A 115,492-nucleotide genomic window follows, 5' to 3' on the forward strand; every position below is an offset into this window, starting at 1 on the left:
CCACAACTGTTAACCTTAATAGTTCGTAATATATAAACCAATTAATCATATAAGTTCAAAATCATTCTCGAATCACAAACATGATTCAAATCCTAGAATTATGCCAAATTCTAGCATACAAGCAATCAATTGAAAATAATGCAGTTAAATAACAAGATAAACTCACAAAATAAACACACTGTTTACTCACAAAATAAATTCTCTGTTCACCCACAAAACAAATGCACAGTTTACCCACATGGATTCCGTGTATCTTAAACTACCATGTGTACCTCACCACCTCCGCGGGCGAACAGGAAATTAAAAACTAACGCTCAGCTAAGAGAGAGAACAAAGAGAAAGTAAGAAAGAGAGCTGCGGATGAAGAAATGAGAGGGGGGGCTATATATAGAAAAGCCACCTAGCCCTCGGCATGGCTTGCCGAGTTCTCGGTGAGAAATTCCACCAAATTCCACCGACTTCTCTTTTCTTCGCGTGACTTCCTCCCTTGCCACCAGCTGTTGCCACATGTCACCATCCTAGCCGTTTGATCAAAATGGATCAACGGTCGAAATTCCTTTAACTCTAAAAACACTCCAGGACTCAGAAAAATACTACATACTCGTAAAAACGAATGCAAACTTCCTATTGGCTCACAACCAACTATTGATTTCCAAACCTTTTGAAAATCAAACACGAAAAATTTTCGGGACCTCACAACTATATTGTAAAAGAAGTTGTTATTTGCACTCCAAAAATGATTACATGCACTTCTCTTGTGTGAGAGCATCTAAGAGTATGAGAGAATAGTTTTGGAGTGCATTCATCATTTCGCTATTGTAAATTAGTTACTATTTTAATTAAGCCACATTAAAAGCAAACAATACAATATTGTTATGGTTATTCTACACCAACTAAAATGGTGTGGTTTAACAAAGTTAATTGAAGAATAGGAAACATTGATCATCCTAAAAAGCATTAGCAACATAATGAATAATAGTTTCAAGAAATAGTGAGGATTGGTCAAATTTCTTGTAATGTGCATTAAAGTCTTGAGGATAAAATTTTTCAGCCAAATTGTATATTTTGTCAATGTCAAATTATTTGAATCTATCACGAAGATTCAATGCTGCGCTAAAGGTAAGGAGTCTATCGTTCCCTTATTGAATCAACTATCTAACTCCAGCAACTAAAAATCTATTACATTGTTAAATATATCAAAATGATAATAATGCTCAACTGTAATGAAATCTTGTTGTTGACAAGAACGACTTGTACCCTCCATATAGTAAGCACTCAAATTAGGGATATCAATATCATTATTTACACAAAATGATACCACAATCTCAATGAAATTATCTCAACCATTGTTCCTTAATTTTTTAAGAAGAAATTTTGTATTTGCAACTAAATTTATATCCTTTATGATGTCTTGAGATTAATTCTGCAATGCTTGGCAAAGTTTATCAATTATTCTTTTAACTTTATTCAACAAATGTAAGTGAAACACAAATTCAAAACACCGCATACCATACAAAGCACCCTTAGCTTCCCCACATATTTTGAAGTTGAGCCCATTTTACTTCATGTTTTTAAGAACTTCACTAGTTACACTGTACATAACAATTAACCTTATAATAGAACCATAATGAGAGCTCCAACGAGTAGCTCTAGGTCGTGACAAAGTATAGATTTGATTAACCCATGTACTAGATTCACGTTCTCCTTCTAAGAGTTAGTTTGCAACTTCATCTTCTCTTGTAGACCTTAACTCATAAACACGCTTGGAAGAAGAACCAACCAAATTTACAATATTAGTAAGCATATTGAAAAACAAATAGACACCATATATGCACACCTTTAGCTGCTTATTCAAAGAGTTGTAGACGATGAGCAAAAAATTTTACTTAATATGCATTTGGATAATCTTGAAGAAATAAAGCTTTTAATCCATTCCATTCACCACGCATATTGCTAGCACAATCATATCATTGACCACGCAAATTTTCCACTTGAAGGTTATGTTGAGAAAACATTTTTTCTATCTCTTCCTTAAGAGTTAAAGCACAAGTGTCCTCCACACTAGCAACATGAAAGAACCGTTTCTCAAAAAACCTACATCAATAAATATTTAAAAAGTACACATTTGTTCTTTATTTACTACATTCGTCAAGTGCTTCATTGACAATAATACAAAACTTAGCATCCACAATTTCCTCACAAATCTTATTCCCGACTTTGTGAGCAAGAATATTCAAAATCTCCCTTTGAATCTTAAGTGCAATATACTTGGCATTTCTTGGAGTTCGCTCTAAGACAACATTATCAATAACTTCATTCAAACTTGCACCAAATTTTATCAATTCAATAAAATTTCCACGATTTGATGAGTTGATGAATTTATCATGACCTCTAAAGTGCTTATTTGATGAGTAAATTAGAAATACTACAACTATTGCATACAAATTAAATCCCTAAATGGCTAAGAGATTAAATAGATATACTAGTATTACCTTACATAAAGAGAGAAAGAGAAAGAGAGAGAGAGAGAGAGAGAGAGTAGTGAGCGATGGAGAAAGGTAGAGAGCATTGAGGTGATGGAGAGAGGCAGAGAGACAAATTAAGGAAACTTTTTTTTTTCATTGGGTGGGCTGGGCCAAAAAATTAGGTGTATTATTATTTTTAAAAATATATGGGGTGGGCTTTAGCCCTCTTATCCCACAGTGTAGATCTGTACCTGGTGGTAACTACTTCTTTCTCTTTCCGGCATCTTCCTCCCCCTGCCCATCACTCACCAAGAAGATCAGCCATCACGACAGATCAGAACTTAACAGAGCCGACCCTTTGCGGCGAAGATCCACATTTTCTTGTGATGTCACGACGTCGAAATATCAAGGTCTTCTTCCCCTCCTCGCGATTAACACAGTGGTGCCCACGATCTCCCAACCAACCAATAACGGCGGCGAATCGAAGGTTTAAAGTTGCGACCCTTTTCTTGTCGTTTGCCGGCGATGACGAAGGTGGATGGTGGCAATTCTAGTCTCATTCGTTGAGAGCTTCCCATAGGTGTGCTTAGAGGAAGTCAATTGGGTATGGATTGGAAAGCCTCAATTCAAACCCTAACCGCATTGCCACCATCGTCTCTGATGGCTCTGACCATTTTTGGTCACGAGTCTAGTATGAGTCCTACTTGCCTTGTTGTGCTTTTTTCATTTGCAGGTCTAATTTGACTAGGTTGATGGATTGGAAAACCCTAGCTTGATTACCCATTGCCACAGTAGCTCCATCGTGCGTGGTGGCTGTTTCGGCTAGTTTGGGCCTCTATCATGCTGGTTTAACTTTTTGGAATGCATTGGACATCAATCCTCAATCCAATCCTTAGTGATTTTGTTGATTATTTGTGTAACAAGTTCGAATAGCCACCTTTTTGTGGTGATAGTCGCTCGTTCCGGCCACCTAACGGTCATCCAATCATTGTTTGTAAACTTTTTGTCATTTTTGAATAGTTTTTGTTGCTAGACAGATTGTGTAACCTTGGAAAGTTGTGATTCGGTGTCATTTTCGTCATCAAACCCTATACTATACCCAAAAACCTAAATAAATGATTCCCGACAAACTCGAACCTATTCATTGGTTAAACCCAATTCATATAGTCCTCTAATTGATTTCAGATAAGAAATAACCTCGTACAATTAACCCTAGAACACGTTTAATCAAAAGGGGATTTCGATCATTTCACTTATTGTCACCGAAACATGTATTATCGGTTTATCGCCAAGTTTGATCTAATTCATTCGTTAGAACCTAATCCATTTTCATTTGGATTGGTTTCGGACTAGAACAACCTTGAAAGATATCGGGGGGAAAATTATTCCTTTTTGCTCGGATAAAGTGAATGATCATCTTGGTTCCCGAATGGGAAATCGTTCTTGAAGTGTTGATCGGGTAGTTCATATAAAGGTTAGAGTTCATCGATCCGACTTGTTACCATTGTTGTCACTTTGAACTCGGAACTCAATTTGACTTTTTATTAATTCATTGTCCTTTTTTGTTTGTAAGGGAAAAATGGTCATTTTACCTCACCCTTGAGGAACGATTCGTTTTGCCGATCGATCTCTTGCGGTGGTGGTGCTATATAAGCGAACTAGGGTTTTGCTCAGAAATTAGGTGGGTAAAATCTTGTCTTTAACTTGTATGTTTTGGTGAATTGTACAGTAAAACCTCTCTATAGTAATAATGTTGGGACCAAACCAATTTTATTACTATAAGGAGATTATTATTTAATAGAGGTATAGTTACAAAAATTATTTTTTGACTTAGTTATCCTTAATGAAAGTTGTATGGATACAAAGTACTGCATTAATAGTGGAGCATGTCAATTTTCAAGATGTAGACATTGGAAAAAGAGAGACACATAGTCTCAAATAGCTAGTGCATGTATGTAGTGGTTAGGAAGATACGTAAAATAGTCATCTTGAAAGTCTACCATTTTGCATTGTTCTCTTTAATGCTTCTCTCTTTAAGTAAATTTCATGTTGATAAGTTATTACATACCTGCAAGCTCAAAGACGTGGCAACAACTCTAAAGAATAAATTATTGTCCCTGGAAACTTTAGAGAAATATTTTATTTCATCTTAAATTTTTATTGTGACATTGCATATTTTTGGTCTTATTGACAATTATTACTATGTGGATTCAAGTTTCTTAAGACAGGACCCATAACTTATTACAATGTAAGGGTTATTACTATTTATAACTAACCCAAGTTGGGACCGAAATTTTGTTATGACTAAATAGAGGTTATTACTATATAGAGTATTACTATAAAGAGGTTTTACTATATATGTTTAGATAATGTATATTTTGTGTGGATGTTTGCTCGTCTGGAAGATATAACTTAGATTGAGTTATTTATTTAATCTCTGCTAATTATTGTTTAAGCACTGGATTTGATGTGTGATTTACTATTTCTAGTACTATGAAATGAATTATGTTTAATAAAATGATACCATAATTGAAACGGTACACAAGATGGAAGTGATGACATTACTAGTTGCAGGTAATGCTCTATCGAGCTAATATTCGAATATATTGTTATTGGTCATTGATTTGTCATTTGACTTGTTGCTTTTCTAATTGTGTGGCAATAAATTATTGTTATTTGGGTTCCTCATTCTAAGGGTGAATGTTGTAATTACTTTACCTATTTGGTGAAATGCAAGAAATTGAATTTAATAATGCTTGTGATACAAACAAAAAAAAAAAAAAATTGGACTAAGGACTAGAGACTCAACGTGTTTGTCTACTTGTCCCCTTAGCTAGTAGGCTAAGACTTTCATAATAAATATAAATGTTAGTAATTCACACTTAGTAAGCTAATTACTGACTTGGTGTTTGTTAAATAATTAGAAAACACAAGTAAACTTAATTAATAATAACACTTAAGCTTTAGGTTTTAATTCGAATTCAGAAATTAGAGCCTTCACCTAGATTAATAATGGTTGATTTTTTGTACTTATTAACTAATCAAAAATGAATTAGGGCACACTATAGAGATTTCATGTGAATTCTTGATTTGCTTAATGTGTAACTTTACTTCGCATAATTAATCGGACACCAAATTTGATTAAATAATTACTCAGTAATAGGATGATAAATCTTTGTTTGAGAACTACTTTCTATGAATGTGTGCTTTCACATGTTTCTTAATAAGTTACGTCTCTTGTATTACTATAGTCAATTTATCGAGATCTCAATTTTTACTAGCAAAAACCATTATGGGTCTGATCAACAAGAGATAACATGGACTCCTTATAGTATCGTCAAAGCAATAGAGCTGTCTTTGGCCTGACATCCGCCGTAACTTTTTGTCTTAAAAAGTGAGGGAGACTTTGTCATTTTGACTATAACATAGGGAGATGTTTCTTTATTAGAAATTGTGTTCTTGATGGGTCGGTTAGGCCAATATAAGATTTGATGGTAGGTTAGGCCAAGATGCAGTTTGGTGGGCCAATTAGGCCGAGGCATTGTCTTGTTACAACCATGAGAGAGTAAGAGGTCACGTTTGATGACCTTGGGTTTTGATCCCCTAAACCTCTGGAGGCGGTTATTATGGACGGACAGATCGATTGCCCTTTGAGGAGGGCCAGTTTAGGTGATATAACCATGGAATAGATACTCTTTCTACCGTTCAGTTTTGACTGATATCTGGGTTAACGGTAGTTGGCCAAAATGGCTCGATCGTTGGAATTTTGACTGAGGAGTTTGGCATCTCAGTAGACTCATTTAGGGTTGGTGGTTGGGTGCCTTGTTGTTATACAGGTACTCTAAATCTACCTCAGATAATCCAAGTACGCTTTGCATATATGCGTGCATTGTGATGTGTTTTGAGATACCATTATTTGCTTATTGATGCATATGATGATGGTCAATTATCAACATTGAATATTCATAATGTTAGATGTGAAATATCATGATTATTGCCACAATCTTATGTGTTATAACGTAAGTGTTAATTTCAAAAAGGGAGTTCGCAGGGAACTTGATTGTGAAAATATATATAGTGGCTTATGAAACTCATGACAGTTATTGCTATGGCTGATTGTCGTATTGAATTGATATTATTTAAGCATAAGGTTTTACTCACACGAGCTTCATCGCTTACTGGGTTTTTCATGTGACCTAGTACACCATTCCAAGGTGTAAGGGATTGATTTGCAGAGTACTAGACTGAAAAGGCAGTGTGAGGAGTACATGGTAGTGGCAGTGGGCAATCCAGAGTTTTAATGTTATTTTGTTTATTTTGTAATTTCATTTGTAAATCGTTTTTGTTTTCACTTTGGCTCATTAATGGCTTAGATATCTTATGAGGTTGCATCTTTTAATGTGTAACCTCAAGGGATTGGTTTTGTTGTTAAATTTTTAATTAAGAAAAGTTTAATTTCCACTGCTTATTTTATCTCTGATCCAACCCAATTTTTTAAATAAAGGGCTTAACATATTCTAAAGGACTTGGGATTATGACACTCGAAGCTCGATGTTCTATTCTCGAGATCCTTAGGGTACATGTTGTTGTCACGTGGTCAGGATTTAGGGCATGACAATGAATACGTTAAATACCCAATACATATATAATGACGCATAAGGTGAGATACAAATGTGGGAACAAAAATGTGGGACAATTAGCATTATTGTTTGCTGAGTCAACCCTATTACTTAGCACCCCCATATTTCTCCTGTATTTTCAAATGGTAACTTTTACACAAGTAAAGATTAACACTTTGTTTCTTATTGGATTAGATAATGAAAGAAATTAATATACATATGCTTGTTTTTTTGGGTGATTTTTGTTGCATTGAACTAGTGTGTAAAAAGATTGTGATTATATACCTTGTGAATAAGTTTGTATTTCATTTGGTTTTGTTACATTTTTGTTAGATTTTTGTTGATTTTTTCCGAAAGTGGAGGCTTATTTGTTTACTTTTTCTCCCTATATAATAGGTAAATTATCAATAATGCTAATTGTCCCACATTTTTGTTCCTACATTTGTATCTTACCTTATGTGTCATTACTTTACTAGACAAAGTATATATTTTTTTTTTAGGTTTTATTTTTTACTTTTAGTGTTTAATGTATGAATACTATGTAAAGTGGTATGAAATTGTGGTATAAAAATGTGGTAAGTATAGCATTATTGCTCAACAAAACTTATAGAAGGAAAGTAATCCAACATGGCATCATTTAAAATGGGTCTGAATTGAAAGTAAGATCTTCTACAATGGTGATCCCCAAATACCCAAATCAATTTTGGGTATCAAAAAGTGTAAAAATATATATTTGGGGGATCACCAACACAATGGTGTTGAGGCCCAAATATGAGGATATTAATATTTAACACATTTCTTTGTTGGTGGGACAACCATTTAATTTGGTAATGGGCAAGCCATTTAATAGCTTTTATTTGTTGGTAGGCCAGCCATTTAATTTGGTTTTGGGTATAGTCTATACCCAAAACTGGGGATAGCTTTTGGGTCTCAAAAAATTATGGGTATCACATTTCGGCCCATTGTGGCTGGATTATATCCATTTTATACATAAAAAATGAGTTTGGAGATCAGATTCAGGCTGCATTATGGAAAGCCTAAAAAACCCCTTGGGTTATATCCAAAATCGTATATACCTCTTGGGTGTATATCTAAACATCTAGAGAATTATTTTTTTTCTTAGTTAGCAATCATCTAGGAATTAATACTAAGCTATCATAAATAAAAAATTATTGTGTGACTGTAATACTACATGGCTATGTGATCAATCCATTAGAATTATAACATGTGTACAATTATTAGTATCAAAAACCCTAAACTCCAAATTTATAAACTCGTCGTCCACCCATATTATTACTCTTGGATTAATAACACCACATAACGTTTTATGGTCACCATACAATAATTTTTTATCATCGCCAAGCCATCTAAGACCATTTAAGGTAATACGCGGGAGAGAATATCTTTGTATAATTCATGTATTTTTAGCTTAATTTTATTCATACTTTTAAAGAAAATATTCTGAATAATACGTAATGTATACATATTTTGAGGAAATTACAGATTTAGTCTAGTTATTTTATACATAGTTCAATTTTGGTCCACAATCTTTTTTAAGTTCTGTTTTGGTCAACTAATTGTTTTATTTGTTCAATAAAAGTCCAGATTTGTTTTCTCAAATTTGGCTTGCCTTTTATTCTATCAAATCTCACCCAAATTCAGCAAACATATACTTGTTTTAAAGTTATGCATTTCTTCTTTACAACCATATAAAGATCATTCAAATTGGAGTTCTAAAACTCAAGATAATTGACCCTAAATTAGGGTACCCGAAACTGCCAATTTTTCAAACTTCACCCAATCTCAATTCTCTTAAATTATAATACTCCAAACTTGTTTTTATGACTAATAAATGATGAAATATAACTTATACTTCAATTATAATTGAACAAAACACAACCCAAAGGATTTAAAGTCACAAATCTGGACCTTTATTGAACAAATGAAACAATTAGTAGACCAAAACAGAACTTAAAAAAGATCGTGGACTAAAATTGAACTAGGTACAAAATATGTGGACCAAATCTATAATTTCCTCACATATTTTTATATTACTAACAACGTTATTGACCCTTAAAAAAGAATTATGATTCATGAATATCGTAGATAAGAGAATCATATATATAGTCCCCATTTCTTCCTCAGAAATAGTAAAGATATTGCATTAAAGGAACAAATAAATAACAAACAGGTGATGCAAAGTGTACGGGTAAAGATAAAGAATTGCAGTACACATACAACTGATTCCAGACTGACCAGAAAATTGTTTCCAATGGCGATAAAAAAGCAAAACAAAAAGTTTCCTATGGAGTTTCAAGGGAACAGTTATCTTCCAAGTGTATAGCAACACTAATTATTGCCACATGCTAATTGCAGTAAGTCATGCGAAGAATCACAAAACTACATCTCAAGTAAACAAAATAAGCACAAACGTTAAGGTGTGCCTGAAATATATTATCCAGCATTGACCAAAATATATATATTATCCAGTATATATATATATATATATATGTATATCATCTATCACAAAAGAAAATCATAAATAACAAGAATTGAGTCCTGACTCAGATGATCAAATCACCAAAAAACAAAAGCTTTATTTTTTGAGAAAAAAAAAATAGCAATGAACGTTTCTGTAAAGAAATACTTTGTAATTGTTTATGCAGCTTTGAATTTTGGTACACTCAAAACCCATAAAGATAAAGTAATGCCACTGGCCTTGAAGAATGTCCACAAAGAAATACTAAAAGTTCCTGCAACATTGAATTTTGGTACATTCAAAACCTACTGAGGTTGTAATGTTAGAGAAGCTAATTCAAACAATTACAGTACAAGGCTGTAAGGGTACGGAACCAAAACTTATGGCAGGCAAGACCCAACTAAAATATCATGAGAATAAATTAAAAAAAGAAAATGAAGAGGAAGAGTAAGGGAATGGATAACAAGTACATTTCAAGAATTAGCTGGCACGGGTCATTTTCATTTTAGGCATTGCCTTCTTCATCTGGCGAGCACGCTCTTTTGCTTCTCTCTTGCGAATACTCTCTGCACTGAGCTTAGCCTCAGTCTCCTCCATCATCTTTTTCCTCTCTAACTTCTTTCTTTGCAAGGCTTCTTGCCTAGCATATTGGAGTTCTTTGTATGCCTCTTGAGCAGCCTTTGATCTAATTGCTTCTGTCTTCGATCGAGCCTGCACTAGCGTATATCAGAGTTAAAAAAACAAGACCATATGGCAATTTTTGTTAAAGTTAATTCCACAATATAACCAGAAGCTGACCCACCTGACTGCTTAGCTTGTACCGCCCAATCAAATCAATATAGTAGGGTATTAGAGCCACCAAACGAGTCATATCAGCCATGTTATTAGCATCTGGTAGGGCAAACTTGAACAACAGCATCTTCTTTTGTGTGCCTTGATGTTGATCTGAAAAATGCATATAGATGAAACCCTTTCCAAATTTCTGAAAAGCTTTATCACCAAAAACCTGCAAATAAAAGATGCATTAATATGGGGGGACTCAAAGTAACAAATATCACAAGAGTTTCTGCATTAATAAGGTTGATCCAAGAAATGATCCTTATCTAATGACGTATAACAGTATGAGTCTGGAATGAAGAACACCATGTCTAAACAAATGAATGAATGTAGAGAAATGTATCAGATAATTAAGGAGCCAAGCATTAAAAAGTAAATGTTAGGAATCAAGAAACAGTAGGAATAATTCAGGCAGAATGAGACCTAAGAGAAGTAAGATTAAAGGGCTAAAGCCTAAAAGCATAATGAAGTTGAATGTTGTGAAATGGGTGAATAAGATTTTAAATTTCCCAAGAAACCTGATCATGCGATGCATTACATAGATAGAAGTCAATTAGCACACAAGATAACACTAATGATAAAAGTGCAAAATAAATATGCAAGACCCCTTTCTTCCCCAGTGCAGCTAGTTATGGGAATGGAACTGGCTAAGTAGGGTATCCATGTCCTGTCATCCAAATATAGATTCGTTTTTTTTGGCCGGCAAATATAGATTCGTTTTTTTTGGCCGGCAAATATAGATTCAAACGTTAATCCAGATTCTCAGGGTTGGAATCTGGAAGATTGAAGTGGGTATTGGGCTAAAACTACATTAAGATAGGGGATTGACTAATTGAAGGGAAAAGAGTGGGGATTAGTTGTGTTCTAGGGCAATATTGTCTTCTATAATTTGAAACCTGTGAAGTGCAAATCAACAATGACATGAGAGAGAGAGAGAGAGAGAGAGAGAGAGAGAGAGAGAGAGAGAGAGAGAGAGAGAGAGAGAGAGAGAGAGAGTGAGTGAGTGAGTGAGTGAGTGAGCAAATGAGTGAGTGAGCAAATGAGTGAAAGTCAAGTAACAAACCATAACAAATTTGATTAAATGATAAAACTAAGGAAGAGGAACACTTTTTTATGGCAATTATGATAGAGAGAAAAGGTGGCTTATCATTGTCACTGTCTCTCCTACAAAGGCATCAACAAGGGATGTACCCTACATTAGAAATAAAAGTTATAGTAGTGACAGAGCATACTGTGAATAACAACCATATAGAATCTCTAATGCGGATGAGAAATTTGCACACGGTTGAATATATCTCATCTGCCATTAGATTGAAGAGTCGGATGAGATTTTCAAAAGCCAGCGGGTCACACTTAAAAAGAAGCACCCAATTTGTGCCCCGTTAGATTAAAGGACGGCTGAGATTGAGATTTTAAATCTCAACCATCCTTTTGATATAACAGTGTGTGAGAATAATGTCACAAGTAATACATAAATTTTCCATCCGCATTAGACAAATTCTTAACATCAAGACTAATTATGATATCCAACCATAAACGGGAAATAATACACAAATTTCTCATCCACACTAAAGAAATTCTCAGCAACTATAATTTACTGAACAAAATAAATTCCACCTTCATCATCTAGTTAGGATATCTAACCATAAGTGAGAAATAATGCCTATCTAGAGCTTCTGTAATAATTATGCATTCCCACGTATAACATGACATATAGATCAGAGCACCCTTGTGGTGAAAAAAATGGCATCAGCATGAGAGCACTTCTTGTTCATTCAGTAGTGGGCAAGCAACAGATAAACAGACCAAGAATAAGGCAAAATGGTTAAAAAACCTTACACAATTGGCAAAAGCACCAACAAAGTGATCATATAATGTACTGTCATGTTTAGTGTGTTTCAATCATTCACCTATTGAATTGGGCCTTCAAACCTATGCTTCGCATAGAATCCAAAAACAACTGTTATGATAAGCGGTTTGAGATTTTTTGGTTTTGTAGTTTATATTGTGTTCAGTGTTATCGTTGCAGTAGAACAGAATCTTATTACTACAGAAAGATATATATGTGCATATAAAGCCTACCTGATACATTCAAACACAAAATCACCAAATGAAATGCAGTCCATAATATGATCAAGACATGAACACTTGAAAGCACACTCATTTCAAGCATGTAAGAGGGCAAAGCAGAAACTAAACACTCAAACCAAATAACACATAACCCACAACCAAATTAGTTTCGAATAAAAAAGCAACCAACCTGATCAAGCACAGCCTCAGTGATCAAATCCCCAGCCACCTCCTTCGACTCGGAGATAACCGCCAAGTCCTCGGCAACCCACTTCCTCCCAGTAGGCGGCGACACTATCGCCGCGAACTTCTGCAAGTCCCTAACCTCCTTCTGCATGGCTTTGGCCGCCTTCTTCCTCGCCACGGCGAAAACCACGTGGTCCATGGCGTCGTCATTCATATACACCTCGAAATTGATCTCGTCCCTGCTGGGAATCACAATATTGCAAATCGAGGAGATCAAATCGTGGCGGCTCTTCAGCTCCATCGTCGCCAGAAGCCCCTGGCAGCACCTCCGCCCACTCGCGTAGAACTTGAACACGTTCTGCCCTTCCTTCAACAGCAACGGCGAGTCGTCGCCGTCGCCGTCTCCGACCCCTAGAAGACTGAAGTTCTTCTCGAAAATCGTGTCTTTCGTTGCGAACTTCGCCGCCCAAGCTAGGGCAATGTTCTCGTTCACGCGCTTTCCGGTGAAGTAATTGACGATGAAGACGATCAAGAACCCTCCGCACGCGATCTCCACCGTGTACGTTCTCGAAGCCCCGGTTGGAGATTTCGGTTCGGTCGAGGGTTTGGGATCGGAATCGGAGGAAGGAGTGGCATTTTCGGTAATTGTGGGGTTCTCGAGGGGCGGTTGTTGCTGCTGTTGTTGTGGGTGGTGTTGGGGTTGGGTGGGTAGGCCTTCGAACTCGTCTTCGTCCCAGTACTCAAAGCTGGTGGAGGAAGGCTTAGGAGGATCGGTTGATGGAGGGTCCGGATTTGGGAGAGCGTTGGGATCCGGGTCGGGGTGGGAGGGATCCGGAGATGCGGGTGGGTCGGGTTGGGAAGTGGTGAGGAGTGTTTGGGATGGACGATGGGTGGTAGTGAGAGGGAGTGAGGAGTCGTCTTCATCTATTTCGTCGCCGTCTTCGAAGCCTTCGAAGTGGGAGTCTGCGAGGGCGGAGGGAGAGAAGGAGAGATGGGAGAGGAAGTGGAATAGGAAGATGGAGAGGAGAGTGAGGGAGTGTAGTCGCAGAGAGAGTGCCATGATGCTGCTGCTGCCTCTGCTTCTGCTTCTGCTGGAGGAAGTGTTGTGTAATGAAAGGAATCAACGACTACATTCAATGTGGGAGATGGATACGAGAGTGTCACCATGGGGGTGTTATGGTCATTTGAACCGATGGGTAAGCAATGTTTTTTTCTCTTTTTTTGAAAAAGAAAATCCACGAAATTGCACGATCGGGCACCCGTACTAGTTTGGCATTGCCTCAAAAAAATTTAGTTGGAATGTAAAACTGTTCTAAAGTAAAAATAGTGTTTGTTAAACTATAGAGTGAGGCTATTTAGACCACTTTTAATTGCTGAGTTGACTATCTTAACATATTTTTTTTAATTTTTTTTCTATTTTACCCTTTATTGTAAAAACATGATAAAATTACCAAGATTCATTCGGTGGTCATCTACCAAAACATCTACCAATGTTCAGCAGATAAGTGTCGAATAAATACAAATATTTCGACAGATAACTGTCGAATGCCTTTTTCATTTTCAGTCGGTAGTTATCCACCGAATAATCCACCAATGTTCAGCAGATAACTGTCGAATAACCATAAATATTTCGGTAGATAACTGTCGAATAACCCGACGAACAAAATTAAAATTTTTTGTTTTAAGGGTAAAGTTAGAATTTTAAAATAGGGTGGTCAACTCAATAATTTAGGGTGGTCGGAATAGCACTGTCCTAAACTATATTTTAAAAAATGTTGTAAATGCAAAAATAGTATTAAAGTGTTTAATAAATTTTAATGTAAAAATGTGGTGGACGTTTATAATTATTGAATTGAACGTAAGGCGGAATGTGTTTTGGACTTATTTATTTGAAAAAAAAAAAAAAAAGTTTTTTTGCTTGCTTTTATAATTTTTTTTTCCAAAAATTTATATTAGCATTAATTTTGCTAAAAACAATGGAAACTGTTATTTGTACTCTAAAAATGACTAATTGCACTCCTCTTGTAAGGAAGGAGAGGATAATTTTAGAGTGCATTTATCATTTTTCAAAACAAAATATCATTAAATAAGTATGTCTATTATTTTTTATATATAAATTATCAATAAAAATTGGATAACATAACTAGTATTATAATATTAATGGTAAAAATAATATACCATAATTAATTATCAAAATATAATTAGCATCAGACATCTTTTTTAATTTCAAAACAAAAATAAAAATTTTGGACATTAAAAGTTTAAACCACGTAAGAGACCTTGTTGACGTTCATATTAAAAGTACATCTACCATCATATACATCATATAAATATGGGTCAATATGAAAAAATAGCCATAGATTACATATCAAAATGTATAATATGCTAAAAAGTAACTATAAAAAGCTATAAAATCACAAATTAAACTTGCAATAATGTTATATATTTCTCAGTGTCTTCATTTCTTGTGCTTCAGATCCATTAGTAATATGATATTCTTCATGTGCATTAACCTCAGTTTCCCCTTCACTTAGAATGTCATTTGGGTCATCCTCACTTTCATGAAAATGTCTATTAAGTTGGGCATGTCTTCTTATGTAGTTATGAAGTCCATGGTTGCAATGATTATGTTCACTTGCTTCTTGAATGAATAATAACGCATGTCCCTTAAAATGTTCCACATTTTCTTTCATATTCCAAAAGTGCGCTCAATGACACTCAAAAGGAAAGAGTGTGTGTGGTTAAATACCTCTCGATAACTATTTGTTGGCTACATAAATCATGATGATAATACTGTTTACCTTTATATGATCACAAATACTCATTAATTTGTGAATACTCCGCATTTACGAGATAATATTTCTCTGTCAAATATAATATATGTATTATTATAATATAATCTTAAATTATAGATGTGAAAGTCCAATATTATGCACAAACTTGAGTTATTACCATTTAGAAGTTTGGAAAATTTAAAGATGTCATTTCGTAGAACAGATATGAATACCCTTATATTATGCACAGTGTCTTCCCAACCTGGGCATGCAAATATGATCTGTATGTCAAAATTACATGCAACCATTATGTTTTGAGTCAAACTATTTCCTACCAATGTATGGTAGTTGATCTTTTGGAGTTATTGAAGCATGATGTACACCATCAATAGTACCAATACAATCCTACAAATAAGAAGATAGACCATAAAGTGCTAGATTTAATAATAACCTTGTGAGGCATATATCTAGAATCTCTCAATATTTATTCTGGAGCAATTTAGGATCCAACAATTTTATGACATCTACTGCTATAAGACATATAGTGTCTAGTAACACTATAGGAAAACTAGGCAAATTAAGGCAACTAATGATATTGACTATTATTTGGAGAGTTTCTATTACTCACCTAGATGGTTAAAATTTACTCTGCATTAGCTGACCATGAAATTGTCACTCGATCGTGTCATTGGTAAAGTAAGAACTAATAAATCTGGAATTGCCTTATGGCTAAGTTAAAATTTAGGATAACTCAAATTTTGCTAAAATTTTTTATGATTATCTGATGTTTATTGGGTTATCTTTTGGTGTTCTTCGCTAAAAAGGATATCATAGAAACCATTTTGTTTGTTGGTTAAAAAGTTACATATGTGGGATCTGAATATGTGGGTTTGAACAATATGTGACAAATTGAGCAATTAGGCTCAGTTGCACTATAGTTTGAGACATGGAGGAAAACAAACCAGGATTTGTGTGGTTGTATCAATTTTGTGATTTTTTTTTTTTCTGTATCCTCATTATTTAAAGCAAATGAAGTAATGAATTATAAAGGTGCACACAAAAGATAGTCATATGCAGCTTGAAAAAGCCTTATTCAAACTTAGAGCAAATCAGTTTGATCTTTGATAATGTGTTTAGGATTCATCAAGGATTAAAGATATGTTTAGTCTGGCTGTCATTTAACACAATCAATTGTTTTTAGGTATAGGACCACAAATAAGGTCTAAGCATGACACATGCACATCGACATTAAAACAAATAATAATGTCTATAAAATAATAATCATAATATATATAATTAAGTTAGTGGTAGGAGAAGTTGATAGAAAATCACATGAGTTAATTGAATGGGAGGTAGGCAATTAATTGGCAGAAAATCATAGGAGTTAAATCTCATATCTGTTTGTAGTTCCATTCATGCATGACTGCATCAGACAACTTTATTATGTGCTTTTCGAATGATGACAATACTTAAGAACATACATGCTTTTATTATCTTCTTCTTTTTCTCTTATTGATATGGAATATTTCACTTCTCTTATTGGTTTTTCTCTTATTTTGATCTAGATGACTAGTAGTAGATATGTATGGACAAATGAAGAAGAAGCGGCTTTGTTGAATATCCTTGAGGAATTGGTTGCAAGTGGCCAACATTGTGACACCGGTTCATTCAAAACTAGTACAAATGCTTTAATAGAAAGAAAAAAAATAGCAAAAATGATCCCATACATATATACTATAATTAAAGCTAACCCACATATATAATCCAAAATAAAAAAAATGAAGTAGAAAAATGCTCTTATTTTTGACATGGTGAACCAAAGTGGGTGGGTTTTCTTAGAGTAATGAGATGAAGTGTGTGGTGGTTGATAACGATGATGTGTGGCAAGCTTACATGCATGTATGAATACAAATATATCTATTGTATATGTTGAATTATATATTTCCTTCTATCATTTCATGTGCCACCTAGGACTTTTTTCAGAAGTATCAATGCAATTAGATGAATGATTGGATGAGACCAGATATATTAATTCTGGACTCGATATATGCTTCTTGAACTCACTTGACATGTGGTTGGTTTTTGGCATCTGGTATGCTTCAGGTGGTTTAGCTAGTCTTGGTGATAATATATTTCTCAACGGCTAACTGTCATTTTCTCATATCATCTTGCCCATGTTCAATGCACATTAATTGATACATTTTTTAGCAACATGCTTCAAAATTATGAGCACGCCACTCAATTAAATCTTTTATTCATATTTTGTAGACTAGTCAAGAGTACTCATAAAGATGCACATGGGTGGAGAGGCAAGCGTTATCATATGTTTGAGAGATTTCATAACATTTTTGGTAATGATCTTGCAAGTGGAAAATCGTCTCAAACTTCTAGAGATATGATTATGCATGATGATATGGACGTTGAAAGCAACATTCTTGACATTGGGTTGTATGCTGACAAACCTACCCAATATACAAGTCACACCCAGTCCACATCTTCAAGTAGGAAAAGGGTAAGACCATCCGACAAGATACTTGATAGTTTAGGGAGAAATGTGGATGCATTTCAAACCATGAATGAGAATTTTGACATCAAAATGCAACTACTCGCTGATAGTTTGAAGGATCGCATTGAGGATATCATAGCAGATGATCTAAAAAGGATGAGGCTTCCTATTTGAGTTCATATCCAATTATATATTGACCTTGTTTGCGGATTCAACAAAAGCATTTGTGTTCAAGTCATTGCATGATCAGTACAATAATTTGAAAGCCCTCCAATGATTTCCACCAAAGTTGGGGAGGTGCCAATTGCTAATGTGGATGTTCACTAATGTTAATTATTAGTGATTACATTATTAAGTCTGACATGAACAGTGATTGCATATTCAACTAATGATTCTGATTAGTTGATTAAATTGTGGCACTCCAATAATTTAAACTAAAAAAAGGAATTTAGTTAATTTAAACTAAAAAAAAGAGTTCAAAAAGAAGTTTAATTTTTTGTTTGGTTGCTCCTAGTGGCTAAACCATTACTGGGTTTCCCTATATAGTGGCAGCATCTCTTTCTTCCCACCCCCAAACCAAACGGGATCCAACATCGATGGATGTCAACACTATGCCAGAAAGTGCCGATCGGTTCAAATCCCCAAATTAAGGGGTTGCTTCTCCTCCATTCACCATCGGAAAGTGGGTTCCCTTTAGGTTGTTTATTGCCAAATAACTGGGGTTCAATCCTTCCACTGTTGTTGCGCATAGGTGGGGGAAATTCATGAGTTTTTTTGCTTCTATGGTTACCGTTATTCATGTTTGTGGCACCTGGACTTGGGTTTTTTCAGAAATTGTGGTTCCTCTTTGTGCTTGGGCTGTGAATGAATGAGAAAGCACCTGCTACACCCATTTGTTGTGTAGATGGAGACAATATGCTTTTCAGAAAATGTGCTGACTGCTGGGGGTTCTGGAGGTCCGGTCATCAGCTTCATGTTAACTTCCTGGAGGTCAGGTCCTTAAGGTGGAGGTCCGGTCCTTTGCTTCATGGCTATGCTGAATTGTACACGTGTCTGTATTTTCAGTGATTGTGGTTATTAGTTCTTCTAGTTAGTCTATAGCTTATAGGTGTGTGTCATGTGGCTTCTAAAGGGCAATTTAGTAAATTCGTCAAATAGGGTTTGTTTATAAAGACCTAACTTCAACATTTTTCTTCTCATTTTAGTCTTAAAGCAGTTGCACACCCCCCTTCTCTTTCTCTCTCTTCTCTCTCCTCTGTTGTGAGCTCTCTCCGACCATCTCTTCGTCGTCCAGCTGCCAACACCGGTGACATGGACCTCAATCAACTAGTCTCTTCCTCCTCTTTCTATCCTTGCCTTTTGATTGCTCAACAACCCAATGGAAACATGGATTCTCACATTCTCACTGCTATGTCCCAAGATCTTTTCTCCTACATTCTCCATGGATACAACTTAGAGGACATGCACCGGTAAACAAACATTTTCTCTCTTTCTCTCTCAAATCATGAAATTTTCTTCTAGGGTTTCAGGATTTTGAAAATTATTACAATTTGTAGATTTGGTGTTTAGAGAAAAGTTTAGGTTGTAACTATTATGTTTCATTGTTTCCTTTCAGATTTGGAGCTTTGAAGAATTTCTATCTTCAAAGTCGTTTCTACTGTCGCCATCATCATCATCTTAAGAACATCCTCTGGACCACCCGAAGGAGGATATGAAGAATTTCTGGTGAGACCCACCATGAACCCTAATTTCTGCCCTATCCAAGATCCCTAATTTCTAAGAGACATTCATCCTAGTTGAACTGAGTTTGAGTCATGTTGTGGACAATGAAAAGCGAGCTTTCTTCTTATGAACAAAAGTTTGAGAGTTGATCTGTTTATATTTTGTTGTGAATATGTTTTTTTTGGTTTTTTTGGTTTTTTCATTTTTTAGATATGTTTATATTTATTTATGTTTTATAAATTTCCTTATGATTTTGTGGTTATAAACAAACACTTAATTTCGTAGTAAATTATGAGACTAAAAAATAAAAGGAATATGAAATATTAGATTTTGCTGGGAGAGGTCCAATCTTCATGGTGAAGCTGGGAGCTGCTGAAGGTTCTGGAGGTCTGGTCCTCAGCTTCATGGCTTCAATGGTGAGTTTCTGGAGGTTCGGTCCTCTGGGGAGAGGTCTGATCCACAAGCTTTGAATCTACTTCTTGTCTTACATCAATATGGAACATTCAACATTGCATGGTTTATATATTGATGTATATATTTGTGTAGATTTTAGATGATGCACAATAGCTAAAGGCCCGTTTGACACTGCTTTTAGAATTGGCAAAAGGGCTTTCAGATTAGTAAAAGCGATTTTGGTTGCGTTTGACAGAAATAAATAAAAATGTTTTTGGGTTATAAAAGTGTTTTTAAGTGGTTTTTTGAGAAACATCTACTAGGTGCTTCCTCAAGAAACACTTCCAAGTGCTTTTGCATGAAGCACTTGAAATTTTTATAAAAATTTATATGTGCTTATGAGTAGAAGCGCTTCTAACAAAAACACTACTAATTATAAGCGCTTCTAAGAAGCAGCGTCAAACGGGCCCTAAGTATTGTTGTTGGTTAATTCTACATAAGTACAACAAAAAAGTTTGTTTATCTGTTTGGGCCATAAATTGGCATTTACCATGACAAGATGATCGGAAAAGAGAATGGGTAAAATAAAGAAGCCGGCCTACATCTTTTAATTGAGTTTTCAGCAATAAGGCCTAGGTGAGGGATAAAATCAAACACTTGGCGTGCGTTGTTTTCTTTGAACTAAAATAGCTCAAAGGGACTGCTATGGGGTCCCAAAATTACAAGTTGCAAGAGAGAAAATATGTTACTAGCATGGTTGTGCTGCTAGGGAATGTGCTTTGTTGTTGATTTGATATAGAGAAATCATTGAAAAGAAGGGGTTGCAGTGATACCTATGTGAAGTAAAGGAAATTTGAAAATAATGGCTGCAGTGGTACTTCATGAAATTAAGGAGAGAGGGAGGAATAGTTGACTTGATAAGTGCCAAAGCCAATTGGATTTTGGCTACCCGTGTGTGTGGAGTGCATATATATATATATGTGTGTGTGTGTGTGTGTATGTACAGTACAAAAGAAGATTGGCAGTGACATTAATCACATTGCATATATATATACATGCAATTGAAAGAGATGGCAGTAAGTGGCGTGGCTTTTATGTTCATGCACTAATATATATTATACATATATATAGTATACATACATATATATATTATATATATGTATGTTAGATATTTAGCTTAAGAGTATATGTATATAAAGGAGCGTTCTAAAACTAACTAGTTAGTAAGATAATACGACACTAACCATCATTTTCAGCCCACTACATAATATAATCTCATGATCCAAACCGTGTATTTTTTAGATTTTCATTCAAAAATCATCTTTGCAAAAAGTCAAAAAAATCAGAAATTGTTTAGTCAACTATTAGCAAGCTAATTGTGCTCATGTAAATGGACGAACACAAGTTTTTCAATAAAATATGAAATGATTGTAATGATAATCAAATGGTTAAATGATTTCTAATTTGGTTGATTTTTTGCAAGATTGATCTTTGAATAAAGACCTAAAATATGAACGGTTTCGATTATGAGATTACATTGTGTAGTGGGCCCAAAAAGGTGATTAGCACCGTATTATCTTACTAACATGTTAGTTTTAGAGCATTTTTGTATGTATATATATATTGTGCCTAGCCAAATACATATTTTTAAAGAACAAAAAGTGGTATTATTTTTAAGTGGGCCCATACTATTTTGAAAAAGAGACATAGAAGTTGGTCACCCAAAGCCTATAAATATTTTGTCCAGCCTCATTCTTCTTGTTTTGTCCGGCCTCCTTCTTCCTATTTTGTTCAGCCTCTTTTCTCTCCTTTTTTTTACTAAAATTTCTTCTAGGCTTTCCAGGCTACTTCCACTCACAAAATATCCTATGATTGGCCTGGATTGTTTTTTTCCCATTATTTCCATCTACCTAACTATTCTATCATTTTTCACACCCAAATACCTTCTATATAACCCGAACAACTTTATTTCCCTATTTTTTATGATTTGATCGCCAATCTCTTTTCGTGATTATTTCACCCAAATATCAACCATGTTGATCGCCCAACCTTGTGAGCATGATGAAAGTGATCAATTAAAATCTATTCGGGCTACCCTGCCCTTGGTTTCAAAAGTGTTGTTCACCCTTTACATGAGGCTGGGAGAAAATGCCTACAAGAGGTTGGGCGAAAATATTTTATGAAGTGGCTTCAAAGGCCTAGAGGAGGCCGGATTTTGGCGAGGGATCATGAAAGTGGCTCGACTTGCGTGAGTAAAAGGCCAAAATATTTTATTGAGTGGCTCAATCCATTATGTCGTATCAAATAAAAGAGTGATTCCGGCCTATTTAGAGGTTGGATCATCTCTTTCTCATGTTTTTATAGAATGAGTTGGCTCATCTAAATGCAATTTGCTAGGCCATGTATAATTTCAAGCAAAGAAAAATAGTTCCAGCCTAGTTCGAGGCCGGGTTTATGTATTTAAAATAACGAAATCGGTCCAATCGAAGATAAAAATGGGCTGGGCAGTTTTATTATTGGGTATAAAAAATAAAAAGAGGTGGTTCCAGCCTAGTTTTGAGGCTGGGTCGTTTCATTTTATTTTAATTTTTTAATTAAGTTTGGGTCTTAATATTTGGGCCGATTTTTATTAAGCTTAAAGCCTCAAAGAGTTTGATCAAGCCCGAAAGCTTCTTGATGAAATTTCTTAGCCAATAATGGCTCTACCCAAGTCACATAAGGATTTCTCATCCACCAAGAAGTTCTACTTAAGCTAGAATTCCGTCCAAGTAAAGAGTTCAAATTTGGAAAGGATTCTCATCGACCATCGACCATCAATGCTCAAGATCACGTGGTTATCAAGGAAGAATCCGGTTGAATCCTAAATTAAAGAGAGTTCAAATCTCATCCGTACAAGGAGTCTAGAGGGAATTCCGGGCCAAGTAATGATTCATTGTTATCCTAACCCTTATATATAAACGCATTCAGAAGAGAAAAAAAGACATTCAACACACAACAATCAACTCACAAATTTCTCAAGCTCTCAAGAATCTCTCAAAGTTCTTTTGCTTTCGATTTTATTTAGTTGCTACTGTTCAAGGTGCTTTTAGGTTTTCAATAGTTCTAGTTTGCTAGGTTTGTAGCTCTGCCATCACCCTTCCCAAAGGCTTGTGGTATCAATTTATTTTTATTCTTTACTTTTCATGCAACTTTGTTTGTCTTTATTTCAACTTTAATGCAATTTTTCTTTTATTCGTCCTTAATCTAATGCCTGTTATTTTCATTGTTTCTTTGAATCTTGAAGTTAACTTGGTTGGTCAAAATTGTATTAAGTTTCATTATATTTTTGTTTTCTATATTTCTTTATTTTGCTTGGACATTTGCACCACTTTGTGCACGAGTTCGATCACGTAATTCTAAGAAGGCAAACTAGTGAGTCGGATTCCGATTCCGACTAGGCCTTTAAGAGCCTTGTCCCCGAGGCTAGAAAAGAACCAACGCCAAGAGTGGTTCCTAACTTGACCGATCAATCGCTTGATAAGAATCAATTTAGGCACAGTTACTCAACACAATCATTATCACATTTCGATCGAGCCAAAACTTGGCTTGACGGTGGCACGCCCCGCACTTACACGAAAATGGACCAAAGTATTGCTTTTGGCCAACCTTGGCTAAAAAACGAGTGAACACATCAGTAAATTTAACAGATATGCATTATATGACTTGTAAATGGTGTTCTTGAAGCAGAGGGAGTTACTATTGAAGCAGCAACAAATCAAGAGGATAAAGTTCCATGTTTAAGGTACACTCTTGATAATTATCGGGGCATTTCTATACTTATTTTGGTGGTATAATTAAAGAAATTTCATTTTGTAGTTTTGTGAGATTGATGGTATTGAAGGATCTTCAGTTCGTGAAGGGGGATCTTGAAGGGGATGATAATGATGGTGAAAGCTTGGTCATATTTTTGTGAAAACTGGCAGGGTATCTACGTATTTTGTAGCGGGTTTGGAGCTGTTGCTTGATCAAATTTAATTGTTTTAAATGTTTCTAGTTGTAAGAATGTTGAAGGAAACTAATAGAATGATTTGTAATTTAGGTTTCAACTGATATATATGTGTAATGCCAATTACATTCGGTTCAAGTATGTGTTTTCAGATTTTATGAGCAATTTATTAATTAGTAGTGTTACTTTGAGGTTACATGAAAATTCATTACTATTAATTAGTAAGCATTTTTTTTTTTTTTGCATGCTGAATGACATTTAATTACTAAACCAAATCAGAAATTAATACCAAGAATGTGTGAATGCAACAAGCTACTATTGGAATTAGTGAGCTACCTAACCCACTTTTAACAAGATAGTAGAAGAATTCGTGACATATCATTATTTAATAATATCAATCCTCCACCAATATAGCAACCTTATTAGATATGGTGAAAAAGTGAAACCAACTAACTGCAGTATTGGTGAGGAGCATTCTTGCAGACTGTCATGACAGCTTTTAGCAGAAGCTTCCACCATTTCTACATGTGGGTGGCCTTAGCTCCCTTGCCACCCCAACACCAACCTCCAACATGCTCTATGGTGACTGCAGGGTGGCAATGGGCAATACAGACTAAAAACAGTGTCAATTGCATCTATTTCTACCAAAAAAGATTGGTTGCCTTTGCCAAATAATGTTGTAGTGGATTTTGAGGATAGAGATAAGTATGTTCGGACACTCATTAGAGAGCATAGTGTTCGTGGTTGAGATATGGAGGCTTGGTTCCATGTTATAAACTATTGAACCTCACATTTTTTGTTCTTTTATTTTGCATGAAGGGGCTTAATTTTTCATCAATTTGTAGAACATGATGATGATATTGATGATAATCATCAAGAGAATGTTGAAGTTGTATAATGTTTAATTAAATAGTTTTAAAATTTTTAACATTGTCTATTTGAAAAAATTAAAATATTTTTTAAATAAATTTTTTTACTAACAGTCTAGTCCAGTGCTGCACCAAACATGGGACAAAACTCTTCATAGTCCAATCATGTCCTGACTTGTCCTGTCCATAACTCCATACTATACAGTCTTGTCTCTGTCTGTGTAGTCTTGTCCTGTTGTCCAAACGAGGCTTTAATGGTTGTAATGAGAAAGAGACAAATATCACCCAATATCAAAAGATAATAAAGAATAGCAGTTATTATTTAAAAAAAAATAAAGAGATTTTTTGAATGAAACAAAAAAAACAAAAAAATCAAAACTAGAACCTAGCCACCCTTTGTCGGCATCCTACCACCTCACCACTGCCCTCGTCACCGGTGGTCAAGCCCCACGCCGCCAACGCCTTCATTCTCTTTCTCTCTCTCTCTCTCTCTCTCTCTCTCTCTCTCTCTCTCTCCCTTTCACTCTATATCTATCTCTTTCTCCTTATATTGGACGTGATTGACTTTCGATCTAGAGGCCGGCATGGTCACCGACCTCCCTTTTAGTTCGACAGGATGGGTGCAAAGAGAGAGAGAGATAAAGAGAAAGAGAAAGAGAGACAGAGAGAAAGAAGAGGAAACGCTCTACCTCGTTGATGACGAGGTGGTGGAGTTTGGCAATTAAGAGGCAAGCTGCAGACGGGGTGGGTCTTGGGCTATGTTATTGAGTTTTTTTAGTGTAGTGTGAGCTTTTGGAAATATTAGGGTGTGTAATGAGATTATAAAAATAAAAAAGAAATAAAGATGTGTAATGGAAAATGGGTGTGTGGTGACTGGTGAAAAATTAATAGGTGTGCATATAGCAGTTTACTAAACTAGTGCGTAATCGCGTTAGGAGGAATTGAATCGATGAAAAATTGGATTAAGGAGAAATTAGATTCTCATTGAAGCTGTTTACTAAATTATTTGGAATCAAAGTATGAATAATATCATTTGGGCATTTGATTACTAAAATGCTCTAGTTCTAAATAAATTATTTTATATACTAGTTAATAATGCGAGGGTATAATGACAAAAAAAATAAGGAATTGAATTCCTCCAAAATAAGTAATCAGAATACTACCCCAACCCAATAATCCCATTATTTCAAAATACAGAATTAGATTTCTGATAGGCTAGTTTTATTCTGACCACTCTAAATTGCTGAGTTGACCACCCTATTTTAAAATTTCAATTTTACCCTTAAAACAAAAAATTTTAATTTTGTTCGTCTAATCATTCGACAGTTATCTACCGAAATATTTATGGTTATTCGACAGTTATCTGCTGAACATTGGTGAATTATTCGGTGGATAACTACCGAATGGAAATAAAAAAAGGCATTCGACAGTTATCTGTCGAAATATTTGTATTTATTCGACACTTATCTGCCAAACATTAGTGGATGTTTCGGTAGATGACCACCGAATGAATCTAGGTAATTTTATCATGTTTTTGCAATAAAGGGTAAAATAGGAAAAGAGTTGGAAAAAATATGTTAGGGTGGTCAACTCAGCAGCTAAGGGTGGTATGCATAGCCTCACTCTTTCTGATATCATATAGGTCTCACTTGTGTTTTTATTTTCATATAATTAATAAACACAAAAATTAGAATCCAACTTTTTACTTTGAAAGAATTAAATTTCGATTGCGGATTAATAAGGTACGCCACGTCATCATTTAAGGACTCGTCATGCTTAGCACCCAAGCTATGTGTCACGGGCTCACTTTTTACGCAGCGGAATTTGTCCGTGCGGCGCCAAAATTCCTCTGAATCAAGGCCAGCCATCTTTTCTCTTTACTCTTTTCAAGATTTCGACCCATTCGTTACCTTCTTGAGGTTTGCCAACAAGAACTACTCATCTCGAGTCTCGCTCACAGCGACTATACAATTGCTTCTTTGTGCCAAGGTTCTTAGCCAAGACACTCGCCCGATCGATAGGTTCTTATGACGCCGGCATTCCATTCTCACATGTCGGGTCTTACTTTGTTCCCACATCTCATTTGTCCTGGCACTAAGGGCTAGCTCGCGCCCATAGTCCTTTCCTCGAGTTGAACATGCAAGCCAACTTGCAAGCATGCCACCCGAGTGAGCAACTCTTCTCCGATGCCCCACATTAGCTTTCTCTCGTTGGCACGGGGTCGCCCTTCCCGTGCCTGCAAACATCATGTATTGTGCATGGTCGAACCTAAGCCGATACCCTCGTTGAGTACTACATGGCCAATGAGCACCATGAAGTCTCCGGGAGTTCACATCTAGTTGGCGTGATGTGCATACGGCGCGGCATAAGGAAATTCCCCTTGTAGCCTCGTGTGCGTGTGCCCAGCGCAATACAAGCACTCCCACTCGCTTGTACTATCCGTGGGACCTCCTGTCCCACAGAGACACATGACAGCCCTTTGGAAGTCATGTGCCCGCCCTCTAGGTCCCCTCAGGTTCCTAGAGTAGCTCGCTTAACGCTTCATGGGTGTGGGCGTCGGGGGTGGTGGAGAGCTTGACACCATGTCTCCCCCTAAAGAGCATTTTATGCTTTTCTCTACAAAACAGGAAGAAACATCAACATGCGCGAGGAGTCATAATTGGCCATAATTAATTCATCCGAACTCCGAATGACGAACCGTCAGTTGCGTTGGACTCGTTTCGACCTCCTGGATTTACCGGAAATTTTAGATTTCCGAAATTCCAACCGAAAGACCCCGAAACAGTCAGATTATGAAATTACCCTTCCACGCGCGCAACCCGGCCACTCTTCGCCAAACGGATGCCATTCTCTTGGCATTTGGCCCTCTATATTTCATATTAACGTCACCGAAGCACAGCTCTAAAGGGCGGACCGTGACACTATGCACGGCCCCTCTCACGAATTTTGGACCGTCGTCAGTTTCTTCGAAAATTGGAAAACTTAAAAAGAAACAAACAAGGAAGAACGAAAAAATGGCTCCGAAGAAGAAGCAGACGACGAAGCAGAACAACAAACCGAAAACGACGCCGTCGTCGGGGCCCAGGCTCCAGATTTCGGCAGAGAACGAGAACCGGCTCCGTCGGCTCCTGCTCAACTCGAGCCGCTCCTCCACGCCAGCGGCTCCGGTCGACGAGTCGCTCTCCAAGGCACAGAAGGCCAAGAAGCTCAAAGCCGTCTACGAGAAGCTCTCCTGCGAAGGCTTTACCAATGATCAAATTGAACTCGCTCTCTCTGCTCTCAAGGTAACATTAATCTATATATTCAGTTTCATCCCCTGTTTGGACACTGAGAAAAGAAAAAAGAAGCAAAAGAAAATAAATTTTGTATACTAATTATACTAATTGAAATTCCCATTGTGCTATCGCTTCTGCTACTTTGCTTATGCATGTTTCAAACTCAGTAGCTTGTTGGCATTGTTTTGAGTAGGAGGGTGCTACATTTGAGGCTGCGATAGACTGGTTGTGCTTAAATTTGCCTGGTAATGACCTTCCACTGAAGTTTTCTAGTGGGACTAATCTGCATACCGATGGAGGTACATTTAAACTATTCTGAATGTAATGGATTACTGTTGTAAATGTGTTATGCTGGGCATGGAAGTCGATTGTAAATGTACGTCCGTATAAAAATGCAATGTGTCAGGTGGGTCCGTTGGTGTTGTATTGACTTCTCGGGATGACTGGACTCCCTCGGTGGATAAGTCTACTAAGATTGATGAGGATGCTCCGGGAATTTCCATTAGAACCAAGGGGCAGTTGGATGATAAGACTCTTGATTCATGTCAACCGTCTCAGGCAGATTGGATCAAACGATATGTCGAGCAACAAGAAGAGGTACATAGATAGACTGATAGACACACTAACAGATTCACCTCTTTTGGGAATTATATAAACAAGTGACTACTGAAAGCAGCTCGCAAACTTTTCCAACTTCTATATTTATTATTGGTTATGTATTTGTGAACATGGCTTGGCATCTTGTTTAGTTGGGAACTGAGGCATGACATTGAAATTTATTGTTTTCATTTTAAGGTGTAAGGAATCAAAGAGGAGGTTGATAGATTTCTCTTTCTATACTATTTTTTTTTTTGGATAAGAAACACATACTTTATTATTAGAAAGGAAGAAAAGTTACAGAAGTCTCTTCAAGCTTGAGTTAAGTATAGTTGATAGTTTATTCACTTTCTATCCATTGGTTGATTATACACGTACAATTATATTGTTGGAGTCTCCGCAACTATTCCTTTGGTACTAAAAATGAAGCGTCCTTATAGATGTCTACTGCTAAGTTTTCCTACTGAATTGTGATAATAACATGAAAAACTGTGTTTCAGCACATCTCAATATCCGTTAGAAGTATAATGTGTAAAAAAGGGGAGGAAACTGTTGATCACGTCTTTCTACATTGCCCATACGTTTTATGATAAATTTGTACTGTGGATCACGTCTTTATACTGTGGATCTCATTTATCTTACAATATATTGATAAATTTATGTAATCCTTGATTTGCAACCTTTTATAAATTTTACAAAGAAATATGTGTTGACTTATGCTAAACATATTGGTCTATTTGTATTTTTCTGGTAATACTCTCAATGCTTATGTAATAGAGAAGCTAATGATTTTCAGGATGAATCAAGAACGTGGGAAGATGATGCAGCCTATGAAGTTTCGGCTGAGAAGGTATTTTCATTTTTCTTTTTGTTACTTTAAGTTATTTTCATTTTTCTGCATTAGTAAATGATTGGTATGCTTTGTTAGCTCTCTCTCTCTCTAATTAAGTAGTGATGCAATGACATTATAGTTATTGAATGGTGAGAGATAACTTGTCCAAAGGGATTGAAGGAATTTTGTGGCTGAGAGATTTTTGCAACAGTGAGCAATAGCAGGCGGGACTCCAAAGTACTTCTCTAAAAACCAATTCATAAAATCTACTGCTAATTTTGGGGATTGAGGAAATTTGATGAATTGGTTTTCATAGAAGAAATATTTTGGTGGCAAAACAAAGCTTGCAACTCTATCAATTTCCTACATCACTCGATAGACCCAAACCAACCCTACCCAACCGCAGCTCTCCAATCATGCAAAATAACAGAAACTTCATCTACGATGATTTGGTGGATATCTTGTCCACTATTCTATGATTTTTGTACAATGATGATTTGTTTTTGTTTCTTATGAAAACAAAATTATTTTGGTGGAAAAGGGCAAAGCTGGATAGGTCGAAAGGGGTGATAGGAATACTAAGTTTTTCCATAGGATGACTAATGGACGGAGGAAAATAGACTTCATTGAGAAGCTTGAAGTTGGAAGGGCTGTTTTGAAGATGCAGGTCTGATTGAGATGGACATTTATTATTATTTATTTTTTTAAAATTTGTACTCAAGCTTGGGAGAGGTAAATTGGGGAGTGGAAGGTCTAAATTGGAGTACAATAAGTAGGTTAGAGCAAGCTGGTTGGAAGACAAAGTTAGGAAGGGAGTGCTTGAATGCTGCAAGGATAAAGCGCCAGGACCAGATGGCTTTCCTATGCTACTGTTTCAGAGATGTTGGGATGTTTTAAAGGAGGAAGTGATGAAGTCAAGGAACCTATGAGATCTTATTGCTTCGATCCATTCTTGATGAGCTGCGAATTTCAATGACAGACTCATCCTACGTTATATGTTATAACAAGTTTGCCATTATGCTTGCTTCATTTTCTGTTCTACATGAGGACAAAAGCACATTGAGGTTGATATTCACTTTATTCGAAAGAAGTTTTGTTTGGTATTATTGTTTGTGCCTTTGTTCCATCATCAGAGCAAACTTGACTTGGTGGAAATATTTGCTCTAACTTGAGGGGGAGTGTTGGAAACATGTGTCTTTAGCATATTATTATTGGTTTTACTGTTTGACCTTTATTGTTATTGTTGTCAGTCATGTAGATATTTCTAATATAAATAGATTTGTTGCCTCATAATTGAAAAAAAAATTCGCATCAGACATTCCATTTCCATCAATATTATTTTCTTTTTCTAACTGATCTTTTTGTAAGAATTATTGTTCATTTGATGCAGCATTTTATAGTGTATTTCTTGGGTCCTGAAGGAGCTTGTTTTTTGTACTTTGAGAAACATTTGTGAGATTTTCTGGTGTAAAGTGTATTACAAGCTGCTCTGTCAATTATAATACTAACAGTTCTGCCCAAACATAACATTTTAATAGGTCTTTAAACCAAAGTCTTATGATGTTATCGCCAAAGAGTATCATGCTGCACGGTTGGAAGCTGCAAAAGCGAAGCAAAAAGGGGACAAGAAAAGCCAGGAACAGGCAGGCAGAATTATCCGCAATATCAAGCAAGAGTTGTCTGCTCTAGGTTGAATTTTTACTTATTTTTCTCATTCATTTTTAGCTTTCTGCAATATTATACCTTATCTCATGTGCCTCTTAAATATATGTATCAGGCTTATCCGACGACATTTTGGCATCAGAATTTGAACAGGAACAAGATTCTGCTGCTTCTGAGGACACATATGCTAGTTCCAAGCTTTACATGTACTCTGAAGGAGTCCAGGCTGATAAATTAACAGTCGATGGGAATGATATGGAGCACTGCAGCTCCATTCAGTTTCCAATCAATTCTACTCCTTCAGGTTTACCTGTTCAGGAACAAATTGTTGCAGAAGAAGAAACAATTGATATAGAGATTGGTAATTTCTTCTTAGAAGATGGGCCATCTAATGAAGTTATACCTCCTGAAGTTTTGGAACTACAGAAGAAAGAAAAAATGAGAGAAATCTCTAGTGAGAAAAATTTGGAGAAATTAGATGGTATCTGGAAGAAGGTTGTTTATGCAATTAACTTGTTAGACTTATAATTGCCGACTTAATTTTCCGGATTATTAAAATATGCAATATCTGATGCCTTCAGTTTCTCATATTTCTTGTTTTTAATATGACTTATGAATATAATTTTTTTTCAGTAATATCATCAGTACAATGAATAGGCGTGTTGATCTTTTTATTAGATAGTTCTGAACTGTGCAATGTTTTCCTATGTATTTGTACTCATAAAAGTATTATTAAAAAAATTGAATAAACTTCAAAGGTTTAATGTTTTCTGTTGTACTTTTTGTGTGGTTTTTATATTGTATGCTTATTTAATTGTTATAGAAATTGTGTATACTTATATATGGTGCAATTGGATCCCCATGTTATTCCATTTCTTGATATGGCTGAATAATGACAGGGAGACCCTCAAAAGATTCCCAAGGCTATTCTTCATCAATTATGTCAAAGATCAGGGTGGGAAGCCCCAAAATTTAATAAAGTGCATGGAAAGGAAAATAATTTCTCTTATACTGTCAGTGTTTTGCGTAAAGCTAGTGGGAGGGGTAAGAGCAGAAAGGCTGGGGGCTTGGTCACCCTTCAGCTTCCTGATCAGGATGCAACGTTTGATTCAGCTGAGGTAATCACTTACCCTTATTCCTCCATATGCACATATTGAAGTTTGGTTATGGTCTTAGCACAGGGCATATAAGATTGACTTAAAAACATGGTTGTTTAGCAACTGTTCTGTGGGTAGCACAGTATAGGCTCCAATTTGATGGAGTTTAGATGCAATTTAGTTTTTGGTCCAAGCTGATACTCTTTAACCTGATCTGGAGATTAAGTCAAGGTTTTTTGCTTCTTTTTCCATATTGACTCTGCCAGAAGGCATCATATGATCTTCCTTTTTCCAGACCATAATCTTGCAATTCGTAAATGTCATTTACATGCGTCTTGTTCACATATTACTCATGGGTGGTTACTCATTCATATAAATATATACACTTGCTCTCACATTGTGACAAGTTATCATCATTCACATATGCCAATTTCAATTAAACAGATGATTTTTTTTTTATCACAGGATGCACAGAATAGAGTGGCAGCATTTGCTCTTTGCCAACTGTTTCCCGATCTCCCAGTACACCTACTAATCATTGAGCCTTATGCTTCTTTAGTCATCCAGTGGAAGGAAGGTGAATAATTAGTATTTTTTTTTGCTTTTCAATTCTAACTCATTTATTTAAAGAGAGTGATACTTTTGACTTCTTGAAAGGGTGTATATTTTAAACAATTTTCAATTCTAATATTGATTCCTTTATTAAAATTATATCCCACTTAGTTTAAATGAAGTACACTCAAAATGTTAAAATCTGATGATTCTGTTATAGTTAACATTTGTCATAACATTTGAACTCAGGGGAATTGTCCACGAATGTAGAAGATAGCCAGGAAGATCGAAGGGCTACTTTTGTGGACTCACTATTGAGTGCTGATGGCTCTGCATCAACTTCTTCAGATAATGTTATGTATGATATTCTTCCAGAAAAGGTTCAACAACTCCATGTTGAAGAACCTAGAAATTCTGGTGTTGCTGATATTGATCCAGTAGTTGGAAGTATGTACTTTCACTTTTCTTTTGGTTGCATTGTTGGAACAACAAAATTTGTTTTAAATTTTGCTGCTAGTAGTGGAGCCACTTATTCGATCTATATAACATATGAAAAAAAAAAGTGGATATTTTATTGTCATCAATGAGAACAGTTTATTTTTATCTTCTCTCTCTTTCCCCTAAAACTTTCCTGTCTTATCTCCTTTTTTTGTCGTCTTTCTCCTCTCTTTTGAAATGCTTTTTTTTTTTTCCTTTTCTTTAAGAAACATTTTTTATTAGGGATGAAAACATACAAGTAAAGACAGACACATTGTCCATCTACGAAAAGAGTCCATCTTTTGAAAATCCAAATTTGTCCCTCTATTTCATAGTTTAACATTGGCTTGATGTGTTACATTGTTTTCTTTACTAATGCTCTCTTCTGTTAGCATAAGATGGATTATTGGTCCAACTTTTTTAACATTGTACTCTTCTTCTACCCTCAATAAAATGTGTTTCATATACATGCATACGTGCACACGCACACACACACAAATGCTCCTTCTAATGAGGGATCCTCGTTTAAGGGTAAATAAGGGATTCCTTGTGGGACCCACACTGTATTGTAGTTCGATGATTGATGCTGTCTAGTTTCAAAGTTTTGATTCATCGATCACCCTGCAAAAAGTTAGAGAAATCAGAAACCATTAAGACATCTATTTGTTATAGAATAAATAGACTAACATAGTGATTTCGATCAACACTTGAAATGATGACCATTTAAATAGATTGTTTCTTTTCTTTTCTGGACAGGAAACACGATTTTTATAGAAAAAAGGAATGGAAGTACAAAAGGGGATGGACAAATAGTCCATCTTAGGGTGTTTCTTTTAAGAGGAATTTTTATTTTTTTGATTAACTCTAGGTCTTAATTATAAAATTACCATTCTTTAAGTTTATTTACCATTTTAAAAGGGATGTATTATCATATAATTCATTTAGCTGGCAATTTTATGATGTGACAGTGCAAAATTAATTTTAAGCAGTTTAGTATCATTATTTTTTTTTCTTCTATAACGATAGTTTAAATAGTTAAAGTTATAGATAGTTAAACTAATTTTTAAGAAACTTAAAACCTATATAATCGAAGTTGTACATAGTTTAAGCAATTTTTTTAAAAACTTAAAACCTTTATAATATCGTACTTGCTATATATTTTTCAGCTTAATGTTTATATGTCAAAATAACTAATCAAAAAAAGAAATTCCTTTTCTAGATTTCCCCTTTAATATGTGGTTCTTTGTGTTTGTTCTTTAGTATTGTGCATTTGTATACCCTTATACACTTACTATAATCTCTCATCACTCTAAATGTGATGGAAAGGCCATGATGTATGGGTCCAATTTCAGTTGATTTTTTATCCAACAGATGCATGTAATGATACATAAGATGAATTCAGTAACACAAGAAAAAAAGAAAGAGAAAATATAGCTGCGAACTTAGCTAACTCAAGTACCAATGTGGGTTATTGGATCGGAATTTCAATGGCGCAACCAAATAATTGTTAATGAATTTAAGAAAATTGTCAACATTTTACTATTTGATTTTTTCCTGAACTTTTGCCATTTTTATATTTCAGGAGTGCATCATCGCAAAGAAGTGGAGAGCTCTTATTTGAAACAAGAACTGGAGAATAAACTGAAAAGGCAGAAATTCAAGGTTAGTATATTTTTTCTCTGATTTCTTTCTTTGAAGAACCACTGCAATTTATTTATTTATGTTTTTAGCCTGCTGGTTATACTTGCTACATTCTTATTTCAGCATTTTAAAGTCCATTTACTGTTCAAATTTGAATTACTATACGTTTTTTTTTTTTTAATTTTTTAATTTATAGAAAAGAGAATGAGTATATGAATAAAAATCTTTGAGGTACAACCAAAGTGGAGCAGTAGTCCACAAATAAACAACCCTCAATCAAGTTACAATCGATCAGAGTGAACTTGTGCCCTCAGTATCACTTTGCATCTCAACCATTGTTGAGAACTTGAGATGGATGATGTTTATTTTTTATTTTTTATTTTTCAAGGTTTACCAGTATGTTGTGAAGCAAATTATGTTAATGTAATGCATATTATGCTGTGTTCCCCATCTCCCCCTTCAATTTTGTGCAGTTTCAGTATGTTTGAAGTTGTATTTTCTGTTCTTTAAGTACTTTTTTTTTTGGGTAGAACTGTTCCCTAAGTACTTGATTACATGTTTACCTGTTCTAGGACATGTTGAAAACTAGAGCTGCACTTCCCATTGCTGGTTTGAAGGGTGATATATTGCAACTGCTGCGTGAAAATAGTGTTCTTGTGGTTTGTGGGGAAACAGGTTCTGGAAAAACAACTCAGGTAGAAATTTAGTTTTGAATGGGTTTGATGCAAACTTTTTGTTATGCTTTTACATTTTGTAATCTTTGCCTTCTTTTTTGGAGTTTTAAGGCTGATTGCAACGTGTATTTCCTCCTATTTTCCTATTCCTATTGCTTTGTAGGTTCCACAATTTATATTGGATGACATGATCAATTCAGGACTTGGTGGACACTGTAACATTATGTGCACGCAACCAAGAAGAATAGCGGTGCGTACATAATTTTCTCTACTGGAATGTATGGTGTTGCTTCAGCTTGCTTGTATTTATACCGAGATTGATGATGACATAACTGGATGACTATCACTTGCACCAGAATTTTTTTTTTGTTCACTACAAATCTAAGTCATCATCATTAGGTTGCTGGTTTATCTTGTTTTTTTTTTTCACTAGCTTGCCTTAGAAGTCAATGTGTCCATATTATTCTAGGGTATTTCCTTTTATAACCAAACTAATAAAGAAGATGAAGTATGATTCTAGTAGTTTGTCCAGAATATTGGTTTGCATTTATAAATGGACGGATAACCTTTACAATAAAATTGGCACGAGCATGGACATGCAAATTGATAACCATTTCAATCTTCACTCTAAATATGGAGTTTATATGTCTAATTTGCCCATATATATAGAATAGCCTGCAAACTCGTAGATCTCTATTCGCATGATCAAAGTCTAAAGTTACACATTTTTTTGATTCGTCTCTTGTGTAATGTGTGCAGACCAAGGTTTAAAATATTAGTATGGAAAGAAATATCGGGAGTTCGGATATATGGAAATATCAGTGGAAATATTGATATTGGTCCTATAAGAAAAAAAAATATAACTGTAAAACAGAAACAAAGATATGTGTAAATACTGAAGAACGAACCCTCTCTTACAGATGATCACAAGCCTCTCCTATCACTCCTTAAAACAACCATTCTTGCACAATTTCTCAGCACCCTGCCCTTCTTGTTTCCACAAAAAAACTGGTGCTTCCCATACGGAAAAGCAACACAATCAACCAGATAAGGATGGCCGACATGCTTCCCGATATGATTCATCCTGGAAGGCATGGAGATAGGGGAAGTCAAAGACTTAAAAAGTACAGGAAGCAATGGTGGTGATTTCAATGCAAGGACCAAGGTGAATGCCACATTTAATTTACCAGATAAAGGAGGTTTTGAGAAGGGTATGAGTTTTGTTTTTTTGTTTTTGAGAAGAAACATAATTGATTGAACAAACAAGCAAAAGGTACACCAACAGTAGACAAGAAGTCCACTAAAAGAAAGGAAAAGAATAACTACAAAAAAGTCGAACTAAACACTAGCAGCTTGGAAATTATCTAAGAATTGCTTTCCACTTTAGCAAAATAGTCGAAAGAGATAGGTCCTTGAACTCTGAAGAGACCAAGGGCCAAAGAGAAGCCAAATACCTCACCCTTTCACATAGATTCACCACTCCCACCCCTTTATAAGTATCAAATATTCTTCTATTCCGTTCCGTCCAAACTACCCAAGAACAGCCAACCTGCAGCAACCCCAAAGAACTTTGGCTTTCTTTCCTCTACCAAAAGCAGCATGCTTTTCGCTAAGAAAAGAATAGCAGCCATCTGAAATCACCCAACTCCAGCTTCTTTAAACGGGCAGTGAACAAACAAGTGATCTGCAGTCTCCCCCTTCATCTGGCACATGATGCACCAACTAGGAGAAAAAGAGCAATTGGGTCTCCTTTGGAGAAGATCACACGTATTTACCCTCTTATGAGCCACTAACCAGCCTAAAAGTTTCACCTTGGTTGGAACCTTTGAATTCCAAATTGTTTTAGCAGGACCAAAGGCAGACATCTCCTCTGAATTAATTAGAAAACTAGAAAAAGATTTTCTAGAGAATTCTCCTGACTTCTCAAGTCTCCATTGCCTTGAATCCGATCTCCCTTCAAGCATACGCACATTTTTGGGTTGTCAGGGAGTTATCAGAGAGTTTTGGATTATGCCCCAAGTTCTTCATGGTATCAGTGCATGCAATACATGTGTTAGGCCCAACGGACGTATGTGTTCCCATTTTACCCAATATGAGTTGTCCACATATTTGGCTTGAGCGACACTGATGCAGTAGCTACAGCATGGTTAGAAAAGAAGTATCATCTTTGGAAGCCCAAGACCAAGTTCATTGGTCCAACTCTAAAACTAAAGCCTTTTTGGTCCAAAGAGAAGTGTCCATGGTAGTTTAAGAGTTGGTCATTAGAAAATACATAAATTATTAAATCAAGAGTCACTCTAGAGTTATTGTCAAGTTTTATTAAGAGTATTTGTTTGAGTCTAGTGTTATTAATAGTCTATTTATTTGAGTCTTAGGAAAATACATTGTCTTTGAGTATTAATAAGTCTTTACATATTTCTGTGATATTTAATAAGTCTTTTGGTAATTTAGGAGTCTTTGGGGGATGTTTTTGAAGCTTATAAATAAGGCTACTTGCTGTAAGGCTAATCAGATTTTGATGAATGAAAATTAAGTGTTGTTGAAGGCTTGGTGCCTTGGTATCTCTTCTACCTTCTCCTCACTTTCCCTTCTACATTCTTCTCTATCTCTCTTTTTTCTCTAAACTTACAGCAGCCTAAACCCTCTTTGTTCTCTAAAACATTCGGTTCCTTAAAATTTCTCTCATTTTAAGCCCACCATAACCCTAGGCCAAGCCCCACCTTGTGTTGTCCTGCATCAGACACCACATGGTGCGTTTTGAGAGTACTATCCCCCATAGAGAAAATAAAGCCTTGCATAATAGAATATAGGGTCTTGGGCCTCTCCACTCATTGCCAATTGGTTTTGGGTTTGATGCTCTAATTTCCTTAATTTAATAATTGAAAGTTATGTTTCTCATAAAAGAAAGAGATGGGGGCAAACCACCATTTTATAGAGCTTCAAAAGAAAGGTCATAAAAAAAGAAAAAGAGTTACCTTTATATGATAGTATGTATTTACACGTAACTGGATTCAGCTGATACAGTGTTGTGGAGCTGCTGTGGAAAAGTTTAGGAGATGTTATTTTTCTTTTCATAATTAAACATGATGGTTCTAGCTACTTGCTAATCTGACTTTATGGTTTGGTGCTTTGTATTGTAGGCTATTTCTGTGGCTGAAAGAGTTGCTGATGAGCGATGTGAACCTTCACCTGGTTCAAATGGTTCCTTGGTTGGTTATCAAGTTCGCCTTGATAGTGCAAGGTGCTCATATTCTCGTTCTACTTACCCACTGCCAATACTTTTGACACAACATGACATCATGTTAACTTAAAAGTTCATTTTGTTTCTTATCTGAATAGATATGAATGCCTATGTTAACTTAATAGTCTGTTTGTTAGTTTTTACTTGGCTTAGTTCAGATGTGCTTCTTGTCCCTCTGCTTTTGTACTTGGTCTTCTCTCTCTCTCTCTCTCTCTCTTTAATAAAGTTCTTGTTCTTATGAAGAGAAAAATTCATTTAATACATTTTAACTCCGGAAACATGTTTGAACAATTATTGAATGCATGCTTTATATCATTGCTCATATTCTTCTGAAAACTAAAATATTTTAAGGACCTATTGTTAAATATAATAGAAATTTAATTATATAATACCTTTACCATGGCCCCCTTTGTAACTTTCCAACAATTGTCAGAAAGTTACACACCCATCTCTATCCAAATGACCCATGGATAGCAAGTTCTACTTCATTCCCGGAATGTGACTAACTTCATGCAACCTCCAAGTGTAGCTTACTATTCAGAAGCTTAATATCAAAAGCTTCATCATCCGCAAGGTGGACCTTGTCGAAGTTAGAGGCAATGTATACTCCGATTTTGCAGATGAATGATAGGACGCTCCAACGTCTATGATCCAAGACTCTAAAGGACTATGTGCACTCAAAGTCAAAACATCTCCATCAATCTTGATTGCATTGGTGCTCCCATTTTCATTATGTAGTACCCGACAGCTCTGAAGCATGGATACGCCAATTTAGTGGTGTATCCTGTATCAGATACTCCAGTGGATACGATGCGCTCAGATACACTCGGATACGCGTGGGATACGTATCTGGGTCAATGGATACGTATTTGATTGTTGGATACGTGTATCCAACGATCTCGACACGAGTATTCTGCAAATCGGATACGTTTCACACAAGCTGAAGAATTGCGTTTCACACAAATTAATTTGCAAGTCTGGCAAATTAATTGAAAGTTGAAGAATACAAAGAGGTTGCCAGACTTGCCTCTACTTTGAAAGGATGAAAATGAGTCCTTCACTTCATCTTCTTCGATCTATATCTTCTTCATCTCTTCATTTCTTCTATTTCTTCATCCTTGTGGAGACTTGCGCCGCCGACGACACAGACGATACCTATTCTTCTGGACCTCTGGTGTTTCTTCTTTCATCCTACGACGCCGACGCAGACCTCTGGTGTTCTGTTTTGTTCTCTGTGTAATACTATAATCCTTATCCTAATATCCTTTTATCTTCACATGTTGTCTCTGGCAATGTAGGATTATAATTATTGAATATTCTATATCATATTATCATGTTTCTACTTTCTACTTTTCAATTATAATATTAGTATTATAATTGAAAATGGGTATTGGTAATTTCTTATTTTTCCGTGATGCTTTAAATTATGTTATTTGGATTTGGATGATAAATATAAATTTTTATGTTATTTAAATTATTCATATTTTTATTATTATATATTAATATATATTCTTAATTGCCGTATCCATGACGTATCGTATCCTAGTTTTTAGAGATTTTCCGTATCGTTGTGTCGTGTCATATCGTATTGCCGTATCCGTATCCGTATCTGTATCCGTGCTTCATAGCCCGACAGTCTTTCATATCCAAGGTTTCCCACAATGCCAACACCCGTCATACCACTTTTTGGATTTAGACTTGCTTCGTCCCTTTCCTTGTCTTCTAGATTGAGACATTCCGTTAGAGTTTCTATTAGGTGTTTTGCCTCGATTACCAGTGTTGGCTGCAGAACCAGTGATTCCCTCACCTGATTGTTTCTTGTTATGCTTTATTGTGTGAGAGGTACAAGTTTTTGGAAGAGGGAAGAGGGGAATGTTGCTGGGAAGATGTGCTGTGTTGGAATTCTTTTGGGTGGTGTGGATTTTTGAGGGAGATAGGGGGGAGGAGGTAGATCACTTGTGGGACAGAGTTCGATATTTGGCTCCACTTTGGGATGGTTTCTTCAGAGTTTAGAGATAGTTTTTTTAATGCTATTTTTTTTATTGGAATGCTGTTTTTCTTTAGCTTACTGTTCCTCTTCTCTTGCTACACCAGTATTCAAGCATCTCTTTCTTTCATTAATTACTACTGTTTTTTTTTTTCCCCGAAAGAAGACTGACTTTGAGTGACTTTTTGACTCATTATTTATGAAAAATTCTTCCCCATGCATTTTTTAAGGTTTGCACCACCATCACTGTCATATTCCGCCATTACTAAAACTTTGCAATGAAGTTCAATGATTTGAAGGACGAGCTTAATTGGAATCAGATCAAATATATTAAAAAATAAAGTATTTGCATTTTGTGATTGGAACAGCTTCTGAATCCTCTGCGTGTATATCTGATTTTATATTTTCTTTAATTTCCCTTATTATTCTCTGTATGTTTGTTGGAGATGCTATTTATTGCATTTGCATGTTGGTGGGTCTCTTTGTTGTTGAAAAAGTTGTGTATGTATCACGAACATATGCATTTTTGTTTTCTGTTTTCTCAGGAACGAAAAGACTAAGCTTCTGTTTTGTACGACAGGCATTCTTCTGAGAAAATTCATGGTAAGGCTGTTTAGTTTAGTTCTTTTATTTAGTCTGTTGCTGCTGGTGTAGCAAACTTGAGTACAGTGTTTCATTATAGAATTGTATTCAGGCTGTTTGACATCATCTGAGATAGTAAATTAGATACTGGTTCTATTTGTTGTCTTGTATTCATTATTCAACCAGGTGGGGTTTTTTTTATTTTTTATTTTTTATCTTTAACATTCCACTAATTATGGCTTGTCAAACTTTTTAAATTTAATGCCATATCTGTTGAAATGGAATGCAAACAAATTTTATTTTTATGGTTTTCAATTCGCAGGGAGACAGAAACTTGACGGGAGTTACTCATGTCATAGTTGATGAAGTACATGAGCGGTCTCTTCTGGTGAGTTGTAGTTTGAGTATTTATAGGTATAAATCTGTAGGTGTTTTGACAAATATTTGTTGGAATTACCCATGTTGGTGGAATTCATGAATATTTGGTGTCCAAAATTAAGGAAAAGATATGCTACAACTTTTTTATGGTACTTTTAAATTTGCCTTTTGTTCTCTTGAGCAAACACCGTATGGTACTTTTAAAAGTTTAAACAATTCTATGCATTGATTACTTATTGGTCATGTTTATGAGTCTATGACACACTCTTTTTGGTGCTTTCCAATGTTCTTACTTAAAAAGGGCACATATATTGGTTACTTACCGGCCAAAAAAGAAGCACCCCTTTACTGTCAAAAATTATATTGTTTCTTGTCCCTTATCAATTGCATCTTTGGTTTCGCATCTAATGTTATGGAGCTTTACAGAAGAGAAGCAAAATAAAATTCTCCTATAGCAAAGGGATAAGGTTGCGCAAGCTGACCCATTGATGACTTTTAAGTACTGGCAGATTCTGCAATGGTTTTGCATGGTTGAATTTTTTTTTTTTTTGAAACAGAGAAGAATTTTATTGCTGAAAAAAATAATTTAATACAAAGCTAGTGCACAAAATGACCACTTCAAAGTAACAACAAACACAAATACAGAAACTAACTATTTGCTAAAACAGCTTTGAACAAAATACTAACATCTAACACACTGCGGCTTGCCAATCTAACCAATGATCTGTAAAAGATAAACCCCTAAATTCTGTAGAAACAGAAGCCCAAAGAGAGGACCAAAACCGGATGCCAGCGTCAACTTCAAAACTCATTTTTTTCCTCTCCTGCCAAACTACCCAGAACATAGGCAAGACCATGCAACCCCATAAAACTTTGGCCTTTTCCCCCTTGCCTGCCACTCTTTGCTTCTCGCAAAGAAGGGAAAAACAGTCCCTAGCCCAGCTTACATTCATCTCCTTAAACAATCTCAGCCATAGACACAAAGCCACAGGACAATGTAAGAAAATCTGATCCGCTGATTCCAAATTCTTCTTACACATTATGCACCAGTGAGGGTAGAGGCCAACATTTGACATGGCTTTGCATGATTGAATTCACCACTGCAGTTGAAGCATCCTCTATGTCATTTGACAAGGTTAATGACATCTCTTTCTCTAATTGAGACTTGAAATAGATGCTGATGCTACGACTTATGTGAAGTCTTTGGTTGTTGCAGTTTCATTACATTCAAATCTTGTTCCTTGACTTAATATAACACCTAAGTCTTTCCCCAGAACTTAAATTCATTTCCCAAGAAGAATTCAAAAGCTGTTTCAAATTACACATGTTTGTTGATATTATTGCTTCTGCAATAGGTGAAAGTGGTTACTCCTTTCTTTTATGGGTTCACATCTTTAGTTACTCCTTGACTTAATATAAAACCTAAATCTCTACTCAGAACTTAAATTCATTTCCCAGACAAATCCAAAAGCTGTCTCAAATTACACATGGTGTTTGTAGATCTTGTTGGTTCTTCAACAGGTGAAAGTGGTCACTCCTTTCTTGTATGGGTTCACATCTTTAGTTTTTCTTTTTGTGAAAGTTATGAATGACTACTGCCAAGTGAAAGCAAGGCTGTGCTGTTGATGGTGTTATTTATGAGAAACACCACAGAATACTTTGGGTATTCTTAGTTCTGATCGTTTCTCCTTTTTTCTTTATTACTGGGTTCACGATTCTTTGTCCTTTACTTTTTCCGAGTTGTGTTGAATGCCTATCTCCTAGTCAAGGGATAAATATTTTATACTGTCCAGATATCATAGACAGTAACAGGTTACTTTTTTTTTTTTTGTGTGTTTTAAAGTGGACTTCTTGTTTACTGCTATTATAATTCTTTGTTGGTTTTTTAATAAAATGTTCGTTTCTTCTCGAGAAGGGGGAAAAACAGGTTACATTTTTTTTTTGTCCTTCCAACAGGGTGATTTCCTGCTCATAGTTTTGAAGAATCTGATTGAGAGGCAATCGGCTCTTAATACACCAAAACTAAAAGTTATTCTAATGTATGTTTGCACTTCAATTCCTCGAGTTAATATTTCTTACTTTTAAATTTGTATCGATTACTTTACCTTCTTAATGTTCAGGTCTGCGACTGTTGATTCAAATTTGTTTTCGAGGTACTTTGGTAATTGCCCTGTGATTACTGCAGAGGGCAGAACACATCCCGTGACAACTTACTTTCTTGAGGATATATATGAAAGCATTGATTATCGGCTTAGTTCAGATTCTCCAGCTTCCGTGAGATATGGAAATTTGACCAAGGAGAAGGTAAGTCATAGTTACTCATCTCCCATTTGCTCTTTCTCAATTCTATTAAGTGATGAGAAGTTATCTGTGGCTTCGACATTAAAATTTCTTCTTGGATTTTCCCTTGATATGAATTCATGTGCAGTAAATTGTTAGAGAATATCTAAAATATCACATATTACAGAGTTAGTTGGAAAACATGTTTAGCACGTTTTAGTTGATTTGGCTATTGTCATTTATTATTGTTTGATGTCTGGGGGTATTTGAGTCAAGCAATTACAGCCATATTGTTTTCAACTTTTTTAATGTCTTTTAGAGCATTCTACCATTTCTAAGTTACGCAGTAATATTTTGATGTCCATTCCTGATTTTTGAATTCCTGCATTGTGAAAACACCAGACTGGTCCTGTAAACAACCACAGGGGAAAGAAGAATCTTGTTTTATCTGCTTGGGGTGATGAGTCTTTACTCTCTGAAGAAGATATTAATCCTTATTATGTTCCAGATAACTATCAATCATACAATGAGCAAACTCGACAAAATTTGGTAATTGCCTTTGAGATTTTTTTCTAGCATGTAGCATGTTTTTCTTCTTTTTCATACGGGGACCGTATAATATGATTATCAAAATGATTGTTCAGAAAAGATTGAATGAAGAAGTCATTGATTATGATCTTCTTGAAGACTTGGTGTGCCATGTTGATGAAACTTGCAGTGAGGGTGCGATACTTGTCTTCTTGCCTGTAAGCCCATTCCACAGTCTCTTCACCATTTTTCTTTTATTTCTCTTCTTTTTTTCTTCTCTCTTTATATGGGACATATATGTAGGCATGTTTGTCTCACTAAGAATAATATTAATCTTGTGCTTAAATAATGCATGACAGGGAGTATCTGAAATTTACACATTAGTTGATAAACTGGCTGCTTCTTACCGATTTGGTGGACCGGCTTCTGATTGGATTCTGCCACTACATTCATCTGTTGCATCAACCGACCAAAAGAAGGTGTTTTTACGGGCTCCTGAGAACATACGTAAGGCAAGTTTTGCCACTTAGGTTGCTGACTCTTTTGTTCCAAATTTTCAAATTCCTGCTTTTACTTATGATAGTTATATATATATATATATATATATGGATATATAAAAATATTTTTTGTTTTTATAAAAACCAAGGATACTGATAATTTGTGTAGTTCATAATTATCTTCTATTCAACACTTCTCAATTCTATGGCTTTGTGTGCTTTAGAGCTAAGGAGTAGAATGATAAAAACCAAATGCTGAATTTAATCGGCTGAAGACCCCTTTCTGTCCAGCTCTTATAACAACCTCCAAGTTTTTTTTCCTTAACCCTTAACCTAGCTTACTTCTTATCCTTATTGTAAAGGAAACCTACTTCTAACTTGTAAGCTTAAGATAATGGGCTTTCTTTTCTTTCAAAAATTAGGTCTCTTCCAAGCCCAAATTCTTCTTAATTCAAATCCCACACAATAAAAATCATGTCACAATTAACAATAAAATTGCACATAAAATTAAATCAAATAAGAAATTCAATGAATGGGATTGGGTATTACAATTCTTCCTCCATTGAAAGAATTTTGTCTAAACAAATGAACGTTAAGAGTCAAAATGTTCAGGGTATTTTTCTCTCATCTCTTCTCGTTCCCAAGTTTTCTCCTCGTCAAAATGGTTCTTCCATAAAATTTTCATCCAGGATATTTTCTTGAAGCACAAACTTACTCTTTGCAATCCAAGACCTGGACAGGCCTCTCCTCATAAGTGGGACATCTCAAAAGTGAAGTGGCTAATAACTCAATACATATGAAAAGTCAGGAACATACTTATGAAGCAATGATACATGAAATACTCAATGAACCCCAGGTAGTTATGGAGGAGAGCAAGTCTATAAGCCACTTTGCCAATCCTTTCCAAAATTTCAAATGGACCAATGAACCTTGGACTTCTTTCCTTTCTCCGCAAACCTCATAATTTCTTTCATTGGGGCCCTGAGAAAATCCTTTTTACCTACTACAAACTCTCCATCTTTCCTTTTAATGTTTGCATAACATTTTCGTTGGCTTTGGGCATCCTTAATCCTCTCTCTTATAAAAAAAAACAAAGATGAATAACACTAAAAGGAAGTCACACAAATGCTTACATTAATTTACTCATTGATGTACAGATATGTATAATTCCTTGTGCCTAATGCTTTTGCTTTTTGTTTACCTTCTTGCAGTAAATTTTATTGATATTTTTCCTCAATATCTTATGTCCCAGGTCATTGTAGCCACAAACATTGCAGAGACCAGCATAACAATAGATGATGTGGTATATGTTATTGACTGTGGAAAGCATAAGGAAAATCGTTATAATCCGCAGAAGGTTTGTACTTATAGTCTTTTTAATGAATGTTCACATGATTCTTTTCATCATTTTCATTTAAGTTGTGACTGCCTATTATATTCAGATAAGAATTAGGCCTTTATACATGAAGTGTAATTTCAGTACTCTGCCATATTCATATAATATTGTATAGTTGTAGTTGTTGCTAGAAACCTAGTGCTGAACAGAAGGAACACAATTTTATTTGTGCCCAAACATCTCCAGTCTGTAGAGACTGGTGCAAAACCCATTTGGAATTCCGAAATTCCATGCTTTGATCAAGACGACAGCACCATTTCATACTGTTTTTGTCACAAGCCCTTTGTTTCTGATAAACCAATGTCTTATTCCATTATGGTTTTGACAGCTGACAGAGACATAGAACTGCACTCATCTCTCTCTCTCTCTCTCTCTCTCTCTCTCTCTCTCTCTCTCTCTCTCCCTCTGTAGCTACTTCTCCAGATGGTCGTCCTCATCCCTTTATCACGTGGCAGTGTTTTACTATGTCTTCCAAATGGAACCCAGCTCCTCTTCTCTATCTTCAAAAGGGCATTCTTTATAAGTAATAGTGATTAATAGACATGTACATCATTATTACTTTTGATTATAGAGAAATCCTATATGTACCCCTCCATTTGCTTAATATATATATATATTTTTGTAAACTCTAAAACTATTTTCCCCTTGACAAAAAGTCTACTAGGTAATATGTTTTAGTATATAAAAAATATCCAAATCAAACACTATATGTGCTTTGTCATGCATAATATACATCCTAGTTCATTCTGTACTCAAGAAAATAGTAGAAGTTGTGTTTCCAGCACATCATTGGGACCTTGATTGTGTCTGTAAGCATTAAGACAACAAAAAGTTACTGCTGAAGGAGATTAGGTCCTAATATTATTGCAATAAGAAATCACTTTTGTATCATCATGGTCATTGTTGCTATCCTTGAATTTCAAGATTGTATAGAAGATAATGTTGCATCTTGATGATCAAACTGTTGAGTCTGTTATCTAATCCATATACTCAGAAGAAAAATAAAAATATTAAAAAATTGGATAAGTTGGTACCTCAAACTTCCTTTCACACCCTCAGTGCATGATTGTGCATCCACCTGATTTATAGGCAGATCCACTTTCTATAGATGTTAAAATACTTGTGGAGGTGCTGGGGTTTAACATTTGGATTGGTAACCATAGAAATTGTCAAGCATGGTTGAAGATTGGATATCTAAAGCAAATTCAAGGCAACGACGAGGAAGAGCTGGACGCGTGAAACCTGGAATTTGCTTTTGCTTGTACACACGTTATCGATTTGAAAAGCTCATGCGCCCTTTTCAGGTACATCTACCCTAAAATCGTTTTTTAAAATATTTTTTTAAAGTTACCTATTTTCATGTTATATTGGCATCCCCTTAATCAGTTGAATATCACCCTCATGTAATTTCTAATTGTTATTAAAAATGCCAAGGTCCCGGAGATGCTTCGAATGCCATTAGTGGAGCTGTGTTTACAAATTAAGTTACTTTCTCTGGGTCACATAAAGCCATTTTTATCCAAGGTAAGTAATCCTATATTTGTATAACAGTTGTTTTTACTGATGATATCATCTGACTGGTTTTTTTTTGTTAAATTTCTGTTATCAGGCTTTAGAACCTCCAAGGGAAGAGGCTATGACCTCAGCAATTAAGTTATTATATGAGGTATACTTTGCTCTCTTAAAATCAGAGCCACAATTCATACTTTTGAATGTATGAAATACTGTCCGAAACTGCATTATTTATTCATTTCTTGCATTCTGATTTACAGAAAAAATAGTACTTCAATAAATAAGGAAAATAACCTTCTGGAATGAGACATTCTTCCTAGGAAAGGAATGTTTGTCAAAGCATATGAAAGTGATGGACATATGAATATCTGTCCTTTTCTAATTGAACACAATAAGTTTCTCTTTTGTATGCGTTAATAATCACCATAACAGTAGAATCAGCTTTTGTGCATATGGTGAAAAGTCACACAGTTTATATGTGTGTATGCTTGTTATTAAATGTCATTTATTAAAACGCACCAAGAAGGAATGTCAACTTTACCCAGTAAGCTGGTTCTGTACGAATGGGTTTATTTAACAGGTTGGTGCTCTTGAAGCGGATGAAGAGTTGACCCCTCTTGGGCATCACTTGGCGAAACTTCCTGTTGATGTATTGATTGGGAAGGTATGCATTCAATAATTTTCTTTTTCATACTGGTTAGGATACATGTGCTTAGGCAGTGTTTTTTTGTATAATATCGTTGATGTATCTTAAATGCACACTTTGGTTTAGTTCCGTAAATGTTAAGGAGGTATCTGGAAAACCCAGAAAACTGACCAAAATAAAACGAGAATATTATTGGCTCACATCCTAATAGCTTGAGTTTTCAGGAATAGTGGTAAAGTAATAAAAATTTATCACGGTACCAAAGCAGGAGATTCTAAGTTTGAATCCCTGCAATTGAAACTTCCCAATATTAAGTTGAATTCTACATGTTGAGCTTTAGTGTCTGAAAAAGATTCACATGTGAAGGGGAGTGTTAAGAACATAAAATAAAAATAATTGTTGGTCCACACCAAATTAGCTTGGCGGACATACTTGTGCAAACACCCTGTTAGCTCTTTCTTCACATTAGACTGTTTTATACAAATTTTTTTGAGATCAATTTCTCATGCTACTTCCTTTGAAAGTGCAGATGATGCTATATGGTGGAATATTTGGTTGCTTATCACCCATTCTCTCAATTTCAGCATTCTTGAGCTACAAATCTCCATTTGTCTATCCAAAAGATGAGGTTCATCTTTTAGTGCTGCAATAAGTTTCTTTTTTTTTAATATTTCTAAAGAGAAGAATTTAAATTATAGACTTCTTCTCTATCACTTCAATTTACAGAGGCAAAATGTTGAAAGAGCTAAATTGGCACTGTTGACTGACAAGCTAGATGGGCCAAGTGAATCAAATGATGGCGACAGGCAATCCGACCATATCATAATGATGAATGCATACAAGAAATGGGAAAAGATTCTACGTGAGGTTAGTCACACTCGTATGTTTAAGTACTCAAGTGTGCATGTGTGCGTGCTCACACACACATGAATAACTTGTTTGCCGAGGCAAGGACCAATTCAATTCATTTGTAGTGAATTCGTGCTTTCCATCAGAATGGATTGGCACAAGTCCCTCTCTTCTGGGATGCATGGTGCATTCTTATACCTTTATCAGGAAAACCCTTTGTTGTTGAATGTATTGTGACATATACGTTATTGGAAAAACACAAATGTATACTGACTGAGCAAAAGATGCATGCACAATGTTAACTGATAAGGAATGTTTGATTGTTGCAGAAAGGGGTTAAAGCTGCACAGCATTTTTGCAATTCATATTTCTTAAGCAGTTCAGTTATGTACATGATAAGGTGCAGTTTATTTTCTTCATATCTTACATTCCTTGGAAACAATGGATCTGTGTGTCATGATTAGTGAAAGAAACGATTTTGTTCCTTGTGTTTTACCCCAAAAACAGATTTGGTTCTTGTGGTTTCAAAACTTCACATTTGGTTCTTAGTTTATATTGTTTGCAATATTACACAATTTTAACAAAACTCAAATTTTCAATTTGGGAATTAATTATCCATTTGTTTTCAAGAAAAATTTTGGTGGGGGATTGAAACACCATCTTATGGGTTTTCAAAACTAATTTCAATTTTCATTTTCATATTTATGTGCTAAGCTCACAAAATTTTTAGGGCTTGAACTTTAAGTTTGGGATTTCTTTAAATTTTTGTTTGAGAAAAATTTTCATGTTGGGTGCAAAATATCCTAAGATTGCAAAAAATATAAAACACAGGGACCAAATGTGGAGTTTTGAAACCACAGGAACCAAATATGTTTTCTGGGTAAAACACAGGGACCAAAATCATTTTTTCCCTTATGATTATTTTGGAATGTAATTAGATTAATATGGTAATTTTGGATTTGCTTATAGCCCTACTCCTTGAGGAATTTACAATATCATCACGAATGGAAATAGTAATTTTTATTTTCTAAGGTTTTAAGGTTGATTTTGAAATACCGAGTGTGACATCGTGTTAAGAACAGATTTGGAAAGAGGTGGTGATCATGGATTTGCTGATGCTTGAGATCAGTAAATTTTTCCATTATAGTTAATGGGAGGCTGACAGGGAGATTTGGAGCTCCTAAGGGATTGTGGCATTTCCCTTAAGAGGACTCCTTGTGGTGTTCTATTGTTAGGAGCATAGTTTGCATTCTAATGGGTGGGATTCTCAGGTTGTAGAGGGAGGTTCTTTTATTGCGCAAAGAAACACATCTCAGGTGTCCTTCTTTCCTTAGTTTGTCAAAGTAGGTGGTTGGGAACGGGTCTAATTTCCCGATATTGGGGAGAAAAATAAGGATATCACATTTTGGCATTGTTCAGTTTTGGCTTCTAGTTGGATTGTATCATTGGACCCTTGGGATACTGGATGACATAGTGGAGGGTGTGGTTTTTATTTGGGATATAATTAGATATCTAGTCTTTCTTTGGGTGTCTTTGTTTAAGCATTTTAGGGATATTCTGTTTAGTGTACATCTTGAGTGACTTGAGGGGAATTTTTATTTGATGTAACATATATAATTCTTGTTCATCTTTCTTTGTAACCTTTTCTTCTCTTTTATTACAGTCTCTGTTTCCTTTCAGTAGTGAGATTGTTTAAAAAATAATAATAGGTGGTAAACAACCGAAAATAGAACCCAGGTACATAAAGTTGATTCTGAAATAAGAATCATTTACACCTTTCCAGGGAAATGAGATGTATAATGTTTTTGGTCCCATTGCTAACTATAGTTGAGCAAGTTTGATTCCGTAACATATGAACCCAACTTGCTTGACTGATATATTCACTTTAATATTCCAAACTCCAGCAATTTCATTGATGTCAATATTTTGAACATGAGTCGTTGACCTTGCATTATGAGATCATTGTATATTCATTTGCACCATTATGTGCATTATATTTCTCGACTCTATTCGTTTCAAATGATACCATTCTTACATGCTACCAATCCTCTTAAGATGTTTCCATTCAGAGAAGCAATCACACATAATTCTGGTTTCTGAAGAAAATTTCTCATGGGTTTTCTAAATCTATTTAGCAATCCGTTCATTATCTTGAATAATTTTATGAAGCTAGGTTCTTAGTGAAACTTCAATGTATATCTTTCATAAATCATAATAGAACCTAACCAAAAGTTGGTTTCGATATCCAAACTGCTTGAAGAAGAAGAGGCTTCTCGAGTAGTCAAGCCTTTAAAGGCTGTCTTTCATTATTAGTATCAAATTATGAGTATATTTTAACATGCCCATTTTTTTCCTGTACTTGGTTTTTGTTCATCATTTCTTCTTTTTTTGTTGTTAAGTATTTGATATTAACCTGGTTATAATTCAACTCTCTTCTGTTTCTGCTGATTTTTCAGAGACATGAGGATACAGTTTGGAACATTGCTAGCAGATATTGGGCTCATTGATCTTCCAAGAAAATTTCAGGTATAGTGCTTTTGGGTCATCCATGTAATGTTGATTATTGTTCCAAATTGTAATGTTGCTTTGCGCTTTATTATCAGAATTTTTAATATATAATATATGCCTGAATAATCCTTGGTTTTGTTTTTAATCAATTAAGTGATTGTTCAACTGACACTAACTACTAGGATTTCCTTTTATTTGGATAAGAAATAGAAAAAAAAGAAAAGAAATAGAGAATATTTTATTTATAATATATGACCAAATTACATTAGAGGCGAACAAGCAATCCCCAAAATATACAAACTAAAGCATAAATATGCAAGTATATGTTGGAGAATATCGAATCTCTCTTTGGCAAGTCTAAGCCTTGCATAACAATATATAAGATCTTGGGTCTCTTCACTCATTGTCAATTGGTTTTGGGCTGAATGCTCTAATTCTAATATGGTATCAAAGCAGGCAATCTATCCATGTGCTAGGCCCAATTTGGTTGCAAGTGCTCCGTTAGCTAATATAATTGATCCACATGCTTGGCTCAGTTTGACCGCAAGTGAGGGAGTGTGTTGGAGAATATAAAATCTCACGTCACAAAGTCAAAGACTTCCATAACAATATAGAAGATCTTGGGCCTCTACTAGAGGTGTCAACGGGCTGTGCCATGTCTGCCTGGCCCATTTAATTTGGGCCCATTCATGCTTGTGCTGTGACCATTTAATAATTGTGTCGTGCTTGTGCCGGCCCACATAGCTAAGACCTAGGCCTGGCATGGTTTACGACCAGTGACCCATTCGTGCTCTTGCCGTGTTCATGTGGCTTAAGTGGGCCATTCCCACGGCCCTTTTTTTCTTTTGTTTTCTTTGGGTTAGAAACTTATCTTTTGTTATTATTTCTTTCTATGATTAAATAGTGAAACAAATCAGCATGAATAAAGAAAAACAACCATCTCTTTCCCTCCTTGATTAGCACAAACGCAATGTTTCTTACAATGAAACAAATGAAGATGGAACTACCCAATTCAACCTTGATTCACTAAACAGATTGTCTCTTGAAAACTACAAAGTTTCATTGATGTCAAGATGTGGCTCGGTTCTTCAGCCTCTACGCTGAATTGTGCTTTCAAAGGCTGTTTTCTGCTATATGCAAAGTCCCAAGATTTCTTTTTGCAAAAGTATCATAGTTATGGATAAGATATCGTCCAGTCAGGATCAATGTATACTTGTTTGCTGCCCAGAAACTAGAGTTCCATTCTGATCTGATCTGAGTTTAATCACGGAAATGTGTTCTTGTTTCAGTTTGATGGAAGAAAGAAAGAGAATCTTGACACTTGGTTTTCGGATGCGTCACAACCATTCAATATGTTTTCAAACCATTCATCAATTGTGAAGGTAATTAAGTCCTTTGTTCCTTGATTGTGAGAATGTGATACATTTATCCTGTCTGCGTACACATTCTTCGGCAGTGTATATGGTATGTTTGGCATGACTTCGAGACTATTGTTTTATACCAGTTGAAGATTGTTCAACACTCTTCACTTCATGTCATATTTCATGTTTGCATATCGTTATTATAATATTTCTGTCTCGAGTTTGTAGGGACAATGCCCTGTTCTATATAAACACTTATTAATAGTTCATCTTTATAGATCAGTGCATCACTGCAAATCATGCTTTACCGAGATTTTCTGAACAAGCAGGCCACTTGAAATATAATATCTCCCTTTGTTTTCATACAAGTTATCTTTGAACCCTTTTTCTAGGCTAGAATTGAATGTCAGAGTCAGACCTTTCCCAACCCTACCCAACTTCATTATCACTTAAGCCAAGGTCCCTGGTGAAATTAGATTAGACTACCATTATACCCCAAAAAAAGCTAACAAATATTAGGGTGATGTAGAACAATAATAAGATAAAGGAAGAAAAGAGAGATCCCGATTTACTCTGGCCTTTGGCATCGCACCAACGCTATATTGGAATCACTCCAGTAGAAATTAGAAAAAGTTCCGGCATTGCACCAGCCTTCAGCATCACACCGAAGGTGGCTAGGAATCCCTCCAAGTCAACTTGTGCTTCACACACAAGCGGAAACTTTGATTTCTTTCACCATGCACTTCTTTTAAAGCTTACAAAGTACCCTATTTTATAGGGGCCATTGGTATATAATCACTAAGAAGACCCAAATTAATGCACTTAGGAATTCTGAAAGACATAATTTATGACACCTAATACATTGATCATATGACATAAAGAGACTCGAACGCGATGAACCTAAACTACGTGTAAATTGCATTTCTTAATTACAAAGACTCTTAACCATGTGGTGCTTGTGTCAACATCTTGCAGCTTTGTTCCGTTTTCTGCTTCTTTCTTGAGTACTTATTAGTAATGAGATATTAATCTCAGATATACATGCTTGTCCTGTTAGATATAATGCTATTATGGCTATTTAAGTGAGAATTTGCAGTAAACCATTGCCTTTCGCATTGATAACTGAGGTATCATATCAAACATCTGATTTTGAACTGAATTCTATAAATTTTCCCCTTGTTTGAGACGATGGATCTGAAAGTATTGTTGCAGGCAATATTATGTGCAGGCTTGTACCCCAACATTGCGGCCACTGAGAAAGGCATTGCTGGAGCAGCTCTCAGTAACCTTAAACAGTCTGCTGGTCTGGAAACTAAGAAACGTCCAATTTGGTATGATGGAAGAAGAGAAGTTAACATACACCCTTCTTCTATCAACTCTAACTTAAAAGAATTTCGGTACCCATTCCTCGTCTTCCTCGAAAAGGTTTGTGCATTATCATCCCTTGAATTTACTTGGATACCTTTTCTCATCAGCCAGTTGTCATGGTTTCTGGCTTTGTTTTGAAATCAGCTTTATGTGGTCTTTCATAGTAGTTCCATGACATGTCTATGTATGCTTCTGTTTGTTTTCTGCACATTGTGTCTGTCATCTTGTAATAATATTTTTTTTTATTAAGAAACACAAATTTTTTAATATATAACGTGATACTAGTAGGATGACCGAGTTGTTCATCAAAGCCTGGTTAACATCATCAAACAAAAGCTCAAAAAATCAAATTGAATTTCTGTCCCCTCCAATCAAGAAGAGTGGCACTAAAAGGAGTACTCCTAAAATGTTTAGGTAAAGACGCCCAATACTCCCAAAATGTTTAGGTAAAAACGCCCAATGAAAAACTAAGAATTTAATTCGATGCCAAAGTAAATCCTCATTGTGATCTAAACACTTCTTATTTTTTTCAAGAAAAACAGTACATATAACGGTCAAAATCAAACACCTTCGAAGAGTCACCACCTTATTATTCCCAGTACCCTCCCGTAACGAAAAATGACAATTCCTCTGACTAATCCTTACTACCCCCAACCCTCCCAACGATTGGGCCCAAGTTTGCCTTGTGAACTGTGAATGCAAAAACATGTGATCCACACTCTTCCTCGTTCTTGTAGACAGAACATACCAATGTGGTGGTAAGCATGTGAGGAGCTTTCTTTGTAGCATGTCACTTGTATTTATCTTCTCAAGAACCAACAACCAAGTAAAACCCTGCACTTCAACGCAAATTATAACTTGAAGTATTACTTTGGCTCTGTCTATTTTAGAATAAAAGTACCCTAAAAGAAAATACTCTCTTCTCTCGCTATCAAAGGACAAGTAGGGAAATGTGAATGTGAATTAAGAAATAAAGTAGCGAAACTTCTTATCAGTTCTAGTCATTAGCAGCAAGTGCGGATTCCACGTTACATGGTGGGATTCATGGATTGTTGTGAGAGTTTCTTTCCTTAGCCTCATTTCCTTATCCTGGATTCATCTCTTGGGATTTACAATTAAATTGGAGTGGAAGAGAGTTCCAAGAATATTGAGAATTGTCATCTCTTATCAACAAAGTTTCCTTGAGCCCTAATAATATGGACAAAAGATCATGGTCTGTACGTTCTTGTAATTTTTCTTGTGAATATTTTTTCCTTCAATTGGTAATAATCAATAGGATATCCCACTAGGATAAAAGAAAGATTTAGAAATGTTGTGATAGCAAAAACAATAATATGATGACAATGAAAAAGAAAGGAATAAAGAAATAATTAGCATTCCATCCTTGCCTCTCACTAATAATGACAAACTGGAAAAGATGGACTGGAATAATGAAACAATGATTATCTATGTGCTGTGGCACAAATTAATTAATTCTTCCCTTGCAGCATAATGTTTCTAATATTTCAATGACAAGTGAGAGTGAGTGAGACTTCAATCATTGTGGAATGATGCAAATTTTTTACAATTGTCTTTTGTTTCTTTTTCTTTTTATGTTGAGAAAAATGGTCTACACAACTATTTACAGAAGTTTCTTACAATTATAGTCGAGCCATTTAATGCATGATACTTAGACTGTTAGTTTAATATTTCACATTCACAGGTCGAGACCAACAAAGTGTTTCTGCGCAATACTACAATCATTTCTCCTAACTCTATTTTGCTGTTTGGTGGCTCCATCAACATCCAGCATCAGGTATCTTTTCTTCATGTTCTCCCAGATATAAATTATTCACATTTAAATAGTAGTCAATCTTCTCCAATTCATAACAGAGGCAACATTGAGCATGTGCTAATGCAGACAGCTAAAGGACCCCAACATTTTAAAATGCAGACGCAGATTTTTTTTTTTCCGGCACAATTGGAAAAAAATAAGAAAATAAGAATACCATTCTAAAATCATCGACCAAGTAAGATTACCAATTTTCTACATGAAATTTTCCATTTTCAATGAATCTGACTTTTGAATTAATTGACAAATATTCTTAGTATGCATGATTCTTTTTTGGGTGGGACTACCCCATTTTCTTACTCGAGTTAATTACACTTACACCTCCTGAGGTTTCAAAACTGTTGCATATAACCCTCTATATGAGATGAAAAATAATGAGAAATTATGCAAAAAAACATGCTAAGGCGTGAAATGGCCTAATAAAATTACTCAAGGTGTAAAGTCCAACCTCTATACAAATATTTTCTTTTTTGTTTATTTATTTTTTTCTCTTGTAGGGGGTTATATGCAATAGTTTTGAAGCCTCAGGGGGTGTATGTGTAATTTTTGAAACTCCATGGGGTATATGTGAAAAGACGATAAACCTCAGGGGGTGTAACTGTAATTAACTCTTTCTTACTCACTGTACCCACCACACTCTCTACACCCCCTCTTCCAATTTAAATTTTCCAATTACTCACAATACCTCACCCCTATTCCAAAAATGCCTTCATTAAACTCCCAACCAACTCATTTAATTTGCTATCTATACCCACAAACCATATCCACTCTTCCCAGCCACTGTCAAGTTGCACACCGGCTCCCCTCCAATCCACTGTTAACTTGCAACTTTGCCCACCTTCTCTCGACATCAATTGGTACATCGGCTTTATCCAACCGAAAATGTTAGGTGTTATCTTTTGGGTTTTTAAAATATAACCCTTTTGTAAGTAATATGGAGAGCCAGTTTTCATTTTCATGTTGGGTGTTGTCATTTGGATTTGAAAACTTTTTCTGTGCAATGTTCAGTGTTGGTGTGCCTAACACTGCCATTTTTTTTTCCAAAATAATTAACATAACACTATACATTCAGCCAGTAAGTGTCAAACTTAACACTAGATATTTGGTATTGGTGTACCCAACACTGCATCATTCCAGTTTCAAAAGATGCAAAAATTTAGTTAAACATAGAAAAATGAGTCATACTTCATTTGAAGAAACCCCCAAACTACGATTTGAGCATCCATTTGTCAATAACACACTTGTGTTCGCACCAATGTGTGATGCATGTCAGGCCCCACATTAGGGGAGGCCCCCAAAAAAATTATTGAAGGTAAAGTCATCTTTTGGTTATACCCTAATATATTACATATATCAAAAAAACAATATAAAAACAGCAGCTAGGATGACATGATTGGCATGTAGAGGCGGTGGTTTAGTGCTGATTTTCTTCAAATGGGACCTAGGTCTGATTCAAAGTGGTGGGGGCCTTTCACGGAGTAAATTTCTGATTCAATACATTCCAGTTCTTTTATAAAGTGGTGGACCTAGGATCAATACATTCCAATTCTTATGCCCCATCCCTATGGTATCATTATCAGGTTGCAGAAGCATAAATACATTTGCCACGAAATGAAGCATGAAAATCAGACCCAGTTAGTTTGTTTTCTGCTGTTTTTTTTTTTTATGAGCATAGATTAATGTTTTCTTCTTGCAGACCGGACTTGTTATTATTGATGGATGGTTAAAACTGACGGCACCAGCACAAACTGCTGTCCTGTTCAAGGAACTCCGGTTAACTCTTGATTCTGTTCTCAAGGAATTGATAAGGAAGCCAGAGGTAACTTTCATGGTTCTTCTAAGTCGTGATAATTTGTTAACTTGTCAATTGCTACAAATTTATTCTTAGCTTATTTATTTGTTGTCTTGGCGTGTCTTTTCATTCTTTAACATGCTTCTCTTAAGAAAACTGTCTTATGTCTGATGAGCTGTCTGTCCAGATCCCCAACTGGATTTGAATGTCCTATGATGATCCAAAATGCATTTCTCTAAACACTAAGCCATACCATCCAGTTAGTTTGGTTTATGCTCCTGTATTTGTTGCTTAAAAACAGCTACTCCTTTTTGAGCTGTTACCTTGAAGTGCTTCATCTATTAACCAGGATATTGTTTGCATCTCATATTTTGTTATTCTTTCATGAGACAGCTTTCAGCCGTATAATGATGTTTTGGATTTTCATTTCTAAATTCTCTCTCAGAATTCCACTGTTGCATATAATGAGGTTTTGAGGTCTATTATCCATTTGTTGTTGGAAGAAGACAAGCCTCCACAATAATATATTAAGATTAAGGTATGCTTATTCCTTGCTTCCAGCAGTAGCTCGACCATAGATATCATACTGTTGCGATACATGCTGTTCCCTTCATGATTTTGTGGTTAATTCTTTTCAGATTCGCACAAGGAGCATGCTTGTTTGCTCTTCACTTAAACTCATGTGCATCCTTTAGCACTATGTTGTTGCTTGCTTTTGACTAATCAAACTGACAAGTTGACCGATGACCAGCGTTTGGGAGAAAATGCTGTATTTGTATTCAAGCATCTTCCCCATCCCATCTCTCTGCTCGGCAGGTATTCACAGCATTTCTGGTGTTAATGCTGCTTATTGTCAAACTTCTATACAATTGACGTGATTGCAAGGAAGGACAAAAAATCAGGTAATTGACATTCAATATGTGGCTGAAATCTCATGCTCAGTAGTCATAAAGACAAGGAATGCCACCATTGAATTTGAAGCAGGATTAGCCTTTACTCTTCGTAGCAGAGGCAGAGGCAACTTCGTTTTATGTATCCAAGTCATAAGAACAGGTTGATTTCACTTTTGTTCTCTCTGATCTATATTGTATGTAATGTGATAATATGGTTAGAGTCAACAGTACCAGCTTTGGCCTTGACTAGGGTTAACGCAGAGGCAAATTCCATTTTATCTGTACAAGCCAAATAATTTTTTGAGGTTTCGAAATGTTACCCAATCGAAATTGTCGAAATTTTGTTAAAAATTTTTTTTTCAAATTCGAAATTTAATTCCTTGGATGGGATGCTAGTTACTGTTTAATTTAATGATAATTTGCTGCATAAAGTCACCAATCGTTCTCCAGGTGTTTCTCCGCTGCACATGTACATTGATTGTTTCTGTTGGTGAGTGTAGAATCTCACAACGAGAATTTATAGTCTTGTATAATCTAACAAAAACAAAAGCAAACGGTCAATGGAAAATTGAAAACCAGTGTTTTTTTATCCTTAAAAGTTATGAAATCAATTCATATTTATCCTTAAAATTGAGAAATCAATTTCTTGTCTTTTTGGTTATTTTTAAAGAGTACTGCTATTTACATAGAGAGCTGCTATTTGCACACCCTTAAATTTTTTTTTGCACACCCTCAAAAATTTAATTTGTGAAATAACCAAAAACACCCAAAATAAAATTATCCAAAACCTCATCCCTTTATCATTCCCTCTTCCCTGTCACAGCACCCCACCCCCCCCCCCCCGGTGAGAACCACTGCCGACCACCCCAGCCCCGTTCCGGCCTTCCTCTCTCTCTCTCTCTCTCTCTCTCTCTCTCTCTCTCTCTCTCTCTCTCTCTCTCTCTCTCTCTTACCCGCCGACCACCCCACCCCCATCCTCCCTCTCCTCTTTCTCTCTCCCCGAAACCAACCCAGCCCTTCACTCTCTCTCTCTACAACTCTGATCCCCTCCCCTTGCCGCACCACCTCCCTCTGCACCCCTCCCCTTTTGCCATCCCCCTCCCCTCCCCCTGCCGCACCACTTCCCCCCTGCAACATTTCCCCTGCCGCACCACCTCCCCCCTGCACCCCTCCCCCTGCCGCACCACCTCACCCCTGCAACACTCCCCCTGCCGCACCACCTCCCCCCCGCACCACCTCACCCCTGCAACACTCCCCCTGCCGCACCACCTCCCCCCTGCACCCCTCCCCCTGCCGCACCACCTCCCCCCTGCAACCCTCCCCCTGCCGCACCACCTCACCCCTGCACCGCACCACCTCCCTCTGCACCCCTGAAAATTAAAATATATATATATGCAGGTGGTTCGCCGAACCGGTGCCGAACTCGGCTGTTTCGTTCGGCAGGCATCCACCGAATAGAAGAAGATTGTTCGGCGGGTACCTGCTGAATGAAATAGCCAGGTTCGGCACTGGTCTGCCGAACCTGCAATTTTTTTTTTTTTTTTTTTAAGTTGGTGTTGCGGGGAGGAGGTGGTGTTGCGGGGAGGAGAGAGAGAGGGAGGTGGTCGGGTGAGGGAAGGAGAGTGGGAGGGAGGTGGTCGGTGAGGGAGGGGAAGGGAGGGGGGAGGGAGGAGGGAGGAGGGAGGAGGGAGGGGGAGGGGGAGGGGGAGGGGCTGGGATATATGGCAGAGGCTTGCGGATGGGTGGCTGGTTTCAACATTTTTTTTTTTTTGTTCTTTGTTTTTTTTTTTTAATTTAAAAATTCACATTTGGGGTAGGGTGTGTAGTGAGAAATTTTGGTGAGATTAATGAGGTTGGGGTATTTTGGTAATGGGAGGGGTGTGTAAAAGAGAAATTTTAAATTTTAGAAAATTGTAAGAGGTGTGTAAGAGAAAAGTGTGTGCAAAAAGAAAAAAAAGGGTGTGCAAATAGCAGCTCTCTTTACATATCCTTTTTTTTCTTTTTGCACACTCCTATTGAAAAAAAAAAGAGGGCTGCTATTTGCACACCCTTTTTTTTCTTTTTGCACACCCTTTTGTAAAAAACAAATCAAAAATCAAAGGAAAAGACACACTCACCCCTCACCCAACACACCCCTTACTCTCAGACCAAAAAAAAAAAAAAACACACACCCCTCAAAAAAAAAAACACACCCGACCTCCTCCCTCCCCTCCACCAAGCCCCAGCCCCGTCGCACCTTCCCTCCAGCCCCGACCCAGCCCACCTCTTTCCCCTCCACCCAGCCCGACCTCCACCCTCCCCTCCACCCAGCCCCGGCCCTATCACACCCCCTCCCACCCAACCCCGTCGCACCTTCCCTCTAGCCTCGACCCACCCGGCCCACCTCCCTCTAGGTTCGGCGGATTATGCCGAATGGTTTGTGGGTGTTCGGCGGTTGGCTGTCGAATGGTTTGTGGGTGTTCGGTGGGTGGCTGCCGAAGGAAGGAGAAAACAGAGAGAGAAAGGGAGGGAGGGAGGAGAGAAGAGGAGGAGGTTGGGGGTGAGGTCGGGTGCTGCTTGTGGTGGTCGGGTGAGGGAGGGAGGGGGCTTGGTGGGTGGGTCGGGGCTGGAGGGAGGGTGCGACGGGGCTGGGGCTTGGTGGAGGGAGGGCTGCGTGGGTGGGTGTGGTCGGGTGAGGGAGATGAAGGGGGGTGTGTGTGTTTTTTTTTTGTCTGTTGATGGGGTGTGCAAAAGAGAAAAAATGGAGTTGGTTTTGGGTGTGAGAAGGGTGAGTGTGTCTTTTCCTTTGATTTTTGATTTGTTTTTTACAAAAAGGTGTGCAAAAAGAAAAAAAAAGGTGTGCAAATAGCAGCCCTAAAAAAAAAATACCCAAAAAAAAAAAGGACTAAACAGCCCTCTCCTCCCTGTTTCCCTCTTTTTTTTCTCTCGTTCAGACCCCTCCTCTGTTTTTTTTTTCCTTCCAAGCTCGGCAGCCTTCCCCGGCTCCTCCCTTTCTCCTCTCCACTCGCCCGATCACCACCTTCCTCGCACCACCACCGTGTGCAGCACCACCCGAGCCACCATTAACCACCATTTTCCTCTTTCTCCGTATGCACCAGCACCACAGCACCCCCAAAATAGCCACCACAACCAACCCGGCAGCCCCTCCTCGGCTCCTCCTCTCTCTCTCTCTCTCTCTCTCTCTCTCTCTCTCTCTCTCTCTCTCTCTCTTCCCTCCCTTTCTCTGTCGCTGTGGTTGGTTCGATAGACAGCCACCGAATGAAACTAACGGCTTCGATAGATGACTGCCGAACGAACCCACCGGATTCGACGGATGGTTGTCGAACGAACCCGCCGGTTTCGGCGGATGACTGCCGAATGGCCTGCGAAGCTCATCCTCTTGGCTGGCACTACGACATGGTCGTGCGAGTTGGGCAGAGTTGTCGGGCGCAAAGGAGAGAGATAAATGAGCTGGCAGAGCTGTCGGGCAGAGCAGCAGGGAGGTGAGAGAGAGAGAGAGAGAGAGAGAGAGAGAAAAAGGTGTAGAAGGTGGTGCTGCGCGCGGTGGTGGTGCGAGGAAGGTGGTGCTGCGCGTGAGGAAGGTCCGGTGGTGCTGCTGCGAGCAGGGTGGTGGGGAAGCTGGTGGTGCGCGGGTGTGTGTTGACAGAGAAAGAGAGAGAGTGAGAAAGAGAAAAATGGGGTGTGTGGGTGTGTAATGAAATGAGGGTATTTTGGTAATGGGTTAGGTGTGTGTTGAGAGATTTTGAATTTGAGATGAGTGTGTGGGGTGTGTAGGAGAAAAAAAGAGTGAAAGGGTGTGCAAAAAAAAAAAAAAGGGTGTGCAAATAGCAGCACTCTTTTTAAAATGTGTTAGGATCCTCTAGGTAATTAATTTAAAGGTTTAGTACTCCCTAGTCCCTACCAAGGAGTAAAATTTCGGTTTCGAGGAAATTTTCGATGGTAATTTCGACGGAAATTTTCGAGGAAATTTCGGTTAAAATTTTGATTTCGATAAAATTTGACAAAAACGACGGAAATTGCTATCAAAATATGGAAATTTTGAATGACACTTGACCATATGTTTATTTAACATATTATCTACTATATTGATAAAAAATATTGAAGAAACCAAATAATATAATAGATTTCATGTGATATAAGGTAAATATAATGCGCGCTAGAGACAAATACTGTTAAATAAAAATAGTTCACTAATTAATAATTACATAAAAATGACCTATTTTCAAGGGATATTTAATTATTTTGAATCCAATTGTCCTTAAAACATATGTGGACAAATAAGAAAATGGCATGTATTGTTATTTTCTAAACCACTTAATCCAATTACCAAAAACAATCTAAATAGATTGTGAGATCCCGAAAAGTTGGTTTATAATTTATTTTGAAGTAAATAGTGATTTATTGATAATTATCTTGTTAATTCGGAGATATTAGAATTTTTATGAGAAATTTTGGAAGGAAATAAATTAATTTGAAGTCATAGAAAAATAAAATTTATCAAGACGAACTCACGAGATTTTACAAAACGTTTTTCGGACCTCGAATTTAATTTTGGTAAGTTATTTAAATTTTAAGTGATTTCGGGCCTTCGGCAAGTCATTGAGGAATAATAAAAATTAGGAAAGACTCAGTCTTGATTTTAGTCTTGTTGGAAAAGTCTTGGGTCAACGAGCGCATAGACGCAAATGAAACGTGTTTTTTTTTTTTTCTTTCCTTCTTCCTTTTCACCCGTGAGCTAAATATAATTCCAAACTAATAAAAAACTCCATTTTGACTAGTGAACATACTTAAATACCAGTTTGGTCCTTAGGTTAGGGTCCTATTCTTGCAATTAAGCAGACTTGGTTTTGTTCCTTAACCTGAAGACAGAAACATATATATATATATATATATAGCTAGGTCTGACTACTAGCTTGTAGTAGTGTAGTACTAGTGCTGCTTGTATAGTTTAGGACTAGAGTTTGGCACAAGAATGCATGGGCGGCTGTTGTTGTTGTAGATATGGAAGCTAGCCGACCTATCCCATCAGATCTTTAAATTATTGAGGCTACATAACACTCATTTCTGGACGAAGATCAGTTTTGAATACACTGCGTGTATAGTATGATAATTCAATTTGTTACGATGCAGATCATATATTTAATTTATCTTAAAAAATTGTAAACTTTGATTGAGATAAGGATACATACCAAGTTACCAACATATTACATATCATTATATCAATGAAGGTTCTACGGGCCGTGACCACCCCAATCTTCCCTTTCTCTCTCCAGCCTTCCATTTTCTTCTTCTCCTTCAGTTCTCACGCAGGCACGCAGCAGACATTTGACCAAAAAAAATTCTCACGCAGACAACACTCCTCCCTCCCCCCTCCCTCCTCTCTTCTCTCTCCCTAATCTCTTCTCTCTCCTCTCTCTCCCTCCCTCTCCCCCTCCCCCCCTCCCCCCTTCCCGATCTCCTCTCCTTCGGAGCTCCTCTCCTCCCCGGAGCTCCTCTCCTCCCCGGATCTCCTCTCCCTCCAGCGACAACAACCTCTTTCTTCCCGATCTCTTCTCTCCCTCCGGTGACGGCGGCCCTCACTCCCTCCGGCCAGTCTCTGCCTCCCTTCGGTCTCTACGCCAAATTTCAGCGAAATTTCGCCCAAATTTCGACGAAATTTCGCCCAAATTTCGACGAAATTTCGCCCAAATTTAGAGAAATTTAACAAAAATGTGTTGGAGCATTTTCGAAATTTCGGGCGAAATTTAAGCGAAATTTCGGCGAAATTACCGAAATTTCGTCGAAATTTTTCCGAAAAATAACGGATCTGTGATAAAATTTCGGGATCCCCAAAAAACGAAAAATTTCGGCGAAATTTCGCCGAAATTTTCGAAATTTCATTCCTTGGTCCCTACTACTAAAAAATTAAAAATCTTAAAACATAAATACAATCAATAACATGATTTAGCTATAGGACAATCGAGTTAAGCACGCCCGTTAATATAAATTAGACCTCCAAACTCTGGGGTTTTTTAATTTGTTCTTTAATAATTTTTTTTATTTTTAAAAGTTTATTAATTTTTTTTGTCTATGTAGTAATTTTTAAAAGCCATGTCAATGTATTACGTAAGTGGTTGATGCAGGTATGCGGGTGTCAAAAACAGTAGTTGAGGTATCTTGAGGTACCTGTGTGTAATTTGCTCAAAAGAGTGTTGTCAATTGGAATTTTAATATATTTTAAAGGAGTTTGTAGATTTCATGGATTCCATAAATTCTTATTGACTTTCATGAAATCCATCAAAATTTAAAGGGAAATGCTAGAATTCTTGTGACATTAACAATTTGAACAAAATCTATCAAAATTTACTACTTAATGAAATCCATGAGTTTTTTAGAACACTTATATTTTTATGAAATCTTTAAATTAAACTCTCAATTGAGAACACCTAAATTTTATGGACTTTTAAAATCTATTAAAATCTCAATTGAAAACACCTCCAATGTATTATTAAGTTTGAAGAAATTATAGATTTGGTCAACTTATTTTATACCTAGTTCAATTTTGGTCCACGATCTTTTTTAAGTTATATTTCGGTTCACTAATTGTTTCATTTGTTCAATAAAGGTCCAAATTTGTGACTTTAAATTCTTTAGTTTGTGTTTTCTTCAATTATAATTGAAATATAAGTTATATTTCACCATTTCTTAGTAATAAAAACAAAGTTGGAGTATTAGAATCTAAGAGAATTGAGATTGGGTGAAATTTGAAAAATTAGCAGTTTCGGGTACCCTACTTTGGGGTCAATTATCTTGAGTTTTAGAACTCCAATTTGAATGATCTTTATATGGTTGTAAAGAATAAATGAATAGCTTTAAAACAAGTATATGTTTGCTGAATTTGAGTGAGATTTGATAGGTAAAAAGGCAGACCAAATTTGAGAAATAAATCTGGATATTTATTGAACAAGTGGAATAATTAGTGGACCAAAAAAGAACTTAAAAAAGATTGTAGACCAAAATTGAACTAGGTATAAAATAACTGGACTAAATTTGTAATTTCCTCTATTAAGTTTTGTTAAGTTCTGTTTGGTCTATCCACTCGTTTTGGTAATCAAACCACTAACTTGGTTTGGTTAAGTTATTTTAACCAAAAGAATGAAAAAAAAAAAAAAAAAAATTCAACCAAACCAAACCAAGCCTTAAATTTCGTTTGGGTCAATTTTTCAGTTAGGAATGTCCACCCCTAATCAAGTCTAATGAAGAAAATTTGAAGTCCAGTTTATGCCTCCGGTCCTGAATCATGTGAGAAAGTGAAACAGCCAACAACATTAGCAAGTTTAATACCATTAGCAAATGACCCACACACACAGCAATATGGTGGGCCAGCCTGGGCAGCATACCCGGCCCAGAACATGTTAGTGGTTATCTTGTCACACCCAAACCCTCAGAGGCTGCTGATGTATCCTCATACCCTCTTGTCTTAACCTTGAAAACAAAGTCTTTTCTCTTCCCCTTTCGCTCTCTCTGGAAACCTCAATTGTGTATTGGAGTGCAAGCAAAGAAAACACAAACCTACCCAATCATCAAATTAATATTCACTCCTCAATAATATCATCCCCATCTTCATATTGCATGCACACCAATATTCATTCTCATCACCACGTATGATGGAAACCAAAGAAGCCCTAGCACAACATGATTATCAAGCCAACGTCGACACTTCCCGACCCTTCCGCTCCGTCAAAGAAGCCGTCGCCATCTTCGGCGAGCGCCTTCTTCTCGGAGAAATGTACTCACCATATTCATCATCATCATCCCCTAAGCCATGTACCAAGCAAGGGTACACCTCATCATGGAAGCAGTTCTCATCACCACCACCAAGTAAAGAAAGTAGTACTACTGAAGATATAATAAGTCCTCAATTTCATGATGATGATGATGATGATGATCAGGAGGAGATGAGTACTAATGCAATAGTTGTTGTTGATAGTCTGAAGAGGCTTGAGGCTGAGCTTGAGGAAACCAAGGTGGAGTTGAAGTTGCTCAAAGAGAGAGAGTCTGAAACCGAGGTGGCATTGGCTTCCTTGAATGCAGAGCTTCACAAGAACATGTCTAAGTTGGCTCAGGCCGAGGCAGCTGCCGCAGCAAAGGCTAGTCTCCACGTGGCAACAACTTTTAACAGTACCACTGCTGAGAAAGATCAAGAGAGGATGAAGAGGGAGTGGATGATAAGGATGGAAGACCCATCTACTTCTTTGGCTCAAACATTGAGCATTGGTAATGATCAGAAACCAAGTTATGGTTATGGTGGAGGAAAAAGAGAAAGGAAGATGATGAAGAAGAAGCCTATTGTTCCTCTTGTGCAGGATTTATTTTCCAGGAAAAAAGGGTCTTCTACTCCTCTCCATAACTCTCTTTATTCTTCTCCGTACTATTGAGTAGGTATACATGCATGTACGTGCTTTTCTAATTCCATATATCCTTTCCATTATATGTTTTTATAATTTTATTCATTTGTTTTATAATTAATTAATATTTTCTCTATCAAAAGGAAAAAAAAAAAAATTCACTTGGGGAATAAGTAATTAATGCAAGTGCATGTTGTTTATTCTGTATATACCAAGTACTATGTATACTATACGATGATCTAAAGCAGCTTTTGTAACATTTAAAAATATCTCATCGCATGCATGCAAATTGGCAATCAGATGTACGTGAAGAGACATGCTTTGCTTGAATTTTCTGGATCTGCTTATTATCTTTTATTTACTATTTATCTTTTTTAATTAAATTAGAAAAATTCCCTTCAAATTTATATTTTCTACAATAAAACGTATCATATCCAGATCATCGATATGCTAGTTTATAGTAGTCTTTTAGTCTTAATCATATGTTTAATTATTATCCAAGAATAGAAGGAAAAATAAAATAATCCCTAGCACTTTAGTGTTAATATGGAATTACATAAACTCTTTAATTTATATTGTACAGTTAGAATTAAAATTAAGATTATTTGGATCTCAACCCCTCCAACTATTTTTTTGTAATTACTTGCAACTCATTGCTTAATTAGTTGGAAGATTAAACCAGATTAAAAATCTATGCTACCAGAATAAACCATTCTACAAAGTCTTAATTCTCTAACTAAAAAGCTTGTCATTGTCCTTCATACAAGGTAAAATTTAATTCCTAAAATTTTAGTACGTAATTTCATAGAATGCCACAATGAAAGGAAATAAACATAATCCTAATTAATTCAAAACAACGTACAGTGAAAAGATGTATATGCCTTAATTTATTGTATAACGTATAAAGTATATATCAACATACAACATATAATTTACTTACATATATTAGACTGCAATCAAATCTCATAGGTATCAATATACCTACATGTATCTTTGAAAAGACTCGATTCATTACAATTACCTACACCTAGCTAGGATTAGGCGCATAAACACAACCCAATATTTAGACACACAGTAAAATGCCAATAGTACATTTAATAAATAGGAAAAAGTAGGTACATATACATGAACATTGAAACAAGTAGGTACATTATATATAAATGGAAAAATTAGGTACATTGTATATATATACATGTAAAAAAGTAGTTATATTAATTACATAAACATGGAAAAAGTAGTTAAATTACATAAACAAAAAAAAAATCCCTAAATCCATAAGGTCGACGCAATGAATACAAAATAAAAAAATTTAAAATGTATTCAAAGGTTTTCTCAAATATTCAATAGAAACAAAATCTTTAAAATTTGCATACCCAAATCTAACTGAATCACCGACTTCAAGCTCAATATCTATGACATTGCTCTCCCGCAATACAAAGGTATATACGTCTGCTATAATGAAACAACCATCAGATTTATATATCCTAGCTAGAACAATGGGAGGTGCATGCATGTGAAGTTCGTCTATTAATCCAATAGCATTTTCCATTTATGCTTGTGTTTTCAATATAGGGAGGAGCGTTGAAGAGAACATATATACAAAGGGTGGTTTGGTGTCGTGATAGAGATCAAGAAGCTGGGGAGAGAGTAAACGAGAAAATACAAACTGAGAAGAAAACAGAAAAAAAAAATTGATGGAAAAGTAAAGTGACCCCATTAATTGTGAGATGTTGGATATTACCTTTAACATAAAGAATCCAAAGTTTAAATTAGAAAATCTTATTGGATACGTACATTGACATCAAATCTTAGTTTTTAAATTCAAAAACTTTTCAAAATTTGAATCTAACAATAATTAATTACAACCCAAATGTAACGAAAAAAAAATGTAGTTTCCAATTACAAAACATCAAATTTGGGTAAAATTTCGGCTGTCATGGTTTAGGGGTATTTTAGAGAATATTGTGAATTTTAAAGGAGGCTGACTCATGAGGAACACGAGTAGCTTCTAAGAATAGTTTTACATACACTGAAGGAGAAGCTATTGTTTACCAAAAAGTTGAAGTGTCTTAGGTCATATTATTTCGAGTGATATATGGTACACATGGGGATACAAGTAAGCTAGGTAGAAGCACTGATGAAGTGGGAAAGATCGAAAAATGTCTCCGAGTTTTCTAGGGTTAGCTGGATATTATATATAGAAGATTTGTGAAAGATTTTTCGAAGATTGCTACCCCACTAACCCGGTTAACCAAGAAAGGTATTTGAATGGAATGACAAATGTGAGAAGGCATTTGAAGATCGAATTAAAGATGAGGTTAACGAAAACTCTAGTTTTGGTCTTACCAAATGTTAAGGATCTGTATGAAGTATATATTGATGCCTCTATACATGGATTGAGATGTGTTTTAATGCAAAATGGAAGAGTGGTTGCTTTATGCCTCAAGATAGTTAAAGAATCATGAGAAGAATTACCCTACGCAAGATCTAGATAGTTGGCAACAGTAATGCATGCATTGAAGATATGGATCGAGGTGTTATGCAATGAAGATATATATGTTTGCAAAATCTGCTTGAGTATGCAACTAATTTTAGTTACTCACTGATCAAATATATGGTGTTTATTGTGCATCATTTTTAAATATTTTATAAATGCTTATATGTAGTAAATATATTCGTGACTACTTTCAAACCTAGCCGGATGTACCCCTGCAAGGCAGATGAACGTATGTGATGCTCACCCCTAGTTTTGGTGTAGATCATGTACGCATTGATGATCTAGACTGATCTAGTGGAGCGGCCTTACAGCTTGTCAACTTTAGCAATTTGCTCTAGTATTCTCAAAGTCTCTAGGTAGATTAAAATGTTTCTTTGGCTTATTTTGTGAACTTTTGGTATTTAGTTAGACTTGTGAACCAGGTTGTAATTTTACTTGTGTACACAATATTTTGAATATATGTGTTTCTACTTGTAATTTTGAAAACAATTGTTTTGTATAAATACTATAAAGTTACGATTTAGAAATTAAGTAGTCGTGTGGGGTTGGTTTATGTAAATGATTTTATATTTATATATTTAATTTTTCATTCTTGATCAAATTCGGATCCAAACCGATTGGAATTTAAAAGGGCTTAACGTATTATGGGGAAGTTGAGACTATAATGCTTTGTCGATTAGGTGTGTTGTACTCTAGCTTGGGATCCTTAGAGTACGTGCCCTATCACGTTTCGAGGTTTTGGGGTGTGACTTTGTAATAAGCGTTCGAAGCCTCACAAAGAAAGCTCTTGAGAACATTTCAACGCACTTGAAATAATTTTTTTACTTTTTTGAATTGTAGTGTAGTTGGGGTAGATGCACAACACTCAAAGGTGCAAATATAATGATTGCTTTTTTGTTATTAGGGATTATTTGAGTGTGTAAAGACATGTTTTAATTAGAATAGTTTATAAGATTTATGAGTTTAGGGTTTAAGTTTTATAATTTTATTAGCAAGGGATACATATGTATAACTATAGTGCAAAAGGGTAGTAATAGTGGGGTATAACTGTGGTGGAGCTACCAATAGTGCGAGCTTTTCAAATGCTCGACAAATGGGCAGCGTGTCCTGGAAATTTGTCCTTTAAGTTTTAAATTCTATGCTTGTTGAATTATGAAATAATTAAAAATGTTTGAAACGCTTACTATAGTTAAAGGTCCAAGAAAAAATGGGTATGCTTTATTTTTATAAATTATAAATTCTTGGATGATTTTGGTTCACATTGTATGAAAAATATAATTGGAATATGAATGTAGTTTGTATTTCATTGGAATAAATAGGAAATGATACATATAATTGTCATTGTTGTAATGAATGCAACTATATTTTCTGTTTGGTATTAAATTTGCTATTTTGTATTTTATTTTTCAGTAATGCTACACTTACCACATTTTTATACCACAATTTCATACCATCTTGAGCCCTTTAATGCATTATTGAATATGATTTCCGGCCAGTAATGCATCTTAAAGGGCTTAACGTATTATGTTTTAGTTCTACATGATTCGTGTGGGATAATTACTATACATCATTGAGGTTTTGGGTTGCTAACAGTAATGCTACACTTACCACATTTTTATACCACAATTTCATACCATCTTACATGGCATCCATACATTGGACACTAAAAATTATAAAATAAAACCTAAAAAAGAAAAAAGAAATACCCTTCCAGTGAAGTAATGACACATCAGGTGGGATACAAATGTGGGAAAAAAAATGTGGGACAATTAGCATTATTGTATTAAATATGTTCACATTAACATTTTTTTCCAATTGCATTATTTTGTTGGTCACGGAAAAAAGACAAAAAGAATTATATTGCTAGCCGGTCACAATATCAAGAGAGATTAATTATATTCTCTAGTAATATTTACATAAAGGCCCTTACACCTTACATTTTTCAAGAGTTAACTCGTTGAGTACTATAAAATAATTAGGAGTCGGCAATGGGCTGGGCCGGGCTAGCTCGGCCCAAATCTTTAGGGCTCGGGCTTGAATTAGAGCAGCCCAATAGAGCTTTCAGTCCGGGCCAAGCTTGCCTAAGCCTTAATACAATACACAAGCCCAAGGCCCGCCTGCCGGGCTCGGGGCTTGGAGGGCTAGGCCTGGTTAGAATGGGCCCAAAGCCTATTTACACACATATATATATATCTTCAATAAAAAAAATATAGGATTTTGGCTTTGTTGTAATTCGAACATAAGACCTCACATAACAATCTTTAACTCTCAACCAACTGAACTGACTAGCTTATTTGTCTAGTTTGTGAATCATAACATATTTAATAGTTTTTTCGTTTGTTTACTCCAATAAATTATTAATATGTTTATTAAGTTATTATATAATACTATTATGTTAGTAATAGTGTAATACCATATATAATAAACTTTTAAAATTATATACAATATTACAACTATAATAAAACATAAATGTATATGTGTATATACAACTTTTGTAATACAACTATAATTAAAGTTATTAAACCACGATCGTTCATTAATTCGACCATCATTACCTCACTTTTACATCTCCGATTGAGCTAATTTTTTGCATAGATTATCTTTGAGTGTGGAACTAAAACATGCACGATTCGGATCGTTGAAAACACAATTGAGATGTGAGCTTCTACATATAAATAACTTGAAGAGTATAATTCTAATAACTTTCCCGTTGAAACCTTGTCGTTTCCATAATTGTGAAGACCACAACGTGATTTCAACAATCTGAGTCGTTCATTTTCTATGTTCATAGTCAAAGATCATCTTTACAAAAAATCATTCAAAATGGAATTCATCTAGCCGTTCGATTATCATTAAAAAAATCACGATCGTTCATAAGTTGGACCATCATTACCTAACTTCTACATCTCCGATTGAGCTAATTTTTGCAAGGATAATTTTTGAGTGAAGAACTAAAAAATGAACGGTTCGGATTGTTAGAAACTGTTGAACAAAATTTTTAAATAAATAATAAATATTACCCAACATAATTTCACCCAAATTCATTTATGGAATAAGGGTTTTATTATTTTGGGTACGACCCATTCAAGATGGAGTACATCTCTTAATTATAGTCCCTTGACTCAAGGGAACACCCTTTGATTCCAAATGCAATGAAACCGACGGATCACTTTGTGAGTGTTTAGATTTCCAAGAGATAAAAGACCTATTGAAATGGAATTTATTTGTGATTGCGGTTGCACCCGTATTTTAGGTTGCCTACGTACCCACTGCAGGATCAAACCACACGTAGTTCCGAATTTTTGGGAATTAAATAGGTGGATGACCCATTTAAATGATTTGTGTAATTTTAGAGCCCTTAGATTTGACTTGAGAAATTAACTCAGGAACTTTGAGTGTGAGACAAATTTCTGGGAAATTTGGATGTATTTGATTTGGCTGTGGTTGCACCTAAATTTTAGTAGGTTGCCTACATACCCATGACGGGATCAAACCGAATGTAGTTCATTACAATGAAATTTGAGAAATTGCGAAATTAATTCGGTAACTTTGTGTGAGAATTAATTTCAAAGAAATTTGGAGTAATAGAAATTTGATTTGACCGCGGTTGTATGTGAATTTAATCCACATTGCCTACGTACCCATTGTGGGATCAAACCGGACGTAGTTCACAGATTTGAGAGATTTTATTTGGGTTGTTTTGTTTTGACTTAGTTGGCTTTATGCCATTTTGAAGGGTTGGTTTTGTACCAATTTGAGAGGTGGTTTTATACCATTTTTTAGCTTTTTGAATTTGAGGTTTAGGATTTGAATTTTGAAAGAGAAAGAATTTTCTAATTTGGCTCAATTGGTTTTGTACCAAAAGAAGACTTGAGATTTTTTTTATTGAGGCACGTGAACTTGACCCAAAAAAATTAAATTAATCACTTTAAGTGTGCGTAATTAATTTAGATTATTTTAGGTCATTTAAAACTTTGGGCTTGTAGAATATTAAGATGGGTAGAAACTTTGTGAACCCATCCAATCAGGCCCGAATTGCAGAATTAGTTATCTTCCTCTACTGCCTTAACAATCTGCCAGCCCATTTATCCAAGCCTTTGCTACCTGACCAATTTTATTTGAGACCCACCGCACATAAGTTTCCTTGCCTCAGTTGACTTCCAATTTGGAAGAGTAAGCAACCATCAATACTTCTAGTCCCACTGAAATTGGGAAAAGAAGTCATAGTTGAACCTGCCAGGCTTGCAGCGGCGGCTATAAATGAAAGCCATGAACCTTTGCACAATTCACGCCTCCTTCAATTGTGTTTTGTAGAGAACTCCCAGAGAAAAAAAGTATGCGACCTCTCTTTCTATCACATTTTTTCATACTTCTCCTTACTTCTTGAAAACAACAGCCGACTTCCTCTTACTTCTTGAAAACAACAGCCGACTTCTTTTTTATTTGCAGGAAATTCCCAAGGAGAAAAAGATAAAACTTGCTGCGGGCTCACGGTGGACAGAGCCATTGCACATCTGCAAGATTCTTTTGTGAGGCTCTGGGGTAAGAAAAATTGCCCGTGACTTTTCCTTTTATTGCCACCCACATCAATTTTTAGCTTTCCGCAGACGAGCATCCAAACCAAACAGGCTCATCATTCCCTCCTTTTTGCTTAATATATGGCGGCATCTTTTTTTATTTTACTGAACTTTCTTTATCTTGGTGAAAGTAGCAGTAGATATCACAACACCTGACTTCTTTTTTCTTTGTGTGTGTAGAGCCAAAGTAATCATATGTTGATTGTTTGACTTGACTTAACAACAAGGATAAGTCCAAGGTAGTCAAAACTTACTTTTCCTTCTCTTTGATATATGGCTAATATACTTAACCACATATTTCTTTTTGGCAGCAGGTATCACGTGAGATATACATCCTTCCACCATTTTTTATACCTTTTTTTCTTATTCTGCATATTAAATCAAGGAAACTGCTACAGTTTTTTTTTTTTTTTTTATCTTGTAGTTGCAGTTTTATTTTACTCACTAACCAAATCATATATTTTTTTTCTTTTTTTATAGATTTGGGTTAGAAGCAACACTCTTTTTTATACAGGAATCCAAGAGGTATAGTCAAAAGGTGATGATCTTGTTTGGAAACTTTCTCTTTCACCCTGTGCCAATCTTTGTAAATAGCTAACTCACCCTTTCCCTTAGGTACCAGCGACAAAACCCATTTATTTTCCACGGGCTGCCAATCAAAAGGTCAACACTCTTTTGTTTCCTTTTCTATTTTGCTGTGAAGAAAAGCCATTTTACTGCTATACTTTCTTTTACATCGACTGACTCCATTTTTTTTATTTTGCAGGTATTTTCTCCTCTGTTTTGAACCAGTAATTTTTTATTTGAAGCTCAATATATCATGGATTCGGCAGAATCCGCTTGGTATTTGAGGTACATGGATTTATTAGAATCCTTTATAATTTCAGCCGAAACCAAATGGGAGATGGATTCAGCCGAATCCTTTGTTGAATTTTTTTTCGTGGTTTCAGCCGAAACCAAATGGGAGATGGATTCAGCCGAATCCTTTGTTGAGTTTTTTTTTTTTGTGGTTTCAGCCGAAACCGATTACAAGAGAATGGATTCAGCCGAATCCTTGATAAACTTTGTGGTTTCAGCCGAAACCAAATTGAAAGGAGCCATGAAAAGAAATGTCGTCTACCTAGTGATAGCGAAGCTTTGGCGGATGCACGTTCCTCTGCTTCTTTCTTAGAGAACTCGCCTTTTTCTGCAGCCTTTCGGTGTTATTTTCTCAATGACCCCCTGACTCCATGATGCCCCCTTTTTATAGGCATCATAAGGGGTAGAGGATCAGCTTCAAAGAGGCTAAGGATTAGCTATGAATTCAAAATTGAATTCAAAACTTGCAGATGGATAACCAATCTCCTGCATTTATCCTCTTTTTTTATTTTCTTTTATTTTCTTTGCATTTATCCTTCATCCTCTATTCTTTTAAAAACAAAAACTTATCTTATCTTCTGGTATTTTATTTTGCAGGCAATTTGATCCGCTGGGCCCCAAAAACGTGAGCCAATGTCCTTAATCTTCTCCCCTTTTTTTGAAAATTTATATCTCAACAGTTGCCCCCTCAAGCGAGTTTGTAGAACAACTTTCTACGTACGACGCTTGATGATCTCTTTCATTGTGCTGCCAATTCTGACTCCCCTTTTTTTACTTTGCTTTTAGATTATGGATGCACGAGGTCAACTTACTGCAGACCGAGCGTACGATAAACGCGGTCATATTTTGTCAAATGGCCCCCATTACTCCTTATCTTTGTCCTCCATTCACTGCGACAAGAAACATCTTAAAGACCCAGTGGCTTGGTCTTCCACCACCAACATACGCTCCGGTCGCTTTGAATTCGACCCGTATCTAAAAGACGGGGCTTTGAGGCTGGGTCAAACATACGGTAACTTATTTCAGGCTCACACTTTAATGAATGTGAATAACGATCCTGATGGAGACATTGCGGAGAAAGTTGGGCCAGAATATTATCCAGTACTAGACAAGATGTTGAAAGACAAGAAAAATTGGGGCACAGAGCTTAACTGCAGGGGCCGAGTTACCAGTAATGCACGTATCTCTTCATGGACTGTTCTTATACTGAGAGATTTTGGGGACATCTTGGAAGAAGCAGGTATATTTGGTGCGGTTGGCATTTCTCGCTTCTCCTATGATTATTGCCCAGACGTTTTACGAGCATTTTGCGAATTATGGGGCCCACTGGCTAATACTTTCCATCACATAGCTGGTGAGATGAGTATTTCTTTACAGGATCTTAAGGCAATTGGTGGCCTGCCAATTTTAGGCGTTCCGTACGAAGAATTTATCCCTGAGAACAAATATTTACGTGGAGAAGCAAAATACCCCCTTACTGTTAATGAGCTTTTGAGAATCCATTCGGACTTGTGTCTTGCCCATGGGGGAAACTACGTCTACCTAGAGCAATGGTCCGCTCATTTTTATCGGGGGAAAAATCTTTATGACCCAGACAACAGAAAATATGAGGTCAAGCGACCAGTGCCGTTAGATGTCTCTGAAAAAGGATCTTGTGCCGCTTTTATAGCATTCTGGCTTAGCAGATTTGTACTACCTTCCAATAGCCTGAAAATAAGACCAGAAACTTTCTACATGGCATGCCTAATGGCTGAAGGGATCAAAGTTTCTCTTGCACCGACTGTCTTAGGCTACATTTATCACGGTCTTGGGGAAATTGCAACTGACCCAAGGGGCCCTGGTAAATCTCGTGCCTGCTTTCCGCTTCACTACGTTATTGGCTGGTTAGGCGAATACTTTCCTTATCTATACCAGCGAAATCCTGATAGTGCATTCCTGAGCGATATCCCCATCTAAAAAGATACGCCGATATTGAAGCAAGAAGCTTAAAAATGGATCATGCTCGAATCGTCTTTAGAGTCGACTCTGCGCATTATTGGGCTTGTTCCTGGGACGATAGACAAGCAGGTACCTTTATGGATAATGGTAGCCTATCCGAGGACCAACTTGAAATCTTGATTTGCATTCGCCACGCATTACTACCTGTGAGAGTAGGTGAATATGCTTGGCTAGAGCCGTATTATCCGAATAGATTTGCAAGGCAGTTTGGCTTTGACCAAAGTGTTCCTATGAAGCAACTTGTTCTTAGTGTCCAACAGAGAGAACATTGTAGTTTCCTGGACATGGCGACGGCTCAAAGGTCACTTTATAGGAGCGACACATCAGCTCTATTTCACATCCCACGCTCTTTCTATCACGGACAGTGTACATGGTGGTATTGTTCATGGTGGATGACAACTTGCGCACCGTATTTGAAACTAAATGTGTGGGACATTTATGAGACTTTAAATAGGACTCGTGTTGTTGATAGGAGAAAAGACTTTCCTATTTCGAGGCTGAAGGACATTTCCATATTTTCCAGAAAGGAAAACCTTTATGAAGACAAAACACAATCCATATCAGATCAGCGAAGCAAAAGTTCTCGTTCTCCTGCCAAAAAGGATGGGAAGATGAATAGAGGTGAACGGTCCAAAAAACGCCATTCCCAATACCGTCACCAAGACGCAGGCATAAAGCGCTCGCGATCAGACACATCTGTTAATTTTCAGGAACCATCCACAGGCGTCCCTGGTATGGATGACATTACACACAAGACAATCTCAGCCGAGGTAGAGAACAGATCGTTGACAGATCCTTTGAGTAATCTTCCAAGTGAAGTTGACACGGAGAATACCATTATCACAGAAAGGACTGAATCCAATTCTCCAATTAAAACGGCTGACCTTCCGATTACTGTGGCCAAACTTGTAGTTATTCCTAAGCCTGTGGGAATAGGGGCCTCCATTTTTGAAATTTTTGGTCCCAATGTGGCTTTTTCAAGACAGGCCTTCATAGCGAGTGAAATAGAAATCATCTTTGATTGTCTTTCCACTTCCAAGACACCAGCAGAGCTATTGGCCCATCAAAAGGAAATTTATAGCTCACTTGAAGTTTTGCAATCCCTGATCCGTGTGATTGGAGTCGGCCATGACCATTTTAAATGGCTTTCGGAAGTTATTGACAAAGTTTTTAAGACCGCAAAGGAACTTTCTGCTCATGCTGCGACGATTAGACTTGATGATGATGTTGACCTTGAGCTCATTCATGCCTTGATTTATCGCAATGAAGAATGCCTAGCTGCTAGAGACACTTTTATCACACAGCGGGCCGGTATTTTAAAACGAATTGAGGATTTGACCGTTGAAGAACTGCATATCACCGAGGTAGAGGTGCAGATTCGTCAGAAAAGAGAACTTCTTGAAGCCCGAAAAAGTTTCCTTCATGAACAAATAAGAAGCCTCGATGGGTTCATAAATGATCAAGATCAACTAAACCAGAAGCTCCGACATTCTAGGATTTCTGCGAATGAGGGGAAATTCCGAGCTTTTGAGGCTGCCAGAGCTTTGATGGAAGCACAAGAGGAAAAATTTAGAGAGTTGGTTGATTCCCTGATTTCTTTTTGCAGCAAGGAGAAATAGAGATTCTGTTTTATTTCTTCCATCATTCATTTTTTTTTGCAAAATTTGCTTTTAGTTTTACTGTTGACGTTAGTAGGACTTGTCTTGTAATCCTCTCAACCTGAGTTCTTTAATAAAGAAAAGTTACATTTCTTTCTTTCCTGCATTCAAAATTCTTGAATACTGCCTGATGTATACTAATATCATTGATGGAAGAAAATATTTGGTTTTGGAATACTATGGCTGCATTTGACTTTTGGGACCAAATTGCCTATGTACCCTGTTAAGGGATCAAGCCAAACGAAGTTCACCCCTTGTTTTCCGGGGAAAAGAAAATTTTGAATTTTGGGCGGCTGCACCTAGTTTTTGAGACCAGACTGCCTACGTACCCCTTTTGAGGGATCAAGCCATCCGTAGTTCAGAGATTTTTTTTTTTTTCCCTAATTTTTGCTTGGACCGCCCTTTCGGGTTTTCAATCCAACGGCCTTAAGTGTAAAATTTTTTGAGAAACCTGCCATTTACACAAGAGTAAATACGATCTCCATCAGCATCGGACAACTCATAGGCCCCTTTGGAAAAAACCTTAGAAATAACGTAGGGTCCTTCCCATTTTGATTGAAATTTTCCATGGGTCTTTCTGGTAATAACAACCGGTCTTCGAACAGTCAGAACCAAGTCTCCCACTGAGAAAGATCTGAATTTTACTTTCTTGTTATAGGCGCCTGCCCCTTGGGCTTGATAGACTTCAAGTTTTTGTTGAACTATCAGTCTTTTCTCGTCAAGCGCTTCTAGCTCTGCTAATCTGACCTTTACGTTTTCATCTGGGTCCGTCAATTGAATGGCCACCCTCAGGGACGGTAGTTGGACCTCTAAAGGTAAGACCGCTTCTGAACCGTAAACCAAATTGAACGGAGTGCATCCAGTCGATGTACGAACGGTTGTCCTGTAAGCCCATAGTGCTTCAGGGAGACGTTCATGCCAATCTCTTTTATTTCCGGACATCATTTTCTTCAGAATATTACATAGCACTTTGTTAAAAGCTTCTGCCTGACCATTTGACGATGGGTTGTAACTTGCAGAAAATGAGTGCCGGATATTGTACTTCTCGCACAGCTTGACTAAAGCTTTACATTTGAAGTATGTGGCGTTGTCTGAAATTATCTTTGATGGAACCCCAAAACGGTAGATTATGTGGTTCCTGATAAAATCTGCAACATCTTCTGCTTTGACATCCTTAAGAGGAATTGCTTCTGCCCATTTGGAGAAATAATCTGTCCCAGCCAAAATATACTGATGTAATCGAGAAGATTTAGGCCTTATGATACCGACAACGTCTAGTCCCCAAGTTTCGAAAGGCCATGACAACATTGTCGGGTGGAGAGGTTGTGGAGGCTGATGTATGAAGTCTGCGTGGAGTTGGCATGCCTTACAGGTGGTTGCGAACTTTATTGCATCTTGTATTATTGTCGGCCAATAGTACCCCAACCTTTTTAACTGGGCTGCGAGTTTTGGACCAGCCTGATGAGCACCACAAGTTCCAGCATGAGTTTCAGAAAGAGCACGGGCTGCTTCACTTTTAGATAGGCACCTCAGGAGTACCCCGTCGAAGGATCTCCTGTATAAAGTGTCATTTTGATAGATGTATCGGGTGGCTCTTCGCCTTACATCAACCCTTCTCTTTGAGTTGGTCGGTAGTCTTCCCTGCCGGAGGTATTCTACGATAGGCTGACGCCAATCTGCTTCTTCCTCACCCTCAGATACAGTCACATTATTGGTTTCATTAATTTCTTCAATACGTTCCAATGCTGGGGGTAATAGTCGACGTTCCCCAACGGTAATTTGTATATCTCTTTCATCAGGAAATGTCAAAGACGCTGCCAATTTAGACAATGCATCAGCCTTATCATTTTCGGACCTTGGGATATGGCTAATGCAAATGTCTTGGAATTGTGACATCAGATACTTCGCTCTCTGGTGGTACGTAAGTAATGCATCACTTTTGACTTCATATTGGCCATTTAGCTGTTTAACAATAAGCTGTGAATCACCAAATGCTTGAAGACAGTCAATTTGCATTTCTATAGCAACTTCGAGGCCAATGATGAGCGCCTCATATTCTGCCACATTATTTGAACATATGGCTAGAATGGAGAACGAATACAGAATCAAGCCCCCTGATGGTGTGATGAACACTATACCTGCCCCCGCCCCTCTTTTCGTGGATGACCCGTCAAAATAGAGTCTCCATGGAGAAGCCTCTGTTGTAAAGACCTCCTCATCAGGTAAATCTTCAGGTAGTTCCATATTATCTGGAACAGGATGTGCGGCTAAGAAATCTGCAAGTGCCTGCCCTTTTATGGCTTTATGAGGCACGAACTTGATCTCAAATTTCGACAACAGCAGAGACCATTTTGCTAGGCGCCCTGACTGTACTGGCTTTGACATTAAATATTTGAGGGGATCTGCTCTTGAGATCAGGGTAACACTGTGAGAGAGAAGATAGTGTCGTAGCTTCTGTACTGGAAACACTAAGGCCAAACATACCTTTTCAATGGGGGTATAATTATTTTCTGCCCCCACGAGTGTTCTGCTTAAGTAGTAAAGAGCATTCTCCTTCCCTTCATCATTGTTTTGAGCGAGCAATGCCCCCAGAGAACGCTCCAATGCAGCAATATATAGGATTAGGGGTCTCCCTTTAATTGGCGCCATTAACACTGGAGGTCTCAACAAATACTCTTTAATGCTGTTAAAACCATTTTGACATGCTTCATCCCAAATGAATGGTACGTCCTTCTTCATGAGCCTTGAAAAGGGTTGGCATCTCCCAGAAAGGTTTGAAATGAACCTTCGTATATAGGCTAGCCTTCCTTGTAGTCCTCGTAATTCCCTCAAGTTGCGCGGGGGAGGCATTTCTTGGATCGCCTTGATCTTAGCGGGATCAATTTCAATTCCTCGATATCTGACGACGAAACCGAGGAACTTTCCAGACGTAACCCTGAATGCACATTTTAAGGGGTTCATTTTGAGTTGATGCTTTCGGAGTCTGTCAAACACCCTTTTTAAATCGTTCAGATGATGTTCCCTCTTTTTAGTCTTGACAACTAGATCGTCGACGTAGCACTCAATAGTGTTATGAAGCATATCGTCGAAGATGACCGTCATGGCTCTCTGGTAAGTTGCTCCTGCATTTTTCAAACCAAAAGGCATTACAGTATAGCAAAATACTCCTTTAGGAGTGCGAAATGCTGTAAGCTCCTCGTCTTCGGGCGCCATTTTAATTTGATTGTAGCCCGAAAAACCATCCATAAAAGACAATGCTCCGAATCCGGTTGTAGCATCCACCAAGAGTTCGGTAATAGGGAGTGGGAATTCATCTTTTGGGCATGCTTCATTGAGATCTCTGAAATCAATGCAGACTCGTATTTGACCATTCTTTTTCTTGACTGGAACAACACTGGCAAGCCACGTAGGGTACTGGACCTCTCGAATGAAACCAACATCTTTTAACTTGTCGATTTCTGCTTCAATTTGGATTGCCAGCTCTGGGCGGAACCGGCGTCGAGCTTGCTGCACATAACGACATTGATTTGATACATTCAACTTGTGAACCGCGACTTTTGGATCTAAACCAGGCATGTCTTGATATCCCCATGCAAATACATCCTGATATTCTTGTAGGACACATTCATAAGCCTGTAGTTCCTCTTGAGTCAACAGCGCGCTAACGAAGATAGGCTTTGGTTCGTCGGCTGTTCCAAGATTAATTTCTTGAAGTTCATCAATAGTGGCTTGACCTCCGTCCTCAATTTGAGATGGAGCTGGCTGGGCAATATCAATGAATTCTTCTGTTCTTTCACTGCTGACGATTCCTTGGTCCTTTGTAGATTCCTCCACAATGGAAACACAATTGGCTTCGGCGGAATAATTTGTTTCTTCCTGTCTCTCGGCATCGTTGACTATTATTCTAAATTTTCTCTTCTTATTCAATTTCCATTTGCTTTTTTGAGATCTTTTTGTTGAAGTCATCCCAAGTCGTTGAAAAACTGAAGTGTGTGATGAATTTGGGTTTTCAAGACGCTGAAAGACTGATTTGCGAGGTCTAGCTTCAACTTTTCCCAGCCGCTGAAATACTGAGGAACGAGGAACCACATCTGATTGAACCTCTCGGAACATGTTCTTCTCGTGGTCTGTAAGAGTACATGGCTCGAGGCTGTCCGGTTCTTGTTCAGGGAAAGATACTTTGAATATGCCATTTTCGTGTTGCACTGTGAGATGAGTCGTCTCTTTCCTGGCTTTACGCCTTTCGATTCTTATCTTCAGTGGGAACGGTGTGGGCATTGTAGTTGCATTCTTGTAGGAAACCACCCTTTTACTGTAGTCTCCCCTTTTCTGGACAGAAATGACTAAGCTGCTCCCTGGGATTGACTGATCAATTTTTCGTAAAGGCCGAGTGTAGCTCGTCATTAATGATGTCATTGTGTCTTCTACTGGAGATAATGCCTTCTGACCGGGTTCTCTTTTAGCCTTTAGAGAATATTTGAAAACCACTTCTGACTTCGAGTTGAGGTTGCTTGAGCTTTTGCTAGCCAAAGAACTGGTTTGGTGAAGTGTTTCTCCAGTTTGAGCTGACTTTGATGCTTTAGATACTTCCGAATCTGAAGACTTTTGTTCGTCAACTTTTGCATCTTTTCTGTACTTGCCTGTAAGCTTAATTCGAACCTGTTTAGATTGTTTCAACGCTTCGACCTTCTGCTTTTCCAACTCTGTTTTAAAGCCCATGCTTTTAGTGGTTTCGTCATCTTGTGATACAATAACAAAACCGGGCGACTTATACCACTTTGCATCAGAGTAGTTGACTTCCTCAAATTCGAACGGGTCAGTGTCAGCAACAACTTTTTTGATTCTTCCGTCCAACACAAACTTGAAGCACTGATGTAGTGTAGAAGGCACAACCCCATATGTATGGAGCCACGGCCGCCCAAGCAAGGCATTGTAGGACGTCTTGGCATCAATCACATAGAAGAAAACTCTTGAGATTAACTCCCCAATCTTACATTGTAATCCAATGGTACCCATGACTCTCTGTCCTTCTTGGTTAAACCCTTGGATTGTCATTGTTAAGGGAGATAATTGTCGAGGTTCCATCCCCAAGGACCGGAGTGTCTTTAATGAGATAATGCTTACGGCGGAACCACAATCAAGCATGATTCTCTTAACCGGCGTGTCTCCAATTTGGCCTGAAACATACAAGGGTCGGTTATGATCTTGAAACCCAAGTAATCGATCACTGTCATCAAATGTGATTTTGGATAGACAACAAGTGCAGACTTTTTGTGTCACAACTGCTGATTCCGCTATCTCCATACTTTCCTTATAGGATTCTGGACTGGTTAGTGCCATAATGAGCGCCTCCCGAAGCTCGCTCGACATTCGTAGAGCGTCATAAACACTCAAAAGAGCTGGGATACGCTTCAAATGGGCCAGAACATCATATTTGGCTTTATGCGGCTTTTGAGTATCTTTGACCAACATCTTTGCTTTGTCCCTTTTAGGTTCATTTGCCAATAAAGTAAACAATGGGGCTTCATTCGAAGTGCTTTCTTTTTGGGACGGCATGAGAATCTTCTTAGTGTTGGTCTCGTCCTCTTTAGAGGATGGGTCAACCACTTCTTTGTCTTTATTTTTGTCAGCAGAGGGAATGCGTTGACCAGAACGCAAGGTGATTTCACCAACTTCTTTCTCACCCTCATCGTCAACGAAGGTCACACAGCATTGCACAACTTCATCTTCTTCTTCCTCGGAATCACTTGAGAAGAATTCAGCAGGTAAAAACTCTGTAAGGGTGATTGGCACCCTTGGTGGTTGTTCAAACTCCTCCTCTTGAGGGACTTGAACCTTCTTTTGTGCTCGTTTCTTCTTCTTCTTATTCTTCAAAGATGGTCTACCCCGAAATTTTATACCAGGGCGAGTGGAAATTCCTGATGAGGGAATCATGGGCATTGTTTTAACCCTACGGCTGAAAGTTTTCCATCCCTCTGTAGACTCATCTGATAATGATGATGAATCTTCCCAAATATCTAGACTTGGTGCTGTCATAAGTTCGTATAAGGTCGGGATATTAGGGTTTCCAGCCCTTGGCATGTCTGGGTAAGCTTGTACTACCGTGACCTCATTGTCAACCTTGAACTCTACAGACACTGCACCCTCTGGTAATGAGACAGTTGGAATAGGTTCAATTCTTGCAATGGGTTCAACTTCCACCATATTTGCATCTGCCTTCTTGGGAGAATCGAGCGTTATTTGATTGTTGTTAATCATTTCCTGCACCTTGTCCTTGAAAACGTAACAGTCCTTTAAAGGATGACTAACAATTCGATGGAACCGACAATATTTAGGATCATTGGTTCTATTAACTTCAGCTGGCCGCTTAGGCTCGGGAAGTTTGATGAGACCTGCTTCATGGAGATTGTCAAACAATTCTTCGATATCATCGACGTCGAAAGAATACTTGACTTCTTTTCTCTCCTTAAGAGTCAATCTTCTCGGAGGTTCTTTAGCATTGCCTTTATCATTTCCCTTATCTGCCTTGACAAAGGTAGACATTGACTCATTCTTCGTATTCAACTTTTTGTTATCGATCTTCTTTTCTCCAAATTGTATTTTCAGAATTGGGGTCTTAGCTTTCTGGCGAGCAATTTGTTTCTCAACGTTACATGCTATGGATACTAGAGCATTAAACGTCTGAGGCTCTGCGGTTGACACAAATGTTGCAACATCTGGTGAAAGATTATTCATACACATTTGTACCAATCCCAACTCGGAGAACTTCTCTGGACACTGCAAATTAAGGCCTCTCCATCTGGTAATGAAGTCATTTACCCCCTCATTATCTTTTTGTTTAGTCTCAGCCAGATCAGTAATTGTAACTTTTTTCTTTGAATTGACAAACTGGGCGAGGAATGCCTTTTGCATGTCATCCCAAGTTTTAACTGATCCCGGTTCTAACTGAGTGTACCATGTAAAAGCCGATCCACTAAGAGACTGAACGAACTGCCTAACCAATAAGGCATCAGACTGGGAAGTTTCGCCACAAGCCGAATAAAAATGAGCTAGATGCTCGTGAGGAGTGATGTTTATTCCGTCGAACTTATCGAAATTTGGCTGACGATAAGTCTTGGGAAAAGGTATAGTATCAAAATAGTCGGGATACGGCTTTCGATACCCGAGCACAGGTTGAGTTAATGACTTCTGGAAATCCTGGATCCCTTTGGCTATCATCGCTTGGATTTCTAGTGGAGTTATCCCGCCTGAAAAGCCTTCCTTCTCCATTACTTTCTTTTCCTCCTCTTTCTTTTTCTCTTCTTCCCATCTTTTTTCTTCTTCCCGTCTTTTCAGCTCTTCATTTTCAAGGGCATTTTTTTGTTTTAAATTGGCTTTAGCGACCAATTCTGCTGCGAGTCGTAAGACTTCTTCTTCTTGCCGTTCTCTCATAGCTTTTAATTCAGCCTCTTGTCGTGCACTCATGGCATTCATTTCAGCTTCTACTTCGGCGAGCCTCCTCAACAATTGTTGATTTTGCTCCTCAATGTTTGAGGCACCGGTCATCATCACCTGCATTCCTTCGGAATCCTCATCCATAGGCATGCCCAACTGTTGGAGTTGAGGTGTTGTGTCTTGAATAAGGAACAACTGCTGTCGAAGTGGCTCATCAAATATGGTCATGAGCTTGGTTATCCCTTTATGAATAAGTCCGTCAACTGCATGTTGTGACTTTTCCAGCTTGTCAGACTGTTCTTGTCTTCTAACAGAATGCCTTGGCTCTTCTAGCCTAGTGGTAATGTCGGCGGCCAATTCTTGTGGATTTTCTGCCAAAGCACGAGCTTTCGACCGAGTGATAGGGCCTGTAAAGGAAGAAGACCCAAGTTGGAGTTTGGGAAGTTCCCCCATCTGCGTGAGGGATTTAGAGATTGCCCCATGCAACTGACTCGTTTGCTTCCAAACTTCGTCATCAGAGAACGCTCTCTTGTGCACTCTGGATGTTCTCTGTTTCTTTGGGAATGCAATGTCAATACACTTACCGACCCCCTTTGTCGAACCAGAGAATTCTGAACTTTGATCTTTCCGGTGGAGACTTGCAACAACCCCTTCTTTTTCGAAGCAGATGGGTTCCGTTGCTGATTCGTCAGAGGTCTGAAACGAAGATTGAGTGGACTCAGAGTTTTGGGTTTTGGGGCTAATAGGAGCCTCGTCTTTCTCTTCAATGGAGGTGACCATCACTGACTCTGTGATTGTTAAATAGACAGGCACTGATCCGACCATGATGTAAGGGGGAACCGGTGCCTTGCTCAAAGGCTTCGCGACTTTGGGAACTTCTACCCTCGGGGCTTTAAAGGCAATCGAAGCCAGTATGGCCTCGATTGTCTGAGCTTGGGCCTCTCTCTTCCTTTGGGCTCTTGCGGCCCTCTTTCTTGCGTTGCGGAGAGCGTTCTTAGAGGGAACCCTCTTCAACTGGCTCTTTGCCACTCTTACTCCAGTTGTGGTAGCCCTGAATCCATTGGCTCTCGGGATACAGCTTGAGAGCGGGGTTTGACTAATCACAAATGACTTTTTGTATCCTGCCTTTCTCTTTCGTCCTTCGACAGACTGAGCTTCAGGAAGAGCATGAAAGTAGACAGTGATTTGAGGTGCCATTTGTTTCTCTTTGTGTGTTTTGAAAAGAATCCTGAGAGTCAAAACATCACGAAAGATTAGTTTCATCACTTTGGAGATGAAAGGGAGAATGGGTCCCACCGGGCGTGCCAAAAATTATGTTGAACAAAATTTTTAAATAAATAATAAATATTACCCAACATAATTTCACCCAAATTCATTTATGGAATAAGGGTTTTATTATTTTGGGTACGACCCATTCAAGATGGAGTACATCTCTTAATTATAGTCCCTTGACTCAAGGGAACACCCTTTGATTCCAAATGCAATGAAACCGACGGATCACTTTGTGAGTGTTTAGATTTCCAAGAGATAAAAGACCTATTGAAATGGAATTTATTTGTGATTGCGGTTGCACCCGTATTTTAGGTTGCCTACGTACCCACTGCAGGATCAAACCACACGTAGTTCCGAATTTTTGGGAATTAAATAGGTGGATGACCCATTTAAATGATTTGTGTAATTTTAGAGCCCTTAGATTTGACTTGAGAAATTAACTCAGGGACTTTGAGTGTGAGACAAATTTCTGGGAAATTTGGATGTATTGATTTGGCTGTGGTTGCACCTAAATTTTAGTAGGTTGCCTACATACCCATGACGGGATCAAACCGAATGTAGTTCATTACAATGAAATTTGAGAAATTGCGAAATTAATTCGGTAACTTTGTGTGAGAATTAATTTCAAAGAAATTTGGAGTAATAGAATTTGATTTGACCGCGGTTGTATGTGAATTTAATCCACATTGCCTACGTACCCATTGTGGGATCAAACCGGACGTAGTTCACAGATTTGAGAGATTTTATTTGGGTTGTTTTGTTTTGACTTAGTTGGCTTTATGCCATTTTGAAGGGTTGGTTTTGTACCAATTTGAGAGGTGGTTTTATACCATTTTTTAGCTTTTTGAATTTGAGGTTTAGGATTTGAATTTTGAAAGAGGAAGAATTTTCTAATTTGGCTCAATTGGTTTTGTACCAAAAGAAGACTTGAGATTTTTTTTATTGAGGCACGTGAACTTGACCCAAAAAAATTAAATTAATCACTTTAAGTGTGCGTAATTAATTTAGATTATTTTAGGTCATTTAAAACTTTGGGCTTGTAGAATATTAAGATGGGTAGAAACTTTGTGAACCCATCCAATCAGGCCCGAATTGCAGAATTAGTTATCTTCCTCTACTGCCTTAACAATCTGCCAGCCCATTTATCCAAGCCTTTGCTACCTGACCAATTTTATTTGAGACCCACCGCACATAAGTTTCCTTGCCTCAGTTGACTTCCAATTTGGAAGAGTAAGCAACCATCAATACTTCTAGTCCCACTGAAATTGGGAAAAGAAGTCATAGTTGAACCTGCCAGGCTTGCAGCGGCGGCTATAAATGAAAGCCATGAACCTTTGCACAATTCACGCCTCCTTCAATTGTGTTTTGTAGAGAACTCCCAGAGAAAAAAAGTATGCGACCTCTCTTTCTATCACATTTTTTCATACTTCTCCTTACTTCTTGAAAACAACAGCCGACTTCCTCTTACTTCTTGAAAACAACAGCCGACTTCTTTTTTATTTGCAGGAAATTCCCAAGGAGAAAAAGATAAACCTTGCTGCGGGCTCACGGTGGACAGAGCCATTGCACATCTGCAAGATTCTTTTGTGAGGCTCTGGGGTAAGAAAAATTGCCCGTGACTTTTCCTTTTATTGCCACCCACATCAATTTTTAGCTTTCCGCAGACGAGCATCCAAACCAAACAGGCTCATCATTCCCTCCTTTTTGCTTAATATATGGCGGCATCTTTTTTTATTTTACTGAACTTTCTTTATCTTGGTGAAAGTAGCAGTAGATATCACAACACCTGACTTCTTTTTTCTTTGTGTGTGTAGAGCCAAAGTAATCATATGTTGATTGTTTGACTTGACTTAACAACAAGGATAAGTCCAAGGTAGTCAAAACTTACTTTTCCTTCTCTTTGATATATGGCTAATATACTTAACCACCTATTTCTTTTTGGCAGCAGGTATCACGTGAGATATACATCCTTCCACCATTTTTTATACCTTTTTTTCTTATTCTGCATATTAAATCAAGGAAACTGCTACAGTTTTTTTTTTTTTTTATCTTGTAGTTGCAGTTTTATTTTACTCACTAACCAAATCATATATTTTTTTTCTTTTTTTATAGATTTGGGTTAGAAGCAACACTCTTTTTTATACAGGAATCCAAGAGGTATAGTCAAAAGGTGATGATCTTGTTTGGAAACTTTCTCTTTCACCCTGTGCCAATCTTTGTAAATAGCTAACTCACCCTTTCCCTTAGGTACCAGCGACAAAACCCATTTATTTTCCACGGGCTGCCAATCAAAAGGTCAACACTCTTTTGTTTCCTTTTCTATTTTGCTGTGAAGAAAAGCCATTTTACTGCTATACTTTCTTTTACATCGACTGACTCCATTTTTTTTATTTTGCAGGTATTTTCTCCTCTGTTTTGAACCAGTAATTTTTTATTTGAAGCTCAATATATCATGGATTCGGCAGAATCCGCTTGGTATTTGAGGTACATGGATTTATTAGAATCCTTTATAATTTCAGCCAAAACCAAATGGGAGATGGATTCAGCCGAATCCTTTGTTGAATTTTTTTTTCGTGGTTTCAGCCGAAACCAAATGGGAGATGGATTCAGCCGAATCCTTTGTTGAGTTTTTTTTTTTGTGGTTTCAGCCGAAACCGATTACAAGAGAATGGATTCAGCCGAATCCTTGATAAACTTTGTGGTTTCAGCCGAAACCAAATTAAAAGGAGCCATGAAAAGAAATGTCGTCTACCTAGTGATAGCGAAGCTTTGGCGGATGCACGTTCCTCTGCTTCTTTCTTAGAGAACTCGCCTTTTTCTGCAGCCTTTCGGTGTTATTTTCTCAATGACCCCCTGACTCCATGATGCCCCCCTTTTATAGGCATCATAAGGGGTAGAGGATCAGCTTCAAAGAGGCTAAGGATTAGCTATGAATTCAAAATTGAATTCAAAACTTGCAGATGGATAACCAATCTCCTGCATTTATCCTCTTTTTTTATTTTCTTTTATTTTCTTTGCATTTATCCTTCATCCTCTATTCTTTTAAATACAAAAACTTATCTTATCTTCTGGTATTTTATTTTGCAGGCAATTTGATCCGCTGGGCCCCAAAAACGTGAGCCAATGTCCTTAATCTTCTCCCCTTTTTTTGAAAATTTATATCTCAACAGAAACACAATTGCGTCGTATGTTTATAAAACATATGTAATAAAAACTCTAAACCCCAAACACTCACCAAACCCCAAATAATACTTTTAAGACAATCCAAAGCTCAAATAATCCATTTAAATATTTAATACAAAACTTGAGATTCCTTATATATATTTAATTATTAATACATTATATAAATTATATAAAACCTAATTTATTGGAGTAAACAAATAAAAAACCTATTAAATATGTTATGATTTACAAACTAGACAAATAAACTAGTTAGCTTAGTTGGTTGAGAATTGAAGCTAGTTCTGTGAGGTCTCATGTTCAAATCAAAACATAGCCAAAATCTTATTTTTTATTTATTGAAGATATATATATATATATATGTGTGTGTGTAAACGGGCTTTGGGTTGGGCTTTGTACCAGGCTTTGAGCGGGCCTAATCGGGTAGGCCTTGGGCTTCAAGGAGATGACCTAAGCCTAGCCCAAGGGACTTTCGGGCCAGATCGGGCTTCGGGCCCAATGGGCCCAGCGGGCTTAGGGTAGGCTTCAGGCCTTGGGCTTTTGGTGATGCCTAAAAATAATAAATTAAGCCCATATTTTTATTTTTATTTTTTAGAGAAAGAAAACACTCATTAATTAACCAATGTTGACATAAGTGCTACAGTGTCAACCAACCAAGGAGGACATGCATACCACATAATTGGATCTGTGAGCGCAAACCTAGCAAGCACATGTGCTGCACGATTACAAACATGAGAATTATAAAGAAATTAAAACCAAAGAACTAAAGCTACTAGAAAGAAACTTAATCTCATCAAGTAACAATCCTTTCGACGAGAGTGACTGAACCTCACTAGTGACTGCCTTAATTGCTAGCTGCGTATCCGAATACAAGACCACCTCTTGAAAGCCATAATCCCTCGCCACCATCAGACCAAAACAAATGGCGCACAACTTCGTTGCCAGAACAGATACAGTGCCCACAAACGGCTGAGACATCACCAAAAATACCTCCCCTTGATCATCCCTACCAATTACCCAAAGCCAGTAAACACAATTGTCACCCTTTATAACAGCATCTGTTAGTTTCTAGGATTTGTTATATTGGCTATTTTCCTTGTCAAAACCATTGTATTTATTTTTATTTAATCACTCACAAGCTCTAGGCTAGATTAAGGACAAGATCAGTTGTATTGAAGAAGTCAAGAATGAACAAAGACTCAAGGTATACTGCACTTCATTCAATTCATGAAAATATCAGTTTTGTGTCCATTTGACTAGTCATAAAGAACAATGTTTTTCACGTACAGTGGTTGATACAGTGACAGACACTGCAGTGGGGCCATTTCGGGTTTTTCTTTTAAAGCCCATTTCATTGAAAGCCCATTCTCTGTTTTTTACTAAACATACATGTGCATTGCACATGACTTGGTTCCCCCAATGTATCAATCAGATCTGATTGCATCTTAGTCATTCACGCCACACACTTACACACACATCAGCACTATTCATCATCTTCTCCATTTCTGATTTTTGCAAAATAAAGTAATATTTGTTTTTTACAGCTCCTCATTCCTATCCTTAATAATACTAGGATACCCCTCTAGGACAAAAGGAATATGCCCCTAATTCGTCTCTTGTGGATAGCCATTGATTGGCTTCCACGTGGCTCTGGCAAACACGGAAATGGTGTGTGTGTGTGTACGGGTATATGTGATACTCTGTTCAGATCTTTTGGTGTGTGTCTATGAGCATTTTCAGTCGGTATTTTCGTGGTTTTATGCCTGAGTATTTTTCAGGGTGAGTGCTCATTTTTATCAAGTCAGAAAATGGTCATTTAATTCTTCAAAATCAAAATGATTTTCTGAACTTGTTTGTTTCATCTAAAATTCTGAATGGGCTTGAGTATTTAAATCTTTTTATATATTTTTCAAACACATTCATTCTAGATTTTAGTTGAAGGATTCAGTATCAACCTCTTCATGCCTCTAGCTTGAGACGGTTGATCTTCATTTTAAGAATCCAACATTGGCATATCATGTTCATACATTGATGAATCTACTGGGCTTGGTGTGAATTGGTGCCATGGGTTGATGAGCTTGGAGTTGGAGCTGCCTTCTTCATGAATGACCGATTGCCTTGCTTATGGAAGTTGCACAAAGGGGTAAGAAAGCTGCCACTTAGTCTAGGACTTAGTGATTGAGCTTGTGTGCTGTGTGCTCCCTTTGTATTGAACTTCTTCTTTAGTGGATTGCTTGGTCAGCTGGAAAGACCCCCCGTTTTTAACCGTTAGTGGTTTTCTGGGTGAACAATCGTGTGGCTTGTTTGTGATTTGTTTCCTATGTGTTGCTGATTATTGATTCGAAAATATCTTCACAAGATCACACACTTCACTTTAGCATGTTAACTTAGACCATGAATCCTAAATGAAAGTTTGTTAAATCTGTCCACACACCACTTTAGTTGTTGATAGCACTGGGATGCCTACTTTGATGGATCCTTTGAGTGCATAGGGTGTCACTAAATTCCCTGGTGTGTTCTGACTTGTGGTATTTACTGAAGTTGGTTTGATTTTACAAGTAAATCTGGAGTTTCAGATTTTAGTTACTGCATCGTCAGAGTTGTGTCTGTTTGACTAGTTCCTGAATGATCATATAAAATAAAAATTGGGGTCCGATCACTGAAAGTGAATTTAATCAAGTTAATTGAGTGAATAGATCACCTAAATTAAACTTTCAGCATCCACATCTATATGTACCACACCAGATGGCGGATGAGACCACTTATCTTGCGATACAACCCCAAATGCCCGATGAGTGATCACCTCATTTGTTGCGATGAATTCCGCAGCCAATGCAACTAACTTATGAAACTGCCGCTGCCCCAACTGAACTGTATTATTAAAGAGAAGGTCATTGTGAGTATTCCACTAGCCCTAAGATAAGTAAGTAAGCAAGCTAGCAAAGCTCAGTGAAAGATAAGACAACCTTGGAATACATAAGTACCGTCTCTATGTACTAAGTTACTAATTATCTAACTTAGATTGCAAGAACTCGACGTTTTCGTGTCTATTGTGTAGTTTTAGTGTTTTGTAGGTTAAATGAAACAAAAATGGAAAAAAGAAGCTAAAAGAGTCATTTTAGGACATTGTATAGTCAAACTAGAAAACTGAAGAAATCTTGGTCAAACGAGGAGAAGTTTAAATCCTAGTAAAAAGAGGAATCTTAGTTATACAAGGAAAGATCAAGCTTGAAGAAGAAGAAATCATCATTGTCCAAGGTCACATTTGAGAAAACCTAGTTGGAGCAGGAAATCCTGATTAGACTAGGAAACCTAATCCTAGTAGGAAAAGGAGTCCTAACTTCATTGGGAGTCATGATGGGCAATATGATCAAAGTCAAATCCAAGTTGGACAATGAATCCTACCTCAACAAGGAGAAGTTGGTCAAAGTCAACTTAGTCAAAGGTTCTAGAAGTTTCCAGTTAGGAATGCTTTTTTATTTTTGAGAAAATTAGGATTAACTACCTAATTCTAATAACTTTTTGGAATACCAGCACATGGCTATTTTTTTTAGTTTGGCTACTAATTTTCTAAAAAACATTTTAGATTAGATATCAAACCTTCTTTCCAGCCTAGCCCATTTCTAGTGGGCTTATTTCATATTCCAATTTTGCCTTTGGCCCGTTTATTGGGTTTAGTATAATTAATAATTGTTCAAAACTTACTGTTTGGTCGTTGGGTGAACTATTAACTTTGGAGCTTTATCTCACCCGATTTGTTCTTGGATTTTGCTCACCCCCTTCATGATTTTCATCGATCTGGTTATGGAGATAAGTTCTTCTCTTGATTTCTGGTTGATTTTGAATATGATTTCTTCATCAATTTGGTTTATTTGATCAGTTGCTCATTGCTTTGACTGTTTTAGGGATTTGGTTTTGATTTTCATTTTGAATATGTTTTCTTCATCAATTTGGTTGATTATGACTTTTAATTGATCAACTTGCTTCGAGCTTTTAGGGATTTGGTTTTGATTTTCATTTTAAATATTTTCTTTCTGTGATTTGTTGCAATAGATTCTTTTATTAGTTTGATTATTTAGGGTTTGATCTGCGGTTTTAAATTTTTTTTGCATTTTTTTTAGTTTGGGATATAGAAAGATAAAAATGAATTTCAAGTTGTTCTGCTTGATAGTCACAGGTTAAATTTCCTTCTTAGAGTGTATATATTTAATGTATTTGTTTAATGCAATTCCCCTTTTTATGTTAAACATCAAGGTGTTTTATGTTAAACTTATCTTTTCTGATCTCAGTCACAACTTCTGATTTTGTTAATTGGTTGTTATATGGGTTTTGGTAGTGATTTGGTTCTATTGAGTTTTATTTTTTGTAGCTTCTGTTGATTAGCTGAGAAAACTATGGCAGATGCCAAAAGGAAAGTAAAGTTTGCATGATTAGGTGTTTTATGAGCAAAAAGGTTCTTTGTTTGTTCTTATTGTTGATTCTAGTGAGGTTGCAGTCTTTTTCTGCATATTTTTTGCTTATATAATTAAGAGTTACATGGCAATTTGATTGATTACATATACACCTGTGTTATGTCATGAAAATTTGGTTGATTACGTATACACATTGTTATGTCATTAGACCTCATCAAATAGAGAAAACTTTCTAAGGTTGTGGAAAGGTTGAAGTTATTAGACCTAGTACATATGCAATACTAGGTGAAGTTCAAATGTGTACAATCCAAATTCGCATTCTCTAATTACAAAATAGTAAGTGATAGGACTTGTATGCTTATGTACATGCATTGTCATTTGTACAGTGATATTGTCTTTATATTGGAGTTAGCATATGATATTATGATATCATGATGACTTTGTAGCCTACTAGTACTTAATTGTTATACCTTAAAGGAGTCTCTTAATTTTGTTGTGAAACAGTCAGTCACAACTAAAATATAAAGTTGTGACTATTAAAATATAAAGTTGTGACTGTCGAACAGTCACAACTAAATTAAGAAAAGTCACAACTTAGATTTAATTAGTTGTGACTGACTTGATTAATTATTTTAAAAAATATATATATACACAATATCATATAAATTAGGTTCAAAGCAATTACTTTACAAAAGAAGACTTAGTGCATTACAGTGAGTGCCATAAGGGTTTTGAATTTTGAAGTCAAATTGAGACTTTGTATTTGCATATATGTTCGGTTTTCATTGTGACTTCTTTTCCATGCTTATGACAAGTGTGTATTCTTTTAATGTCTTCTGAATTATGATTTTCATTTGCATGCTAGACTATGAATTTTTTTTTTTTCAAGTTCCTTTTTATTCTTGTGCATTTGTATCATTTCTTTGTTAAAGACTTAAAGGTAAAAACTGAAAACATCCATTGCTACCTTTGTAATTTTTTATTTGAGAGTGATAAGGTTAGAACCAATGAATCATTTGGACTTTTGTTTCCTTTTTCCCCCCCTTTTTGGCAGAATAGGTTTACCGATACTTTTGCATTGATGTTGATTATGGTTTCCATGTATTGTTCATAGTTTGTCCTTTTTTGAAATTAATTAATTGCTCAATGACCAACTCAGAGTTTTTTTAGTAAAACAAGTAATAAAACTCAAAATGGGTAGTAAATAAGAGTGCTAGTCTTGGTAAGCAAGGTTGCTTTAAGCCTTTTAACTTTGAATTTGTTCTTTGAAAATTTGAAATATTTTTTCTAGTTATGTAGGGATACTCTGAAACTCTTCTTTATTTTATGTTAGCTTTTATGTTAAACATTTAGGTATTTTATGTTAAACTTATATTTCTCTTAATATTAGTCACAACTTCAAATTTTGTTATATGGGTTTTGGAGGTGGTGTAGGTGTACTTTCTATAGTTTGCATGCTGGAGTTTAGGATCTATCTTTTTCAAATTGTGACAATCACAACTTTAGATTTAGTTGTGACTACAGAACAATCACAACTAAATTGTGAAACAATCACGGTTAAGTTGTGACTTGATTGAATGTTTTTGAAAAAATTGTATTACAATGTAGTATAAATAGAGGTCAAAACAATATTTTTTATACAAAATAATTATTTTTGTAATTGGGGAAGGTGTCTTTTTCAACTTACCATGACAGTCACAACAAATTGTGAGACAGTCACAATTTAACTTGTGAGTTGTGACTGAATTAAATTTTTTTTTTTAAATTGTAGTACAATATTGGATAAATAGAGGTCAAAGTAGTATTGTTATTAAAATTATTAAGTAGTGTAGTGATAAGAGGTGCTTCTTTCTCTTGCATGAGAGAGGTTCAAATCCCTTCTATGCCAAGTTGTTTTTGTGTTGTTGGACTCCGTTGGCCGGTGGTCGGCCAGACGGAGGTGGCAGGTGGTCGGCCGGACGGCGGTGGCCAGTGGTCGGCCGGACGGAGGTGGCAGGTGGTCGGTGGTCGGCCGGACGACGGCGGCCGGTGGTTGGTGGTCGGTGGTCGGTCGGATGACGGGGGCCGGTGGTCGGCTGGACGGCGGTTGCCGGTGGTTAGTTGGGAATTTTTTTAATTTTTTTTTATTGTAGTGCCATATGATATAATTTTTATGAATTCTAGTATCCTTCACTTTATTAGTTTGTTTGACTTTTCAACTAGTATCTAAACTAAAATGCTATTAAATTTTGGTACCTATACTAAAAAATTATTAAATTTTGGAATTTAAAGTCAATGAACCTTTTATTTTTTTGAATTGTAGTGTAGTGTAGTACGTTGGAGCGGATGCACAATACTCAAAAGTTCAATTTTAATGATTGTTTTTTGTTATTAGGGATTATTTGAGTGTGTAAAGACATGTTTTAATTAGAATAGTTTATAAGATTTTTGAGTTTAGGATATAAATTTTATAATTTTATTAGCAAGGGATACATATGTATAACTATAGAGCAAAAGGACAGTAATAGTGGGGTGTAATTGCGGTGGAGCTACAATAGTGTCTACCAACAGTGTAAGCATTCAAATGCTCGACAAATGGGTAGCGTGTAGTGTCCCAGAAATTTGTCCGTACAGTTTTAAATATTATGCTTGTTGAATTATGAAATAATTAAAAATGTTTGAAACGCTTACTATAGTTAAAGGTCCAAGAAAAAATGGGTATGCTTTATTTTTATAAATCATAAATTCTTGGATGATTTGGTTCACATTGTATGAAAAATATAATTGGAATATGAATCTAGCTTGTATTTCATTGGAATAAATAGGAAATGATACATATAACTGTCATTGTTGTAATGAATGCAGCTATATTTTTTTGTTTAGGTTAAATTTGCTGTTTTGTATTTTATTTTTATATTTTTTTATTTGGGTTGTTAGTTGTAACTTTTTTGCTTTTATGGAAACTATATATATATATATATATATTGTCATACAAAATGCATCCATCAAATGGATTTCCTACTATATAAGCAAGATATATTTCCATAAAAGCATTATTTCTAAATATAATGAATTTTCCATATTTAATATGTTTGGTGAATATGGTGACTTATAAAATGGAGATATGTCCCTCTTCAAATTTATCACAATTGAAAAAATGGGTCAATCTTTCAAAAGTGTTGTTATAGTGATGATGCTACTACTAGTTGTTCTTAGAACAAGCGATGCATCTATCAGGCCAAAAACAACAGTTCGCATCATTAATTCTTTGGTTAAAAAAAATGACCTTACCATCCATTGCAAATCAAGAGATGATGACCTTGGCATTTATATACTCCATTATGGGCAAAGTTTTAACTTTAGATTTGTACCAAACTTTTGGGGGACTACTCGATACTTTTGTAGCTTTGCATGGAAAGGAGCATTTCACTATTTTGATATTTATGTAGAAAAAAGGGACGAGTGTATGAAATGTTATTGGAATATACTAGAAACTGGGCCTTGTTTGTATGGGGACTGCTTTGGGTGGAACAAAATTGGAGGGAGAGTTTGATAGATTTATGTTTTAGTTCTACATGATTCGCGTGGGATAATTACCATATATACATCATTGAGGTTTTGGGTTGCTACTCTAACATCTGCTATAATTAATGAATAAATATGTTCAATTTTGTTGTTGATTTTAGATTTTATGGTGTTGTTCACATTAACATTTTTTCCAAATTGAATTATTTTGTTGGTCACGGCAAAAAGACAAAAAGAATTATATTGCTAGGCGGTCACAATCTCAAGAGAGATTAATTATATTCTCTAGTAATATTTAGATAAATGCCCTTACACTTTACATTTTTCAAGAGTTAACTCGTTGAGTACTATAGAATAATAAATTGAGCCCATATTTTTATTTTTATTTTTGAGAGAGAAAACATTCATTAATTAACCAATGTTGACATCAAGTGCCACAGTGTCAACCAACCAAGGAGGACATTCATCCCACATAATTGGATCCGTGAGCGCAAACCTAACAAGTGCATGTGCTGCACGATTACAAACACAAGAATTATAAAGAAAAACCAAAGAACTAAAGCTACTAGAAAGAAACTTAATCTCATCAAGTAACAATCCTTTCGACGAGAATGACTGAACCTCACTAGTGATCGCCTTAATTGCCAGTTGCGTATCCGAATACAAGACCACCTCTTGAAAGCCATAATCTCTCACCACCATCAAACCAAAATGAATGGCTCACAACTCCGCTGCCATAATAGATACAGTGCCCACAAGTGGCTGAGTCACTTCCACAAGTACCTCCCCTTGATCATCCCTACCAATTACTGTAAACACAGTCGGCACCCTTTATAGCAACATCCACATCCATCTGTACCACACTATATGTAACGACCCGACCCCAAGTTTAATTTAGGTTTCAAATTTCAATTTTTATTTGTCAGATTTCATTTAAGTTTTAGAAGAGAGTTCTAATGTTTGAGAGGGGCAATTCAAAAATGAAACTTTGGCCAATAATTTTGAAACGGTTAAATAGAACTTGATTTTTCCGAACGTGCAGACTGAAACGGATTTTAAATCGGAGTTTCGTGGAAGAATTTTTAAATGTTTATTCTAGAAAGGGCAATTTGGTAATTTTAAAATCCCAAACACTTTAATTTAAACCAGCCCACTCCCGCACCCTCTCTCTCTCTCTCTCTCTCTTCCTTCTCCCGCACGGCCGCACCCAATCCTGCACACACACCAGCCACAACTGCAAACCTCATTGCCGAACACCTCCCGTCAACCATGCCACCCACGTGACCTCCTCTTGCCAGTGCAAAACCCCCCAGCCCCGCGCACACAGAGACAAAGCCAGAAACCTCAGCTGCCGCCCCTTCCCTGTCTCGCCGGATTCCAGCCAACTTTTGGCACCAACCACCTCACCTCTATGTGGGTTTTCTTCCTCTACTTATGGGTTCTCCTTCCCTTATGTTTTTATGGTTTTATTTTGAGTAATTGGAAAAAATAGATTTATGGGTTTAGGAAACCATTTCGGTATTTCCTTGGGTTTTCGAATTAGGGCTATTATATATGTTGTTCTAGACAAATTTCATTATTAGGAAACCCAATGAGTATTTTGTATTGTGAATTTGAGTGGGTTTTAATGAAGTTATTTTTATTTGACTAAATTGGTCTTGAAAACAGCCACTTTGGGCGGCACCAGTGGTGGACACGATCCCCCACTGTCATTTCGTGAATGTAGGTTTATTTTAGGGCAATTATTGAGTGGGTTATTGATCTTGGCTATGTTGAATGTGCTTGGAGAAGCCGAAGTTGTTTTAGGGCTAAAATGTGAGACCTTGTCGATACCGAAATTACTCTAAGACGAGCTTCTCGATCGAAATAAGCCTTGTGTAGGTTTCTTTTAAATTATAGGATTAGTTTTAGAAGTGTGGATAACGTCGGGTTGAGCTGTGAAACTTTCAGGGTGAATGAAGAGGCATTTATAGATTTTGTTTTGGGTGTGTTGAAAATCGTTGTGATTGAATGAGAGTCAGGTGAGACGTTAGGTTTAGCACACACACTTTGATGCCTTTGAGTCGAGACTAATTGTATATTTTATTTGTTTATTTTATAGGTGAGACTACCGTGGCTCAAGACGATCCGGCTAAGGATCAAAATGAGAATTCTCGCGATGAGTGGACTTTGTTTTACGAACACTTTTATGAAATTCATGTTTTACTCATATTGGTTATTTGAGTTTGTTTGAAAAATAATAAAGTTAAGTTGGACTTTTTTTTTTGAAAGTGCTCTCTTGAAATTATGATTTAATTTAATTTAGGTTTGATACGAGTTATGAGATTTCTTTTAATTTATTTTATTTTAATGGGCAATGGTGTTTTTATCTGAATGTGTTTTGGTATATATATATATATATATATATATATTTATAGAATGTAAAGTAATTTCATGGAAAGACCTAGATCTATCTGTTTTGCGGATTGGTTTCAATTAACAGTAGTTATATGGATTTATAAAGTATTTTTATCCTGGAGACATGTTTGAAATGAGGTGATCTTTGAACGGTCAGAAAATCATGTTTGGGCATGTTTTGTAGGATATTAAAATGATGCGTTTTTAAACCATCTTAGTAGTACCCTCTCTCAACAAATATAAATTGCTCTGCACTCGCCTAAAGATGACTTAGCGATGTATGACCAGCATTATATATTCACTATGCACTCGCCTAAAGATGACTTAGCGGTGTATGACCAACACAACATATTGCTTTCCACTCGCCTCAAGATAACTCAGCGTTGTATGACCAACATTGTAAGCTCTGCGTGCACGTATGATCAGCAGTTTCCCGGGTACTAGTATGACGTGATGTTATGCAGTTTATCGAGATTTTTCTTGGTTTGACCTTAAATCGTGAAATCTAATTATTTGACTTATTAGTGTTCTTATGACGTTTTAATTGATATTACTATCTAACATATCTTGTGGGAGAATTTTTGAAGTCTTTATATACTCGAGTTATTTAAATCTTTGCATTTGAAGGTTTTACGACGTTTCCGGAAAGGTTTGTAAATTGGTTTTAAAAATGGGGATTTCAAAACCAAGTCTGATTTTTAAGGAAAAAGGTTTTTTGATGAGGAGATAAGAATGAAGGGTTTGACACTATAAAAATTTTTTTTTACATCCACTCAATGAGATTTCTCTCATGTTTTGTCTATTTTATTTTAAATTTCCCCCATGTAGGAGCTCTCGGGCCAAGAGGAACGTCGAGGCAATTTGTAACCGTTTGAGGACTTTATAGGCTAACGTCCCTTTTATTTTAAATTGTATAAAGTCTAGCATGGCTCTGATAACCCATGAAAATTTGTTGTTTGGATGTTCTATTTTATTTGGACGGGTCAGAGACCCTTGTTGCTTTGTAGTAGTGGTGGCTGAAAAGCATAGAAGTGTTTTATACATGTTTTATAAGTATGGTTTAGTCCAATTTCAAGAAGGTTATGCCAAATTTTCGGTAGGATTTTCCTTGGTATTGGATTCCACATGATCACTCCAGGTTTCAGGGTGGAATCTGGGGCACGGTCCTGCCACCAGATGGCGGGCGAGACCACTTATTCTGTGATACAACCCCAGATGCCCAATGAGTGATCACCTTATTTGTTGCGATGAATTCATCTACCAATGCAACCAACTTATCAAATTGTCGCTACCCCAGCTGAACCGAATTATTAAAGAGAAGGTCATTGCGAGTATTCCACTGGCCCCAACATAAGTAAGCAAACTAGCAACGCTTATTGAAAGATAAGACAACCTTGGCATACAGAAACAGGTCTTGAAACCTCCCTTGCCGCCACAATCCCAACGAGTCTCCAAGAATAGAGAAATACCACAACTCAAACAATCTCAAAGTGCATGTAGTACTGTCTCTGAATGTTTATGGCATTGAAAACAAATCTGTTAAGTGTCCATTTTACATCATTTCTATGTACTAAGTTACTAATTCTCTAGCTTAGATTGTAAGAACTCGATGTTTTCGTGTCTTTTGTGTTGTTTTAGTGTTTTGCAGGTTAAATAAAGCAAAAATAGAAAAAATAAGCTAAAAGAGTCATTTTAGGACATTTCCTAATCAAACTAGGAAAACTGGAGAAATCTTGGTCAAACCAAGAGAAGTTTAAATCCTAGTGAAAAGAGGATTCTTAGTTATACAAGGAAAGATCAAGCTTGAAGAAGAAGAAATCATCATTGTCCAAGGTCACATTTAAGAAACCTAGTTAGAGCATGAAATTCTGTTTGGACTAGGAAACCTAATCCTAATAGAAAAATGAGTCCTAACTTCATTGGGAGTCATGATGGGCAATATGGTCAAATTCAAATCCAAGTTGGACAATGAATCCTACCTCAATAAGGAATCTTAGTGGGACTAGGAGAAGTTGGTCAAAGTCAACTCACAAATCAAAGGTTCTAGAAGCTAGCTTCTACAAGTAATTGGGCCTCCGTACAAAATTAGGTCACAAATTTATACACATTTATCTCTACCCCATAATGTAATGGGGATGTCCCAAGTTGATACAAACCGTTAAAAAGTCTATTTCATCAACATAACCCTAAATATGTGTCATGTTAATATATATATTTAAAAACAAATTTCTGCTATTAAAAAAAAAAAAAAAAAAAAAGCAAAGCTATAAGCCTACTTGCCTACAGAGGCCCAAATGGCCAAATCCAATGTCAGTAGAAAGAACTACACAGAGGCTTAATATTAATGATCAATTGATTCAATTAATGTGATTCAGATTTCAAAAAACAAAAGTCTAGAAACTTTAAACTTACGTATGGTCATTCATCCTTCTCTTTACTCAAAGAAAGAAGAAACTTTACAGCGATATAGTCTTTACGCCTTCCGCCTTAGCGATAATGCTCTTGCTTCATTAAATAATAAATTTGAACAGTTGAAAATATATGAAGGTATTTTTGGGTTCTTCTTTAATTTAAAGAAGTTAACTAAATTAGATGACAATGAATTAAAAAATTGTTGTGTTAACTAAATTGGATAGTTGGATTTTATTGAAGCTAGTGTGATATGGCTAATGGAAAGAGTGTGATGTTGCTGTTATTTTTCTTTTGTCAATTTTTCATAGCTAATTTGAAACTATTATTGATCGATGATTTTGTTTCTAAAAATGTTAGACGAAGACCTTTTGTTCATGAAAGTATTATAATGCATTGATTCCAAATTGTCAATTGTCAATTGTTTTACAAAGGTTTTTTTTTTTTTTCTACAACTAAAATTAGGAGCCTAATTTAAATTTTCACCCCTAGGCCTTCCAAAGATCAGGACTGGCTGTTCAAAACAAATCAAAGATCACAAAACACTCACCCACAAGCTTGTCTAAAACTGTCTTTAACTAAACTGAAACCAAAAGAGTCCCATTTCTTCTTCTAGTCTTTGATCATTGCTTTGCATGTGTGAGAAGCCTCTTGGTTATCAGGAATCTAACATCAAAGATGAAAGATAACAAGATAAAGTAGGATTTGTTCTCAATCCTTACCTGAAAATTTGAGATTTGGATGATCAACCTCTTGATTTCAACATGCAAGAACAAATTAAAACAAGGACTTTATGAGTTTGCATATTGAGGAAAGAAAGAAAGTATGAACTTTTATGGATTTCAGTAAGGATCTTCAACATTCAAGAACATTACCTGAAAGTCTTACTTGTTAGGAGTTTGCGAATCAAAAATCTCGAAGATCGTATGGCTGGAAATAAAGATCAAAGCCAAAATCCCGAAATGGGTCTGCTCTGAGTCAGTGGAAGTGTGAAGGCTCTACAGGTTTAAAAACTCAACGAATATGTCTGATATTTGGAGGGTATAATCTAGAGGCACAGAGGAACATTTCTATAGTTTTGAGTTTTCTCATTTGAAGCTCATAAATAGGTCATATCTGGCTCACAAGGTGACTGTTCGAAAATAGGCAGTGAAATGGGAGTGTTTGGTTGTGGAGAGAAAATGAGAAGGGTTGGGTTTGAGTGAATTTGAGAAATGAAATGTCTGAAGTTTAAGTGAGTATTTAACTCAAGTCACATGGGTCTAACTCAGCTAAAAACCCATGGGTTGGAGTAATAGGTTGGTTGAGTCAAACAAGGTCAATGTAGAGTCTATTAGAAGCAACCTTCTCTTACTCCTCCAATTTCTTGTAATGATTATAAGTCTTGAAATTGTGAGAGTGATGTAAGAAATAAATTATTCAAATTTTTGACTTTGAATTATTTATTTAACATCTTGGTCAATCTATCCCATTAGTTGCATGTGATGGATTTTCTAAAAATAATGCACAGTTCATTTAACATCTTTGTTAAACGAGATTTTGTAATTATTTGAGTAACACATGGACTTTGGAGAATTTTAATTCTCACCCTAAATCCAAAAATACAAGGGACAGGTACTAGAGATACACTCTTGTTCATGTCTTTAGTACTTTGCATACAATGCTATATATTCAAGTGGTGAATAATCCGAAGGGATTTTCGATTGCACTTTCGAAATAGTTATTGTAACCAAATTAAATAGTGCATGGGTGGTTCAATCCACCATGCTAAACTTGATTCACCACCACACACAAGTAATTATAAATGAGCCACCTCAAAGTTAAAGTTCGTCTCACTTACAACACTTGAGTACCTACTACCAAAAAATTGGCCATCAGCCACCGTCTACATATGTGGGCTTTACCCAATTTTTCCACTGTTATCCATGTCTAACCCAGCTAGCTACGGAACAGCTACTAAAACTAGTCAGTGGGTACTACTTGGGTGGGTATAGGCCATTCACTCACATTTTGGGTAAAATGGTGGGATAATATGTTGACTTCTTACCGTTTTCAACAACTATAAAATAATCACCTACAGTACTTGTGATATAATTAAATATAAAATTCCTTGAAAGTTGTGTAAATCAATATCAATAAAATATATTTATTATTATATTAAACTAATTATTTTTTAAATAATATAATATGGCATGAATGCTGGACTCACTATCTTAATTTGTAAACCGTGAGTTATTATTTTTATATTTAAGCAAATACATGGATCTATTCAAAATATTTTAATAATATTGCATTTTTTTACGGGTGAAATGGGGGCTATTCTTTTTACATATTCCATGGCAGCATTTTAAAAGTCTACCTATTTCCTGGATCCAGTTTAATAACATTATGCCGTAGAAATGTGACAAAATTTAATTTTTGATGAGCTAATTTAACCCACATTGATATTCAAGGAATTATAATTGACCTAAATCAACAGTACAACATATTAAAAAATGTCATCCATCTTAATGGCATATTTATAATCTACAGTATTAAAAGTAGACATTGCATATCTTAAACAAAAGTATGTTCAATACCACCATCAGCAGAAAAAACAGTTGTAAGTTCATGAGCTGCATGACAAGGCAACAATACAACTTCCTACATAATTCATACTACCTTAACTGAATTATATATAGTTGTAAAGCCTTGGACATATATAAATCAAACCTATAACCACCAGATTGCTCCATCAAAATAATGTTAAATCTCCACCAAAATAAAGCTACTGCTCCACCAAAAGATAGTGAAATCTCCACCATAAGAAAGTTTGAATTTTAACCAACTCAAAAGTCTAATCATATATACTTGGCAAACTCTGGTTATAGATAGTATCATCCATTTGGCTACTGACCAACATTGGGAGGGAGAATGGGTCTGTATACATCCCTGGTTTGCTGCATGTGTTGCAGCTCAATTGATGTAGGGCTTGGAATGTAAGGTGCCTGGAAGCCTGCATTTGTCATGTTTTCTTCCATGCAGTGGGTGTTTGTGAATTGGTTTGGGATACCAATTGCCATATTAGAGATTGTAAAAGGTACTACGTACACCCACCTCTCTGTTAGTGTTGCTTGGGTTGCATGCACCACCAAGTAATTTGTTAATTAAAGCTAGTTGTTTCTCTAGCATAATCTGCAATTCTTTAACCTTGTCCATGGTTGTAAGATTATCTTGCCTCATTTCCATCTGAATACGCTCTTCCCTTTCATCAGCATTCTTCATAACATCAGCAATCTTCTCCTCGTATTCATCGCGCATGGCTTCAACTTCCAATCGACCGGCTCTCCGCTCTTTTAACGGACATGGAACATCCTCCCGTGTCACCCCTATGCCATATCCTCTAACCATGTCACGCTTCTCTTTTCCAAGCACAGCAGCATACACCTCATTAATCTCCTCTTCAGTAACAACCTCAGGCAGCTGGTTGTTTTTCTTATTTTCCTTTATTGCAATGATCTTTGACTTCATGTCATTCTGTACCAATAATTTGTATGTTCAACAAAAGACATCCGTTAAGCTCAGCATGCACATGCAATTTTGCAGCATAGTAATTATATATAAGGGACTTACCATAGCACTTGCAACAGCCTCGTCAATCGGTTTGCCATTTTCCTTGTGTAAGATATCTCAAACATTGTGCATCTATCTGGAGATGCACCACCATGAGATTTCTTCTGTAAAACAAATTCAATTCATTTAAAAACACATATGTAATATTTAATTACTAGTTAAGTATTAATGACATATAATGAGCAAACAACTAAACTGTGGAAATACCCGTTCATGGCGAACTTGGGCAAATGTTTTGGTGCTAGTTGTGTGTCCCATCTTACGCTTTTTTCGATTGGTTCTATTGGCTGAAGATCGTCTCTGCCCACACCCACATTCAATTAATAATTGTGTCAACATAAGCATTTCAATTTGTAAAAGTAATAAACATTGTTGGTTGCACTACTGTACCATTGGTTGTATAACCAAAAGTTCACATCTGTAATATTTAAAGAGTAGAGATTTGTACATTACCTTACCTTTACCCGTTTCCCAGAAATTCACCAGGTTTCTCCATTGGGTTTTGCTTACCCGATTATCATCAATTAAAAATCGATCTTCAGAATTCCAATTTGGAGCATACCAGTCTTTACGTAATGTTGCGTTATATGTCTTCCACCTATCATTCAATTTTTTCAAAGCTACAAAGCGTATCTTAATTTGCTGCCCTCCGTTGTGTTTTTGGGTCTGACCAGTCGATAGTCCTCTAAAAGTCCCTCCAATCAAACACATCTATTGGAAATAGCCTACGGTCAATCACCATCAGTCCAAGAAATCGCTGCCATCGGGCCACTGTGGGATCAACCAGGTTCAACTGCTTGCCCCTTCTTGTTAAAAACCATCACCTCTGGTCCATTAACTGCCCAGTTTTCTATGTTTCGCCCTCGACGTTTACACAACTCACTTCCATCACCATCTTCGATTTCTTCAGCGCTATCATCTTGAGTCCCATAACGTTGAGTAGCTCCCCATTATCAGCTAGTGGGTTTAGGGGCAGCAGCATTCCTGTGTCGGCCTCTAGTGAAACAAGATCATCATCCACAAACTCATGCATCTGTACAAGGATATGAACAAGCTAGCAGTCAATAATAGTTCATATAAATTCATAGCTAAATAATAAGTAGCATCTCATATGTGGTAATGAAATACTTGTCTTTTACTAAGAGCTGAGTTCACAAATTCCTTCTAACACACCACTGTCGTAGCAGAGAAGAAGGGTGAGGTTGACTTTGTATTTGGGTGTTGTATTTCTATTGTCAAATTAAAGGGTTGAGTTTGTTCTATTTATCTGTCTTTGGTGTTCTGTAGGGAAGTTCTAGAATCAGCTTTTTTTTATTAGTATTGTACTTCTGTGACTATTAAAATATTAAGTGGCAATTAGATTGTAAAATAGGCGCCAATTTTTTGGATTAATTGTTGCCGCTCATTAATCCCATCGTATATCACAAGCAAACAAAAAAACAACCACATTGGAAATAGAAATCCAAATTCGAAAATAGAAATCCAATCAAGAGGGCTTCATTTAAAAAATAGAAAATAGAAATCAAGCAGACTAACATACACACCAGATAATTGAGAAAATATACAGAGTTTTGCCGATCGCAAGCAAGGACACCCAATGTATCAGAATCGTTCCTTTCAATTCCTTTCATCAACAAATTTAGGAGATGAGCTGTAGAAGAACACAGAAGTCTAGTTCGGAGATGTATTGTTCTTTTCCTTTCCTTTCATAAACAAAAGTATTTAGGAGATCTATGGTTCCTTTCCTTTCCTTCACCCAAGTCTAGTTCTGTAATGGACCAAATAAAACAGAAGAACACCACAAAGTTTTCAATTCCATGAGTAGAGTTGTTGTTTGACTTGTGAGCAAAAAGACCCAATCTGACGTGTGCTAGGCTTTGGGTCCATCAAAAGTGAGTAATCATCTATTTTACCCATTGTAAAATTAGTTTATATATATTGTAAATATATATAAAAAGTTATTAAAAATATATATATTATAATTGAATAAATTAATTTTTTAATCTATAGACATAGATATAAATATCTGTGAGATCTATTCTCACATATTCTCATCAATCGGTGGGTTTTTTGAACTTAATAAAGGGAATAGCATTGACTGAATTGAAATTTGTCACAGAATTTTATCTATGGCTAAAAATTTGTTCCTATTGACCAATTTTTTGGTAGAGCTAACACTAGGATTAGTAACAAAACAAGTAACAATCAAAATACGTTTTCCTTGTGACACACAAAAAATCAGTAGTGAAAAATACAGGTGATCGCACACTGTCAGACAATCACAAACGGGGAAATTTGTCCTTAAAGTTTTAAATTCTATGCTTGTTGAATTATGAAATAATTATAAATGTTTGAAATGCTTACTAGTTAAGGGCCCAAGAAAAAATGGGTGTGCATTATTTTTATAAATCATAAATTTTTGGATGATTTTGGTTCACATTGTATGAAAAATATAATTGGAATATGAATCTAGCTTGTATTTCATCGGAAGAAAATAGGAAATGATACATATAACCGTCATTGTTGTAATGAATATATGCAGCTATATTTTCTGTTTGGTAATAAATTTGTTGATTTGTATTTTATTTTTTTTATTTGGGTTGTTAGTTGTAACTTTTTGCTTTTATGAAAACTATATATTGTTATACAAAATGCATCCATCAAATAGATTTCTTGCTATATAAGTAAGATATATTTTCATAAAAGCATGATTTCTAAGTATAATGAACTTTCCATATTTAATGTGTTTGGTGAATATGGTGACTTATAAAAGGGAGATATGCTCCTCTTCAAATTTATCACAACTGAAGAAATGGGTCCATCTTTCAAAAGTGTTGTTATAGTGATGATATTGCTACTAGTTGTTCTTACAATAAGCGATGCATCTATCTGGACAAAAACAACAGTTCGCATCACTAATTCTTTGGTTAAAAAAGATGACCTTATCATCCATTGCAAATCAAGAGATGATGACCTTGGCACTCATATACTTCATTATGGGCAAAGTTTTAATTTTAGATTTGTACCAAGCCTTTGGGACACTACTCTATATTTTTGTAGCTTTGCATGGAAAGGAGCATTTCACTATTTTGATATTTATGTAGAAAAAAGGGATGAGTGTATGAAATGTTATTGGAATATACTAGAAACTGGGCCTTGCATCTATGGTGACTGCTTTGGGTGGAACAAAATTAGAGGGAGAGTTTAATAGATTTATGTTTTAGTTCTACATGATTCACTTGAGTTAATTACCAAACATCATTGAGGTTTTGGGTTGCTACTATAACCTCTGCTATAATTAATGAACATCATACTATGTGATCTTTACTCCCATTAATGAATAAATATGTTTAATTTTGTTGTTGTTGTTATTAGATTGTATGTTGTTGTTCACATTAACATTTTGTTCCAATTGAATTATTTTGTTGGACACGACAAAAAAACAAAAAGAATTATATTGCTGGTCTCCATATCAAGATAGATTAATTATATTCATTAGTAATATTTAGATTAAGGCCCTTACAACTTACATTTTTCAAGAGTTAACCCGTTGACTATAGAATAATAAATTAAGCCCATATTTGAATTGCATATGTCACCTAGCATATCTTTATACAATATGTTTTTAAATAAGAGTGGTTATATTCTCACCCTCTTGTCTTATTTCTCACCCACCTTATTTTTACACCCACCATTAAATTTAAAAAATATATATAAATAACATTTTTCTCACCTCACATTATTCTTATAATATTCTTTGACATACAATCTCAAGCACCCACCTACTAAACACTCTTCCCACCTTTCTTAACTATCATTTCACCCACCCATCTTTTTCCAAATAGCATAAAAAGAATATTATACCCATCCTACAATTCATTCCTATGATTTGTAGGATGGGTATAATCTTATACCCATTCTACAATTCATTCCTAAATTTGTAACATAGAATAATATTACATTTTAGTATATGTATGAGTATCAACCAAATAGTATAATCAATTTTAAGTTTTAGTGCCAAAGTAGAAGTAGGGTTTATGGGAGAAAATAATTATAGAAAAAGATGGGTGGGTGAGATGATAGTTAAGGGTGGGTGGGTGGAGAAGAGAGTTTAGTAGGTGAGTGGTTGAATTGATATATCAAAGGGTATTATAAGAATAATGAGAAGTGTGAACAGTATCTTATATTTTTTTTTCAAATTTAATGGTGGATGTAAAAATAAGGTGGGTGGGGAATAGGACTGGGGGTAGGAATATAACCACTCTTTAAATAATTACAAACTTTTTCATGCTCACAAAACATTTCATACCCAACTTCACTTCCTATAACCAATCTACCATCTATCTATCTTCTCTTCTCTTATTTGCTAGTATGACCTATCTGGCCCAACTTTTTGGACGTAATCTTGACGACGCTCGAGTTCTGCCTCAACACTGTAAGAATGACGGAATGAAAGGTGAAAATCAACAAGGCTTAACAAAAATGCTTTTAGAAACCTAAGGAAACATGTTGACTACCATCAAATTTAACACTGCAGAATCGATAAACTTTGTTTTCGCAGTATCTGAGTCGTCAGACGTTGCAGCTGCCGTAGAGCTGCAGAGCCGAACAAGTTAGAGAGGCAGACTCTGCCTTTATGGTGCTGCTTCCCAATAAGGCAACAATATTAGAAAGAGAAGCTAACCCATTAGAATTGGAACACTTTAGATGCTAGCCTAGCAGCGATTTTGAACAATTGCCTTAAGATTGGATGCAAACCTATGAGTTGGTTCTCTTAACCCTGATTTTTTTTTTTTCACACAGTAAATGCACTGACAGTAGTAGAGATAGCAACGGCAACACACTGGTAAATTAAAAACGACACTAGAAGACAATATAGATTTGTAGGTAAAATCTTGAGAACCTAAGAACAACATCAACTCAACAGTAGTCGTAACAAATTTTATTAGGGTTTATTTTTATTACAGACATAATAATTTTTGTACCGTTAGTAACAATTTTGTAAAAGTAGTAGTAGCAGTAGCAAAAGTAGAAATTACAGAAACCCACGAATTTTAATGTAAAAATCATAAACCAAATATAAGGAGCATTCCCTAAACACAAACCATAATTCTCCACTAGTATAATAGAAATTAGGTCAGCTCTATTACCAAGTTAAAATTCAGGCTTTAGGGAAAATAATTATGGTCAAACTTTATTCTTCTCCCTTATGAGGTATTTATAAGAGTACAATCTTATGTCCAGAAGAACAAGAAAAAAAATTAATAATAATAGGAAAAATAAAAAATCTACTCTAATTAGATTAGAAATAGAAAAACATAAATAAGGAAAGTACAACGTAAGGAAAGTAAATTAGGACTCCTAAATTAAAATTCACGCTAACATATTTGTTATAGATCGAGAGCTGATAGAGTTCAGAGATCTAACATTTCCTAATTTTTATTGTTTCTCAATGGTTTGCCGAAATAACTTAAAATCCAAATAACTTACCAAAATTAACTTCAAGGGCCGAAAAACGTTCTGTAAAATCTCGTGAGCTCATCTCAATAAATCTTATTTTTCTACAACTTCAAATTCATTTATATTCTTCCAAAATTCCTTAGAAAAATTCTAATATCTCCAAATTAACAAGATAATTATCAATAAATCACTATTTACTTCAAAATAAATTATAAACCAACTTTCTAGGATTTCACAATCTATTTGGATTGTGTTTGGTTATTGGGTTAAGTGGTTTAGAAAATAACAATACATTTTCATTTTCTTATTTGTTCACATATGTTTTATGGACAATTAGATTCAAAATGATTAAATATCCCTTAAAAAGAGGTCATTTTTATGTAATTATTAATTAGTGAACTATTTTTATTTAACAGTATTTGCCTCCAGCTCGCATTATATTCACCTTATATCACATAAAACCTATTATATAATTTGATTTCTTCAATATTTTTTTATCAATGTAGTAGATAATATGTTAAATAAACAGATGATCAAGTTTCATTCAAAATTTTCGTATTTTGATAGTAATTTTCGTCATTTTTGTCTAATTTTGTCGAAATCGAAATTTTCGCCAAAATTTTCGTCGAAATTTCCATCGAAAATTTCGTCGAAACCGAAATTTTACTCCTTGTATATAATTACTAGTATTTTAACAAAACAATTGTCCAAGTTGTAAACATTATAATTCACATGGTGTTGGACATTTTATCCCTATATGGTGTTCATTGACAATATTCATCTTCTTGCAATTGTCTAAATGACCTGCAAAAAGAACATTTTAGTCGTGCATAATTAATAAAAAGAAATACAATTGACAACTTTTCAACACAATAAATCATTAAAAGTCAAAAAGTTCAAATGCATGATATGAAACAACGTAGCAAGTGCCACCTCACTCGCATGTTCACTGCCACCCACCACCTAACAAGCCAGAGATATTCCCAAAATTTAGTATAATAACCAAAAAAACAAAATTGCAATTTTTCTCGACGGATTTTCGAGCTATTCTCGAGGAGATCCCGAATGGGAAAAATTATTGAGTATATACCGCAGCTATCTGATGTGGCTTCAAATCTAACCATTGGATTGTTGGGATGGTTTAGACTCAACCAAAGGCAGAGAACATAGAGTTAGAGAGAGAGTGAGAAAGTGAGAGAGAGAGAGAGAGAGAGAGAGAGAGAGCGCGCGCGCGCTTGGATTCCTTTTCAGTTATGTCTTTTGCACCCGTTTGGTTGCTGAGAAAGCCAAAAAGAAAGTTGAGAAAATAAAATAAATCCTCTATTTCTCCCTTTATTAATCTCAACTCTTGGATTTGAAGCAGAGATGAAAGCCTTGCTTGCAACTTCACCGTCATACTGCAGAGCCCATCAAGTCCTTCAACAACCACTATTCACCGTTTTGCTTTGACTTCTCTTCAATTCAAAATTTAAATAAATTTTTTTTCTTTGTTAATTTCTAGTTTTTACAAAAATTTTGCAGAGTTGTAACTTATTCTTAGGAGGCTCCCATTTATCGTTCACTAGAAGGCATAATCTGGTGCGGCATAGCTTACGGGCTTGATTGCTTTCAGCTGCACGCAGCCTAGGTCAGTTTCTTTTAATTGGGAACAAATTATAATGACTGGAATCGATTTCTCTGGAGTTGATATGTTAATTAATTTTCTTTTACCTATACATTTTTTAGAGTAATATTAATCATTTTTTTTTCCAACATTTCTCGGCTATTATTAAATTTCAACATTGCTATAATCCAAGGAATTAAATTTCGGATTTCGAATAAATTTCGAAGATTTTTAAATTTCGACAAAAATTAAACGGAAACGACAAAAATTTCTATCAAAATATGAAAATTGAATCTTTACCATATGTTTAGTTAATATATTATTTACTAAATTGATAAAAAAACATTGAAGAAATCAAATTATATAGTAGGTTTCATGTGATATAAGGTGAATATAATGCGCGCTGGAGCAAATACTGTTAAATAAAATTAGTATAATGAATAAACAAAATTAGTATATTCTTTATACTGTATAATTTAGTTATACACTAAAATATAAACCCTAATACTCTATATATTCTATATACCCTAATACTCTTTATACTCTATAATCTATACATTAAACCCTATATACTCTATATACTTTAGGATATTAGGTTTTAGGCCCTTTAGGATATTTTTAATTATTTTTTTATATAGAAATATATTAAAGTTTAAGATTTAAAATAATTAAATGAAATCCCAAACTTTTTTTTTTCTTTCAAATTGCCCAAAGGCCCCAAACCCCCCCTCCTTTTTTCTCTTTTTGTTTTTTTTTTTCTTTCCTAAATTTTTTTCCCCGTGCCTCTCTCTTCAGTCTTTTTTTTTTTTTTTTATCTTTCCTTTCTTTTTTCTCGTGCCTCTTAGCTAACCAAGCTTTGTCTTCACTAAGTGT

At 36.3% G+C, this 115,492-nt stretch overlaps 3 protein-coding genes across 4 annotated transcripts; 2 read left to right on the forward strand and 1 right to left on the reverse strand.

Annotated features, from left to right (window-relative positions):
- Positions 1-9,811: 9,811 nt before the first annotated feature.
- On the reverse strand, positions 9,812-13,779 carry LOC147279843 (uncharacterized protein At5g49945). Its single transcript, XM_086251027.1, has 3 exons — positions 12,661-13,779; positions 10,366-10,569; positions 9,812-10,274 (listed from the first exon to the last, which is right to left on the reverse strand). The coding sequence occupies exons 1-3, from the start codon at positions 13,714-13,716 to the stop codon at positions 10,044-10,046; spliced, it is 1,491 nt and encodes a 496-aa protein (XP_086107153.1). The 5' UTR covers positions 13,717-13,779; the 3' UTR covers positions 9,812-10,043.
- A 14,050-nt stretch (positions 13,780-27,829) lies between these two features.
- On the forward strand, positions 27,830-59,716 carry LOC147279844 (RNA helicase family protein). Of its 2 annotated transcripts, none has more exons than XM_086251382.1 (35): positions 27,830-28,189; positions 28,374-28,479; positions 28,587-28,777; positions 29,574-29,627; positions 31,148-31,298; positions 31,387-31,766; positions 32,171-32,389; positions 32,834-32,945; positions 33,170-33,367; positions 34,980-35,059; positions 35,611-35,733; positions 35,876-35,962; positions 38,853-38,953; positions 41,486-41,543; positions 41,845-41,910; positions 43,857-43,939; positions 44,021-44,204; positions 44,583-44,729; positions 44,825-44,926; positions 45,068-45,220; positions 46,458-46,562; positions 47,765-47,905; positions 48,036-48,125; positions 48,211-48,267; positions 48,694-48,777; positions 49,289-49,387; positions 49,486-49,626; positions 49,938-50,008; positions 52,065-52,134; positions 53,406-53,498; positions 54,690-54,902; positions 56,548-56,640; positions 58,373-58,495; positions 58,914-59,006; positions 59,107-59,716. In XM_086251382.1, exons 1-34 carry the CDS (start codon positions 27,920-27,922, stop codon positions 58,989-58,991), a joined length of 4,323 nt encoding a protein of 1,440 aa, XP_086107508.1. In that variant the 5' UTR covers positions 27,830-27,919; the 3' UTR covers positions 58,992-59,006; positions 59,107-59,716. The 2 variants fall into 2 exon arrangements, with proteins under 2 accessions (XP_086107508.1, XP_086107509.1); XM_086251383.1 differs by having other exon boundaries at positions 59,220-59,716.
- A 7,288-nt stretch (positions 59,717-67,004) lies between these two features.
- Positions 67,005-67,795, forward strand: LOC147279845 (WEB family protein). The gene has a single exon (XM_086252470.1). The coding sequence runs from the start codon at positions 67,005-67,007 to the stop codon at positions 67,776-67,778; it is 774 nt and encodes a 257-aa protein (XP_086108596.1). The 3' UTR covers positions 67,779-67,795.
- Positions 67,796-115,492: the final 47,697 nt, after the last annotated feature.

Source organism: Dryas octopetala, chromosome 7 (assembly GCF_963921425.1).
Source record: "Dryas octopetala chromosome 7, drDryOcto1.1, whole genome shotgun sequence".
Classification (NCBI taxonomy): Eukaryota; Viridiplantae; Streptophyta; class Magnoliopsida; order Rosales; family Rosaceae; genus Dryas; species Dryas octopetala.

Excerpts from the sequence above, each read along its gene's own strand:
- LOC147279843 (XM_086251027.1), bottom strand. The coding sequence starts at position 13,716 with ATGGCACTCTCTCTGCGACTACACTCCCTCACTCTCCTCTCCATCTTC. Across the intron at positions 10,570-12,660 it reads CTGAGGCTGTGCTTGATCAG|GTTTTTGGTGATAAAGCTTT; the intron begins GTTGGTTGCTTT and ends TTTTATTTGCAG. Across the intron at positions 10,275-10,365 it reads GGTACAAGCTAAGCAGTCAG|GCTCGATCGAAGACAGAAGC; the intron begins GTGGGTCAGCTT and ends ACGCTAGTGCAG.
- LOC147279844 (XM_086251382.1), top strand. The coding sequence starts at position 27,920 with ATGGCTCCGAAGAAGAAGCAGACGACGAAGCAGAACAACAAACCGAAA. Across the intron at positions 28,190-28,373 it reads TCGCTCTCTCTGCTCTCAAG|GAGGGTGCTACATTTGAGGC; the intron begins GTAACATTAATC and ends TGTTTTGAGTAG. Across the intron at positions 44,927-45,067 it reads CGATACTTGTCTTCTTGCCT|GGAGTATCTGAAATTTACAC; the intron begins GTAAGCCCATTC and ends AATGCATGACAG.
- LOC147279845 (XM_086252470.1), top strand. The coding sequence starts at position 67,005 with ATGATGGAAACCAAAGAAGCCCTAGCACAACATGATTATCAAGCCAAC.